The following is a 139,170-nucleotide window of genomic DNA, read 5'->3' on the forward strand; positions in this document are numbered from 1 at the left end:
AGGCCATGGGGAGTCATGAAGGGTTCTGGAGCAGAAGGTGCTGGCGGAGCAGGCTTTGAGAAGACAAATCTTGGTGTGTGCTGGCGGGACCCGCAGCGGGGATGGAGCCAGGACTTTTTCTCTTTATACTGTCTTGGTCACAGATGGAGAAATTGAAGCCCAGGGAAGGAGGAGAAGGTGGGAGCCCTGGCTGCCTCTGAAGGGAGCAGAGGGCAGAGCGGGAGTGTGTTTGTGTCTGCAGGAGCTGACCCCCGGGTGGGAAGGGTGGGTGTGGCTCCTTGGGTGGGGAACGGGGCAGGGGGGAGGGAAGGTTCTCTTGCCCAGCCCTGCGGCTGGCTGCATGGCCAATTCCCGGCCAGGCATGAGTGTGGGCTCACAGGAGACCCATCTCGGCCCAGCAGCCCAGGAAGGCCGTGACAGGGAGGACGGGGCCACCCCAAAGCGGCAGCCCGAGAGTGGCAGCTCCTCTGTCTTTTCCTGCAGCCACGGAGATGGGGAGGTGGGTGCCACGAGGCAAAGGGTGGCTTCAGTAGGGGAAGGTTGGGTGAGGTTTCCCAGGCCCCCCTACCAGCGTCTGTGCCCCAGGGACAGTTAGTTAATCCAGTTCCCTGGGGCTGAACTCTCCCTCCGCCCCGCCCTAGGCGTTCACCTTATCAGCTCTGAATCCTCATAGCCACCCCTAAGTCACACCATTGACAGAGGAGGAGCCCAAGGCCTCCTGAGGTTTGGGAGACCCCCGGCTGGAGACCCCAGGACTGCCTGGCTCCAAGCTCAGCTCCTTCCCTGCTGATCCCATCTGAGTTGAATCTGGAGAGGACAGATGTCACTGGGTGAGGGGGATTGTGGTCCAGAATGGGCGCTGGGGTATCTGAGGCCGTAACAGGGACCCCATAGGAAGCCTTTCTCAAACCTCCCTCCCTCCCAGCCTCATGCCGCACAATCCGGCCCCTCCCACGTTGTAAACAAGACCCACCCGGTTTCTCCTGAAAGCAGGAGAGACTGCAGGTGGACACAGGAAGAGCATGCAGCAAACTTCCAGGGAAAGAGAAATCTATAGGCAGCACAGGAGGGCCTGGAGCCCTGACCCCAGAGACCTGGTGGAGGAAGGAAGAGATTGGGACCCCCTGGGGTGGAGAGGCGGTCACCCCGAAGCTCCCACAGCACCGTGGGCCTCCCCCACCCCCGCTTGTGTGAGTCGTGCTATGTAGGTCTCTCCACTCGACTAGAAGCCCCTCGAGGGCAGGGGCTTTTGATGCCTCTGCACCGCTGTGTCCCCAACACAGAACCAGGACCCTTGAAATCATGAAGTGCTCTGGGAGGTAAAGCAGGGGCTGGGGCCATGGAGGCATAGGGAAACTGAGGCACAGAGAGGTAAGCCTCGCTCCTGCTTCCCAGTGGAAGAGGCCAGGCCGGGACTGGGCTGCCTGTCCCCAGGAAGCTGCACGGTCACACTGTCTTACAGGCAGGGACAGACCTTGAGTCAGCGGTCTCCTGTTTGCCCCCCGGATGCATGCTCCGTCGCAATGGACACATCTACCTCCTCTCAGCCCTGCACAGTTCAGAGAGGGGAAGGAGGTGGAGGATTTGTCCCTCTGGTGCCTTCCCTGCAGGGTCACTGCAAATTGGTGGCCTCCCTGCACTGAAGGCCACAGCCGTGACCTGGCCCTCTCCACAAAGCCCTTCAGGCCGGTCATGGCCCACAGCCGCTGCCAGCCCCGGGCTTCTGCACTGTCCCTTGTGGTTTCCCTCCACCCTGCCCACACCTGTGTCAACAGACCGTTCATCAAACTCTTCTCAAATTATCCCACTGGAGCGTGCCATCTGTTTCCTGCTGGGGCTCTGACTGATACAGATATTTTCAGGTGTCGCCTGCCTATCCATACGCCAAAGAGACGTGGCCAGTAGCCAGACGTCTGTGCCTGGGCCCCACCGTGGTCAGGTACACGAATTCCACTCCTTCCTCCCCCTGGCTGGCCGGGAAGGCCAGGGCTGCAGGAAGGGATGGAGCACGTGTACCCTGGCCACTGGCCACTGGAGGAATTTTAGGCGGCCCCCAGGGATTCCCCCAACCAGGCGGCAGTCCGTCTCCAGCACCGGCCTGGAGCCAGTGGCTGTCGAAAAGAACAGGGCCAGATCCACATGGGCAAGGGAAAAAGTGGGTACAGGGGAAAGAGGGCACTGGTCTGGGAGCCACAGGGTATCCAGGCTCTGCTCTTGTGGCTTCAGGCAAGACTTTAACATATTCTGGGTCTCAGTTTCTTCCTGTGCGCAGTGGGAGGCCAGCCTGCTGGCCTGGGGGAGCTCAAAGCCCAGGAGAACAGTCAGAATCACTGCACCACTCACACACTTGCCCTGTGCCAAGTGCCACCTCACGGCCACTTTAACGGGCTGAGACCGTCATGTCCCCATCTTACAATGGAGGAAACTGAGGCTCAGGTGTGCAGGACAACAGGGCTGAGGAGAAGCAGAGGATAATTCAAATCTGGGCCTGTCTTTCCTCCCTTGGCTTCCAGAACATTCCATCCTGGTCACTTATCCACCTCCCTGGTCACCTTATCCGTCTCTTCACTGGTCCCTCCCCATCCTCCCATGCTTGGACGCTGTGTCTCTTCCCTTCTCTGTTTACCCTCACTCCCAAGTCAGGTTTTCTCAAATCTTTGTGACCATGACGTCATGTCCCAGCACAAACCCTGGGATTCAGGCTCAAATAATTAAAACAAACATTTTGTGAACCTATATATAGGTATATATACCCTTATGAGGTACATCCACCCTGTTCCATTTTCTTTCAAATACTGATCACTAGCCACCCTATTGATTTCATTGCCCACCCATGGGTCTTGGCCATAGAATATAACTCCCTAGGTGCTCGCTACTCAAAGTGTAGTCTTCTTTTTTTCTTTCTTTTTTTGGCCACGCCATGTGGCATGTGGGATCTTAGTTCCCTGACCAGGGATCGAACCTGCGCCCCCTGCAGTGGAAGTGCAGAGTCTTAACCACTGGACAGCCAGGAGTCTTAGTATCTCCTGGGAGCTTCTCTCAGGCCCTGCCCCAGACCTGCTGAATCAGAGCCTGCCTTTCATCAGTATCCTTAGGGCATTCATGTGCACATTAAAGTTTGAGAAGGACGGTTCTGGGTGCCCTTATCCAGACAAATAGCTTTATTTAGTTATTTATTTTAAATGTATTTATTTATTTTTGGCTGAGAGGAGGTAGATGTGTCCATTGGGACGGAGCGAGCATCTGGAGGGCAAACAGGAGACCACTGACTCAAGCTCTGTCCTTACTTATTTATTTTATTTATTTTTATTTTTGGTCTTGCTGCACGCAGGCTTTCTCTAGTTACGGCGAGCGGGGGCTACTCTTCATTGTGGTGCGCGGGCTTCTTATCGCGGTGGCTTCTCTTGTTGCAGAGCACAGGCTCTAGGTGTGCAGGCTTCAGTAGCTGTGGCATGCAGGCTCAGTAGTTGTGGCTCGCGGGCTCTAGAGTGCAGGCTCAGTAGTTGTGGCGCATGGGTTTGTTGCTCCGTGGCATGTGAGATCTTCCCGGACCAGGGCTTGAACCCGTGTCCCCTGCATTGGCAGGTGGATTCTTAACCACTGAGCCACCAGGGAAACCCAGACAAATAGCTTTAAATACCATACATATACTGGTGGCTCCCAGCTTTGTGTCTCTAGCCAGAACTCTTCCCCAGGCTCCAGGCTCTTAATAAGCAACTCACACGTCACACATCCAAAACTGGGCTCTATTCGTCCTCTGCCAACTGTTCCTGCCTCAGTCTCCCCACCTCAGACCATGACAGCTCCCTCCTCTCGTTGCTTAAGACTTAAGGGTGACCTTGACTCTGTTATGCCCTTCATCCAACCTATAAGTAAATCCTGTTGTCTCCTCCCCCCAAATTCCCATTGTTTGTGGGGTTCCCACCACCCTACAACTGCCACTTTGGTCACCACCAGCACCTCTGGGAATATAGCAGTCACCGCCTCAGTGGGCTTTCTTGCTTCCACCTTGGCTCCCAGCCCATTCTGTACACCGTAAAGGGAATCCGTTAAAACCAAGTCAAGTTCCATCCCTCCTCTGCTCAGTGCCCTCTGCAGGCAACCATGTCACTCAGTGTAAAAGGCAGAGCCCCTTAAATGGCCCTCGAGGTTCCCCACCCCTGTCCCCTCTTCGACCTCTTCTCTTCCCCAACTTGCTCAATCCACTGCAGCTGGCATCCTTGCCGTTCCTTGAACGTACCAAGCACGTGCCCACCTCAGGGCCTTTGCACTTGCTGTTCCCTCTCCCTGAAACACTGTTCCCCTAGATAATCACGGGTCTTGCTCCTCATCCTTTAAGTTGCAGATCAAATGTCACACGGGCAGTGCGGGTTTTCCATCGCATTGTAAATAGCCCTCTCCCCACACCAGCAATTGGACCTTGGGCGCATGTCCCCATCTGACATACTATATATTGTTTATTCTGTCTGTCTCCCTCTTTACAACAGAAGTTCCATGAGGGCAAGGGCCTTGCTTTGTTTGCTGCTGAATCCCCATCGCTTAGCATAGTGCCTGGCCCATGACAGGCGTTCAGTAAGTGCTCATGCAATGAATGAATGGACTTAACCACTGGCCTACACAGCCTGGGGTCTCACATGTTGTGATTCTGAGTCTCCAGGGTGTGGGTGTTGGGGGCATTCTGAGCCCAGGGACAGGGTTTCTGAAGAGGGCAAATGACTCCCCAAGGATACAGGGAGGTGACCAGGGTCAGTGGTCCTGCCAGACTCTATTCTAGAAGAGGGAAATCCCTCAAAGTCTCCCTCTCTTTCCCCGAGGAAAGGTCCTGGTACCTGCCGCCCCCTGGGTGATGTTGACGTTCTTGATAAAACCCAACGATGCCCAAGGTCTAGAGAACCCATGAAGACCACCTAGGAGGCAGAAGGATTCCACTGGGCCAGGATTCTAGAACCTCTGAGTTGTAGGGACTCTGAGTTTATAGGAAGAGAAACTGAGGCCCAAGAAGGGGAGAGACTGTCCAGCACCCCAAGAACCACAGTGGGAAGCAGAGGCAGGAGAGCCTGCACCAGAACCCCAGGATGGGGGCAGAAGCTGGAGAGGCAGGCGAGGGTCTAGTCCTGTGCCCCTGCCTCGCTGTGTGACCTGGGGCAAGCCACATAACCTCTCTGGGTCTGCTTGCCAGAAAGGAAGCCCTGTGCTCGCCTGCTGCGCATGTCCAGTAGGGCTCTGCACACCCCCCTCCAAAGCCCCCCCCACTGTGGAGCCGCCAGGCCTTCCTGTTTACTCGAGGCCCCTCTCGCGTCTGGGAGGCGACAGCCTTGGCCTCCTCTGCTCCCTGCTTCCGCTTCCTTCCTCTCCCACTTCAGTGCCTCCGGCCAGGCCCTCAGGAGCCCTGAGGCCAAGACTTAGGGGCTCAGTACACGGGAGGCATCTGCGGACACCACCCTATCTGGGAGCCCACCCTGTCTGAGACCCTGAAGCTACAGACACACCGTACCAGTCCCCTGGATGGTTAGAATGTTCCAACATCTTGGGACAAGCCTGGAGTGTCCCCAGAGACCTCAAGAGTGTGACAGCTTCTGCTATCTCAGATCCAATGCCATGTTGCCCTCTCAGCCCACCACTAGGGGCTGAGCACACGCGGACCCTAGAGATGCCCCCTCCTCCCACGCCCTCCCTGGGCTCCCGCCTCCACAGAGCAGCTTCTCTCTGAGCTCCTCAAAGTATGGGCCTCGGACCAGCAGCTAGGGCCTCCCTCCCGAACCAGACTTGCTGAATCAGAATCAGCTTTTTTTTTTTTTTTTTTTTTTTTTTTTTTGCGGTAGGTACGCGGGCCTCTCACTGTTGTGGCCTCTCCCGTTGCGGAGCACAGGTTCCGTAGGTGCTGGCTCAGCGGCCATGGCTCACAGGCCCAGCCGCTCCGCGGCATGTGGGATCCTCCCGGACCGGGGCACGAACCCGTGTCCCCTGCATCAGCAGGCGGACTCTCAACCACTGTGCCACCAGGGAAGCCCCAGAATCAGCTTTTTAATAAGACCCCAGGGAGATGCGTGTGCAGGTTAAAGCTGAAGCGCTGCGGATCTGACCATCCTGCCCGGTTTAAAAACCCTTCCTGAGCCTCGCCTATTAGGTATTCCTGCCCCAAAGGCTTCACTCGCATCTACGAAGACTACAACTAACTTCCAGTTTACAGTAAATTCAGGGGACGGGGGAGCTAGTTAAACACACCACGAAGAAGCAACAGACAAATCTGGAAGGAAGAATTTTCTGCAGGACAGCTGATCCCGTCACAGGCCAATGTCGAAGAGTAGGAAGGGCGTTCTAGGTGAAAGAGGTTTAATGGACATCACAGCCAAATGCAGCGTGTGGTCCTGGATAGCGTCCCGCATTGACCAAAGGTACATTTTGGGGACAATTGCGTGTGGTCTGATTATTACCTATCACAATGTTACTGTAACTTAGTGTTCCTGGACCTCTGAGTTGTGGTTATATAGGAAAGTGTCCTTATTTATTGGAGAGTCACGCTGAAGTCAGACTTCAGTGGTGAAATGTTCTCATATCTGTGATTTACTTTAAAATAGCTTGGCGAAAGTAAAACAATGAAGTATGGGAAAATGTTACCAATTACTAAATCTCGGTGATGGGTATATGGGTGTTCATTATATTATTTCCTCCAATTTTCACTTTGAAATTTTTCATTAAAAAACAAAGCTCTTAAAAAAAACACAAAAAAACAAAAAAACCCCACAAAGCTCTTTCTGAGCTTCCCATTGCTCTTAGGGGAAAGACTTGATACTTCAGTCAGCATTCAAGGCCCTGAGAGCCTGGCTGCCCACCACCCACCACCTTGTCTCTAGCCTGCACTCCTGTCCCTCTAAGGCCTCAGCCCTCCCCACAGCTGGTCCTCTCCACCTTTGAGGCTCCGCAGAGCTCTTCCCTCCGCCCTTCCATGCCCTCTGTCTCATGGTGAAGCAAACTCCTCTGTACCCTCAAGGCCCCACTCCAGAGTTCCAGTTCAAGGCAACTCCCGCTACCAGGGGCTCCTCTGAGCTCTGTGCACTGAGCTGCCCAGAGCTGGTCTGGGTTGAGTAGGTGGGATGGAATTTTGTGAATACGGCTGCCCTCCTTCTGGGAGCCACAGCACAGCAGGCTGGGGGCTCGCGACCCCATCTTTTGCCAGCATAGCCGTTGCTCCGGAAACGTGAACTAAGGAAACCCTCAAAGGGAGGCTCGCAGTGGCAAGGATGGGGTGGTGGTAGTTACTGGAGCTGTTAAACATTTTGGTTTTTTTTTCAAGTTTTCAAGGGTTTTTTTGTTCTTTAGTGAATAAAGTGATTCCATGGTGAATGGTTTGGGTCAGCTTAGGTTTTCATAAACTGAAGACACACCTGAATTAATGAAGCTGTAATTTAAAAAAATGAAGATATTGAAGACAATTTTGTCAGGTGGATTTCTCTTAGCTTTTTATCATCTCGGGGGCACGTTTTTTCACTCATCCTTGCGCTGATCGTGACAACCTCGACAGAGGAGGTGTGTGTGCACGAGTGTGTGTGTGTGCATGCGTGTGTGCGTGTTTTAGCCCAGTTTGACAGATGCGACTTGGAGACCCCGAGGTGGGCGGTCACAGAGTGAGTTGGGGCTTCCCGATGCGCCCCAGGTGGCACGGGGCACAGAAAGACCAGGTGCAGAGACCTTCGGCCGCACCCCACCCAGGGCCGCATGCCGCCTGCCTTCTAGAACCTATCTCCCCTGTGCTATCATTTATTGATTTTGTGTTCTTTCAATAGACTCGTCTTTTAAAACTTAAATGCGTTTATTTTAAAGGAAAGTTTAAATAACTACTGTAAATGGAAAACCAGCCGCACTTGCTGTAGGTAGAAGGGGATACACAGGGGCACCCTCAGCCCCGCACAGGATTTTATTCCAGCTGGGGATGCCCTGTTGAAGGCTCTCTTGGCTTTAAATGGAGCCAGCTGGGCTTGGGACAGGTGTTAGGGACACGTGAGCACCAATGGAGACTTTCTCCGTGATGAGGTCAAAGAGTGAAAGAGAACAGAAGAGGGAAGATGGTTCTCCCCAGGGGATTCCAGGGCGGCCCCCAAGCACCCCAGCCCTGTACCTCCCTGAGGCTGCTCTGGTCTCCGGTCCACAGGCCACGGTAACTGACCACCCACACCCCTTGCTCAGTGTGTTCTCATCCTAACCTTGGGGGAGGGGCACTAATCCTAATTCAGATTTGGAAATGGGCTCAGGAAGGGCAGGTTGTGACCTGTCCAGGACCACATGGTGGGATATCCTTCAGGTCTCGCCTCATCAGGGAGGCACCCCTGACCATGACCCCCCCCCCATTCAATCCCGATGCCCTTTCCGGACCCTCAAAGCTTCTTGCACCAAGGAGGCCAATTCGCTGCCCACTCGGCCGGCTGATGTGTGCTGCCCCCACTGCCCAGGAAGCCCTCCCACAGCCCATGACCACACTGCCTGCTCCAGCCCAGTCCCCAGCAGGGGTTCGGGACAGAAAACACGCTCGGAGAGCTAAGGGGCTCAGGACCAAGGCCACACGACAAGGATGCAGAGGAACCCAGGCCAGGGCCCAGCTCTGCCTGACCACGAGTCCCCGAGAGCCAGGACCACTCCTCAGTCACCCAGTGTCCCCAGGCCTGGCACAGCCCAGGCCCAGCATGCCATGTGTGAAGAAGGGCCCTGCGTCTTCCAGCAGAGCTAGGAGAGGGGCGCCGGCTGAGGCGGGCTGAGGGGCCCAGAGAGGAACGGGAAGGGGAGGGGCTGAGGACTCAAGGCTGGGGCAGCCACGCCATGTGAATCATCCCTGATGGAATCAAAGAAAAAGGAGTAAAACTGAATGTCCTTGGAAATTCCTTTAGTGCTCGGCTGTCCATGAAAACAGGATAAAGTGGCTTCCTCTGCCTGTGCTCCAGCCGGGCAGGGTGGAAGCGCTGAGCTCAGGCTGGGAAGGCCTTGAGTCAGGACGAGGGTGGGGCCGGGCTCTGAGCTGGAGAAGGGGCTCCAGCTTTGCTACTTGAGGGCGTCCAGGTGGGTGCAGACCTGGGAGAAGACACTGTCCACGGAGCCTTCGGCATTGACCTGTGGGGAGATGGGCCATGAGGGCAGGATGCCGGGGAAGGCTGGGTGGGCCCCACCGAGGCAGGGGGCTGACCTCTCCCGGAAGCCAGGCCAGGCTCCCCGAGCCCAGCCACAGTGGGCAGCAGCCCCTCATCCAACCAGTGGGGAAACCAAGGCCCAGACAGGAGGGCTGGCCCAAGGTCACAGCAATTTGAGGCCAAGCCAGGCAAAGACCCAGGTTGCCTAGGGCCCCCTCGGGCCCGCACCTTGCGGATGATGCCACGTTTCTCGTAGAAGGCGATCACGGGCTCTGTGGCCTTGTAGTAGGTCTCCAGGCGCTTCTTGATGGTCTCTTCATTGTCGTCCACACGTCCGCTGGTCTCTCCACGCTTCAGGAGCCGCTTGGTCATGGTCTCAGGGCCTGCGTCCACATACAGCAGCAGCGTGGGATGTCCGATCTGCAGGCGGGGCACTATTTACAGGGGCCTCATTCCTGCCCCCTGGGGCCATCTCCTCCCCATCTTCCCACTTCTGAGGCCCCACTGAGACCCACTCAGACCTTCAAGCCCTTCCCGCAAGGCAGCCTGAGGGACCTTCCTAAAACCAATCTGCCCTGCCCCTCCCCTGCTCAAACCTCTTCCATGGCTCCCCAGTGCCCTCAGGAGAAAGTCCTAACTCCTTACCTGAACTACCCTTCCTCCCACCTCCTCATCTCGTGCTTCTCAGTCCTTTGCTCTCCTGGCTTCAGCCACACTGACTGTCTGTGGTCTGGGCTCTCATCCACCTCCTCCCTTGCCAGGCCTTTGCTCATGCCGGGAACCTTGGCCAGGAACCCTTTCCCTCAATACCAAGTGCTCGCCTTCGGATTTGAGCTAAAATCTCATTCCTCTAGGACAGTCTTTGCAGATGCCCACCCCACCCCCCCCACCATCCCAGCTCTCTGCGACACGCGCTTCCAGTCCCCCTTTACTTCTGCCTCGAGCTTGTCTCAGGAGGGCCTCTGGTTATTTACTTAAGGTCCCTCTCCCAGCCAGGCCTGGAGCCCCCGAGGGCAGGTAGGTGCGTCTTATACCTGCAAGGCTGGATATGAACTTGACAAAGGAATAAGGAGGGCTGAGTGAAGGGGCGAGGGCCTGCTGAGCTCTGGGGGCTCTGAACAATGTCCCTGTCATTGCAATAAGCATTTCATCCGTGGGGAAGATTTGGAAGGGCCAGGAGGCCGACCGGTCCTCCTTCGGTGAGGCCCAGGCGCCCCCTGCTGTCCAGAGCCGAGAAGACCAGGTGCGCAGCCCTGTAGCCCAGTAGCACCCACAACGGCCCCAGGAGGGATGGGTTAGCTTTCATTAACCACATTTTCTAGATGTGACCCTGAGGGCCTGAGGCGACATCATGCATCTGGTACATCAGGACATGCCTCAGGGCTGCCTGGCATCTGACCTCAGGGTCCATGGCCTCCTAGTCTGAAGGAAACCCAGCCAATCCCCACTGCATAGATAGGGAAACTGAGGCCCAGACCAGGACAGACACTTTCTTGAGGTCTTGCAGCCATTTTGATGTCAAGGAATATAATATCTTCCCTCTGGATGAGGCTTAAAGCTATGGAAGCCCAAAGATGGCCCAGACTCACAGAGACAGGAAATGGGGATGGAGGTCTGTCCTGCCCCAGCCCCCTAAGATGCCCGGCCCTCCCGGCAGCCATTCCCGCTGCCGAGAGAAGCCCTCCCTGAGCCCGCACCCACCCTTAGAGGTCAGCAGACCTCTCCCTCCTCCTGGGCACTTGCGGTTTCATCTGTTTCCCCCATATGGCCTGTGACATCAGAGGTATTGGTGTATGTGTGTGCGTCTGTGTGTGCACATATGTGTGCATCTCCGTGCGTCCCTGTATCTGGATGCACTGCATCCGTGCGCACACGCTGCATGAGTGTGCGTGTGTGTACATTAGATGCTTGTGTACATGTGCCTCTGGCCTTGTGCATGTGTGTCTATACCTGTGTGCACATGTACGTGTGCTTGTATGCCTGTGGGCACATATGCCTGCACATGTGTGTGTTTGAGTGAGGTGCTCCCCCACTGTGGAAAGTCTTCCTGGGGGACACCCGTGCCAGGCAGCCCAGAGCCCTCATCCTCAAGGCTCACTCTTTCCAGCCAGACTCCCCATGGCACCTGGAAGAAGACTAGACGCCCCTCTGTGGCATTCGAGGCCTCAGCCCGGCCTGATCGTCCCCACCCACATCACTGCCGGTTGCCCTGCCCCACAGATTCTGTTCTCCCCACACTAGCGTGACCCTTCCAGCCCTATCCATGCTGTTCCCTGCCCCTCTGATCGTGTGTTTATGGGGTGCCAAGCCCCATTTTTGAAGGATGCATTCTCTCTAATCCCCACGCTGCCCCTCAAGGCAGCTGCGAACTGTCTGTCCCCATTTTGCAGTTGGGGACACCGAGGTTCAGAGAGGTAGCCTGACTGGCCCAAGGCCTCAAGCAGCTGAGCTGGAACCTGCAGCCACGTTTGTGAATTCCCCAGCCTGGTGCCTTCTCTCCTTCCATTCATTTTCTTCTAGACTTCTAGAAAGACTTCCAGAAAGTCTCCCTGGTCTCCCTCCTTGCCCACCCTCCCACCCGCCCACAATCAGTCTCTCTCTCCCTCTGCTCAGAACTGCCCATCACAGCAGCCTTTGCTGGCTCATCCCATGTCACAGCTCCAAGAGGTTGCACTTACCCTCCGCTCAAACTCTTCCCCCTGCTTCACCTCCCGGGGGTAGCCGTCGATCAGGAAGCCTTTGGAAGTATCTACCTTGGCCAGCATGGCATCTCGGAGCATGTCCAACACTGTGTCCTGGAGGCGTGGCAAAAGAAGATGGGGTCATGACCCCCTATTCTCCACCCCCTCCTCGGGCCTCTGCACGCGTTGCCCCACAGCCAGAAATGCCCTCTGCCCTAACACAGATTTCCCAAACAAGCCTCCCTCTCCAGGAAGCCTTCTGTGAACTGTGACGACTTGATTGATTGATTGAATCATTCATTCATTCGTTCATTCATTTCTTCATTCACTCAATAATATGACTGAGCCCCTCCTCCCAGCCTCCTGTCTGGGCCCTGAGGACACAGCTGTGAACAAAGCAGACCTTCCCTGCCCTCCGCAAACTCACAGTCTGCTGAGGGGACAGACTATTACACCGTTGATTTATAGTTTCCAAGCATGACATGGGTTATATGGACAAAGAAGGGAGGCTACTGGAGTATAAAGTTGGCGGGAGGCGGGGTCTTAGCCTGTCTGAGGAGTCAGCAAGGTATGAAAGATGAGGAGGAAAGAACATTCCAGGCAGGAAAGAGTGTGATCAGTGTGAGGGGACAGAAAGGCCAGGGTGGTGGGAATCCAGAGGGGTTGGTGGTGGGAGGGGTTGGTGGTGGGAGGGGTTGGCAGGGCAGGTCCTGGAGGCTCCCGGGAGCTTCGGGAAGGAACTTTCTGCCAAGGGCAGTGGGGACCCTCAGGAGCGTTCAGAAACAGGGAAGGTCATGGTCTGCCTTGCTAGTGTGTCATGGGCTTTGCTGGCTGGTGTCCACTCAGGGCCACCATCACCCCCCAACCCTCACCCTGCCGGGGCCCACTCACCAGTGGCACCAGCTGCCCCTTCTCCATGATTTCCGACAGCATCTTTCCCCTGGCTGAGCCTGAGCTGACCTCAGCCCGCAGGAGGTCCCCGGTGGAGAGGTGGGTGTAGCCGTACTTCTGGACAATCTTCTCACACTGGGTGCCCTTCCCCGAACCAGGCCCGCCTGCAAGCGCCCGCCCATTCAGAAGCCCCGAGAAATGGGACAGGGTCTGCCCGGGTCACCCAGTGAAGCGGGGGCAGAGCCCAGGGTGCAGCCCCAGGCCCAGGCTCCCACCAGGGCCTGCAAAGCCCCTCCCTGCCTGCTGCCTCGGACTCACCCACCACAAAGATGATCCTGGTTTTCTTCAGTTTCTCTGTGGGAGAGAAAAGGGAAGCAGAGCTCAGTGAGTCACTGGACAGAGAACCAGAGGCACCTCTGGGATCCCAGGCCTGTGCTGGGCCCCAGGCAGCTACACACACACAGCTCATGGTCCCGTCAGAGAGGCAGTGAGTCAGCCCAGAGTGAGGGATAATGGGGCGAGGAAAACTCAGAGACTGGGACAGGTCAGGGAGAAGAGGGTGTTCCAGGCCTGAAGGCTACGGGCTCAGCACACGCTGTGACGGTGACCCTCAGAGGCTCGGACGCCAACCCTCGCGTTGGCCGAGACACCTGGTCACCTCGGGCGTTAGCGTCTTCCACGCTGCAGGCGTCTGGTGCCGAGCAGCAGGCCCGCATGGTCCTGCTCTGCTGTGTCCCCTGCCCTTCCCCTCCCGGGCCCTGGGCCAGCCTGCCGCCTGCCTTCCCTGGGCGGTACCAGTGTGGAGTTGGCAACCACAACACACGTTGCCCTGGAGACGGTTGCCCGAGGGTGGGGGGGGGGGAGGGGGCTCTGGTGGGCACGTGGAACCCTTGCCCGGAGAGGGAGGGAGCTTACGTTTCAACCTCTATCTCAGAACTCAGCAAGACCGTAGCCCCACCAGAGAGGGGGGAACCTAGGCCTAGAGGCAGGGGCCTGCTCCAGGGATGCCAGAGCTAGGGCTGCGGCCGGGGCCTCTTCCCAGGCTGCCAGGCCTTCCCCGCTTCTCAGGGAAGTAGGAGCTCGCTGTGTGCACTTAGGAAAGAAGTCCCTGCCCCAGTGGGGAGGTGAGCTCGGCAGTTCCCGGGGGTCCTCCCAGCCACGGGGCTGGAGGTCTAGAGGAGCTGCCGAAGAACGACTTCTGTGGGTTCCCATCGCCTGCTGCCATGTGATGGGCTCAAGCCTGGGCGTGGGGGAAGGCCACAGCCCAGTGGCAGCGGACGTTCAGAGGCCCAGGGGTGGAAGGATGACCGCCGGCCTCAGGCCGCAGCAGCAGCCAGGACAGCTGGGTTCCTTTAAGAGCCGCCCAGGCCGAGGTCCAGCGCCAGGGAGGGACGGGTGGTGCTGCCAGGAGGCGGGCCAGCCGGGCTCTTGGCCCACGTCTCCCTCCAGGTCCTAGCCTATAGGAGCCAGGAGGGCCCAAGACATCCTCAAGACCCACCCCTGCTGGTCCGGGAGAGGGGCAGGAATGTGTCATTTTTTGCCTTGGCATTTGCACTCTTGGGGCCTCTCCACAGGGCAGGCTTTCCCTCACCAGTGCCGCTCCGCTCTCCAGAAAGAGCCAGAGATTGAGCTCTATAAATACCAGTGTAGGAGGTGAGCTGTGGGGCCCTTAGGAGCCTCAAGGAGGCCTCTTCCCTTCTAAAAGTAATCCTGGAGCTGGTATATCCTGTGAGAGGCCTGAGGAAGATGCTGGAGGCCCCCAGATAGGCCCCTTCTAGCAACCCCAGAGCCACATCCAAACCCTCCCCAAATGTCTCCTGAAAGCACACCCCCTAAACAAATGGGCACACTGAAGCCCAGGCTGTGAGCAGGAAAAGAGGGGAGCTTCCGTACCTTCCATCCTGCCGAGGTCTGGGGAGCCGAGTCAGCACTCTGCAAGACAAGGGCACAGGTGGGGAGGGTGAGGGGGATTCTCCTGCCTCTGCTCCCGCCCAGCCACATGGTGTGCTAGGCCCTGACGTCCTCTGAGGGTGGAGGGGCTGGTGGGGGCAGGGAAGGCCCAGGAGGCTGGGAGGACTTCACAAAGTCCCCTTTCCTCTGGATGCCTCCACTGTCCTGTCCCTGCCTCCTCCCTCTGGGGCCAGACAGCAGGGGCAGCACCGAGGGGCATAAACAGCCACACCAACAACTGCTGAGCTGCTCCCCTTGCGATTCCCGGAAAACAGGCCCTGGGTCCTGCATCTGCCCGACAACTTGACGACGCTCCCCAGGGCCGGGAGGAAGGCCCGGAGGCAGGCAGGTGGGAGGGGGGCTGCACGTGTCCTCATCTGGGATGAGGTTTGGACTAGGATGCTCAAAGGACACAGAGGCCCAGGGTGGGAGAGAAATTTGCGGGGCTGCTCACGTGACCACAGCCTGTACGGTCCTCAGCTGAGGGGGTCCCCAGGCTCTCACCCTTGCACAGGCCCAACTTCCACCCTTGATATGGCCCCTGCCCACACCTTCCCTCAGTGTGTAAATCAAGCCCAATGCCTCCTGGGACACCCCCCCACACACACTCTGCATCCACAGCCCCAGGGGTCTCCCTCCACCTTCCCTTCCCATCGGTGCCTTCAGAGTTACTGCAACACATCTTTGGCCCCCACTTCTTTACTCCCCACCCACCAGCCCTCCCCAAGGCCGCCAGCAAACATCAGAGACACTCTTGCCTTGGCCTTTGACCCTCAACCCTTGGCCAGCATTCCTCCTGCCCCCCACCCGGGGCCCCTACTCCACCCTCTCACTTTTGGCGTCAGGTTCCCAGGACCCCCATCCCTGCTCAGCCAGCCCAGGCCTCCTCTCCCAGCCCCAAACATCTACAGCCCCTGGACAGGCCCAGAGACCCCGCAGACCCCGAGCCTCTAAACAGTCCCTCCCATGTCCCCAGCATTGCACCCTATCACCCAGCCAGAGGCTGCAGTCAGAGCAGACGCCCTTCTCCCCACTCACATCCACCCCACACACACGAGCCCCAGCCCTCCCCTCCTGAACGTCCCTCCAGTCCGTGTCCTCACCGCCATTGCCGTGTTCCAAGCAGGGGCCCTGGCCACTGCCCCAGCCTCCCGTGGGCCTCCTTACCTCCGTGCCCCACCAGGCAAACTGCAGGGTTTTCTCTGACAAGCATCAAACCACGTCTTTACCTGCTTAAAAACCCTTCCATGTATGGCCCCCTCAGTCCCCAAAATAAACCCTAACGTAGCTGACCGCCCCAGCGAGCTGGCCCCCAGCACTTCTGCAGCCCTATCAGCCACTGCTTGAACTGCTCCGGGCTCCCTCACCCAGCACGACCGCGTCCCACTCCAGGGCCGGCTAATGTTGCACCCAACACCTGGATGCCCTTCCCCAAGGTGCTACTGTTTAGGACTCAGTTCAGGTGTCACCTCCTTCGGGAAGCCTTCCTGGACTCTGCTCTCCACTCCCACACTGGCAGGTGACCGTCGCCCAGCATCACACACACCACACCGTACTGGGCCTCTCTGTTGTGTACTGCAGGCCTGTGTCCACCACACTGGGCCTGGTCCCGGCTGAGCATAGCCCCGGGAGCCTCACTCCATCCTCACAGTCACCTTGGGAGGGAAGGAGAGACTTGCTCCAGGGCCTGGCTGGGGTCACACTTGAGGCTACGGTTTCTGCTGCCCCGGGCCTGGCACCCACTAGGTCCTTCAGCAGCTTTGCGGACCGTCGCGCTGCTCATGGGCTACGAGTTATAACCTCTCTCCTGCTAAGTGTGCTTAAGGAAGAGAAACAGCTGGCAGCGCCCCTCTGCAGCTGGTGGGGGAGGGAGAGGCCCCCAGGCCAGGGACAGCCTGCCACGAAGACACCCTGAGGGCTGTTCCTGACCCCACCCTGCCCTGCCCCCTCCCGGTAACCTAAGCCCCTCTGTCCTGCTGGCACCTGCCACTTCTTGGTCCAAAATAACTTGGTTGCGAGGAGTCCTCACAGAAGCCAGGGGTCCAGGGCAGAGTTCGGTTACGGGCTCCGCACCCAGGCCTTATAAGGTCCCCAAATCAGGGCCACGGCAACTCCTAATATGACTGGGTGGTCTGCTGAGGGGCCTGGGGAGCTGAGGCCCGATGGGACAGCGACTTCATCTCAATCACAAGGCAAGGCCAGGTCAAGACCCAGGTCTCCCAGCTTCTGACCAAGGGCAGCATTTCCAGTGGTTGGCAACTGGCTAGGGTTCAAATCCCAGCTCTATCACTCAGCTGTGTGACCTTGGGCAGCTGCTGTACCCTCTCTGGGCTTGCACCCCCAGGCCCAGTCCTGCTGCTGCTGGAGAGTCCTAGGTAGGTAACTGAGCAGCACGCAGGAAAGGCTCCATGGGCTGTCCCAGGGCTCCCACAGGGCCCCTGCTTTTCAGGAGGTGGGGGCAGGGGGCCAAACATCCAGGGGGCTTCCCGTCCCCCCAGCACTCAAAATGACATGACAGGAAAGCTCCTCCCATCACCTAGGCTGCCCCTGCCCAGGTGCTCGGGGCAGGCAGTCCAGCCACAGCTCCCCCTCCCCAGTCCCCAGGTGGGACGTGCCAAGGGCAGGGACCTGGAGCCCCAAGAGTGCCGGCAGGACAAAGGGGTGACTGTCGCGGAGGCTGGGAGGGAGAGCAACACACACACACACACACACACACACACACACATCCACAATGGCACACACAGTGTGGCACTAATACCCAGAGCAGAGCCTGGGGAACACAGGCAAGCAGATGCATACAGATCGCAACCATGGATACAAACACACAGCCACACAAACCCCGAGGATACCCTGACACACACAAATACGCACCCCCCACTCCCCGCAGGGGCACCCCCCACACGTGCACAGGCACACACACGGGCACACACTGACCTGAGGGAGGGGTGCGGGTGGGCACCGGGGACAGTGTGTGCCCTGCCCGTCCTCGCCGGCCGCCCGCCCGCAAAGGCGACTATTTATAAGGCTGTCAGCAGCGCACGGCATGCCGGGAGCCAGCGCTCCTTGATGGCAGGGAGGGAGGGACAGAGGGAGGGAGAGCGGACCGGGAAGGGAGCGGGCACTGGACCAGAGCGGAGCCCTGATGGGAAGCCAGGCCGGTGCCCTCGCCGTGCACCTGCGGGTGGCTGTGCCTGCACACGCGTAGGGTACTTTACAGCCTCCCCAGGGTTTTTCATTCCTTCGTCACCCACACTGTGCCCGCATCACTCCAGGGGGACGGGACCAGGCTTCCTGTATGACAGCTGGGGAAACATGCCCAGAGAGGAGAGGCTCTTTGCACAAAATCCCACAGCAAATTGGTGGCAGAGAGAGGCCAGGACCAGGGATGGAGGGCACCGAGGCATGGATTCTGGGGGCTTTGCTGGCGGACAAAGTCCCCCAGCCCCTCCTCGGATCCTGCCCAGAGGCCCCTGGGCCAAGACCCACCTGGAACTCCTTCTCTGTTGGAAGGGACCCAAAAGCTCCTCTGGGACTGTAACTTCCTGGGACTCCAAAGACCACCCACATACCCATCTCCGAGGCGGTGGCCGTGTAGATTATAAAAAAAAAACCCAGCCCTGCTCCCATGCAGCTGCCAGGCAGCTCCCAGTGAGGCTGTGTGAGGATGTGGGTCATTCAGAATGCTGAGGGCACCCAGCTGGGGGACTGGCAATCCTGATAAAAAAGAACAGCTCCCATTAATGAGACTCAGTGGGCACCAGGTGCCGGGCAGAGCACTGGACTCAGACCATGTCTGTCAATCCTTAAACACAGAGAAGGAAAGTGAGGGTCACAGTTGTAAAAGAACTTGCCTGGGGTTCCCAGGTAGAGAGTGATGTATTTACCCAGCATTTTGCATAAGACTGGGACACAGCAATAGGTGCCCAATGATGTAGCAGAACAGAGATGAGAGCCTAGGACCATGCATCTTCAGAACTCAGGCACTTGACCACTAGACCACATCACGACCTTGAAGGCAGCAGCCCCAGATGGAGTGGGTTGAATTTGGAATTTGTCTTGCAGGCACAAAAGAGCCATGGAAGGTGTTTAAGCAAGAGGATGAGACTATCAGAAGGGTGAGACCACCTTAGATGGGTGGTTTCTTAGCAACAACAGCAACCTGGACTCCAGGAGGCCTGGGCCTGATCCCAGCACGGCCACCTGTGACGTCAGACAAGGTTCTTATTCGTTGGGATTTTAGTTTCGCCATTTGTGGGAGGGATGAGTAGTGGTTCAGAGAGTCTGCCTTAGAAATTGTTTGAAAGGCCCTCTCGAAAGCTGTAGGTGGTTGTGTGAACTGGCAAATTGATGATGGGGAAAGCAAATTGATGATGTCAATCAAACTTTCAAATGTGTCTTTCTATTCTTAGGAATCCCACAAGTGGGTGCAAAACGTGTACAGGATGTTCTCTAGTGCCAGTGGAGACTGACTGATGGGAGGGACAGTGGCATAGACAGTCAGGCTGGGGAGATGGCAACTGCCCTAGAGTCAGCTGGAGAAAGGAAGCTGGAGGTCTGTGTAGCTGGTGGGGCAAGAGAAAGAGGCAAAAGATCTTATCCCACCTTCATGAAAACAATTCTAAACGTGCGGATGTGTATGTGCGCATGTGTGTAAAATCTATCCCTAAATTTTTTTTTTTTTTTTTTTTTTTTTTTTTTTTGCATTTTAACATCTCTGAAATCAGGCTTCCCTGGTGGTGCAGTGGTTAAGAATCCACCTGCCAATGCAGGGGACAGGGGTTCGAGCCCTGATCTGGGAAGATCCCACATGCCGCAGAGCAACTAAGCCCATGGCCACAACTACTGAGCCCGTGCTCCACAACAAGAGAAGCCACGACAATGAGAAGCCCGTGCACCACGATGAAGACCCAACACGGCCAAAAATAAAAACAAACAAATAAATAAATTTATAAAACAAAACAAAAATCTCTGAAATCGTTTTGTCTTAAAATCAAATCAACGGTATCTTAAAGTTGATGAACTAGAGCAGAACTGAGAGAGCAGCTGTGTGCACAGGATCGCCTGGGTGGGGGTAGGACTTTCCCTTCTTACTTAAAGGCTTCTCCATGCTTTTTTTTTTTTTTTTTAAATACAACAAGCATCTATAGATGTACCTTGAGGATATGATGCTAAGGGAAATGAGCCAGTCACAAAAAGACAAATATTGTATGATTCTACTTATACAAAGTATCTAAAGCAGTCAAATTCATAGAAACAAAGTAGAATGATAGTTATCACATGCTGAGGGGAAAGGGAGAATTTCAGAGAGGCAAGATGAAAAATTTCTGGGGGTCTGTTTCACAACAGTGTAGAAAAACTTAATACTACTAAACTGTACACTTAAAAATGGGTAAGTGGTAAATCTTATGTGCTTTTTTTCCACAATAAAAAAAAACCTTAAAAATCTTACAAACTGAACAAAATATATTTTAAGTACCTGTTTTAATTATTTCATTTGCGCATGATCTATGGATTTTCCACCAAGGCTGGGATATTAAAGTTTCAGGATTTTTTTTTCCCGGCTACAATCTTAAGAAAGAAAAAAAGGGAGAGGGGAAGGGAGGGAGGGAGGAAGGAAGGAGAGAAGTAGGGAAGGAGAAAAGCAAGGAAGGGAGAGAGGGAAAGAAAAAAAAGTACACGGAAGAAAAATCTGGAAGATTGAACCCTAAACTGTCAACAGGGAATAGGACTGGGTGATACCCTCATTTTCCATCTTACAGTGTTTGTATAGTTCAAGTTATTTTAAAATATAAAAAAATACCTAAAACATAACCATACAAAATGAAACTAAGTCTTAAAAAACATTTTAAAATATTCTAGCTAAGAAAGAATTCCAATGAGCCAGCATCAGGGGATATATCTTGGGCGGCCACTCTCTGAAGTACACAGCTGGATCCATGTGTCCAGCACATGGGGCTCAGGTGTGGGGTTGCCCTGGGCGAGCCTGGCTGGACCGCAGAGCATCCGCAGGAAACAGCTGGAGTGGCTGCTCCGGGCAGCACATGTGGGGTTTGCAGCTGGTGGGAGATGCCCCCTCGCCCAAGGAGGAGTGGGGGGTAGGGGCCTCACAGGGGTAACTGGGTAAAAGAGTTCACGGGAGGGCCCTGAACCCCAAACTAGGAGGTGGATTTGGTCCTGACCACAGTGGGAAGCCAGTGAAGTTTTCAGAGCAAAGCTGGCCGTGATGAGGTGTCTTCAGGAAGTTAACTTTGGCCATGAGTGGAGCGGTCTCGGCTGGATCCCATCTGAGGCAGTGAGAGCATGTGGGGTTGAGGACCAGACCCTGGACCTCCTGCCCTCATCATCCTCCATCAAAGTCCTACCTGCTGACGCTGAACTGAGCTTTCCTAGGGTCCACCCCCAGCAACCAACCCCTCTTGACTCCCTCCTGCTGACCTCCCCTTCATGCCCACCAGTGGGGAGACAGGAGAGCCATAGCATTCTGGGAGAAATTCCCCCTAGAAACCTCTGCCTGGACCCAGATTCCCAGAAGCCTTTGCGTGGGGCTGGAAGTGTATCGTATCCCCATATCCCCTTCCCATGCAGGGCCCTAGGCTCCCCACATAATGACTTTGCCAGGAGTCTCATCCCTCGGATACTGTCTGGTTGCCCCAGGCCTAGACCCTGCCACCTCCCAGCCTCCTGCCTATCGTGCTGCTGTCGGAGCAAGGATGGCCTCTCCTAGCAGGAAAGATCGAGGCTTTGCCCCGCCTCGGACTGGCACTCACGGCCTTCTGCCATCTGGCCCCAGGTGGTCTCATCTTCCACTGTTCCCTCCTTCTGTGGCCCCGCTGCCTACTGAGTGAGGCCGTGGGTCCTCCCACTAGGCTTCCATTCAGGCCCTTCTTCCCACTTGACATCCGCTCCCTCATCAATTGCACCTAACACAGCGCATGGCACGTGGCCACCTATTGAGCCAATGCATACATGAACTGAGACAAATGCAGGGGCCATTCCCGCTGGCCAGCTCCGTGGCCCCCATCCCGCTGGCCCAGTGCCCAGGAGAGCTCTTTTCCATCTCCAGCAGGCCACCTGCCCTTGTCTCACAGTCACCCTTTGTCAGGTCTCCGCTCCCAAGGGCATCTTATCTTCCTAAACAGGTTGTAATCTTCCCGAGTCACAGACCCGCTTGCTCTTGCCAACCTGGAGTGAACAAGCCCTTTAGCTGAGAGGACAGAGGCAGCAGTGAGGGATCCACAGTTCACATGCCGCCTGGCCCAGGGCTGCAGCCCTGCCTGGCTCCCTCCTGCCAGGGCCTGAAGGGTACTTCAGCTCCCTGCCCTCAGCAACACCCCCCTGCAGCCAACCTCTGACCCCATCACCTGCCTCTCCCCTTCAATCCTCTGCTCTGGGCTCCTCCATCCCGTCCCCCGCAGATGCTTCTGTGACAGAAATGTCCTCTCCCGGCCCCCTTCTCTTCCTGCCGGAAGCTCTTCCCCAAAACCTCTGCAGGAATCTTCCTCTGGAAGAACGTCACCTCCTCCAAAGCTATGCTCGCAGCGCCCTGTGTTGCTCTGTGTGGCCCTTACAGCCCTGAACCTGTCGTGGGGCCCCTCCCCTCCCTCTATCCTGAGCTCCTTGAGAGCAGTGTCTGGTCTCAACCAAGAGGGAACTGGGGCTCTGAGAGGGGCAGTGACTTGCTCAAGGTCACACAGGCAAGGGGAGGCCAGACTGGAAGAGCCAGGTGGGCTTGGCTCCGGAAGCCCACGTACCTACAGCCCCCAGGGCTGCCAGGTCTCCACCCAAGCTGTGAAATGCATGACTCACTGGCCAGCTGACAAAGCTGGACATCCTGCTTGTGTGTGGGCATCCAGCCTGGACAGTGTGGGCACTGTCCCAACGGGGCCCGAAGTGCAGGGCCAGAGAAAACGGAGCTCGAACCCAGAACACAGGAAACGCAGCCGGAGCTTAGGTGTGTTTATTCCTGTACAAATCATTACAAAACCAAGTCTAGGGTAGTCGACGGCCCCCACCCCTTGCCCCAGTGTGCAATGGCTCCACCTGACTCGACCCATTGCACAGCCTCCTCCAGTCTTCTCTTCAAGACTCCAGAAGAGCAGGGATTAAACCCACCCCACTGAAGTCCAGCAATGAAGTGCCTGATGGAGAGAGTGGGGACAGAACACAGGCAACAGCTCCCAGCCCCCTAGGGCCTTCCCAGGCCCAGCCGGGGGAGACCCTTGGACTACTCCAGCAGCTGCAGACAAAGGGGCTGCAGGGAACCTCAGTTGGGCTGGGATCCCCCCTCTCTCAGCCCCAAGGGCTCCTCCAACAGGTGGAAAACCTCACTGCTGGATGGCAGAAAAGGGGGCCTGGCTCTTTAAGAGCCACGCTAATGGCAGCTGGGCGGAAAGGCTAGGAAAACAGCTGAAGGCTTGTCCCTTCTTTTCAGAGTTCCCCAAAGCCTGGGAGAGTTTGCGCAAAAACATCCTCAAGTTTCCAGGAGGAGGTGGGGAAGGGAACCCCAGACCCTCAGAGAGCTGAACCCTCTGGCAAGGGGTGGTGGCTGGTGGGGTCCAATCTTGACGGAGGACAGACCCAAGGTGGTCGTTGGAGGAGGTGGGAGGGCTCTCAGACTCTAGAACCTGACACAGGCAGAAGGATGCCCAGAGAGCGGGGAAGGGGTCTGTCCAAGGCCACTCACGGCAGAGCCAAGACCCGGACACCTGCCTCCCACGCCTGGAACCCCCCGAATCCCACAGATGCCCCTGCCTGGACTCCAGACAGCTTCCACCGCCACATAACCTCTTTCTGGCTCTGGGGAGTGAGGGGACGACATGAGCTCCCACCTCCTTGGGACAGGACCCCACTGCCCCAACCAATAGGAAGTGATTTAGAGTCTCTCCTGAGACTCTGAACCAAGGCCTCATGGGAAACGACACGACATTAGCCTCGGATTACTCAGAAATACCCTGATTGACTATGCTCAGACCCTGACTGGACAAGAAATACCCTCGACACCCGATTAACCACATAGAAGCCCAAATCCCTGATTGGCCAAGAGATACCCCCAGACCCTGATCGGCTGGAGATTATATCCTCTTCAAGGCCGGAATGGCCAGAAGACACTCTGACCGGCCTTGATTAGCCAGACGATGGCCCTTGGTCGAGCGGCTGGGCGGAGACCCACTTCTCCTGTGTCCCTTGTGAGAGTCCCACAGGCAGGGTGGCCTAGGTCCAGGAGGGGTGGGAGAAGGTGATTCCGTACAGCTGGGCCCAGGATGAGAAGACCCTCTTTTCCGTGATGAAGCGGTGGTGGTTGCCCTTGCGGCTGTGCTCATTCTGGATGTAGGTGACACACTCGTCTGGCCCCTTGGGCTCATAGTAGTGGTAGGGCATGCGCTGCAGGCGGGGCCGCTGGCTGGGGCAGAGCAGATGGGGCCATAAGGGCAAGGTGGGCACCAGCAGGACCCTGCCCTTTCCAGCCCCTGACCTGCTATAGGGCCTCAGTGGGGGAAATCCCTGCCCCTCCCTGGGCCTCAGTTTCCCCATCTGTGAAATGGGTGTAGGATGGACTAGGTATGTGACTCTCAAACTTTCTTTTTCCTTTTTTTTTTTTTTAAATGCAGTGGAAACTTTTCCTTTTCCCAAGAGGGTGGCAATATGGGGTAGTGGTAAGGACTGTGGGCTCTGGAGCCTGGCCCCCACCCCTTACTGTTCGTGGGAACTGAGGCCACTCACAAAACATCCTGCTCAGTTTTTCTATCTATGAAATGGGAAGAATAATGCACTTATCCCTTAGGGTCACTATAAGGAGTAAATGAGATAATAAAAAGCCATGCTTGGTACACGGTCAGCACTTGGTAAAAAACAGCTGTCACCTGCTGGGCTTTTCATATAGTAATAATGAAAATAGTTATTATTAATATACAAATTCTGGACTCTGGCTAAGCTTGGGATTGAGGCTCCTGGGGTAGCTCTAAAGAGCCTAGATCTCGGCAGAGCAGTTTGAATACTATAAAATAGAGGCCCTTGAAGGCACCCCAGCCAAGTTTCTGGGACCCCAGCTCCACCCTGCAGCCAATGGCTGGGCATCGCCCTGGGGGTGCTCACCTGCAGTAGTCGGGGGGGACCATGCCATAGACGTGCACATGGTCACACAACTCCACCGCAATCACCATGGTGAACCAGCCTGTGCTCAACCACGAGTGGGACTTTTCCCTGGGGGCAGAGAGGGGTCACGATGAGGGGGCATGCAGGCAGGGAGGAAGGGTCAACCCACACAGGGTTTTCCAGAACTCCTCCCACCCACTCATGGGGCCTTCCCCCCACTTCAGTCACCCCCTGTCCAACCCTGCTGTGGCAGCACAGGCAAGCTGGCAGACGGCAAGCTGTCTGGACAGAGATGAGGGGTGTGAGGTCTGCTCCTTTGAGGGGAGGAATAGGAACACAGCATGCTGGGAATTAACTCCTGGGGAGACTGGTCACACCTGGGCAGGCTGGGAGAAACCATGATCACAGAGCATGGTAGGTAGAAGCAGTTATGTACATGTTAGGAGAAAACTCCTAAGGGGAGACTAAACAGAGAAGGTGATGCCGGAAGTGACCACAAGTTCAGAGCAAGGCATGGAAAAAGTAACCAAGAACCTCAGGCTGTGTGCCCACTACAGCAGTCACTAGCCACGTGCGGGCACACGTGAACACTTGACATGTGGTTAAGACGTGCAGTCAGTGTAAAATACACACTTGATTCCTTAGATAGTATGAAAAGAAGAATGTAGAATATGTCACTGATCGTTTTGAACTGAAAATATTTTGGATATATTTGATTGAGCGTGGTTCTTTGAAAAGTTTAAAAGAAAATAAACCTCTCACAAGACTGACAAAGAAGGGAGAAAAGACACAAATTACCAATATCAAGAATAAAAAAAGAGGATATCATCAGAGACCCTGAAGACATTAAAAGAATAATAAGAAAACCGCAAAAAAAGACATACATGAATTTGACAATTTAGATGAAATGGGCCAATTCCTTGAAAACCAGAAACTACCAAAACTCACTCAAGGTGAAATAGATAACCTGAATATCCTATAATTCTTAAAGAAATTGAATTCATAGTTTAAAATCTTCTGAAAAAGAACTCTCCAGGCCAACAGTTTCACTGGTGAATTCTACCAAACATTTAAAGAAGAAATAAAACAAATTCTATACAATCTCTTCCAGAAAATAGAAGAGAAAATATTTCCCAATTCACTTTCTGAGGCCAACACTACCATGATACCAAAACCAGGCAAAGACAGCACAAAATAAACTACAGACCAGTATCTCTCATAAACATAGATACAAAAATCTCAACAAAATACTGCAAATCGTGTCTAGCAATATATAAAAAGAATAAGACACCCACAACCAAGTGGAGTTTATTCCAGAAATGCAAAGCTGATTCAACATACAAAAATCAATCAATATAATCCATCAGATTAATAATCTTAAGAAAAACCATGTGAGACAATTCTCCAGCCTGTGGAAGGAAAACCACATTAACAGAAAGACAGACAAAATGAAAAGGCAGAGGACTTTGTACCAGATGAAGGAACAAGATAAAATCCCAGAAAAACACCTAAATGAAGTGGAGATAGGCAACCTTCCAGCAAAAGAATTCAGAATAATGGTAGTGAAGATGATCCACTACCTCGGAAAAAGAATGGAGGCAAAGATCGAAAAGATGCAAGAAACGTTTAACAAAGACCTAGAAGAATTAAAGAACGAACACCTAGAAGAATTAAAGAACAAACAAACAGAGATGAACAATACAATAACTGAAATGAAAAATACACTAGAAGGAATCAATAGCAGAATAACTGAGGTGGAAGAATAGATAAGTGACCTGGAAGACAGAATGGTGGAATTCACTGCCACGGAACAGAATAAAGAAAAAAGAAGGAAAAGAAATGAAGACAGCCTAAGAGACCCCTGGGACAACATTAAACACAACAACATTTGCATTATAGGGGTCCCAGAAGAAGAGAGAGAGAAAGGACCCAAGAAAATATTTGAAGAGATTATAATCAAAAACTTCCTTAACATGGGAAAGGAAATAGCCACCCAAGTCCAGGAAGCGCAGGGAGTCCCATACAGGATAAACCCAAGGAGCAACACGCTGAGACACATAGTAATCAAACTGACAAAAATTAAAGACAAAGAAAAATTATTGAAAGCAACAAGGGAAAAATGACAACATACAAGGGAACTCCCATAAGGTTAACAGCTGACTTCTCATCAGAAACTATACAAGCCAGAAGGGGTTGGCACGATATATTTAAAGTGATGAAAGGGAAGAACCTACAACCAAGATTACTCTACCCGGCAAGGATCTCATTCAGATTCGATGGAGAAATCAAAAGCTTTACAGACAAGCAAAAGCTAAGAGAATTCAGCACCACCAAACCAGCTGTACAACAAATGCTAAAGGAACTTATCTAAGTGGAAAACACAAGAGAAGAAAAGGACCTACAAAAACAAACCCATAACAATTAAGAAAATGGTAATAGGAACATACATATCGATAATTACCTTAGACGTGAATGGATTAAATGTTCCAACCAAAAGACACAGGCTCGCTGAATGGATACAAAAACAAGACCCATACATATACTGTCTACAAGAGACCCACTTCAGACCTAGGGACACATACAGACTGAAAGTGAGGGGATGGAAAAAGATATTCCATGCAAATGGAAATCAAATGAAAGCTGGAGTAGCAATACTAATATCAGATAAAATAGACATTAAAATAAAGAATGTTACAAGAGACAAGGAAGACACTACATAATGATCAAGGGATCAATCCAAGAAGAAGATATAATAATTATAAATATATATGCACCCAACATAGGAGCACCTCAATACATAAGGCAACTGCTAACAGCTATAAAAGAGGAAATCGACAGTAACACAATAATAGTGGGGGACTTTAACACCTCACTTACACCAATGGACAGATTATCCAAAATGAAAATAAATAAGGAAACAGAAGCATTAAATGACACAATAGACCAGATAGATTTAATTGCTATTTATAGGACATTCCAACCAAAAACAACAGATTACACTTTCTTCTCAAGTGCCCATGGAAGATTCTCCAGGATAAATCACATCTTGGGTCACAAATCAAGCCTCAGTAAATTTAAGAAAATTGAAATCATATCAAGCATCTTTTCTAACCACAACGCTATGAGATTAGAAATCAATTACAGGGAAAATAAACGTAAAAAACACAAACACATGGAGGCTAAACAATATGTTATTAAATAACCAAGAGATCGCTGAAGAAATCAAAGTGGAAATCAAAAAATACCTAGAGACAAATTACAATGAAAACATGACGATCGAAAACCTATGGGATGCAGCAAAAGCAGTTCTAAGAGGGAAGTTTATAATGATACAAGCCTACCTCAAGAAACAAGAAAAACCTCAAATAAACAATCCAAACTTACACCTAAAGGAACTAGAGAAAGAACAAACAAAACCCAAAGTTAGTAGAAGGAAAGAAATAATAAAGAGCAGAGCAGAAATAAATGAAACAGAAACAAGGAAAACAGTAGCAAAGATCAATAAAACTAAAAGCTGGTTCTCTGAGAGGATAAACAAAATTGATAAACCTTCAGCCAGACTCATCAAGAAAAAGAGGCAGAGGACTCAAATCAATAAAATTAGAAATGAAAAAGGAGAAGTTACAACAGACAACGCAGAAATACAAGGCATCCTAAAAGACTACTACAAGCAACTCTGTGCTAATGAAATGGACAACCTGGAAGAAATGGACAAATACTTAGAAATGCACAACCTGCCAAGACTGAATCGGGAAGAAATAGAAAATACGAACAGACCAATCACAAGTAATGAAATTGAAACTGTGATTAAAAATCTTCCAACAAACAAAAGTCCGGGACCAGATGGCTTCACAGGCGAATTCTATCAAACATTTACAGAAGAGCTAACACCCATCCTTCTCAAAGTCTTCCAAAATACTGCAGAGGAAGGAACACTCCCAAACTCATTCTATGAGGCCACCATCACCCTGATACCAAAACCAGACAAAGATGCTACAAAAAAAGGAAATTACAGACCAATATCACTGACGAATATATGTGCAAAAATCCTCAACAAAATACTAGCAAACAGAATCCAACGACACATTAAAAGGATCATACACCATGATCAAGTGGGATCTATCCCAGGGATGCAAGGATTCTTCAATATACGCAAATCAATGTGATACACCATATTAACAAATCGAAGAATAAAAACCATATGATCAGCTAAATAGATGCAGAAAAAGCTTTTGACAAAATTCAACACCCATTTACGATAAAAACTCTCCAGAAGGTGGGCATAGAAGGAATCTACCTCAACATAATAAAGGCCATAGATGACAAACCCACAGCAAACATCATCCTCAATGGTGAAAAACTGAAAGCATTTCTTCTAAGATCAAGAATGAGACAAGGATGTCCACTCTCACCACTATTATTCAACATAGTTTTGGAAGTCCTAGCCACGGCAATCAGAGAAGAAAAAGAAATAAAAGGAATACAAATTGGAAAAGAAGTAAAACTGTCACTGTTTGCAGATGACATGATACTATACATAGAGAATCCTAAAAATGCCACCAGAAATCTACTAGAGCTAATCAATGAATTTGGTAAAGTTGCAGGATACAAAATTAATGCACAGAAATCTCTTGCATTCCTATACATTAACAACAAAAGATCAGAAAGAGAAGTTAAGGAAACAATTCCATTCACCATTGCAACAAAAAGAATAAATACTAGGAATAAACCTGCCTAAGGAGGTAAAAGACCTGTACTCAGAAAACTATAAGACTCTGATGAAAGAAATCAGAGATAATACAAACAGATGGAGAGATATACCATGTTCTTGGATTGGAAGAATCAATATTGTGAAAATGACTATACTACCCAAAGCAATCTACAGATTCAATGCAATCCCTATCAAATTACCAGTGGCATTTTTTACTGAACTAGAACAAAAAAATCTTAAAATTTGTATGGAGACACAAAAGACCCCGAATAGCCAAAGCAGTCTTGAGGGAAAAAAACGGAGCTAGAGGAATCAGACTCCCTGACTTCAGACTATACTACAAAGCTACAGTAATCCAGACAATATGGCACTGGCACAAAACAAGAAATATAGATCAGTGGAACAGGATAGAAAGCTCAGAGATAAACCCACGCACATATGGTCACCTTATCTTTGATAAAGGAGGCAAGGATATACAATGGAGAAAAGACAGCCTCTTCAATAAGTGGTGCTGGGAAAACTGGACAGCTACATGTAAAAGAATTAAATTAGAACACTACCTAACACCACACACAAAAATAAACTCAAAATGGATTAGAGACCTAAATGTAAGACCGGACACTATAAAACTCTTAGAAGAAAACATAGGAAGAACACTTTTTGTCATAAATCACAGCAAGATCTTTTTTGATCCACCTCCTAGAGTAATGGAAATAAAAACAAAAATAAACAAATGGGACCTAATGAAATGTAAAAGCTTTTGCAAAGCAAATGAAACTACAATCAAGATGAAAAGACAACCCTCAGAATGGGAGAAAATATTTGCAAACGAATCAACAGACAAAGGATTAATCTCCAAAGTATATAAACAGTTCATGCAGCTCAATATTAAAAAACAAACAACCCCATCAAAAAATGGGCAGAAGACCTAAATAGACATTTCTCCAAAGAAGACATACAGATGGCCAAGAAGCACATGAAAAGCTGTTCAACATCACTAATTATTAGAGAAATGCAAATCAAAACTACAATGAGGTATCGCCTCACACCAGTTAGAACGGGCATCATCAGAAAATCTACAAACAACAAATGCTGAAGAGGGTGTGGAGAAAAGGGAACCCTCTTGCACTGTTGGTGGGAATGTAAATTGATACAGCCACTATGGGGAACGGTATGGAGGTTCCTTAAAAAACTAAAAATAGAATTACCATATGACCCAGCAACCCCACTACTGGGCATATACCCAGAGAAAACCATAATTCAAAAAGACACATGCACCCCAATGTTCATAGCAACACTATTTACAATAGCCAGGTCATGGAAGCAACCTAAATGCTCATCAACAGACAAATGGATAAAGAAGATGTGGTATGTATATACAATAGAATATTACTCAGCCATATAAAGGAACGAAATTGGGTCATTTGTAGAGATGTGCATGGATCTAGAGACTGTCATACAGAGTGAAGTAAGTCAGACAGAGAAAAACAAATATCGTATATTAATGCATATATGTAGAACCTAGAAAAATGGTACAGATGAACCAGTTTGCAGGGCAGAAATAGAGACACAGATGTAGAGAACAAACATATGGACACCAAAGGGGGAAAGTGGCAGGGGTGGTGGGATGAACTGGGAGATTGGGATTGACATATATACACTAATATGTATAAAATATGTAACTAATAAGAACCTGCTGTATAAAAAATAAAATTCAAAAAGAAAAACCATAAAATACCAATTGATGCAGAAAAACATTTGATAAATTCAATATCCAGGAATGATTAAAAAAAACTCTTAGCAAACCAGTGAGAGAAGGGAACTTCCTCAACCTAATAACTTCCTCAACCCATAGCTTCAAAAACCTACAGCCAACATCACATTCAATGACGAAAGACTGAACACTCTCGCCCTAAGCCTGAAACCAAGGCAAGGATGTCTACTCTCACCACTTCCAATACAATTCAATGTTATATTGAAAGTACTAGCCAGTGCAACAAGGCAAGAAAAAGAAATGAGGCATGTAGATTGGAAAGGAAAAAATAATTGTCCTTATTTGCATGTCCTTACATCATGATCATTTGCACAGAAAATCCCAAAGAATCTACAAAAGTCTCCCAGAACCAATAAGTAAGTTTAGTAGGATTACAGGATATAAGGTCAACACACAAAAATCTATCATATTTCTATATACTAGCAATGAATAATGGGAAACCAAAAAAAAAATTTTTTTTAATGCTATTTACAGTATCTCCAAAAATTTTTAAATATTTAGATATAAATCAAACAAAATACTTACAGCATCTATATGTTGGACATATTGAGTTAAGTAAAAATAGATTGAATTTAATTTCACCTGTTTCTTTTTACTTTTTAAATGTGGCTACTATAAAAATTTTAATTACGTGTGTGGCTTGCATGATGTTTCTATTGTATAGCACTGGCTTAGCTTTTCTAGGGAGATTAGTCAGAGAAGGGCATACTGAGGGTGATGTAGCCTTAGAATAGAGCATGCTGAGAACAACAGTGTGCTTAAAGTAAGATGTGCTGGGTACGGTCAACACTTTCCATGAGGCATGCTATGGGGCAGCTCTCCTAGAAAGATGCTAGGAGTGACTGTGCAACCTTAGAGTAGAGCATGCTGGGAGCCCTAGTCTCTCAGAGCCATTCACGCATCCCGGGGGAGACGAGGCCATGCAGAGCGTGTTGGAAATGACTCATGCTAAGAGCTGGACATGAAGCCAACTCCCCTAGGAAACCTGACCACAAGGTGGCAAGAAGTGACCACACCCTCACAGCAGTGCATGCTGGGAGCAACAGGCCCTCTGGGCGGAGTGTGCTGAGAGGGAGTACAGGACTGGCCAGAGGGAGCGGGCAGGAGGTTGGTACCTGTCCTTGCCTGTCTCACTCCGGAAGAGGTCATCAAACTGGCGCATGCGGCCAAGAGAGACGGCGTAAGCCTCCATATTGGGGAACACCAGGCCTGCCCGCTGGATGACGCGCACGAGGCTGCCCTGGGGCTTCTGCATCTTGTTTGGGGGACCCCAGAAGATGAACACGGTTTCAGGGGTCCGGTTGACGAACTCCTGGGGCCTCCGCAGCACACGGAATACGCTGGAATGGGCCACTACGCGGAAGGTGGTCTTGTTGCCCACATCGGCTGAGTAGCCCGTGGTGGGTGCGTCATTCATGCGGATTGTGCACTCAGCCCGCTCGATCTCAGGGCCCAGCTTGGTGCCCAGCAGGTGGCTGGAGCTGGTGACAATCACACACTGGTGGCACCGGGAGGGCAGAGTCTGGGGGGGTAAGGAAAGCCAACACGGTTATGACCACTCAGTGCCAGGCACTGTGCTCCGTACATCCAGGCCTCCAGGAAGCAGGAATTACGATGTTCATTTTAGAGACAGGGAGACTGAGGCCCACTCATGCAACATTCAACAAATCTTTATAGCAAGCTGGCTAATGGCCAAGTACAAGGGACAGAACAATGAACAAAAGAGACCCCACTCCTGGCTTCAAGAAGCTCACGGTTGGGGAGACACGGTGTACAAGTAAATGATAAAATAATGCCAGGTGGTAAGTTAAACACGCTGGGAAGGAAATAAAATAGGGGCAGGGGATCAAGAGTGGCAGGAGTGAGAGCTGCCCTAGAAAAGTCACCTGGGGAGGCCTTTCTGAGCTGACACCTGAAGGATGAAAAGGAACCAGGCAGGGGAAAGTATTCAAGCAGGAGAAACAGCAAGACCAGAGGCTCTGATGTGGGATGACCATGGTGTGTTGAGAAGCAAAAGAAGGCTGCTCGTGGGGGCAGAGTTAAGGAACAAAAGAACAGAACAGCCATGCAGGGATGTCCCCAAAGTCATACAGCAGAGGAGTGCAGGGCTAGGATTTGAACCCAGGTCTATATGGCCACAGAACCCCAGGACCAACACACTGTATGCCAAAGACCCCGAGAGATTTATGAGGGTTTTAGTGAGGGAGGAGAGAGAGGTAGGCAGGGCCTGGGGAGACCTCCTCCTAGAAGATGGAGTCCATGCTTGAGGCCAATAATTTTCTCCCTGACCCCAGGGAAAACATTAGGGCTCAGAGGACCACAGGGTGAACTCCAGAAACACAACCTGAGTTTCATGGTTACCCAAGGCCAACAGAAGCCCCAGAATGACTGTTGGCCTCTTGACACAGCTGTAGCTCATCAGGCATTGGGGCAATACCCTGGGGCTCCTCCCCTCCCTTGCTGTGTGGCCTTGGGCAAGTGACTTCACCTCTCTGAGCCTCACAAGGGAGATAATGCTAACCTCACCGGGCTGGTATGAGGATTACTGCTGATCACAGTGTTCAGTGCACAGCAGGCAACTGACAATGGGCAGCCATTACTGTTACTGTTGTTGTGTTGTCAAGTACCCTAGTGTCCTACTCCGAAAGCCTATGTAGACTCCCACACAGAGACAGAGATCAGTGAAAACCAGAGACTTTTCCAAAGGGATTCTGACTCAGGAGATGATAGGATATTAGCACTAAGGGTGGGACCTTGGAGAAAACTGAGGCCCAGAGAGAGACATGGTACTTGTCTGAGGTCACACAGCCAACAAGGGGCTGAAGGCACTGGACTCTTGGGATTCACCCTTTCCTTTAGGAGGGATGGTGGAAGCAGAGAGAAGAGGTGGAGGAGAAGAAGGAGGTGGGAGCAGCGATGGTGGGCAATGGGGAGGATTAGTCTCCAGGCAGCTCCCAGGGAGCTTCCCAAAGCAGCTGCCCTACCTTGTTGCCAAGAATGGGGATGTAGCCATCGGTGATGCTCCACTTCTTGAGGTTGACGGGCCGGCGGGTACGGCCCCGCAGGGAGCCATAATGAAAGACTTCATTGGCACTGTTGGAGGTGTAGAGGATGAGGATGGTGATGAGGGCAAAAAGGATCACGAACACCGCTGAGCGCTGCTCCTGGAGAGGGGAGAGGCCAGTGAGGGCCCAGCTGCCCGGCAGGCTCCTTGCCACCTACCATGCCTGCTGATTCCTGCTCTTTATTCCAGACCAGTTCAGGCACTACCTCCCCCAGGAAGGCCTCCCCCAGCCCCCTGAGCACCGCCTATCACAGCACCAATCACGCTGCATTCAAAGAGCCGTCCCCCTCAATTAAACCATGAGTTCTGAGGGCTGGGACTGAGTCAGCTTTGATCCCCACTGTATCTCAGCTCCTAGGGCTGGGCCCAGAGCACAGAAAGTTCTCAGGGTTTGCTGGATGAGATTGGAAGTGTGGGTCAGAAGGATCCTTCCAGTTGCAGCTGGAAGGATGCTTGGAGACAGGTGGGACATTCCAACGAGAGGGTCGAGGTCTTCCCCCAAACAGTAACTCTTTATAAATGTTTACCATTCATTTAAACCTGAAGGGAAAGGATCTGGTCAGGAATCAGGATGCATGGGTAGTCAGTACACCAACATATGGCAAAGGGCAGGAAAGTGATATCCGAAGTGTCCACTGGTATTTATTTGCCTGGGGTCTGCAAGGCTAGGTGGGACCCGGGAGTCCTGGCTTCTTGTGCTGAGCCCCCTGGGCTGGTTATTAATGTACTGCTTCTCAGCTTCAGGTTTACTCTTTTTACCTGCTCTGTGAAAACGGATCTGGGCCCTTTACAGGTTTTTCCTTGCCAGCGAACTGCATAATAAACTTTGTCAGTAGAGGGCGCCGGAGAGACATGTCAGGAGGAAGGGAGTTTGCTTCCTGGTTCTGGGGGCTTTGGGCCTGGCGCTGGTGCACTTGCTTCTACAGTGTGCATGCCTTCTCCCAGTGGCCAGCAGCTTCCTCCAGCATCCAGCCTCAGGCAGTTTTGAAGCAGAGTGCCTCTGATTCCTGCTGCGACCACAGCTTCTCCAGAGTTGCGCTCACGTGGCACACTCGACATCCAAAAAATGTAAGCTTCCCCTCCCCGGAGCAGTTTTATCTGATGCTTGAAGTATCTCTTGGGAGTTATCTCCTGTGAACAGCCTTCCCTGTAGCCTAGCAGGTGGATTTATGATAACTTTCACAGCACAGCCCCACAGTGAGTTCTCTGCCACCCAGTGGGCCAGAGCTGTGCCCTCTCCGGCCCAGCAAGGCCTGGGTCTCAACCCTGGGTGTGGTAGCAGCTCCTTTTTTTTTTTTTTTTTTGGCCGTGCCACACGGCTTTCAGGATCTTAGTTCCCCAACCAGAGATCGAACCTGGGTCCCAGAAGTGGAAGCACCAAGTCCTAACGACTGGAAATTCCCAGTAGCTGCTCCTTATACCTGCTACCCCTGTATTCTGTAGAGTTCTAAAACCCTGTTACTCCAATGCACAATTAAAATTAGTAATTCTTTATATTAAACTTTCTCTATTCAAATTACTGAGTGGTTTCTCTTTCTGGATTGGACCCAGACACACTCAGATCACCCCACCCCCAACCCCCAGGTTCTGCCAAAGCTGTAGTGCAGCTAGGAAAGGGGTGTGCAGGGCCAGGCACATAGTAGGTGCTCAGGAAAGCATAAATGAATGGATCATGGGGAACCCTGAAACCCTCAGAGTGATGCTCATAATATCATGTCACTTTTGACTCTGACCACTGCCCCCTCTCCCAACCTCCCATTCACCTTCACTCCCCACCCCCCACCCCTGCACAGCACTCCACAGTCACCTTCTCAGCCAGCCCTTTACCACAGATGGACCAGTCAAGTCTAGGAGGAGAGAGGTGGACCTGGGCCCAGAGAGAGACAGGAGCTTGCCCAGGCCACACAGATCAGTGGCCACAGCAGGGCTCACACCAGGGTCTCCCAGGCATCAGCAGCTTCTCGGCAGGGAAGAGAGACTTGTAGCGCCTGGGTCTGAGGCAGGTCCAAAGGAGCCCATTTCACGGAGGGAAATAAGAAGCTGAGATGGGGACAAGAAATGAAGGGGGACTTACTTTGTTGCTACTCATCTCTCTCCGGCGTCTGCTGAGGGGCAGGGGCCAGCGCCCTGCAGGTGGCCCAGGGGGCAGGGGTGTGGGATCACACCTGCAAGCCACAGAAAGAGTTATGGCCTGGGTGCCTTCCCCCAAGTCCAGCTGGTCCTAGGCTACACCCTCCCCACCCCTGCCAGCCCTCCTACCCACCCATGACTTCAAGGCTCAGGGCTGTACCCATTTTGCAGGTGGAGACACTGAGGCCCAGAAACGGCAGGAACCGGCCTGATGTCATACAGCCAGGTGGTGGCAGAGCCCTGCCTCTGTCTCTGCCCGTGCACTCTCCCGCTCTGCTCGAAGGCAGCTGGCAGGCCTAAAACTGGCTCCCTTGCTGGGGGGGCCTGCCCCCCACCCAGCAGGAGCCCCATTCACACGCCTACTCTAAACCCTGTCTTATGTTCCTGAGGCCTGGGAATAACATTCCTTGTAGGTCCCCAAACTCCTCTAAACTCATACCCTTCCAGGTCTTGCATAAACTGGCCCCTCTGACTAGGACACCCTCCACAATGTTGTTCATGCCCACTCATCCTCCCAGCCTGAGGTGGGCCAGGAATGTGCCCTGCGTGCCACCTCCCCGCTGAGAGCTCTCTGAGGTCGCAGCTGGCACAGGGCCTCACATTCTCTGCTGTGTCTCCAGAGCCCTGGAGATGGGTGCAGGAGGACTGCTGGATGACTTCGTTCTTATCTTTTTTTTCCCCTTTGACTTTGTTCATTAATAAGATCTTGGGGGTTAAGGGCTCAGACTCATCCGTCCAATGGTTATAATCACAGCCCCACCCTGGGGCGCAGTGGGGTCCGGGACCATACAAGCTCAGCTCTGCTCCACACTCCCCAACGCCCCCCGCCCATCCACGCAGGACGCAGCTTCTCTGCAGATCTCAATTTCCCCACCTGTCAAAAGTGAGTACGTACTTGTGTCCAGCCACCTCCAGCCGATTCGGGGCCAGAAGGCACTAAGGGAAGGAGAGTGAGCAGAGAGAGAAACTGGGGCCCAGGAGCTTCCCAGCTCCGTCCTTCCCTCCAGGGGCCTCCCATCTCCCGCCACTATCTCCGCCCCCTGACCTAGCAGCTGTTTACTCCTACACCGCCACCAGGAATAGCCAGAGAACCCCAAGCTAAAGGAGGTGCCCCCACGCCGCTCCTGATTGGTTGGGTCTTAACTCCGCCCACCACCCAACCCCGCCCCCTCTCCTCGGGAGCCCCCTCCTCCCAAACCCAGCTTCAGATTTCTCCGCAGCCAGCCTTCGCAGCCAGCCTTCAAAGCCATGCAGGGAGGCCCCTAGGACTCTCATCCGGACTCTCACAGGGTCCAGTCCCTGCGGCACAGATCAGGAAACTGCGGCTCATCAGAAGGGAAGAGCGGCTTGTTCTTAGATCCATAGCCCATTAAGGCAAAAGTCATCCAGATCCCTGGGTAGTCCCCATCTACCCTGACGCCTCTAGCATTCCAGCTGCCTCTCTGAGCTGAGCCTCCCCTCTCACTACCCTTTCCTTCGGATGCCCCAAGCTCCAGACACACTAGAGCACTCCAGTTCCCAGGCCCACCCCCCACTTTCCCACCTTTGCCTGAGCAGTGCCCTCAGCCAGGACCACTGTCCCCGTGGTCAGGCCCGTCACAATCCTGCTCTGAGAAGACCATGGTCAGTACAGCATCTCATGTTCAAGTGCGAATCCCGGTTCCACCACTTACTGGCTGAGGGGCCTCGGGCAAGCCATGTGACCTCTCTGAGCCTCAGTTTCCTCATCTGTGAAATGGAATAATAAGAGTAGGTAACTCACAATGCTGTTAGGAGGATTCAAGCAGATGTGGCAACGGGAGCACAGGATTTGAAAGTGCTTGATCAGTGCCAGCAGCTGTTAGTTTTGTGGTTATTCATTGTTCAAGGCCTGCCTCTCCACGAGCTTGCCAGAGAAACACTCCCCTGCCCTCTGATGCATGGCCCAGCAACTTCCCTCTAATATCAATAAATGCAGAGCCCTTGCTAAGCATCACCCACTCACTGAATCTTCCTGGCAATTCTGCACAGCAGGGGCTCTTATCCCCATTTCACAGATGAGGAGACTGAGGTTCAGAGAGGCAAAGTGCCTTGCAGAGCTGTCCAGAGCCTGCTGGGGTGCCTTATTTCCATGCTCGTTTCCAGGGAGCAGCCCAGGGCTGAGCCTGACTGGATCTCTCTCAAGGATCCCCCAGGGCTGGAATTGACCAGAGGCCACTGAGTGCGTTCCCAGCACCTGGCCCAGCACCGGAGAGCAGGACTGTTGGGAGCGACTTGCTCAGGCTAGGGAGGCAGCAGCCCAGAGCTCTGCGCCAGGATCGTGGACTCAGCCCCAAGGTGGGCCGAGCCGGAGGGCTGAAACCGTGAGCTCAGGCTATGGGGCCACACCCTGCCCTCTGTCTGGGGGCTTTGCTTCTCCCAGCTCGGGGAGTCTTCCTGCAGGCTCGGGACGCCCCCACGAGCCGCGTGGGAGGAGAGCTCCCGGGAGAAGGGGGAGGGGGGCTCCTAATTCCAAATAGGGGGCGCCGAAACCGTGGGTGCACCTAGGAGGGGGACGACTCACCCTCTGCGCCCCGCTTGCGCTGAACCCCCCAACTCCAGCACTCCGGGGGGTACGGAGCTCTAGCCTCAGCTGGGAAGAGAAGGGAGGCAGGACGGCGGCAGGGTCCCCGAGCTCTAATGGGGTAGTCAGCGGCAGGAGGCCCCGCTAACACCGCGACAGCCCTTGGGCGCGGGGACCGGGATCTCCAGGCGCGGTTGCCAAGAGTGAGTGGGTCTAGGGGAGCCCCAGGGGCCCCAATATCAATCTCCATCCCCAGCGGCTCCTGACGGCCCCACCACCACCAGGGGCGCAGGCAGCGCCCCCCTCCCGCTGCCCGCCCCCGCGCGGCGCCAGCTCACCTCCCCCGGGGAGCGCCCGGCTCCCCGCGACCCCCGAGCCCCCTCACATGGCGCCGGGAGCCAAGAGCCAGGGTCCGCGCCACTCTGGCCGCCCAGGCCCCGCCGCAGCCCAGGCCCGCCGGGTCCTAGCGCCGCCGCTCGCCGCTCTCCGGTTCAGGCCTGGGAGGCGGGCGGAGCCTTCGGGGGCCGCGGGTGGCCCCGCCCCTGGGCGGTGCAGGCGGGGATGGGTGAGGGGCGGACGAGCCCCGGCCCGGGGCACGTGAGCGCCTCGCTTACTCCTCTGGGCAGCCTGTAGTGACAACGACAATAACAACAGTCTTCCGGAGAACATTTAGTGTGGGTCAGGCCCACTTCTACCTCGCTTTATTGTTACCTCGACGGGGATGGGGAAACTGAGTCCTAGAGCACACTGCGCTTGGAATCAGCTGAGTTTCTCCCTGGGCATCCCTACCTCGGGCCTCCAGAGCCCTGCACCCAGTAGTCACCCTGGGTGAACTCAGGGATCCACTCTTGGATTCAAGTTCGACCCAGCCGTCTGCTAGCTGTGCGGCCTTGGCACTTACACTTCCCCTGCTTCCTGGAAATAGGGAGAACAACCTCACAGGGTGTTGTTAGGATTAAAACTGTTACATTACTTCTTATAATAATTGTGGTATTCATTACATCATTTTATGCGATAGTGAAAAATAACTTAAGTAGCCTGGACACCTGGTTAAATGAACAAAGACACAGCCCCGCTAAAATGAATGATGCAGGTCAATAGGCACCGACAGGAAGAGATGTCCAGGATATTTACAGGATATGTAATAAGTGAAGAAAGCGAGTTTTTAAAATGTACCTTTATAATCACTTTGGAAAACAAAGTTGGAAAATTTTGCATTCTGCTCCTAGGTATATACCCTGGAGAAATTCTTGCAAATGTATGTAACAAAGCCCATAGCAGCAATGCTTGAAATAATACAAAACTGGAAACAACTCATATAGCTATCAAGGAGAATGGAATTTTTAAATTACATTATGATACGTTCACATGGTGAAATATTATATAGCGGGGGTGGGGGGGAATGACATGGATGAATCTTACAGACATGAGGAGTGAAAAAGCCAGGTCCTGGAAGACAAATGAAACTACACAATATACTGTTTAAGCATACAGCAGGCAGTAGGCCGCCTGTCATAGGACAGGAGATAGTTTTGCCTATCAGACTGATTAAAGTTTTAAAAGCAAAAGTCAAGAGTACAGCAGTCTCTGTGGGGAGGGGTGAGGGAGAGGAGAAGAAAGGCAGGGGTATACAAGTTATAATAACGAAGGTCTGGTCTTTAAGTGGGACATGTGTTCAAGAGGTTCATTATATGTGTTTTATTTTTACAAGTATAATGCATGCTGTCATTCGGGTGTAACACAGTATTTTTTTTTTTTTTTTTTGCGGTACGCGGGCCTCTCACTGTTGTGGCCTCTCCCGTTGTGGACGCGCTGGCTCAACAGCCATGACTCACGGGCCCAGCCGCTCCGCAGCATGTGGAATCCTCCCGGACCAGGGCACGAACCCGTGTCCCCTGCTTCGGCAGGCGGACTCCCAACCACTGCGCCACCAGGGAAGCCCTAACACAGTATTTTAAAAGGTGAGAAAAAGAAGAAAAATAAATCAAATGAAAATAGATACTTTTGCCTATCATAGTGATTAAAGTGTCAACAGTGGTTATTTTTCAAATGATAAGATTATGGGCTGCTGTCTTCTTTTGGCTTAACTGTATTTTCCAAAATTTTTGAGATAATGGTCAATGTTTTTATATTTAAAAATTTATTTTTAATATAAAAAATGAACTGCATGTATAACATGATTCCTTTTTTTTATACAACTATCTATGCATATATGTTTGTAAATGCACACAAAAGGCTTCTGGAAGAATCCACTCAGGACTACTGGCAGTAGTTTCCCCTGGAGAGTGGCTGTGGGGAGAGTGGGGTAGGTGCTATTTTCACTTTCTGCTTCATAAAATTCCAGGTGGTTTGCATTGGACTAATTTGGAAAGTTAATACCATTTTGTTTTTAATTTAAACAAAAGTCAGGGGGCCCCCAAGGTCCAGCCTCCAGGCCAAGGAGGCACTGCCCACCAGGCAGTGCGGGGGGAGTGCAAACAGCCAGGGGTGCATGCAAGGCTTCCTGCCCCCCTGGTGTCCACCTCCATCCGCTTCCTGAGCCTCAGCCCCATCCTCACCCCAGCCCTCCTCGGCGCCTGACCCACCCTGCTGGCCATGGGACGGAAAACCATGGAGCAGGAGGCCAGGCAGTCAGGCAGGACACCTGATGAACGGAACTGCTGGGAGCTCAGAGAGCAGGAGCCCCTTCCTTGAGGTCACAGGCAGGGTAGAGGCGAGGGGTGGAGGCACCCAATCCACCCCTCGCCCTTCTCCCAGCTCCAGGCCAATGACCTAGACTCCGGAAATAAAAGGGTGCCACAGCCCAGCTCCTGGACCAAATCCGGACCTGGAGCTCCCCCGTCAGGCCTGCTGTGTCTCTGGGGCCAGGCTTGCTCCAGGAGGCTCTGCTCTAGGGCTAGCTTCCCTTTCCTGGGCCCCAAGAACAAGGGGACTTCCATGGCGGTCCAGTGGTTAAGACTCTGCACTTCCACTGCAGGGGGCACAGGTCTGATCCCTGGTCGGGGAACTAAGATCCTCCATGCCTTGCGGCATGGCCAAAATAATAACAACAGCAACAACAAGGATACGAAAACCCATACAGCTCCATGTGTGTCGGGTGCTTTCTCCTGTGCTAAAAAGCACTTTGCAAACATACCTCGCTGAATCCTTAAAATAACCTATGGGCACTGCTGTTACTCCCACTTTCCAGAGGGAGAAAGTGAGGCACAGAGAGCACAGAGGTGCCCGAGCTGGGATTCCAGCAGACCTGTCTGCTGAATAACCACAAGCCTTTCTGCCCCCTGGAAGCCCCAGGCCGGCCTCACAGGCACGCCAGGGCCTTCATGGACGGCAGGTTGCGGTCAATCCTGGCGCTGCTCCCCGACCCCGCCTGCAGCTGCGCAGCCGGTCCCCCACCCCGGAGTCGCTCCCCCATGGTCTGATGGAGGTGGCCTATGCTTCAGCCCTTCCTGCCCCAGGATGGGGGTCCAGGGTGTGACTCTCCCCTTCTCACCCCTTAGCAATCTTTGCACTGTTAGGATTCTTCCCTTCCATGGGATACTGGAAAAAGCCCTCAGAGGCCTCTGGGCAGTGGGTCTGGAACCAGGAAGTACCTGTTTCTTCTCAGAGGCTGGAGTGATCAGGCTAGCCCAGGTGACGCTGGACATGGGTGCCCACCAGTTCCTAGGAGAACCAAGGTTCCTGTCCTCTCCTGGCTAGATGAGTTCCTGACCTGGCCCGAAGTTCCTTCTGAGGAGAGGCTCCTTAAGATACCTCCAGGCTATGAGACTCACCCAGCTTCCCCTCTGTCCTCAGGAGGAAGTAGGGGGCGTCCCCAGCAGGCCTGCTGAGGAGACAAAGGAGCCTGGGTGTGACAGGAAAACAGAGGCCCAACGAGGGGCTGCACGCCAAGGTGCCCCCCCACCCTGACACACTCCTCAGGGCTGGGAGGAGGCTCCTGTCCCCCAACTCACCTCCCGGAAGCTGCAGGAACTGCAGTGGCAGAGATGGGGGTCCAGAGAGCTGTCAGCAGGCCCAGATCCAGTCACCAGTCATCTTCGTCTGCCTGGAGGAAGTAGCTCGTGGATCGTCCCTGCCGGGTCACCACCCCAGAAGGACAATATCTGGGCCAACACAGCAATAAACATCCCACCCACCCAAGGACAGGGCCAAGACAGAGGTGCCTCTGCGCACTACGCCCCAAGGGCTGGGCTACCATCTCCCAGGCAATGGATCAGGAGGAGGAGGCAACCTGCTGGGAGGGGGTGGAGTTGGAGTCCTAGCAAACCCAGCAGACCCTGGGCCTTGCAGACAGAGGATGACGTGGTGAGCAGACACAGCTGATGGGAGTGGGAAGTCTTCCTGCCCAACCACCACCACCGAGGAGGGCAGGGCTGGCTGAGCAAGGGTGACCCCATTGAAGATGATGGCTCCCACATGTCAAGGGCCAGCCCTGGGGACAGGCATTTTACGGATGCCATCTCTCCCAGTTTGTACCATCCCATGAGGTAGGGACTACTTTAGTACCTTTTACACACGAGGGAGGCACTAACCTGCCAGGGTCCCGCGGCAGGAAGTAGAGCCAGAACGAGGCCAGGTCTGACTCCAGAGCCCTCCCTCTGGGCCCGGAAGTTCCCCCACCAACCCCTCTGCCTGCCAGGTTACATTCCCCCCTTACCTCTGCCCAACGCCTACTCACAAACACTTGCCGGCTGCCGGGCCAGCAGCTGTGGCTCAGCTGCCAGCCTGCTCCCTCCCACAGGCGTGCTCCCTGCCCCCCAGCCCGGGGGGGCATGCCTGCAGAGGCTTCTGGGCACACCTGGCACCCAGTAGGGGGAGGCAGAGCACAAAAGGCAGGTGGGCCAGGTGCCAGGTCTCCAGTCTCTCCTGAGAAGGCTGGGGGTGGGAGAGGGACTGTCCTGGGTCACCCAGACTCCCTGGCACAGATGGCTACATGATTTGTGAGGTCTAGTGCAAAATGAAAAGGTGCAGCCCCTTGTTAAAAAAACAAAACAAAAAACAATTTCAAGTGGCAACAGCAGAACATTGAGCTAAGCGTGGTGCCCCGGGGCAGTTTCTGCACAGGTCACCAGCCAATGAAGGGGCCAAGCCCCGGAGCTGGAAGCTAGAACCCTAGGCTCCATCCCAGCTGACAGCCTGGGGTCCCGGCCCTCCATTAGTCTCCTGGTGTCCAGAAGAGGAGGGAGGGAGGGAGGAAGTTAGGAGGGAAGAAGGAAGGAGGGGGGTGAAGCCTCCGTGGGCTTTTTCCAGCCCCCTGGTGCAGGGCCCAGACGCTCAGGTGCAGCTCTCAGACCTTGGATTGCACCCTGGCTCAGCCAAGCAGCTTCATCTCACCTGTAAAATGGGCTATAACTCTAACCCACCCCAGCGTGGCTGTACACCCTTGCTACCTGTTCACTGGTGGATGTGCTTTTCCACTTTACAGGTGACCAAACTGATACTCAGAGAAGGAAAGCCCCAAGCCTGCCCTCCTTCCTTTCTAGCAGTGTAACCAACCCCAGAGTTAACTGGGAATTTAACTGGCAAGGCCAGTGGAATCTGACCCTGGACCAGGAAGGCAACATGATATGGAAGAATTTCCTCCCACCCTGACTCTCCTCCCACTGGGTACAGGGTGGGGATCCCATGGAAGCCTCTGAGCTGGGGTGTTCCCTGGGTCAAGTGCAGTCATGGGGTCAGACTCCCTGACCTGGTGGGGAAGCGGGTAGGTTCCTGGGGAGGAAACATGCAGGCACATTAAATGGCCAGAAGCCCAGCCGGCTGTAGGTCTGCCCTCAAGACAACAGGTCATGGCATTGTGGTGGCAAGAGGAGCCCCAATCCCCACCCCCAGACACGTGACAACAGCCAGGACAGGCTTCCAGAAAACATGTTTACCCATACACTCCAGAGGTGGCCCTGGCAGTCACAGTTCAAAGGCCCCTTCGCCCAACAAACCTCCAGTTCTGGGTTGCCCTGACTAGGGCGACAAGCCTGGGAAGTGTGGCGCACCAAAGGCAGGTGGAGAGGGAGTGCAGAGAGGAAGGGCCAGGGCTGGTGCTCGGTTGAAATTCATGGTGCTGGTGAATAGGGGGGTCGCCAGCCCTGGGAGCAAAGGCCACCGGACAGACTCAGAGGTGGGACGAATCCAACCCAGATTACTCAGGGAGCAGGGGTAGGGAGGAGGGTGCAAAGGTCACCGCAGCCCTCCTCTTCTCCCCATAAGTCTAGAGGCCACTTGAGATGGCTCCAAGTGTCCCCAGGGTAGGGCAGGAAGAGAATTCGGTCTGCTCGGCACATGACAGGAGGCAGGATCCATAAATTAAATGTTTTTGGTGGAGTGTGGTCGGAACAGAGGCCTGGTGAAGGCGTTGTGGCTGGCTGGGCGATGGGGCTACTGGGTCCTCCAGGATGGGTGGGCGAACACAATGGGCCTCTTCTTGGCCCAGCGGGAGAACACAGCCTTCTCAGTGATGAAGCGGTGAGCGCTGCGGGGTGCCCGCTCGTGTGCCAGGTACATCTGACACTCGTCCAGCCGGCCCTTCTCGAAGTAGTGGTAAGGCACCGAAGGGTGGCTTTTCTCCCTGTGGGTGGGGAACAGGGATGAGCGTGAGGCACCAGAACTCGCCCGCCTCCCACCAGACCCTGCCGCCTACCGGACCCCCTCTCGCCAGGTACTACAGGCCACAGAGCCCCATGCTTGGTCCCAGGGGAGGCCAGAACAAAGGAGGAAAAGGGCAGCCCCTGAGGATCCCAAAGGCCAGGGTTCAAGCCCTGGCTCTGCCTCTTGCAAGCTGGCTGACTCTAGGCCAGAGACGTACGCCGTGAGCTTCAATAACCCATCTGTAAAATGGGGATGGTGATGATCTACCTTCTCGGCTGAAACCACAGGTCAAAATATGCAAAGGGCTCTTGGTGAGGGAGCCCTCGTTCACCGCAGCATGGAGCTGCCAGCCCTGCACACCCAGCTACTCACGGGCTGTCTGGCCAGGTGCCATGGCAGAGGGCACACGGGCTACCCACGTGTATCTATCTCACCCACGTGCTCAGAAAGAAGTTCCAAGAAGAACAGAGGGTGAAGACGTGGAACCCTTTCAGTTCAATTAGTTACGATAACGTTGAGCTATATAATATCACAAGTCAGAACTTAGGTGTAATAGATCACTGACACCATCAGCCCTGATGTCGTGGTAGGCACTTTGGTAGATTATTCTCTCTCTAAACCTTTCCATAACCTTCTGAGGAAAGTGTGATTATTTTCTCTCTTGGACATGAGAAAATAGAGGCTCTGGGAGGTGGCGGCCAGGCCCAAAGGCCACACGGGCAGAGCAGAGGCTGGTATCCAACCTGTTCCAGAGGCCGAGCTCCTTCCCACCCTGTGCCTCGGCCACCCATTGGGAAGACAACGCACCCTCCAGCATGGACAGGGCCCACGCATGGTGCCCTCCCGCCCGGCGCCTGGCTGCCCTGACCTGCAGTAGCTGTCGCTGACCATTCCATAGACCACGATCTCCTCACACAGCTCCAGGGCGAGAATCATGGTGAACCAGCCGGTGCTGAGAAAGGAGCCCGACTGCCTCCTGGCAGAGGGAGGGAAGCAGTCAGCCAGCCGCGACCCCCAACTCAACTGGGAGCAAGGTGGCCCCAGCCTCAGCTCTCTCAAGGCACAGCACTGGTTCCCCTCCCAGCCGAGGGCCACTCACCTCCACCTCTACCGAGGGGCTGTGGGGTGATTCAGTCATTCAAACTGAACACCTCCCAAGCCCTGTGCTGGCCTGAACCGGCCCCGCCCATTGCTAACATTCTCAAGGGAGTGGGCAGCTGGGAGAGAACTGCTGGGAAGAAACAAAAGAATGGGAGGAAGGAGGTCAGGTGGCAGATGCTCCTTCATTTGGGGTCAACATGACACTCCATCCACATCTGGAAGCAAACAGTCATTTGTGGGAGGACCTGGGGGAAGGAACGGCACGTGCACGGGACTGCAGGTGAGAGCAGTGTGGATGTCTGAGGAGGCCCAGACGGCCAGGGTGGCTGGAACAGGGTAAGCGAAGGAGGATGAGGTCACAGAAGCAGGCAGGGGCCAGATCATGTGGGGCTTGTAGGCCAGGGGAGGGAGGAGGTGGGAGTCTGGACTCTACTCTCCCCATTATGCGAAGCTGCTGTAGGGTGAGGGCAGGTGACTGATGGGGCGAATTCCCTGGGGCAGTTGGAGCTCAGACTGCAGGGGGTGCTGCGAGAGCAGGAGGGGATGGTGGCTTAGGTCAAGGTGGCACCCGTGGGCACGGGAGGAGATTCGAGAGCCCATCGTACGTGGCGGGTGATGAAACAAGGGGAGTCAAGGGCAAAGCCCAAGTGTTTGTCTGAAAAACTGGAGGCTGGCAGCCGTATTTTCTGAGGTGGGGAGGTGGCAGGGAGGAGCCCGTGCGTGGAGGAGGGGGCCACAGGAGTCGGGGCGCTCTTTTAGGCGTGTGGTAGAATGAGATCTTGAGGGCAGCGCCTGGTGCGTGAAAAGGGCTGTTAGAACTGTCACTGTTGCTTTCCTTATCGGGAAGGGACGTCAAAGACCAGTTCAGGTCTCAGAGCATCCCCTCCAGAGAGAAGAGCTCCCTGACGCGGGCCCACACCAGTCACCCCACAACGCGTGCTGGCGAGGCCGAACGCCCCTCACCACCATTTGGAATTCTTCATCTCTAAGAGAACTCGATGAACGACAGCCCTCTGATTCCCAGCCCCCATCAGAGGGCAGGACCACGTCCGCCTGTACCACTGCTGAGCCCCAGCACCTGACAGAGCAGACCCTCGATGGACCAGAGGCTGCTGGAGAAGGCAGGCCCCCAGCCGCCAGGGAGACCCCAGCAGGCAGGCCCCTGGCTCACCGGTCCTTGCCCGTCTCGTCCTGGAAGACCTGGTCGCAGTAGGCCATCATGCGCTCGGTGAAGGTGTACACCTGCAGGCCCGGGTACATCCTGGTGAGTTGCAGCAGCATGCGGTAGGTGCGGCCGCCCAGCGCCCGGTCCATGTGTCTCCCCGGGCCCCACACCACGTAGACGGTGTCGCGGGCCTGCTGGAAGTAGTGTGAGTAGTTCCGCAGCAGCAGCGGCACGCTCGTGTGGGAGATGACCCGCAGGGTGCTGCGCCGGCCCACGTCCGCCTCGAAGCCCACGGTGGGCGCCTGGTTCATGCGCAGCACACACTCAGCACCGTCGATCTTGGCACCCAGGCCCGAGCCCAGCATCTGGCCCGAGCTGGATACCACGGCACAGCTGCGGCACGGCTCTCGGACCAGCGGCTGCAGGGGGAGGTAGAGAGAAAGAAAGTCCTGGGGTGCTTCCTTGGTGGCCCCTGCCAATGCAGGGGACATGGGTTTGAGCCCCGGTCCGGGAAGATCCCACATGCCGCGGAGCAACTAAGCCCATGAGCCACAACTGCCGAAGCCCATGCGCCAAGAGCCCGTGAGCCACAACAGGAGAAGCCACTGCAATGGGAAGCCCGTGCACCGCAACAAAGAGCAGCCCCTGCTCACTGCAACTAGAGAAAGCCCGCGTGCAGCAACGAAGACCCAACACGGCCAAAAATAAACGAAATGAAATAAATTTATATAAAAAAAGAATGAAAACTAAAACAATTCTTTAAAAAAAAAAAGAAAGAAAGTCCTGGGCACACAGCTTCCACCTGACTGCTCCTCCACCCAGGAACACCCCCTGACCATACTTGACATCTATATCAGTAAGATGTACCAGTAAAGGGATAAAGTCCCTTTATCAACCCATTGTGCAGATGAGGAAACCAAGGCTGGGCAGCTGGAGTGACCTTCTCAAGGTCAGACCGATGACAAGTGGCAGAGCTAAGATTCTGTGTTCAGGGAATCTTCATGCTTCTTCATGCTTCCTCATCAGCCACATTCCTGACCCTGGTCTTTATTGCTGAGGCCCTAAGAGGCCCTACATTGCATTTCCTCATTAAGGTTACATAAGCAAATATTTATAAAGCATTCAGAGCAGTGCCTGGCACAGACTGGGTGTCATGTATGTGTTTGTTAGGTAAATATGAACCTCAGCTCTTCGGAATCACTCTTAGGTCACTCCCTCCTCTGCCCCAGTCCCATTCTCATTGTTCCAGTGTATAAGTAAAAGCAGTCTTTAGTGCCCACGACAACATTGGGAACCTCTGGTTCTGAGCCTCAATCCTGGCTCTGCCCCTTCCTAGCTGTGTGGGCTTAGGCAAGTCACTTTGCCTCTCTGAGCCTCAATTCCCTCATCTGTAAAATGGGGATGAAAATAGCATCTACTTGACCAGGTTGTAAGGAAGAATTCAATTAAAAATGCCTGGAGAGTGATCAGCACAGACCAAGGGCACAGTAAGGGTCCAACCCTCACCTCATTATCCCCCAAGAGGCGGAAGCTGAGCCAACAAGCCTGCAAACATTCACTGGGTGTCAGGGGTCAGGGCTCCCAGCAAAGGACTTGCTGCCTACCCCAGGCCTCCATTCCCTCCTGGGGGAACACAGGTTTATGGAGGCGTGTAAAGGATATGGGAACATTGATTCTAGTTAATAAAAGACACAGTGTTGTAGCCCACTCAGGGACATTTCATGTCTGACATAATGTTGACTTAAGAACTCGTAGCCCCAGTTTCCATGCCCCAGCAATAAACAAGACTTCCTTATTCTGCCCTCAGTTTGAGCCTGACCTGACAACTGGGGTCTGGTCAGATCCAAGGTCACCATCAGCCCCAGGAGGTGTTCTGCTTGTCCTACACAGGGTCTTTAAGACAATTAATACTTAATAATTTATAAAAATCAGCCCTTTTGACATTCCAAACTTAGATTTCGTGCTCTGTTAACAAACTTGGGGGACTTGCCTGGTGGTGCAGTGGTTATGAATCCACCTGCCAATGCAGGAGACACAGGTTCAATCCCTGGTCCGGGAAGATCCCATGTGCCACAGAGCAACTAAGCCCGTGTGCCACATCTACTGAGCCTGCACTCTAGGGCCTGCAAGCCACAACTACAGAGCCCACGTGCTGCAACTACTGAAGCCCGCCCGCCTAGAGCCCGTGCTCTGCAACAAGAGAAGCCACTGCAGTGAGAAGCCCACACACCGCAACAAAGAGTAGACCCCACTCGTCACAACCAGAGAAAGCCCGCGCGCAGCAACAAAGACCCAACGCAGCCAAAAATAAATAAAAAACAAACAAACAACAACAACAATAAAATTTAGAGGATCTGGCCACCCTGGGCCCACGTCACCATGAGCTCTGAGCATCTGAAATGAACATTGGCCATGACCATGGAGCTGGGACACCGTCCACCCAGCCCACCTCGGCATTTGTCCCACCTGGCCAAACCTGTATGGCACTTTAATTTTTTTTTGCGGTACGCGGGCCTCTCACTGTTGTGGCCTCTCCCGTTGCGGAGCACAGGCTCCGGACGCGCAGGCTCAGCAGCCATGGCTCACGGGCCCAGCCACTCCGCAGCATGTGGGATCTTTCTGGACCGGGGTACGAACCCACATCCCCTGCATCGGCAGGCGGACTCTCAACCACTCTCAACCACTTCCCACCAGGGAAGCCCTGTTTTTGCATCTTCATCAAAGATTTACACAGCACCCGTTCTAAACACTGTCCATGAATCATCCAGTTGGACCTGCACAGAAACCCTACCGAGGTAGGAACTGTAATGACAGCCTTTTACAGATAAGGCAACTGTGACTCAGAGGGATGAAGGTCTGAAATAGGTCTCCTCCAAGCCAGGGTCCCTGAGCACGCCTCCCTCTGACCAACATTCAGAGAGCTGTCAAACTCTGAACTGGGAGCTTCCTGCACCAGGTGTCATTGGGGGATGCCTTTGAGAAACTTACCAGATGGGGCCGCTGAAATCAGGGTGAAGGGGGTAAAGTGCTCCAAACCTCGCCCAGCAGAGCAAGCATGGGGAGGTGTGTGCCGTGGGGCAAGGGGCCTCAGCTGCCTTGTCACCCCCGGGCCCCACTGTCCCTGTCTCCCCCAGAGGGAGAGCTCTGGGGCTGATATGACTTTTATCTGTGTCATCTGTATCCCCAGCGGCAATCAGCACAAGGCAGGACACATCCAAGGCACCAAAGACACACTTGCTGAACAAACGGATTGTGCGTAGACAGGTAAATCTAAAGATGCACGCATCACCGGGATGTGATGACGTCTGGCTCCCCTCGCTGGGCTGGGAGTTCCAGGTGGCCACCCTGTCTGATTCACCTTTTTTTATCCCCAGCACCCAGCTGAGAGCAGCCAGGCAATTATTTGTTGAATTAAAAAAAAAAAAAAAAAAAAAAAAAGACATGTGGGAATTCCCTGATGGTCCAATGGTTAGAGCTCGGCACGTTCACTGCCATGGCCCACGTTCAATCCCTGGTCGGGGAACTGAGATCCTGCAAGATGTGCGGTGCGGCCAAAAAATAAAAAAAAAAAAAAGACATTTCCTCTTAGAACTTGAGGCTCAGAGAGGTAAAGTGACAGGTCAGCTTGTGGACAGGCTCCAAGCCCAGGTCAGCTTGTGGACAGGCTCCAAGCCCAGGGTCCAGGCTGGCCTGACATGAGCCCATTTCTCACAACCCCAGAGAGTTGAGGGCACCCTGGTAGCCTTGGCCGGGCCTGCCCCCAACATGTTGCCCAGCCAACTCACCTTGCCATCTGGCACGCTGCTGTAGCCACTGAAGTGCTGGGGCCCTGGCACAGTGGGCCTGGAGTTGATAGAGAGATGTGAGTCCAGGCAGGAGGCCAGGCAGGAGGGCAGGCAGGCCCAGCAGTACAGCAGGATGTAGGCAGCGGAAAAGCCCAAGGAGCACAGGAGGAGGAGGAGGAGCCGACCCTGGGGAGACAGTTGTCATGGGGTGGGAGTGGGGGTCGCTGGGGCTCCTAGAAGCTTCTGCAGGGGTGCTGTACCCCAGCCTCATGGGTCCAAACCCCAGCTCCATAGTTCCCAGAACATCAGCAGAGGCCACCATCTCTGTTAACCAGGCCTTCCTCTGGGCTGCCAGGCTCAGAGCACATGACCCTGAGGTGAGCCCTATTATTATTCCTATATTCTAGAATAAGGGAACCAACTTGGGGTGAAATGGGTAGCTCAAGGCCACACAGTACGAAAGTAGCAGGGTGGGGCCTCAAAACCAGAAACCGTGCTCTTAAGCAGAAGCTGAGCTGTACTGTGCAGCCTTGGGTATAACTCTCCACCTCTCTGGGCCTGCTTCCTCTTTGAAACAGATAATGCCCACAGCGTGAATTTACTGTGAGGACAGTGGCCAGAGCACTACCGTGAGGCGCTGTGCACGTGAGGACAGGAGAGGGGCCCATGAGAAGGGCAACCAGCCCCCTTCAGACTCTGGGATGAGGCTGCCTGCATGCCCACAGCCCATCCCCTCCCCCAGCTGACTCAGTGGCCATCCCCCTAGCTGATGATCGCGATTTGGGTCAGCAGACCGGGTGAGTAAAGGGATGGTAGAAAGGGATGTGAGGGCAGCATCGTTCAACGAACGGTTTCAACAACTGAAAGCTGCAGCCCAGAGGCTCCTGCCTCCAGAAACGACGTGCCAAAGGCCATCTGAACCAGGAAGCCCTCCTGGCCCACTGCCCGGCGGGCAGACTTGATGAGTAATCCCCACCAAGCCTTCCAGGCGGGGTCGCCTAGTGGGGGACACAACCCGGACACGCCATTGTGTGCTGGGCCACCTTGGTCACCACCTGTGTCTCTCTGGGTGCTAACTTTCTCCCAGCCTACCCAAGGCCCAGGTCCCTCTGCCACCCCTCAGAAACCACTGGGTGGCTGGCTGGGGCTCTGTGAAAACCAGAGGTGAAAACGTAGCCCCCCAGCTCCCCCAGGCATATCCTGCCAGAGGCCCTCGCTATTCTGCCCACAAGCCACTTCAGCTTCTAAAAATAAATCTCTGTGTGGCCAGCTGTGCGGAGGAGGGGGTTCAGCCCCTGAGGCCTCAGGCTGTGCCTGGCACCTGGTCCCCTGCCCACAAGGGACCCAGAGACCTTGATTCAGGCAGCTGTGGCTGACGTCCCACAACATCCAAGGCTCTCACCAGGGGCTGCTGAATAAAATCAAGAGCAGCTAAACTGAACTTTCACAACATATCCCACTCCCAGGTAGACAGATGCCTCACCTGGGTGACCTCGGATGCTCACAGGAGGTAGTGCTATTATCTCCACTCTACAAGGAAGAGGGGCAAGGCCCGGAAACCAGAGATGGAATGCCACTTGCCTGGGGCCACACAGCCTGCCAGATCAGGGCTGGCCTTTGAGGCCAGTCTGGCCTTCTCCTCAGCTCAGGAGCAGTGAAGTCGGAAATGACAGTCAGCCCTGGGGTGGGAGAGGCTACTGAGGCTGCTGTGCCAGAAGCCACCTCCAAGTCCCCTGTGAGCCTTCCTCCTTCCACCACTTACCGGAGCCTTCATGCTGTCACTGCCGCTCAGCAGCCGGGTGGCTGCTGCCTCCAGGGATCAGGCTGGGAAGGGATGGGAGCCGGGGACCTGCCAAAACCCAGACACTCAGGGCTGGTTCCCAGGCCTCTGAGGAAACTGCCCAGGGAAACTGAGGCAGGGGCCGGTACAGGCCGGGGTCAGGGCAGACGGCTTCTGGGAATCAAACGCCTTAAAGTCTCCAAACACGGGGAAGCTCTGTCCCCATCCTAAAGGAGCTGGAATCAGTGACCCTTGGGAAACCTCCAGCCAACCCAGTCCCCATTGCACAGATGGGGAAGGAGAGGCAGACGAGAGGAGCCCTCGGCTCAAGGTCATCCCTCGACTCTGGGTTGGACAGAATCAGGAGCCTGGAGCCTCGACTCCCATCCCAGCTCTCCTACCTCACTAATGGAGAGGCCTGGGGCGGGACAGCACGAGGGATTTCCACCCCACTCCCAGATTCCACCACCCCCTCACCCGGCCGGGCGCTAACCTGGAGGGCAGGTTGGGACGCACCGGCTGCTCCCGATCCGCAGCTCCGAGCTCCATGACCCGTGGGTCGGGCGAGCCGGGCAGGAAGCCGGAGGACCTGGGCGGAGGCGGTGCCGTCGCCGCAGCTTCTGGAGACTAGAAACTGAAAGGGTGGTCGCTGCCGGCGGCAGGGGCGGGGTTTGCCGGGACGGGGAGGAGACAGGGGCGCTGGGGGCGGGGCTGAACGGCGGTGGCGGGGCTTACGAGCGCGGCTTGCGCGGCGTGGGTGGGAAGTACACGGCTGGCAGTGGCGGAGAGGCCTCCGGGACTGGCGGCCGGGCCTCGGCAGCTGGGGGCGGAGTCTGAGCTCCAGCGTCTCCCCTCTTCTGCCCTCCCGCACGTCTCCCAAGCTCCTGCGGGAGGTGGGTTGGGCGGTCCGCCTAGGAAAGGGCTAGAGGGTGTCGGAGCCAATGTGCCGTGGCTCTCTTGTCGTCCGGACTGGAGTTTCTCCATTTATGAAGTCGGGCGGCGGGGGGCGGTGCGGGAGGCGGTGCGGGACGGTAATTAAACGGGGTTTTAGGTTCAGGCAGCCCCGGGTTTCAAGCTTGGTAGGGTTGCTAGGTTTAGCAAGTAAAATACAGGATGCCCACTTATATTGGAATTTCAGCAACAACCAATAAATATATTAGAAATATGAAATTCCAGTGTCATTGGGCATCCTGTATTTTCTCTGGCAACCTTACCTGGACTACCTCGGGTGAGTTCACCTGAGCCTCAGTTTTTCTCCTCTGTGGAGTGGGGATGATGATAGCACCTACCTGATGATAGCATCTCCCAGTGAGATGGTGCAGAGGCATCTTGTGGCAGAGCCAAGATTCAAACCCTGGGCAGTCACTGCAGAGCCAGGGCTCTGACCACCTACTTTCATCTCCCAAACACCCGCGTTTTGATGCAAGATCCAGCGGTAAGACCAGGTTAGAATCACAGGACTGGGGATATACAAAACGTAACCATGGGACTTCCCTGGTGGTCCAGTGGTTAAGAATTGGTCTTGCAATGCAGGGGATGCCGGTTCGATCCCTGGTCAGGGAACTGAGATCCCACATGCTGCAGGACAACTAAGCCTGTGCCGCAACTAATGAGCCTGGGTACTCCAGAAACCGCGCACTGCAACTAAGACCTGATACAGCAAATAAATAAATAAACATTAAAAAAACCAAAAACCATAATCAGTATTCAATTCATGAGTCACACAGCACAGGTTAGTGGGAAAAATAGAAAAGGGGGTAACAAACAACTCCAAGGAGAAGACTGGGAAGGTCACGTCTCAGCACGAGAGAGCAGCAGGCTTTGGTCCAGCTGAACCAGAATCTCATGACAAATGGGAGTGGGAAGTCGCCTTCTGCTCCAACAGAGCATCCGTCTGGAACAGCTCTCAGCAGCGTGGAGTCCTCCAGCAAAGAGCCTTCAAGTTGCTCAGTCTTGTGGTCTCATTTTAAAGGATCTGCCTGTAGGGTGTAACACTTATGCCCCAAAGAATCTTGTCTCTATCAGTCTCTGTGCCAGTAGAGTCTTCCTGAGGAACCAAACAAATTCCTTGTCTAAAGCAAAACTACTGGGACTTCCCTGGTGGTCCAGTGGTTAATACTCCACGCTCCCAATGCAGGGACCCCGGGTTTCATCCCTGGTCAAGGAACTAGATCCTGCATGCCACTGCACGTGGCAACGAAGATCCCACGTGCCAAAACTAAGACCCAGTGCAGCCAAATAAATAAACACTGTTACTTTTTTTTTTTTTTTGGCTACGCCAGGCGGCATGTGGGATCTTAGTTCCCAACCAGGGATGGAAGCCATGCCCCCTGCAGTGGAAGTGCAGAATCTTAACCACCGGACCGCCAGGGAAGTCCCTAAAGCAACACTATTAATTTATGACACTCAGACACTTGCACTCCTGTACTGGACAGTTCACAACAGCTAATATGGAAGTTCACATTGGCCACTGTGACTCCATCTCGAATTACTGAGGTTAAATCCTATGAGTTTCACACAAGATGAGGAAGAATCATGGTACAAAAGAAGTCACACTATAACACCCCCCTTCTCAAAGTGTCCTCCAATTCGAAGCCAACTCAGTGTAGGGCCCCTGCAGGTGCTGAAAGGTGTCGCATTCGAAGGCTCACCTGGGGTCCCTCGGGGATTCAAAGTCAAGTGCTTTCCGGGGCCAGATAGGATTGAAGGGGCAAATAGGAGGCAATTGGGAGAGGCGGGCCTGGGGTAAAGTGGAGAGCATACTTCCCATCTAAACTGTCTTTCTTTTTTACAAAATGCTTTATGAGCATTGAAAGAAAGCTCATCTTACCACATGCACCCCCTTCTGCAGGGCCCTGGCCTGGAAACCAGCCTGGGCTCCAGCTCTGGTCCCATTTCAAACTCCATTTTCCTTTTCTAAGAGGTTCCGGTGTGGGCACAACAGCAGGGTATCTGTGTTGGGTATCTGCACCCAGATCAGCAGCTTTCCAGGGCTAGCACTCCATATGCAAAGCCAAATTCCCCCAAGCCGGTGATCTAGGCCCCCATGCCTCTCCCCATCCTGTTGGGGGCTCTGTTGAAGCAGCCCTGCCCCCGGGGCCTCCGTTGAGCACAAGCCTTCCTTGTATCCCCCACTCCAGCCTGGGCACACCTCAGTTCAGTCTCTCTCCGTGACCCCATCCCCCAGCGGAAAATGATGAGATGTTCCCTATGGATTCATTGATCATCCACAATGGCTGGTGATGATTCCTTCCCCAGAGAGGCAAATCCTTCCTTGCTAAGGCCGCATGGAGACATGGTCAAGTTCCTGTCTTGACAAGCCCAGACATGCCCAAATGTCCTGGGCTCCCAGAGTAGATGAGGGTCATACATCCACAGTGGAACTGACACTGGGGAGTCCCACAGCCTCAGATGAAGCTCTTCAATTTGGTTTTGGCAAAAGTCCTCTCCTAACTCTTCATAGAATAAGGAGGCCCTCCTGCTTCCTTCTTAATCACTGTCCACCCACCCTGGCCACCGTTCCAATCTCCAGTTGCATTGAGCTCGTTCCTACCTCAGGACTTTTGCACTTGCTATATCCTCTACCTGGACTTCTCTATTCAGATGGCCAGCTCTTTCTTGTCATTCAGCTCAAATATCACCTCAGAAAGGCCCTTGCCAACTTTTCTATCCAACACGGCACCACCATCCCTGTTGTCCCAACCTGATTTATGTTTTTCATAGTACTTGTCACACTCTGAAATCATGCAGTGTATTAACTGGTTTTCTTGTTTATGGTCCATCTGCCCACCAGCTTCTAAGCTCCACGCGGGCGGTCAGGCCAGTCATGTTCTTAGGGCATTTCCAACACCGGCACAGTGCCTGGCACACACTCAGTGCTAGATAATGTCTGTTGAATGAGCCAGTTAGAAGAGCCAGGAGTCCTGGGCCTCGTGAGACCTTGGACAAGCCACTTCCTTTCCAGCCGCAGGCCCTGCCTCAGCCCATTGCCAGAGACCCAAAGTGGGTAGAGGCTGAGCTATCCCCATCTATGAGCGTAGGGCTCAGGCCCTGACTCAGCCCTGTTGGATCCAGATCCCAGGGAAATGTAGGGCCAAACCCCAGTTTCCTGCTGTGCTGCCCTCCCACCAGAGTCTCCACGACCCACCCACCTCCTTAGTGATGACCTTAATGCACTCTATGTCTCAGCTTCCTGCTGAGCCAGAACAAGAAATGCTCTGTGGCTTGTGCCAGCTCAGAAAGGTAGAGTAATCACCCAGACTCACCCAGGCAGCTAGGGGTGAGGTCAATTATATATGTGTATATATATCCCAGGAACCCGCACTCCAGCCCTGCAGCATAAGATTTCCCTTTCCTCTCCCTTCCCCCACCAGCCATTTTTCCTCCTTTTCTCTCAAGGCCAATGGAATGGCAGTGGTGGGTGAGTGAATTTCCCAAGGTCTGGAGTCATCCAGTCCAGGGATCAGTCATGGGCCCACAAAGCCCCCTACACCACCACACTGTCCCCCCAGCCCCAAACTCCAACCACAGTGTCATGTTTTTCTCTCTAGTGCCAGGCTGTCTCTTACTCCAGGTCTTTGCTGTGTCCTTGGCTTGGGACCCTCCCAGAGCTGCAGCTGATTCTTCTGGTCTCAGTGAAGGGGTTAGAGCACACCCACCCATCAAATAATTAGGTAGAGGCTCCTTCCCTGAGCTCCACAGCCCCACGTTCCTTCGCAAGGTTTTGTCACACAGGTTGCTTTTGTCACTGTCCCCCCCCTCAACCGACTGTGAGTTCTGTGGCGGTGGAATCTATGCATCTTGCTCCACCCCACGTCCCCATTTCCCAGCAGAGGGCCTATCACATAGCAGGTGCTCGATAAATATTTAATGAGTTAAATGTTTCCATTTTAACGATTAGACCACTGAGGCACAGAGAGGTTTAGCACCTTGTCCTGATCACACAGCCAGGCCCCAGAGAAGCTCTAGAGGAAAGGGCCACTTGGGCATGGTCGGATTGGACTGGGGCCAAAGGCAGAGTTGGAGTTTCCTGGAGGAGGGAGAAGGAAAGATCACAGGCTATGCAGGCAATTTTCTTCTCTGTTCCCAGTCATGTCTGTGTGTCCAGGTCCCTCCATCTGACCACCAACCCCTGCTCGCATTTCACAGATGATAAAAGTGACTCCCAGAGGAGGGCAGAGCTTACTCAAGATCCATAGTGGACCGCAGTCTAATGTTTCCCAGAGCTGAAGCCCCCCCACTCCCCCACCTCCTCCCACCTGCATCCTAGAAGAGCAGGAGTGAGGGGGGCCACCCCAGAGGGAGGCCAGTGGGCCCTGCTTGAGCCAGGGCAGGGGGTTGGGAGGCCCGGGTTCTTGGGCTGGCCTTGCCACTTACCCGTACTAAGCCCCTTAAAGTCTTTGGGCCTCAGTTTCCCCATCTGGACGACAAGGGGGCTGGGCTTGGTGGCTTCAGCCTCCCCGCTTCCCCAATGAGGACAGGGCTGTGGGAGCTGGTGAGTAAGAATACAGGCTCCTGAGTCCAAAAGTCATAGTTGTGTCCTGGTTCCAGCATTTATTGCTGAATGATCTAGCTCCGTCCCTTCACCCCCTGAGCCTTCATTTCATGGTCTGTAAAAAAAAAGAATAATAGCATTTTTTTTTTTTTGAGGATTAAATGAGCTAATGTAAGGGAGTCCCTGATACAATGCCAGGCACAGCATCCCCAGCAAAATGAGTTCATAATATTAATTAGGGGATGCTGCCCTCTGGAGGCCAATAGGAGGAACAACAGGCGAGGAGAGCCCGACCCTCTGCCCGGGCCAAGCTGGAACCCGCGTCCCCAGTGGGCGACCATTGTCCAGGTGGGGAGAGCGCGGCTGGGCTCCGGTCACTCGGTGTGCGCCTCCACCCACTGGCAGAGGCGACGGGCGTAGCGAGTTGGGCTGACGGTGGAGAAGGTCCGGCCTGGGTAGCGCAGCGTCTTCCACAGGTGCTCCAGCCGCTTGCGGAGCCCGTAGACTGTGGCGAGGTCCACGAGGCCCAGGAAATAGCGTTGCTCTGGCCCGTCCAGGATGTGTAGGGCGTTGGGGGTGTCGGGCAGCAGCCGGCGGTTCTGGGCTTCCGGCTCCTCCAGGCTCTGTACCCCTCTCATAGACCTGGGGGCAGACAGGAGGGTGAGGTTACCACCTCCTCCAGGGAGCCCCAGCCAATGGACCCTGTCAGCATGGCCATGCTGCCCCTGGGTCATTCCCACACCTCCCGTGTGCCCGGACCTGTGATGTCAGATAAACTGGGCGGCTGAGTAAAGGGCAGTTGACGGTCTGAAGCTGAGCTGTCCATTATGCAGCCAGCAGCCAGCCATATGTGGCCCTGAGCACTTAAATGCGGCCAGTCCCAAATGAGATGAGCAGTAGGTATAAAACACATACTGGATTTCCAAAGCAGTGTGAGAAAAAGAATGTAAAGTATCTCATAAATGTTTATATTGATTAGATGATGAAATGATAAAAGTTTGGATGTACGAAGTAAGTGAAATACGTTATTAAAATTATTTTTACCTATTTCTTTTTTACTTTTAAAAATGAGGCTACTAGAAAATTTAAAACTACATGTGTGGCCCGCATTAAATTTCTACTGGGTAGCGCTGGTCTAGAGCATTTGGGTCACACAGACTCTGGCTCTGCACTTACGTGCCACATCGTTTTGGGTAAGTCCCATATTTGGGTACTTCCTCAACTGCTGTTTGGGGTTATCCAACCCTGGAGTTTCAGGGTGGCAGAGTTGAAACCTTGCAGACAAAGTCCAACCCAAGTTTGCAGATGGTGTGTCTTTTTGCCTCAAATTGTATTCCAAATCAGAAGGTGCCTCTGGCTGGGCCCCCAATCCCAACCAGAAGCAGGCTCAGTCCCCTAACGTCGTCCTCTTGTGATGGTGGGAGTTTGGGAGTGGGGGTCGCAGGGCGGGGTCGCTGAGGGCTTTATCCCTTCCCTGCCCAGGTCTTGGGGGAAAGAAACCAATCAAAGAAAGTCCCACCCAAGCACCAACCAATCAGAACCGAGTGGTCTGGGAGCCCAACAGAGCGCTGGTACTCTCTGCAGTGCCAGGGTTAACCTGGGTGTGGTGGGTTCTGAATGAGGGGCTGGGAACTGGGTGGTGGTGGGGCTGTAGCTGTGACCTTTTACCAGGCAGCATGGAAAAACAACCGTCGTATGCACACTTGGGTTTACCTGCTGAATGACGGCTGTAATATGAGCACTATCTGGGGGTAGAGGGCAAGGGAGAAGCTGACCTAGGTTGGATGGGCAGACTTGGTGAATTCTGTGCCCCATGGCAGGCATTCCACCATCTGGTCAGGATGTGCCCACCAAGCCATTACCTTGGGTTGTGCCCAAGACTCACCCATCCCAAGGTCTTCCTCCAAGGGGTGGGGATGGGGGCTAGTGAGTGGACATCATTTTTCACTTGTCCACCCACTGGATCAATGAACTTATTTCCTTGAAGTGCCTGTCTTAAACCCTGAGTAATTCGGTTCAACCACAGATGTGGGCCTTGGAGGACTGAAATGCAAGTCACTAACCAAGTACTAACATGAATCCTCAAAAGTCATTCTACAACTTCACTTCCTCTCTCTGAGGCTCAGTTTCCACATCTCTAAAATGGGAATGAGCCCATCCTCTCAATGAGGCTCATAGTCAGCATGCAAAGATTGGCTGCATGCAAGAGGAGGCAACAAGGTGATGGTGCCAGTGGTGATGACTTCGGGGTCCTCAAAGTGAAATGACCGAGTTAAGGGGCAAGGGCTCTTTCTAAGGCAAAAATTAAATAGGTCTGAAACCTTCAATGGCTCCACATCTCCTTCTGGAAAATGGGCAGATTCTTCAAAAGCTCAACTGGATTTCACCTGGTGTTTCTTCTGCTGAGATCCATCTGTGCCTGCCACCCCTGCCGGCCAGGCTTCTCCAGCCCTCTACGTTACACACACACACACACACACACACACACACACACACACACACGTACACACATACACACAAACACTGCACTTTTCAGTCTTCGAGCCTTTGCCTGTGCTGTTCCCCCACTACACTGTCTTTTCCATGTTCTCATCACCTCATTCTTGCTGTTGCCTCTGGGGGGCCCACCTGGCTGTGCGGAACATGAGGCCACTGCTTGGGCCCTGCTCATCCTCATGGAGACGCTGAAAGGCCATCAGGAGGCTGTAATCCAGCACGTTGAGCTCCCGGAGGAAGGCGGTGTCCAGTTCCATCTGGCGGAGTAGCCAGCTCCGCTGGGGCCCTGCCGGAGCATCAGTGCCCCCACCTGAGTGCTCGTTGTGTGCCAGGCAAGTTTCTGAGGGCTCCACACACATCTGCCCTAGAAGGGCAGATGTCATTACTGTCCCATTTCACAGATGAGGGAACTCATCTGTAATTTGCCTTGGTCACCTAGCTAGAAAGCTGTGGAGTTAGGATTCTCTGCCTGACTCCAGAATCTAGGCTCTTAAAGACTCAGGCAGGGGGGCTTCCCTGGTGGCGCAGTGGTTGAGAGTCTGCCTGCCGATGCAGGGGACACGGGTTAGAGCCCCGGTCCGGGAAGATCCCACATGCCGCGGAGCGGCTGGGCCCGTGAGCCGTGGCCGCTGAGCCTGCGCATCCGGAGCCTGTGCTCCGCAGCGGGAGAGGCCACAAAAGTGAGAGGCCCGCGTACCGCAAAAAAAAAAAAAAAAAGACTCAGGCAGAGAGCAGTGCCAGGGACACCCTTCTAACTTCACCCTAAATGGAGGAAGAGCAGGTAGTGACCGCCCCCGTGGCTCACCCAGGTTGATGGTCTTGCCCTGAAAGTTGAGGTCTTTCAGCACCAGGACAAGGGGGCTGCCCTCAGGGGCGGGCTCCACCCAGCGGCTCACCTCGCAGCCCTTGATGTCATACCTGGGAAGTGAGGGGTGCGGGAGACAGAATTCAACCTTATACAGACTTGAGACATACAGGGAACTCACGCGGTAATAAGAAACAAGAGCTTCCACTGGGTGACCGTCCAGATTCTCAGCACAACCCCAGTCCGTTACTGTCTCCGTGTTAGAGATGAAGAAAAAGCCTCAGAGAGGTTTTTTGTTTTGTTTTGTTTTGTTTTTAATTTGCCCAAGACCACACAGTGAGTAAAGGGCAGAGCAGGGATTCCAACTCAGGCCCTTGAACGTCCAGTCCAGACTTTACTCCTGCCTGTAACTGCCTCTTGGCACCTTGTCATCCCTGGGGTATCCCAGACAGAGGGGCCCAACCCTAGACGCAGCAACAGAGGGCATGAGTGAAGTCCGCGCCCTGGGAGAGCATCAGCGTGGAGCTCGCAGGCAGAGGCAGGGCTAGGAGGCTCAGAGGGCCACCTGCAATCAGAGGCCAGTTTGAATCCCTGCTCCTCATCTAGTAGCTGTGTGGCTTTCCCCTCCTCAGTTTCTCATCGACAAAATGGGGATGATAAGGACAGCTACCCCTCAAGAGTTGTTCTGGGAATAAGGAAAATGATGAATGTATATGTCTCAACACAGCGCCCATGGCATACTGAGTGCTCAGGAGATGCTGGTCCTGGGAATCACTGTCTCCGACCCGTCAGGAGATCTTGGTAACGTCCCTTCTCCTCCCTGCGCCTCAGTTTCGCTGTCTGTCTAGTGAGTGTGGGTGCTTCAGGTGGCACATTCTGGGTGGGGCGGGGAGGCCGACTCACCTCTCGGAGATGCGGCTGGTGGGATAGAAGACGCTCTGCATGATGATGAAGTATTTCTGGAGACGGGGGTAGGGAGTGAGGGAGGACAGGATCTCACCCTCCAGCCGCCCCATCCGGCCCGGCCCCCTCACCTCAGCCTCACCCACCTTCTTTCCCCGGGCCACCCGCAGACTGTGCACTCCTGGAAAGGGAGAGAGCGTCAGGTAGAGAGGCCCCAAACTCGGCAACGCCGGGTGCATCCTGCCCCAGTTCCAGGCCATGCCTCCTTCTCGCGATCCGCCGCATCCCGAGCCTCCAGGCCACGCCCCCAGACCCCTTCCCCAGCTTGGGGTGGTGTCCCAAGTCGACCCGCTTCTAAATTTAGCCCCAAAGATGCCGTGTCCCCCAGGCCTAGCCCTGCCCATATACCCTCCTCTCGGGACTATTCAATCCCAACCCCGCCCCCTTTGGGCCCCGCCCGAGGTCTTGGCCCCGCCCACAGACCCCCGCCCTCCTACGTTGCTGTCTAGGACCCGCCCCCCCACTGAACTCTGACCCCAGCCGGCCCCGCCTCCTGTCCAGTCCCCTCCACCCTGCTCGGGCTCAGGTACCCTACGCCCCCCGTCCTGGAACCGCCCACTCCCTGACCTCCTCCCCTTCTCGCTCTCTCTCTTCACCCCTCCCCTCGTCCCGCAGTCCCGGGTCCCTGGCCGGTCATACCCAGCAGCCGCGCAAGCAGCGAGTGTGGGTGCCGCTGCAGGTGCTGCACGTAGCGGGGCAGGTGGGCGAGCAGCGCCCGCACCTCCCGGCGCCGCAGGGTCTTCAGGAAGAAGCGCTGGTCGTGGCTGGGGGGCGGGACGGAGAGGTCACTGACCAGGTGGGGCAGGAGCCGCGTCCGCACCGCCCCTCTCGCCTCCTGCCCTCGCCCCCAGTCTCTCCTCCTCCATCTGACCGCTATCCGGCCCTGACCCACCCTGACCTGGCCATGCTGTCTCTCTCCTCAAGAGCCCCCCTCCGCCCCGGACACCTCTCGCACCCTTTCCCCACCCCAGCCACCAGCTCACGACAGGAAAAAGCTGGCCTTGCTCTTGGAGGTGCTGAGGAACTGCAGGTAGGGGCCGCCGGGACCCAGCGCAGCCTGATAGTCCTCCTCTGCCAGCCCTAGGGAGCGCCGCAGTCGGGCGAAGGCGGGGCCAGCCAGGGTGCCCAGCTCGAAGCCCTGCGGAAAGGAAGAGCAGCCCCGAGAGTGTCCCTGGGGCTCAGGTGTGTGCAGTTGGCTCTGGCGCGGGAGGGTCAGGGTAAGCACACCCCTCCTGCAAAGCCCCGGGGCAAGCCGTCATTCCCACTGCACAGATGGGGAAACTGAGGAGAGGAGCAGGACACACCCCCTCCCATGCAGCACTCGGGCTTTCTACCTCGTGAACCTGGGTCAGGACCTCGGAGAAATCCTCCTCCGTGGGCAGCCCCTGTAGCAAGGAGCAGAGGGGCTCAGGGCAAGTCTCAACCCCCCAGTGCCAGCCCAGGGTCTCCAAGCATCCTGTACCTAGCCTCACCCCCGTTCCTCTCCTCCAGCCAGTGGGGACCACTCTGGGTGTGCCTGAGTTGGGCAGATAGACTGCCAGCCCTCCCAGAGCTGGAGGGAGGAGGAGAGTAACCCAAGGCAGGTCCTAGGTGTGTCTCATTCACTGCTGGGTCCCCAGCACCAGTCTCTGAGCTAGAGCCTGACGCATGTGCCCAGACACACGTTGGCCAAAGTGTCGCCAGATGCCCTCCCAGTCAAAGGGGATGGCCTAGAAGCCTAGGACTGTCTGACTCAGCCTGGGAGAAGCAGGATCAGAGAAAGCTTCCTGGAGGAGGTGCCCCCTAAGCTGAAATCTTAAGGGCAGTGGAGAGGAGGAGCAGGGTGCTCACAGGAGCGGGAACAGCAGTGGTGGCCACCAGGAAGGGAAGGAGAGCCTGAGTGACTGAAGCGAGTCAGGATGGACTGGGGAGGAGGCTGGACAGTTGGCCCTTGGGGTTGAGCCAGCAGGACCGTGAGGCCAGGCTGAGTATTGGGGAGCCATGGAAGATTTTCAGCAGGTGATGAGATTTAGAGGACTCCTACTCTCTCCCTGGACCTCCAGGTCCTGTGCTAGGACCTGGCTCACAGGATGTGGTCACACTGTGCACATGTATGCACACACACAAACAACATACATGCTCACCCGGGCCGTCCAGCTGCTGAGCTTGCAGTGGACGACCCTTTCTGCTGAGCCAGCCTGGCCCCAGCCTAAGCTCCGGGGAGGATGGGCTGGGCTGGTGGGGTGGGGGCAGGGTCCCTTAACCACACACCCTGGCAGAACCGGGAGGGCCTCAGAGACCAAGGAGTACAATCCCTCCCATCCATTATACAGAGGTGACACTGAAGCCCAAAGAGAGGCAGAGACCCACCTAGATCACACATCAACCACCCGGGTCAGGGGCTTTCTCGCACTCCCCACACACCCTGGGCTTTCTGGCTTCCTGGCCTCAGCCCCCACCTCAGAATGTCCCTCCCTCCCTGCACCAAGCCCCTGCCTTCCTCTCCTTCTATCTAGCCCGCTCTGTTCCCCAGCCCTGCAGTATTAGCAGGACAGGGCATCAGCCTGGTCTTGCTGTCGGTGCTGTGGAGGTGTATGGGACAGACTGGCCACTCACCGTGGGCGGGTGGTCCATGGACACTTGAGTGGCAGCCCACAGCCCTGCCTGCATCATACACGTCAGCTGGTGCAGCTCATGCCCTGGGCCAATCTCAAACAGGCCTAAGCGAGACTGCTTGTGTCGTAGACGCCAGAGGAGGCCACGGCGGCCAGAGCTCGAGGTGGCAGCTCTGTGTCCAGCCTCTGGGGAGGGGGTCAGGACCTGGGGTGGGAGGCACCAGAAGCAATGAGCCTGAGGCAGCAAGCATCCCACAGGTGAGAGACCCTGGTCTGAGTCCCACATCCACTGCTTGTCAGCTCACCCCTCATCCCTCTCTGCCTCAGTTTCCTCAGTTGTAAAATGCAGATAAGGCTGGTACCCACCTCACTGGGTGTTGTGAGGGGACAGTACCTGGCATGCAGTCAGCACCCACAATAGTGATGTTTATTATCAGTAGGCAGAGCATTTGTTCTGCAACCTCTCACTAGCTTAGGTAGATCACCTAACCTTTCTGCACCTCATTTTCTCCTCTGTAAAATGAGAACTATAATAACTCCTTCGTGGCAGGTATTAACTGTTGTTACTGTTGAGTTTGAGCATCCTGCACAGGAACTCCTTATAGTAGGAGCTGTGATGTCAGTGATTCAGTCATCTATTCCACTCGTCTATGCCGAGTTCCTCCAGGCCAGCGCGGAGGGTCAGCACGAAGCTGAGATCATAGCTGCTGACCCCTTCGCATTGGGCGCCCACCATGTGCCCAGCACTGTCTGAGAGCTTGACCTCCTAACAGCCCTATGAAGGAGAAGCTTTTATCATTGTCTCCATTTTCCCGATGAGGAAACTGAGGAAGTTCTCGGGGGATACCCGCCGGACTCCCCGCTTCAGACCTGCGGCCCCATGTGGGGCGTGTCCCAGTCCCGCCCAGTGCAGGACCCCTTCAGGGCTTAGATGGGGGTGTGTTCGCCCTGCACGGGGAGGGGAGGTCCTGCCCCTGCCCTCCAACCCTTTCCTTTCCTGTCCTCTCTCGGGTCTGCACCTACCTCGTGGGGCCCCGGGCTCGGCGCGGCCATCGCCCCCGCAGCAGCTTCCCCGGGCTCTGGCCGCGTCCCCAGCTGCCGGGCCGCCCCGCTGCAGGAGCTAGGCCCCGCCCCTGCTTCTGGATCGACCAATCGAGTGGTGCAGGTCACGGCTGCACCCAATCCGAGCCGGGGCGCTGGGGGTCGCCTGCGGGTCCCGCCCCTGGGGCTGCAGCACCCTTCGGACCGCGGTCCAGGGCTGGGCAGGGCCGCCGCGCGTTGGTTAAGGTCCCCACCGGGGGAAGACCCACATTCCCTTCCTGGGGTGGGAGACTCAGGTCTCGGGGCGCTCGGGGAGGCGGGTAACCTAAATCCAGTCCCGCCCACACACCCTGGCGTGAAATTCCCACCGACCGTATTTCGGGTGAGGAAACTAAGGTCCAGAGAGAGAAGTGACTACCTCCAGGTCACACAGGAAGTCAGGGGCGTGCATTCATTCAACACTTATTTTGAACATTCACTATGGGCCGGGAGCAGTGTAGGCCGGGGTGGCGTGGGGGGGGAAGCGGATTTTAGTGGTGAGTGAGAGAGAGGAACACAGCTGCCAGCGTGAGCCTTTAAAAGCATAAATCGCATGATGTCACTCGCGCGCTCTAAGCCTCCAGTGGCTTCCCACGGCACTGGAACAAAGTCCAAACATCTCGGCGTGGCCCCAGGCCCATCCGCCCACTCTCCGGCCCCATCTCAAATCACTGTCCCTGCACCCAGCACACGGTCACAGGGGCTCCCGGCTGGCCCTTGGCCACCGAACTCACACCTCCGGGCTTTTGCAGGTGCTGTTCCCTCTGCCTGAAATCCTCCCCCACCTCCACCCTCCACTTGATTTGCTTTATTCATCACCTTGCCCGACTCTAAGTGTCCCCTCCCTTCGGTCATGATCACATCGCTTTATTTTTCATCACACTTAACACTGTCAGAGACTGTCTTGTTCATTTATTTTATTATATCTCCCCTCCCCCACCCAGAGTGGGAGTGCCAGGAGGGCAGGAACCAGGCCAGGCTCCTTCCCTGGCTCAGTACCTTGCACAAACCAGTGTTTGAGAAGTACATGCTGAACCAATGTGAGTAGGATGTGCAGAGAACCTCAGTGAGTCCCAGGAAATGAAAGGCCAGTGTGACTGGAGTGAGGAGAGCTCAAGCAAGCATGCAGGCTCTTGTCGGCCGGCCATGGGAGGGAGGGGGACAGGAACCCAGAGAAGCATTGTAAGTGTGTGAGAAAGATTCTCAGAAAAAGAAAAAAAAAAAAGCTCAGGGACTTCCCTGGCAGTCCAGTGGTTAAGAGTCTGCACTTCCACTGCAGGGGGTGCGTGTTCGATCCCTGGTTGGGGAAATAAGATCCCGCCTGCAGCGTGGTGCGGCTAAAAATTAAAAAAAGAAAAGATGCTCAGATGTTTTCAAAAGGCCACTGGTTGTAGTGCAGTCAGATTGGAGCGGGCCATTGTGGGCAGGGGAGCGCAGTGAGGAAGCCTTTGGTGATTTAGGGCAGGGGACAGTGGCTTTGTATCTGGAAGGTGACGGGGTAAGGGGAGAATTGACAGGATTTGGGGTCATGTGGATCGGGGGGTGGAAGAGGAAAGCCAAGGTCAGTGATGTCTGCCAGGCTTCTGGCTGTGGGTCAGGGATACAGGATGATGATGCTAAGGCAGGGCACGACGGGAGAGCCAGATTTGTGCGGGGGGAGACTGGGTAAGTCTGAGAATTCAGATCATGACAGGATGGATTTGAGGTGTCACTACAACAGCCGATGGGGATCTCAGGTGGGCAGCTGGTGCACGTGCAGTACTTTGGGGCTCAGAAGAAAGCTGGGCTAGAGGTGAGCCTGGGTAAGGATGAGGTCACCCAGAAGAGTGTGGGGTGAAACAGCCTGTGATAAGTCCCGAGGAACCCACCCTCTCAGGGCAGAGGAGCATGAGTGCCAGAGAGAGCATAAAGTAGGAGAACGGGTCATCCAGCGTCTGAGGGTGTCCCGGGGGGAGGTCACCGGCCAAATGTAGCAGAGGGGTCAAGGAAATGTGCTTTGGATTTAAAGACTGCACATCACGGGTGGTGAGTGCAGCCCACCTGGAATGCTGCCACGCACAGCAGGGGTGAGGAAATGCAGGAAGCAGGTGTGGATACCCTTTTGGGAAGTTTGGCTGTGGAGGGGAAAGTGCGGGAGAGACCCGGAGGGAATTACTGGGTTGATGGAGGGTCCCTTAAACGGAGCCCGTAACATGTTCATTTAACACTGGGGGACCTTGTTGAAAGGCAGAGGCTGTTCCCTTGAGAGGGATCATCAGACAGGAGGCTCCTGCTATAGCAGTGGGAGAGGACAGGACCCAGAGTCCAGGTGGGCAGCTCTGCCTGGACTGGAAGATGGAGAGAGAGACAGGTAAGGACAGGGCAGGTGCGCCTGCAGTTGGTCTCTCTTCTCTGATGAGGGGGACACCTTTGCTAACGGAGGAAAAATGAATGTCCAAGGTGTGAGGGGTGGAGGCTCACACTGTGAATGGGAGAGCTGGCTGCCCAGTGGGGCATGGTGGGATGCCAGGGACTAAGGCTGGGGCCTGTGCCGGTTAACCTGAACACAGTGGAACCAGCCCTGCTCTGGCTCATAACAGCCCTCTGCTCAGAGCCACGCTAAGTTGGGCTGCGGGGTACAAGAGACAGATGACAGGCTTGGCTTTTCGGGGACTAGCCTGAGGGTCCGTAAAATACCAGTGCCAGCTGTCTAGGCTGGCACGGGGGAGACCTGGTAGAGGCTGATGTGGTGTCTGGCAGATTGCCGTGCCCCCACAGACCCCCCAGCCATCAGCTGCACCAGGCCAGACCCGCATCAGTCCCGGTCCCGGTCCCTGCTTTATCCTGTGTCCAGCACACAGATGATCCAGGAGGCATCTGAGGCACCAACTGCACACACCAGGGTCTCCCGACCCGAGACCAACGCAGAGGCCGCGCCCAGCCCCTCTCCAGCCCCTGAGCGGCCCAGCCCCCTGGTCAGGGACGGCACTGAGACAAACACACCACCACCGTTTATTGTTCAGCTCTCCCCAACAGGCCAGCACTGAGGCTGGGGGGCTGGGCCTCCGTGAGAAGCGGTCAATCCAGGGGCCCCCCGTGTGGCCACCCTAATGGGCTCTGGGGCCTGTCAGGCCTCCCCCTAGGCTTTCCAGGTCCAGAAATCCCTGTGGGGTCTGGGGTATGTCAGACCCGGGAAAGCTTCCTTTGTGGAGGAGCAGGACATGGGGGGAGAGGTCTCGTGACGCCCCAGAACCTGCCAAGTCCAGCAACAGCATGTGACATGAAGGAAACTGAGGCAAGAGTGTAGAAGCCAGAGGAAAAAGCGACAGGGAGTCTGAAAAGTGAGGTGGGGAGGACCGGCGTTTTCCAGGCCCTGAACCTGAAGAGGGTGAGAGCGAGACTTCCAGGGACTCCTCCCTCCTGGCTTCTGGAAGGGTGAGCAGGGGCTCTGGTCAGTCAGGGGTGAGTCCTGAGCAGCTCCATCCCACAAGGGTGTCTGCAGGGTAGCCAGGCTTGAGGGGCCCTCAGTGCCTGGATGGGTCCTCTGGGCCCCCACCCTTGGTCTGCCCTGGAGAAGAAGCAGAGAAGGCGCCGGCAGCCTCATCCGTGCTGGGCCTTCACTGAGCCTTTTTGGTCACCTTCTGATTCTTCAGCATCACGTAGGTGATGAACACGCCTGGAATACACAGACCAGAAAGGTCAAGAAAGAAAGCGCAGGGTTGCTGGGAGGCCAGAGCAGGACACAGCATGGGAGAGTGACCCACACAGGGGGCCAAGCACCTACCCAACCACACTCCAGGCCACCTGGTCATCTCCCCAGTTGTTCATCAAGCCACACATCCACCCATTCATTCAAAAAACATCAGCCGGGTGCCTACTACAGGCAATTTGCTGAGTTTAGTGCCTCCAATTCTACAGGGAATAAGATCCACTCAACTATCCGTCTACTCACCGAGTCAACCACCTACCCACCTACCTACACACTGACCCACTCAGCATCCATCATCCACCCATCCCATCATCCAGACATCTGATTGTTGATGCATCCAAACCACTTTCTTGAGCACCAACTCAGTGCCACAGCTTGTGCCGGGGGCTGAGTAAACAGCAATGATAAAGCAACAGTCCTTGCCCCTTAAGGACTAGACCCTGGGAGACAGACAGGTGCAGGGATCTTGAACCGGGGTGACCAGGGGGTGAGAGGTGATGGAGGTGTGAGCAGAGTGATGGCGGTGGTGGAGGGAGCAGGAAAAAGGGAGACATCCCACTAGAGTCCAGTGAGCCTGGGGCATCGGGAAGACTGACTTAAAGCCCTGAAGGATGAACAGGGAAACCCCAGGGGATGAGTTGGGGGCAAGGAGCCTCACGGAGACATACAGCCAGTGACAAAGTGTAGCAGCATGTTCAGGGCTGGGAGAGGGTCATGGGGTCCCTCAGACACGCTGCCCAGGGTTGGGGGAACTTACCCACAAACAGGAGCAGCAGGAGGCCGGCAGCCAGTGGGATGGCAACGGCATAGGCTTGGGGCAGGAAATACTTGTGGATGACATGCTGACTGTCGATGAATGGCTGGCATTGAGGGCAGAGCTCTGGTGAGCATTCCCCGCCCTGCTCAGCTCCCCAAGCCCAAACATCCCACCTCCTCCATCTCTGGGGCTGACCCCACCAAAGCACTGAGACTGCATTTGCTTTTCTTTAAGATGATGGCATTTGGGGTGACTTGGTTTGTTCCTTTCCTTCATTTATCTAATAGTTGTGTACTGGGCACTTGCCTGGTGCCTGCCCTAAGCTGGGGCTGGGGACCTGGCAGGGAACAGAAGACAAAGGACTTGCCCTAAGGCCCCCGCAGCTTAGCAGGGGCAAAGGGTACCTGAGGAATCCTCGAATGATTCCCAATCTGGGCTCCAAAGTCTTCTTTACCAACATTTTTCTCCAAAGGATCCCAAGTTCTGCAAGATTTTGCCTTCCAAACACTACACTTTTAAAGCAGTAACCAAGACATTTTCCCACAGGGAAAAGAAAAATCCTAAAAACTCTCACAAAATCCACTGGCACCTGTCATGCCCAGGGGCCCGCAGGATAACGAGAAGAACTAGAACTCCCATCAAAGGCAGAACAAATCAAGGACAGGACTTTACAGTGTAGTGGTTAAGTTTTCCACCTTGAGCCTGAGGCTTCCCCCTGCGCTTTCGCTTCCTCGTGTATAAAATGGGGGACACCGCTAGCATCTTCCTCATAGTGCTGTTCTGGAGCTTTCGTGAGGTGTGCAGGTAAAGCACCCAGCACGGCACCTGTCACATTGCAGCTGCTTAAATGATGTTAGGAGTTGGCCTCAAGATCCAGGGATGGGAGGTGAGAGAGGACGGGGCAGCACACATACCAAGAGAATCACCCAGACGGTGTAATAGGTGAAGATGATCAGGCTAACGGCGACGAGGCCGAGTCCCACCACCTGGTCTGTTCCCGTGGCCTGCAGAAAAGGGAGAACTCAACTGAGGCAGTGATGCTCCATTTAGGTGCACTAAAGAAGGGGGGCGTTGCAGCCTGGTTACGCCCATTCACTCAGCTGACGAATCTGACGTGGAGGACTAGGTCAATTTTAGGCCGGGAGAGAGCGCCGGGCCAAGGCCTATCACCCGTACGACGGACCGGCGGGAGAGCGATGCCGGATCCGAGTACTCAAGTCCCAGCTCCTGAGCAGACCCAGGACCTCACCCCCAGACGCCCCCGTTCCCCGTACTCGGGCCCAAGCTCACCATTTCCCCCGCGCTGCGGGCACTGGAGCAGCAAGCCTCATCCGGTTCCGGATCCGGGCCCTTCTGGCCTTGGGCCGCGGGGCACGCCGGGAGTCGTAGTCCTTAGGCCGGTCCAGGACCACGTCGCCCGAGACAGGCAGGCACCGCCTTCCCTTTGCATATCGGGAAATGTAGTTTCTCAAGGGCATTGTGGGCCGCGTTCCCGAATCTCTAGGGAATGGGACAGAGGGGGGGCGGGGGAGAACCCAGTCTAGATGGCATTTGTGGTCTCAGTCCTGTCGAACTCGCCCGAGAACAAAAGCCCGTCTCTCGATGTCCCAGAGTCCCATAGCCAGAGCGGGATGGGGGTGGGTGGCCGGAAGTCCCATATTTCCGATGGGGAAAATGAGGCTCAGAGAGGGGCGCGCTCTTGCAGGAGACCACAGTCTGAGTCAGTGGTGTAGCCGACTTCAGAACCCGAGGGCACTACTTCCTGGTCCCGAGGCCCTAACTTGTCTGTTGAGGGTAGGGTGCAGAAAAAGTTCACCGACCGGCCTGGGGTGGGAGGAGGGGCTGGCTGGGGCCCCCAGGGATGGGGAGGATTTCGACTGGCTGTGAGAGGGCACCCCGTTACCATGCCAGGCTTCCCTGGCGACCCTTCGGGTGTCCTCTCTTCACTGCATGAATGAGGCTAGGGTGACCCTCCCTTCCTTCACCGTCTGCCTCTCGGGCCCTGGGTGTCCCGCAGCCCAGACAGGTCTTTGGACTGGGCCGGTGTGTAGGCCCCTCTCTAGGCTTGGAGGCCAGGTCATCTTCAATGTCTCCTCCAGCTCCGAGGTCCGGAACACTGTCTCCTCACAGCTCATGGGGCTGGCTGCTTCTCCCGCATCAGGTCTCACTGGGATGCCACACATGCCAGGGAAGTGACCTTCACAGCTGGGCAGGGTTCCCTCCTCCGCTCCATAGCCCCAAGTGTGGCTCCAGGATGACACTTATCACTGCGTTTTAATTAGCTGATTTACTTGTTGATCTGGCCCACGTGACTGTGAGCTCCCTGAGATTAGCATCTGTGGTCACTGCTGTATCCCCAGTGCCCAGAGTGAGGCTTGGCACAAGTAAGAGCTTTGAATCAGTCAACCAGCTTTGAAATTTTGGTGACTTCTGGAATGCTACAGAGGACAGCATGTGGAGACTCCAGGCCTCCTGAGGGGTTGTGTGGAGGCTCTCCGTGTGTTATCTTCACTTGGGGGGCAGGGGCACACAGAGATCGGGTCTGAACCGGGCATGACGTGCTCCTGCTGGCAGCATCTGTCTCCTTGGGTCGTCCAAGCCCATCACAAAGCTGAGAGGGACTTTTTTCCCCCTACCACTTTGTATACTGATTTTTCACTAAGCATTATTGTGTTCCAAAGGAGCAACCTTTTTTTAGCCTACAGCCCAATTCCTTCCCTCTCTATCTCAGGAGAATTTGAGCTCAGCCAGGAGCCACCTTTTCCCTCCCCAGGTGTGCACAGAACAGAGGAAGGGACTGAGAATCAGCCTCCAGGGTTTACAAAGGCCATGAGTGGGCATCAGCACTAAGAAAGGGTGGGGACAATGCGGTGCTGTGGCAGGGACAAGGCCTCGTAGTCTGGTCCCTTCTGGCTTGTCCAAAGCCCTGAGGATTCCTGCCACCTCTGAGCTCATTAAAGGCCCAGGGTGACTTGCCTTTCCCGGAGCCTGGCTAAGTCAGCTCTTCTGAGACAGGGGCAGAGAGTGAGGGGTGGTCCCGGCCTGGAGACGGTGCTGGCCTGTGGCTTTAGAGAGGCTGGGGAAACGCTCGGCACCTCCCAGTGTCTAGCTCCCTAGGAAGGCCTGTATACCCACTTTCTCATTTGATTCACAACCCCATTTGCAGCTGAGAAAACTGAGGCACAGTTGTTTGTCCTCAGGCATGCCTGTTAGAGGCTACCTGACTCTAGGGAGGTTAGAACTTGGGCTCTGAGGTCAGAGCTGCCACCTCATAGATGTGAGACTGGCAAGAAACTGCCCTTCTGGGCATCCGTTTCCTCCCCAGGAATCTGGAGTAATAACTGGTGGTAATTCTCATAACTAAGTCAGGACTTTGAGAACCTGGCCACCGACATCTCCCCCACCCCCAGCATGTCACCTTATACATCCTGCTTCCTTCTGATGCCGTCTGTGACCCCGACTTCAACTCAGTAAAACAAACAAAAGCCAACATGCCATAACAAACAAAAACTGCAACATTTAATTTTTTTCCCCCCAAACCAAGACACTGACACTAGGCTGATTTCCCTTTACAATGTTATTTTCTACAATAGAAGCTGGGACAGAGATACAAACACAGCCCACTGAATCAGGGGGTGGTGGTACAACATTCTGTTAGAAAGGAGGGGTGTTAAAAAAAAAAAAAGACCTCCCCTCCCCCCATCTCCCTGCTCACCTCCCTAAAGAGAGGAAGCCGTGGACATTCTCCGTCCTGGCAGGTCATGCCATGTGGTCACTTTGTGGGGTGACCAGAAAAAAAAAAAACAAAAAAAAAACCTAAAAATATTGTAGACCTTTATTTCTTTTCTTTAAATCTCCTAGTAAAAACGTTAAACTGTCTTTCAAGAAGATTCCAAACTGGCATTGCATAGACCAATTCCTTTCCAAAAATATCTCTAATATACTCTTTCTATCTCTCTATATATAGGATTTTAAGTCCAGAGCTGTGGGCACCTAATGGGAATTCACTGAGCTTGAGGGGACCATAGGGCCGAAGAATGAGCTCCCACGTGGGGATGAGGCCAGGGGCTCCAGGCCTCCGGCTCCAGCCAGCATTAATTTGGTTGTGGCCGAATTCTGTTAGTCCAATTACCCTGGCCCAGGGCCTAGCGTGGGAGGGTGTGGCAGGCTCTGTCTCCTTCTGGGGTGACTGTCAAGTTCAGACCTCGCCTAGGGTGGGGCTGGGGTTCCTGGTTTGGGGAATTCTCCCCAACAGCACCAAAGCCAGCTATTTTATGTCTAAAGCCCCAGAACTTTGAATCAGACCCCAAATACACCCTGAATGCATCTCCTCACTGGGCTGAGGTCATGAAGATACAGAAGGGAAGGACAGCATTCCCCCATCTTCTGGGGGTCACTTCAACTGGAGACAGTGCGGCCAGCTCCCTTTTAAAGTGCCAGGTGTCTGTGGGGCAGGAAGGGACCCGCAGAGCTGACCAGAGCCTTCTCCAGCCAGAGCAAATGCTCCGTCCTGCCTCAGCAGGCACCTTCGAACATTCATTTTCTAAAAGTTAGGTAATTAAAAACAACAACAACAAAAATCCTAGAAACGCTCTGGTCCCAACGCCAGGAGGTTCCAACACCAAGACTCCAATTCTTGCCAGTGGGGCAGAATGGCAAGGACCCCTCCCAGCCTGGGGAGGAGACACCCCCATCTGCCCCCATCCAGATCCCCAGCCCAGCTGGGACCCAGCCAGCGGGTAGGGAGAGAACAGAACCACCTCCCCTCACCTGGGGGAGGAGAAGATACCAAACTGTGAACTCTAAAAACGAAAAGAAAAAGAAAGGAAGGAAGGAAAGAAGGAAAAAAGAGGAAAAAAAGAGGCAAGAAAAGGAAAAAGGTATAGGGCTAAGTAAACACCAGCCTGCTGGGTTTATACAAAATGAGTGAAATTTAAGAGTGGCGGGGGTCTGTCCAGGGACTGGCTGGCAGTCAGAACCCACCTTCAAGCAAGTAACGAGGACTAGGACGGGAAAGTGCTGAGAGCAGAGGATTTAGGGAGGGGGGGCGGGGCCAGACTGCCCCCCCGCTGGGAAAACCCCATTAATGGACCCCACCTCACCCTTACCCAGAGAGGGGATGCTTTCAGAGGATGGCTGAGGCTTTTCTGGCCAGGAAGCCAGCTCCAGGCCAGTGCAGTCACAGCCCACCTGCCTCTCCAGCACTGGCCCCAGCCTGGGCCAGCTGACCCTGAGGGCGAGAAAGGGCGCTTTGCCTGCCAAGCCCAGCCCAGCCAGGCCACTGACCTCCAAGGGCTTGGGAGGCACCTGCCCTGGCTTCCTACTGGAAGCCAGCTGCTCAGGACCCAGTCCCGGGCAGAGGGGAACCACCGTCCACGCTCAGACCTTTCTCAGCATGGGGCTCGGGCCTGAGCTGGAGTTAACTGGAGTGGGGAGGGGCAGTGCCACGTTCCAGCCGGGCTGCTAGGGCTGGGCTGCTGACTGCACAGCAGGCAGCGCCCAGGAATCCTTGGGAAGGGCTCAGAGCACAGGCAGGTGAGGGCCAGGGCGCTGTGCTGGAGACAAGCGTGTGCAAAGTGCAGGCTGCCAGGGCAGCAGGAGAACATTCGTTGCAGGGGGAGGTGGGGTCTCAATCTGGAGTGTGGGTGGGGTTTGAGGTCTTGGTTCCCAGGAGGAGGCCGCCAGCAGGTCCCCCGGGACACAGGGAAGGGACAGCTGAAGCACTGAGCAGTCAGAGGGCCATGGTGGCAGGATTCCAGGGGTGGACTGGCCCCCCAAGGGCAAGGGAACAATGGAGCAAGGCCCTGCCAAGGCCACTGGCTGGGCCCGTGCTCCTGGAGTGAGCAGGGACACAGAACAAGAGGCCCCTCAGCCACAAGCATCCTTGCATGTGCAGGAGCTGCTGCATGTCCTCGCCGAGGGGCCAGGTGGGTGTCCAGAGGGGCAGTCCCCGCCGCGTTTGTCTGGCCCACCTGCTTCACGGGCCCATGTGTCCAGCCCTCTAGTGGTTCAGAGGAGAATATTCACAGTGGTGCCCGGGGCCCTGGCGGACCATGAGCGTCCCAGCAATGATGGGAGGTCAATGGAATGATGCTTTGGGGCTGGAGTGCATGGAGCAGGCACAGATGAAATGCGGCACAGATGGTGATCCGAAGGGGAAGGTCCCTTGTGGAATGACTTGGGTCTGGACGCCTGTGAAGGCAGGGTCCTTCTCCAGCCTGGACGCCTGCTCCTCAATGGCTTTCAATCACGACTGGCTCATAGACCCCAGAGGAGACCCTGCGGGGAGAGACAGGTCAGCTTGTCATCCTTGATGGTCCTTTGCGCCAGGTCCTTTGGGCCAGGCCCTTGGGAGTGCTTCACAAGCAGGCCCCATTTTGCAGAGAAAGAAACTGAGGCTCAGAGAAGTTGAATCACTTGCCCAGGGCAACACAGATGTTAAGTATTGGAGTCTGTAGGAGTGCAGAGCTGGCACAGACCATGCCCCAAGCCCTCCTGAGCACCGGCAGCTCTCACGCTGGGGTGTGCTACGCCCATCCTCACGACAACTCTGGCAGGGAGGGCCTGAAGCTAGCCCCACTTGACAGGTGAAGAAACTGAAGCTCAGAGGGATTACGAGGCTTGCTAAAAGCGCAGCAGAAGGTTGGGGAGCTTGATCGGCTCTTCTCCCCACTGAGGGAGGCCAGGGCCACCCCTGGGATTGTGGACATTCAGGGCTCAGCATACAGCTCTGCAATGACCTTGCTGCCAAATAGATCGGTTCTTCCCGTCCTGCATCTCAGCTTCCTCATCCTCAGAGGGGGCTAGAGAGGGATGTCACAAATCCCCAAGGAGGTGCCCTCTGTTTCCTTCTTGCCCACCCCACCCGGGGCAGCTGAGGCGACCATGGAAAGATGGCAGTTGCAATATCAAGCCTCAGCCAGTAGGGGTCAGCAGAGCAGCACCAGAGGGCAGGTCTGGAGACCCTGCATGGCCCAGCAAAGACCCCTTGGAGGTGGGGCCCACAGGAACCAGGGGAAAAGGCTTCAGCACAGCCCCGCAGGTGGGAATCTCTACCACTCATTCATTCATTCAGTGAGCCAGGCACACAGCAAGCATGCTGTAAGTGAATGATCATGAGAGGGCACTCTAAAACTGTAGGGTTCAAGTCCAAGTTTGATCCTACCACTTCCTTGTCTCTGAACGCCATGCAGCAGAAATCTGTGTTGCTCACTGCCGTATCCCCAGCACCGAGGGATAGCTCAGTACCTGGTGTGTAGCCGGTGTGCAATAAATATTTGTTCAATAAATAAACGAGTCATCATCATCATTTTTTTAGGAGTTCCCAGATCCAGGAGGAAGGGAAAGAAAAGTAGAATCCAAAATAAAGATGTATTAATCCCCTGCTATGTGCCAGGCACTTACCAAGCTTCCTCAGAACCCCCAAAACCAAACCCAGGGCCTTTGTCCCAGGTTTCCAGGTAAGGTGGTGTGGTCCACATCATTTGACAGATGGGGAAACTGAGGCTCAGAGAGAAGTGACTGGTTCAAGGTCACACTGACAAGAGCTGGCATTCAAAGCTAGGTCAGTGGGCTGCAGAGGCCATATCCTCTCACCACTATGCCCCAGAGCCACACTCGTGACCCACCCAGAACCTTCAGCCCTACCTGTTGGCCAGCTGGATGCCACTCAGGGTGGTGGAGCCATCGCGGCTCACGAACAGCCGGAGGTTGCTGTCTGTGGGGACACAGGGAAGGATGGGGGCTGAGCGGAGCGGCGCCGCCAGGGAGCCCCTGGGCATCGTCCCTGGCCTGCCGGCGCGGGCAGCTCACCCTCAGTATTGCTGCCGTCCGTGAAGTCCTGGCTCTGCATGATCTTCTCCACGATGTCATCAGCGTCAATCCGCGTGTCATCCACCCAGGTCGGGTGGCTCTCCACGGAGTCCTTCTTCCTCCTGGGGCGGGGCGGGGCACAGTCACAACAGTCAGGGCAGCAACAGGCACGACGACACAGGGCCGAGCCCCCGCAGCACTCAGGATGCTCCAAGTTCCCGTGAGAGCTGCTCCAGACTGTGTTCATTTCACCCTCACATCAAACCCTACGTGCGGACGCTGCTACGACCTGGTTTTACACAGGAGGCCACGGAGGCCTTGAGAGGTTAAGTACCAGCCTCTGAGAGGCTGCAGAGCAAGGGAGCAGGCGGGGACAGAGGGGACACTGAACCGCACGCAGCAACCGCTCACTGAGCATGCGTGCCAGGCCGGGGCGCCGCGCCTGTGAGCATCAGCTGGTTGAATAACCACGCCCACACCCCTGCGGCAGGGGCCCCCTTGTCCCCCTGTTACAGGTAGAGGAGCAGAGGCTCAGGGAGCCACCGGCGGGGTCTGCTCTCCAGGAGCACGTATGGTGAGACTTACCGAAACGAGCGGTCCGACAGATGTGAGGGCCGGGGTGGCCGCGGCGGCTTCTCGGGGGGCCGGTGCTCACGCTCGCTGCCCTCGGGACCCTCCACAGCTATGCTGAGGCCGCCCGAGGCGCTGCTGCTGGTGGACGTGTTCCGGCGGTGCGTCAGGTCCGAGAGGCTGGAGGAGCGCGAGTGCTCGGTGCTGTAGCCTGGGGGGCGGTCGGGGACGCTGATTACTGGGAGCCGGGGCCGGGGAAGGTGGAAGGCCAAGGGCAAGGGGCCGGGCGGGCACTCACCAGAGATCTTGGACTGCTGGCTGGCGTAGCTGGAGTTGCGGGAGTGGCCGGAGTGGAACACCTCCTCGGGGCTGGAGAGGTTCTGGTCCGGCTCCTCTGGCACCCCTGGAAGCCGGGTAGGGGCAGGGGTTACCAGTGTGCCCGCCCTCGCCCTTGCTCCTCCTCTCACTGAGTGTGGGGGGGTGGGTGGGGGGTGGGGGGGTGGAGAGCACATTATATATTTCCATTTAAGAGACTGAAAAGCTGAGGTCCAGGGAAGCAGCAACCTGCCCCGAGCTGCAGGTCACCACTCGAACCCCGGGTCATTCGTTCATTCCACAAATATCTGTTGGGGACATCCTCCACGCTGGGCGCTCTACCGGGTGCTGGGAACAGGAGACGTGGTGTCACAGGCACCAGTGGTGGGAAAGAAGTATGTTGAACAAAAATGACCCACGATTAACCACAACTGGCTAATGACACAGAGTAGGGAGCGTATGGCGGGGGGGGGGGGGGGGGGGTGTCTGACCCAGTCTGGAATCAGGGAAGGCTTCTCTGAGGAGGTGGCCTTAATGCGAAACCTTCAGGATGCGTGGAACGGAGCAAGCCAGAAGGAAGCAGCATCAGGGGAAGGGCCTTCTAGACGGAGGGAACGGCATAAGCAAAGGCCCTGAGGCTTGAATGGGCTTGGGTCTGTGTAGCTGGAGTGGAGTGAATAAGGGGGTGCGGAAGGCGGGGAACACACTTTCAGGCCGTGACAGCAGGAGATTCCAGGGAACCAGGCGGGGTCTGCCCAGCGCTCCATGAGTAGCCCCACCCCACCCACACAGGAAGCAAGGACTCATCCATCCTCTCTTCGGAGATGAGCACACGCAGGCCATAGGATGGACCCCAGGCCTGCCTGTGTCCCCACCCAAAGCCACATGGCTTTTCAAGTCAGCAGGTTCTCCACATCTGAGGGGTTGCAGAAGAGGGAGAGCGAGAGGCAGAAAACCAGCTATAGAGGCTTGTGGGGGCTCAAATCCCACCCCCCGTGGGAGAGGCACCTCTGTTACTTTGCACAAAAGGCCCCATATTTGCTGGAGTGGCCTGGTCCCCAGATCTCTCCTCTGGGGACCCCCACCCTGAAGCTGGAGAGAGCAATGAAGCTGGGGAGTCCCCATTCCTGCATGCAGCCCCCAGCTCTGGGCCACACTAGGCTGGGTGTGCAGGAAAAAGGGGAGTGGAGGGAAGCTGGCCCTTGGGGTCAGAGGGTCCCTCACTGCTCCCATCCCCTGGGGGCAGAATCACCCAGCAAACAGGGCCTGAGGCCCTGTGCCCTAATTGCTCTTGTGGCACAAATCAGGGCCGCCGCGTGCCGCCTTGCTTACTGATCAGCTAAGGGGTAGTCCTCCCAGCCCTGAGCTCACCCCCAGGGAAGGGGTGCAGAGGTCAAGGCCCATGCTCAGAGGGGCCTGCTTCACCCTGCACAGCACCCAGGGTTGGGGGGTGGTGCAGGCTGGAGCCTTCTCTCCTGGTACCACCTCCCCCTCTTAATTGCCACACTGATTCCTCTGGGGATTCAAGCTCATTCGCATTTTTCATAATATTAGTAATAATGATAATTTAACAAAACACGTGCTGGGAAATAGAGGATGCACTATGGGCCAGGCGAGGCGCGCACGTACGTTTGCTCAGTTCATCCCCAGAGCAACCCAAGATGTGACTGCTACTGCTGATCCCATTTTGCAGAGGAGGACGCTGAGACCTGGAGAGGCAAAACGGCCAGTCAAGGTCATGCAGCCAGTCCCAGAGCAGGAGCTCATAGGACATCCCTCTGCCAGGAACACTGCACACCACACCCCAGATTCAGCTCAAATGACACCCCTTCAGGGAGCTTTCCCCGGTCATCCCCAGGCGGACACTTTCTGTGTCTCTCTGACACCTCTCGTCACAGCTGTAGGTGGACATGCATTTGACATATTTATTGTCTCATTGACACCCGTCTCTCCTGCTAGGCCAGGGACCCGGTTAGTCTCGGTCCAGGGCGCTGCTGTGGTCCTGGGGCCACGCACAGAGCCCAGATCACAGGAGGGGCTCAGACGCCTGCCTAATGGAAGCGTGGGTGGGTACACGCCATCCCACTAGCCTTCCCTTCTCAGCAAGCATCCCCCTTGGGACCTAGGGATATGGGGAGGTAAAAGACTTCGGCCATGGGAGGGGTAGGGAGGGCATGTGAGGAACAGTACCTGAGCTGAGGATGGTGGGCCGGGCCTTGGGTGGCCGGGACCCTGTCAGGGAGTTGGTGCCACTGCCACCGCTGCTGGTCCCGCCACCCTTACACGTCAGCTGCAGGGAGGAATCCTGGCCTGGGATGGAGATGGACTTGGCAGTGGACGGCGGCCTTGGGAAGACAGATGGGTGTGACCGGAGTGCCCCACTTTGGGGTCGGAGAAGACAGGGGAACCCAAGAGCCTGGAGGAGGGGACAGTCCCTTGTCCCCCCTCCCCGTGTCCAGGACAGAGCCCCCACCCCTCCGGCACCCTGTACCAGCACTCACGTCTTGAAGCAGGGGTCTCCAGAGAGTAGGAACATTCCAATGGTGACCTGTGCAAAAGCCGGAGGAATCAGCCACGCCCCATCCACCCCCCCACCCAGGCGCCCGGCCTCCCTGTGGCCTCCCTCCCTGCTCTGGCTTCAGATGCACTTGGACTCTGATCCTATCTCTGTCCCTTGCTGGCCCTGGCAAAGCCACCAAACTTCAGTGAAGCGCAGTTTCCTCGTGCAGAGGACAAAACTGATCCTAACGCCTACCTCGTGGAATAGTGGAGAGGATGCTGGGCACCTGGCACGGGGTGAGTGGGGAGGGAATGTCAGCTACTGTCATTGCAAAACCACAGACAGACTGTGAGGCCCTCAAGGGAGGAGCCGCAGACACTCTCTATCCTCTGTGCCCCTCGCAGCCCTCAGAGCAGGTGAGCAGGTGGGAGGGAAGCTCTCGATGCCTACGCGGTGGGGAGGGGTTCACAGATTCCAACACAGAGGGCAGGGGCTTGTGAAAGTTTGTTGAATAAAGTAAAGCAAGAAGCCATTAGAAATGTAACATCCACTCGGGCAAAGATTTTGGCAATGGTCTAAACAGGGCAAGGTTTGGGTCCCCAAATCTGGGCTGGGGCGGAGCGACAGGCAGAGGGGTGATGGGGTGGGAAAGAGGTGCTCAGATCACAGGGACACCTCTGACAAAAATGTTGACCGCTGGGGTGAGGCTTTGTTTTTAATGGATTGTTTCATTTGGCCATGATAGCAACCTACAAAGTACGTGATGGCCCCAAGCTATAGACGAGGGAACTGAGACTCAGACTCAGGGGAAGGGACTGCTCAAGGCCCTGCAGACAGGATGTGGGGGAGATGGCCCTGAACTGGAGGCCACCTGCCCCTGGGGCCTTGATCTGGCCTGAGGATGCACTGGGCCACTGGGGCAAGGCTGAAAGGGCTTGGCTCTCGCAACAACTAGCCTGGACCTTTTCAGGTGCCTCTGGTTTCTTCGGCAAAAGGCCCAGAACGCCCCAGAGCCCTTGCCTGCCACCTCTTGCCCGGCTCTGCCAGGCATAACACGCTCCCGCTGGGCCAGCTCGCAGAGGTGTGGTTACAACAAGACTGTTTTCTCAGCCAGGTGGAAGGGTGTGGGGACGAGGAAGAGAGGCATGCTGGCAGTGGATGCCCAGATACCTCTGTCCCAAGAGGCCAAAGAGGCAGCTGCCTGGGGGGAGGGTGATGCCCCGGCTGGAAGCTTTCCCATGGCTGGGCCCTCTGAGCAGCTGCCCGGCTCTGCCAGGTCCGGGGATGGCAGTCCATCTGCTCACTGATGCTCTGGGAGCTCAGGCTGCCTCATAGCGTGTGGGCAGTGGTTAGGAGCTGGACTGCAGGCTCAAGTACCAGCTCTGCTTGTGACCCAGGCGGATGATCGAACCTCTGCGCCTCAGCCCCCTGCGGTGCAAAACTGGGGCCAATGATAGATACCACACCCCACGGGGCTGTTGTCAGAAACCACGAGATAACGGGTGGTAAGCACTCAGCCATGCTGAGCTCACCGAAAGTGCTCACCAAAGCGTTAAAGAGACTATTGGGTCCACCCCTGACCCTGATTATGGATGGGGAAACTGAGGCCAGTGCCTGAGTCAGGCCTTCGATGGTGCTTTCCCGACCCCAGGGCCCACGTCTTTCCCAATGTCTCTCACTGCCTGTCTGGGGTGAGAACCTGTATTCTTAACAACCGTTCAGGGGACTCTGACAAGGAGCACGTTTGCCCCCGCCCCTTGGTGGGATGGGGTGGATGGGGCAGCAGAGCCCTGGTACCTTGAGGATGGAGTTGTCCTGTCGGGTGTTCTTCGTGTCGTATCCCTCCAGCAGGCAGCAGCGCACTGTGGAGCCCGAGCCTGCAAACTCCGCCAGGTTCAAGTCGGCAAAGCCCAGCTGTGGGGACAGAGGAGAGGGTGGGAGGCTGAGGGGAGTGCGGGCGCATGGCTGGCAGCCCAAGGGTTAGCTTGGCAAGGTGGGATGGGGAGGGGAGGCAGAGCCCTCGGGCCCGCCCCACGGCCCAGAATGACTGTTGCATAACCTGCACCCAAGGACAGAGGCCCGGGCTGGCGGCTCCAACGTGGCAAAGCCAGGAGCTCACGTCCCTGAGCTGTACAAAGCACCCTTTGTGCCGTGTCCCAGCGTGCACCAGGGCAGCGCCCGAGATGAAAGGACATTGTTGTCTGTGACACAGACGCATTGTTCCCTGGGAAACAAGGCCGTGCTGTGGGAGCCACCAGGCCAGCGGACAGGAGGGGAGGGAAGGCCCGTGGGAACTTGGCGTTGGGCTGCAAGCGTGGAGGGCACTGCAGGGTGAGCAGGAGACCCTGGCGGGAGCTGGAGAGAGGGGCTGGTGGGAACTCCCAGCTGCTCCTGCGATGCAGAAGGGAGCAAGGGATGCGGAGGGAAGCGAGAAAGTGTGAGAACATGGTGTATGAGCTGAGAAGGCCTCCTGGGTGGAAGCCAAGTCTGCCAGACCTGGAGGTTGAGGTTGGGGGGATGCTGGGCTTGGCGACCTGGAAGACGAACCAAGCCAATCAGGGACATTTATTGAGCACCTGCTGCAAGTCTCTACTGCAGAGCTTAGGGCACATGCTTCAGACAAGGAAACTAAGGTTCAGAGCGGGGAAGTGACTTGCTCAGGGGCTCACACACCTTAACCGGCAGAGCCAGAACTGACATTAGGCCTGATCAGCGTCAAGTCTCACCACCTCTCTGGGCCTCAGCTTCCTCCTCTGATTAAGGGGAGCTGAGCCTGTGGTGGAGGTTTGATTAAAGAACGGAAGGGAAGGGCCTGGCAGGTCTGACATGTGACATAGCAGGTTTGTGGGGGGAGGGGGAAGGAGGTGGGAGTTCCGGCTGTTTGCCAGCAGTTTCTTTCCTGGCTGTCCTTCACCCACATGCAGCAACAGGAGGAGAAATCTCCACTCCGAGAGCATCTTCCACAGCCCGGTTCTAGCCACCCTGCCCTCTGCTTCTGGAGAGGGCATCAGCGCCCCGGCCAAGGCGGAGTACAAGGCCTGGTCCACTGAGCTTCCTGGGCTCTGGTCGGTGGGAAGGAACACGCCCTGCACAGCACCTCCCTCGGGCTCTCCACGCAGAGTGAGGTGAGGCAGAGACGCATGTCCCCTCTGGACTGACTGAGCCCATCCCCTGCTGCTGGGCGCCTCCCCAGGCCGCAGAGGGTGGGCGAGAGTCCCCACGAGAAGGGGGCTTAGGGCAGAGCAGGCTGATTCAAAGCCAGAGGTAACCCTTCCAGAGCCATCTTCCCCCACCTTCCCCAGTGGAAAAGGTTTTAATGCGTAGGCCTGAACTGTCTGTGGGCACAGGGAAAGTCCGGCAACCACACAGATGTGCAACAGCGGGGCCTGGCCGAGCCCTCTTCACCCAGCCAAACGATGGGCCCCGCCGCTGTTAGACAGCAAAAGGAAATTTGTGATGCCACAAAAACATGCCCATGATGTATTGGTAAGTAAAAAACCAAGTTGCAGAATCTGTTTAGAACAAGTCCCTCTTGTGAATTTAAATATCATATCACCTGCGTGTGCACAAGTACACACAGGGTGTGCCTTGTATGATCCTCTAAACCATATGCACACGTTTTATTCACTGCTCTGGACGTATATTTCATGCTTTTTTTTTTTTTTTTTTTTTTTCTTAAAAGCTCTGGAGGGCTTCCCTGGTGGCGCAGTGGTTGAGAGTCCGCCTGCCGATGCAGGGGACACGGGTTTGTGCTCCGGTCCGGGAAGATCCCACATGCCGCGGAGCGGCTGGGCCTGTGAGCCATGGCTGCTGAGCCTGGGCATCTGGAGCCTATGCTCCGCCATGGGAGAGGCCACAACAGTGACAGGCCCGTGTACCACAAAAAAAAAAAAAAAAAAAAAAAAGGTCTGGAAAGACCCTAACAAATCAAAATGGTGGAGTCTGAGGAGGAGGCCTAGAGAGAAACAGGGTGGAAACCACCCTTTCACTCTGAAAACCTCTGTCCCATTTGTGCTGCAACAAGCATCCACTGCCTTTATGTTAAGTGCAAAGACTATCAATAAAGATATTTCAAAAAAATTGGGACTTCCCTGGTGGTGTAGAGGTTAAGAATCCGCCTGCCAGTGCAGGGGACACGGGTTCGAGCCCCGGTCCGGGAAGATCCCACATGCCGAGAAGCAACTAAGCCCGTGCGCCACAACTACTGAGCCTGCGCTCTAGAGCCTGTGAGCCACAACTCTTCGCAGCAACGAAGACCCAACACAGCCAAAAATAAATTAAAAATAAAAAGATATTTCAAAAAAATAACACATCTCATGGAGGGCAGGGCGCCTTCTGTTTGGGGCAAGAGAGGCGGGTGGAGGTTCGTCTAGGAGCTTCTCTCATGCCTGTCCCATCCACCCATCCCGTCCCAGCCCGCCGCCCCTTCACATGGCCCCGCTTACCTTGGAGTAAGCCTTCCCACCTTTCAGCTCCTGCATGGGAAACAGACAAAGGCAGCAGGATGACTAGGGGATCCCAGGGACCTCATGGGTCTCCCCAGTCCACCCCACCCCCCAATCTGACTCCCAGGGAAGAGGGACAAGAAAAGGGGTTGACTGACTCACTCAGGGCATGGGCCTAAAGCCAGCAGCCCAGTGGCCCTACCAGCGCCCCCTGGCCTCTCACCTTGCGCACCGATACACGGAAGATGCAGGGGTCCAGCAGGCCGGTGGCCGGGTTGGCACTCATCTTACACACGAAGGTGAACCTCTTCCGCCACCGCACACAGTTCTCTTGCACCTCCTCCCTGCGGATCAGAGGGACAGTGAGTGCAAGGGTGCAGGGTCCACTTTTAGGGACGTGAGGGCCCTGCTCCCTTTGGGACAGGGAGGGAAACTCTCACTTTTCACTTTGTATCACAAAGTGACTGTATTTTCATAACAAGAATCTGCTTGTGTACGTGTTATAAAAAAAACGACAAAAACATAAAAATAAAAAATGAAAAAACACAAGGCGAGGGTGAGATCAGGCTGGGGGCAGCTGTCTGTTTCCAGCACTGCCTGTCCCACCCCCAACCTTGCTCTGGGGTCTCGGGTAGCTCCTTTGGCTGCCATTACCTCCCTCCAGCTGGACTGCCATTGGCCATCTCAAGTGAGCCTCACAACGGTGCTCCCAGGATGGACTCCCAGCCCTTTTTACAGACGAAGAAACTGAGGCTAGATAAACTGCCCAGTCCTGCCCAGCCAGGAAACAGCTGGCCCTCAGCCCAGTGCCGCCTGGCTCCAGAGCCCCCTTCTTCACCAGCAATAATAACAATGATAATAATAACAACAGCTAACGCTCATACGGTACATCTGTGCGCCAGGCACCCCCCAAAGCACTTCACAAAACCAGCTGCCACAGGAGCCTTCTCCAAGTGCTGGCGATCCAAGGTCACGCTAACCCTCCCAGCAACCGTCTGGGGCAGCTACTACCTGTAGTCCAAGCCCACGTTCAAAGAAACCGGGAGCTCTAGGGCTAAGACCCCGGCCCGAGGCCCACCACTGGCAGAGCAGAACAGGGACTTGAACCCAGGCAGCCTGGCTCTGGTGTCACGTGCTCAACCCTCCCCGCTGGGTCAGGGCAGGGTCGGGGAGGGGGTGCTGGACCTCCAGCCCCTGGAGCGCCTCCTGGACCTGAGGAGCACGACCAAGCCCACCAATTCAGCACCCCCCCCCCACTGGGGAGGCGCCCTGTGCCCTGGGGGTGAGTGGGAGCCAGTGGGAGCAGTCCACTGAGCCTCTCCAGCTGCCTCAGGGGCCAGTGGGCCCTGGGGGTGGCAGCGGCACATGGTGGAAATGAGCCCCCCTGCCACGGCAGGACGCGCTCAGGAAGGGAGGGGCAGGCGTATGAGACATGATCTCCAGCCTCATCCCACCTAACAGGAACGGCGAGTGGACAGCTGAGGAAGTGACCGCTCCACACCCTGGAGACCGCAGGGGCTCGGGTTAATGGCCAGACGGGGGCCGGTGGGCGGAGGGTCAGCACAGGTTGAGCATCTCCTGAACACGGGCTGGCCTGCTTCTCACGGCAACCCTGGAAGGAGACTCTGTGCCACCCCTTCTACAGCTGAGGGCACTGAGGCTCCCGGAGACCACCCAAGGTCACACCCCCAGTGATGGACAAAGCAGGATCTGAACTCAGGACGGTCCAACTGCAGAGTCAGAGCGCTCAGCCATCACCGTGGTTCACGGGTCAGGGGCTCGGGAAAGCCTGGCAGACAGAACCCCCTGGGGTTGTGGAGCCAGCAGCGCCCTAATCTGCACCCGAGGCGTCTACCCATGTCTCTGAGTCCCAAGTATGTGCCAGGTGCTGGATGCTGTGGTGGACTTGATTCACAGACTGACATCTGACAGTCACCCCACTGATGACTCAGTGTCACCGGGACAGGGTGGGGGAAGGGGTGAGTCAGGGAAGGTGACTGGCTGCAGGGAGGTGGCATTCAGGCTCAGACCCAAATGAAGAGGGGGGAGTAGCAAGCGGGGAGATGGTTCCTGGCAGAGGGAATCGCATGAGTGAGGAACAAACATACTCTTGGTTTCTCGGCCGATGAAAGCGCCCGAGCCAAGCCTCTATGAGGAGCTCCCTCCTAGCCCCACAAGTCTTTGAGGATGGGACCAAGGCTTCCCCACATCCTGCCAGGGCTGTGACAAGAAGCAACAGGACTCTGTCGGGCAGACCTGGGCTCGCAGCCTCACACTCACTGTGCAACTTGGGCTGGGGCCAATCACCAAAATGCTCTGACCCTGTTAGGAAGGTGAGCTCCAGCAACCCCCACAGACTGGGGACAAACAGAAAAGGTCAGGGCTAGAGATGAGGGGGAGGAAGGGAGAGCTCCCAACCTGCCAGTGGACATGGGCAGGGACCCTCAGGAAGCAGGTGCCAAAGGAGGAGTGGGAACCCTGGGCTGGAGCGTCATCTGACCCAGCCTCATTCATTCATTCAAATAATTGAGCACCAGTCGTGTGCCAGTCCCTGTTCTATGCACTGGGGCCACAGCAATGACTAGCTTACATTTTGCTGGGAGTGGGAAGGAAGAACGAAAACTACCTCTTTTGGCAGATGACTTAATCTTGTATGTAGAAAATCCTAAGGAAACCAGTAAAAAAACTATTAGAATACATGAGTTCAGCCAGGTTGCAATATACAAAAATCAGTTATTTCTATATACAGTACTAGTGAACATCCACAATGAAATGAAGAAAACAATTTCATTTACAATAGTATCAAAAAGAATAAATTTAACAAAAGAAGTACAAAACGTATACTCTGGAAAACTACAAACTACATTGCTGAAAGAAATTCAAGAAGATCTAAATAAATGGAAAGACATCCCACAGTCGTGGACTGAAATATTTAATATTGTTAAGATGATAATACTCCCGTGCTTCCCTGGTGGTGCAGTGGTTAAGAATCCGCCTGCCAATGCAGGGGACACGAGTTCGAGCCCCGGTCCGGGAAGATCCCACATGCCACGGAGCAACTAAGCCCGTGCGTCCCAACTACCGAGCCTGCGCTCTAGAGCCCGCCAGCCACAACTACTGAGCCCGCGTGCTACAACTACTGAAGCCTGCGCGCCTAGAGCCCGTGCTCCGCAACAAGAGAAGCCACCGCAATGAGAAGCCCATGCACAGCAACGAAGAACAGCCCCTGCTTGCTGCAACTAGAGAAAGCCTGCATGCAGCAACGAAGATCCAACACAGCCACACACACACAAAAAAAGATAATACACCCAAATTGATCTAAAAATTCAATATGATCCCTATCAAAATCTCGGCTGGCTTCTCTGCAGAAAATTGACAAGTTGATCCTAAATCTTAGAAGTTCAAAGGACCAGAATAATCAAAACAATCTAGAGAAAGTAGAACATAAGAAGGGATTCACATGTCTTGAATGCAGAACTTCTACAAAGCTACAATAATCAAGAAAGAGTGGTTCTGGCATAAGGATAGACTCATAGATCAATAGGATAGAATTGAGAGTCCAGAAGTAAACCTTCACATTTATGGTCAGTTAATTTTCAACAAGGATGCCAATGGGGGAAAGAACAGCCTTTTTAACAAACGTTGCTGGGACACCTAGATATTCACGTGCAAAAGAATAAAGCAGGACTCAATTTCTCATACCGTATACAATAAGTAATTCATAAGTTTAAGAGCTGAAACTATTAAATTCTTAGAAGAAAACATAGGGGTAACTCTTCATGATCTGGTATTAGGCAACAGTTTCTTAGATATGACACCAAAAGTACAAGCAACAAAAGAAAAATATAGATATTTTGAACTTCATAAAAATTTTTAAATCTTTGTGATTCAAAGAACACCGTCAAAATAGTGAAGACGGGCTTCCCTGGTGGCGCAGTGGTTGAGAGTCCACCTGCCGATGCAGGCGACACGAGTTTGCGCCCCGGTCTGGGAAGATCCCACATGCCGCAGAGCGGCTGGGCCCGTGAGCCATGGCCGCTGAGCCTGCGCATCTGGAGCCTGTGCTCCGCAATGGGAGAGGCCACAACAGTGAGAGGCCCGCGTACCGCAAAATAAATAAATAAATAAATAGTGAAGACAACCCACAGAATGAAAGAAAATATTTGCAAATCATATATGAGACTTGTAGCTAGAATATATAGAGCACTTACAACTCAATAATAAAGACAAACAACCCAATTTAAAAATTGGTAAATGATCTGAACAGACATTTCTCCAAAAAAGATATATAAATGGCCAATAAGCACATGAGAAGATGCTCAACATCATTAACTAACAGGGAAACACAAATCAAAACTATATAACAAGTTACCACTTCACACCCACTAAAATGGCTATAATCAAGACAGATAATAAGTGTTGATGAGGATGGGGAGAAATTGGAACCCTCGCGCACTGCCGGTAGGAACGTAAACTGGTGCAGCTGCTTTGGAAAACAGTCTGGCAGTTCCTCAAAAGGTTAACCATAGAGTTACCATATGACTCAGCAATTCTACTCCTAGGTATATACCCAAAAGAAATGAAGCATATGCCCACACAAAAACTTGTACACAAATGTACGCAGCAGCATTATTCATAATAGCCAAAAAGTGAAAGCAACCCAGATGTCCATCAACTGGTGAATGGATACATAAAATGTGGTATATCCATACAATGGAATATTATTCAGCAATCAAAAGAAACTGAGCACCTAAACATGCTACAATGTGAATTAACCTTGAAAACATTATGCTAAGTGAAAGAAGCCAGTCACAAAGAACTATACATTGTATGATTCCATTTCTATGAAATGCCCAGAATAGGCAAATCCATAAAAGACAGAAAGACCGATGATTGCCAGGGGATGGGGGAGCTGGGAAAAAATGGGAACGACTGCTAATGGGTATGGAGTTTCTTTCTGGGGTGATGAAAATGTTCTAAAATTGACTGTGGTGATGGTCACACAACTCTGTGAATATACTAAAAACTACCAAACTGTACACTTTTTTTTTTTTAATTTATTTTTGTTGGGTCTTCGTTGCTGCACGCAGGCTTTCTCTAGTTGCAGCGAGCGGGGACTACTCTTCGTCGCGGTGCACGGGCTTCTCATTGCAGTGGCTTCTCTTGTTGCGGAGCACGGGCTCTAGGCGCGCGGGCTTCAGTAGTTGTGGCGTGCAGGCTCAGTAGTTGTGGCTCGTGGGCTCTAGAGCGCAGGTTCAGTAGTTGTGGCGTACGGGCTTAGTTGCTCTGCAGCATGTGGGATCTTTCCAGACCAGGGCTTGAACTCACGTCCCCTGTGTTGGCAGGCGGATTCTTAACTACTGTGCCACCACGGAAGCCCCCAAATTGTACACTTTAAATGGGTGAATTGTGTGGTCTGTGAATTACGTCTTAATAAAGCTGTTACCAAAACGAAAACATGGTAGTTCAAATAAAGAGAGAAAAATGGAGAAAACAGAACAAGGAAGGTGGGTAGGGAGTACTGGATAGAGATGAGAAGGTGGGGGCTGCTACTTTGGGCAGGTGGTTAGGGAAAGCCCTTTGGCAGTGACGTCTGAGCAAGGTCTGGAGTGAAGTGAGGATGTGGGCTGAGCATTCCTGGGGGAAGAGCTGTCCTGATGCATGAACAGCAAGTGCAAAGGCCCTGAGGTAGAAACAAGCTTAGCAAGTGGAGAAGCAGCATGGGGGCCAGCGGCTGAAGGGGACTGGGGAGGGGAGCAGAGGGGACGAGGTTGTCGAGGGAACAGGGGTAGGTCATGCTGGACCATGGTGAGAACTTTGAATCTTCCTCTGACAGTGCCTCTGTCTCACCATTATGGATTCCGGTTTTAGGCAGAGGCTGAAAGCAGCCCTGAGGAGGTGAATGGAAGGGTGAAAAGAGCAGAATACTTCCCAAGCAGCCAAAGGCCCAAGCCTGAAAGCAGGGAAAGCTAGGGGCCGGCCAGGGCTCCCATGTGGACCCTCAGATCTCCGCCCACCCCCTCCACTTGCTCGAGCCAGCCAGGAGTTGGAAGCAGCTGCTGGAGCCTGAGGAGGAAGCTCACAGTGCTGGGCGTGTTGAAACACCCAGAAGAATTAGGATTAGTGTCTGGGAACAAAAGCCGATATCGAATTGTGGGCTCTCTCCCTTCCCCTTTGTGAGTCTGCCCTGGGAACACCCGGCCAGGAAGCCTGCTTGACCGTGGTTCCTGCAGGCCTGGCCAGAGAAAGCCATGCGGAGCCCTCCCAGGCTCAGGTAACAGGCTGTTTCCTCTCCCGCTGTGGGAAGGTGGGCAGGGGCAGGGCTCACGGGATCAGCCCTGGGCCTCCCTCATGTTTCCACAGGGCTCTAAACACACGCTCTTAAATGCCACCACTCCCATGGGAAGAAGCTCAGAGCCTCGCCCTGGCCCACCCAGGAGGTCACAGCAAGGATAAAAACAAACACCCCAGCAGTGGCCATTCCCTGTGGGCCTACTGTGTGCTGCCTGGAACTCCTGAACGCTGCAAGTTGGGTGTTATCATGGCCCACTTTACAGATGAGGAAAATGAGGCCCAGAAAGGCTGAGAAACTCACTCACAGCTACAGGGTGGTGAGGAGCAGAGCCCGGTCTTGACTCCAGGCCCATCTGTGTCCAGAGCCAGAGATGGCACAGCCAGGACTCAGCCCTGCAGCCGCCTCCAGAGCCCTCTGAAGAGAGGAAGCTGGGCACCCTCAGTCAGGTGGTATGGGGTCTCAGGCACAGGGCAGGGATAATGGGGGGAGATGAAAGATGAGCACAGGCTCAGGGGTCGGGGTGAGGGGGCATTCATTTAAAAAAAAAGACAGGAATTAAGACGCCAAGCAGGGGACCATGAGCCCCAGGTGGGAGCTTGCCAGGCCAGGTTTGAGGGAATCTCAGGGACTTGATTCATTCAAAAACCTTTTACTATGCCCTAATTAGGTGCCAGGTACTACTGAAGGCCCTAGGGACATAAATAGTGAACAAAACAGAAATTCCTGCCTTCAAGGGGCTTATAGTCTGGCAGCAGGAAGGAGACAGACAAAATAAAGCAAACACACAAGATGGTGCTAAGTGCTATGGAGGAAAAAGGAACAGGGAAGGAGGCAGGCAGTGCCTGGGTTGGGGGCGCCTGAGGGAAAGACGGCCAGGGAAGGTGTTAATGGGAAGGTGACATCTGAGCAAAGAGCCGAAGGGGGTGAGAGAGTGACCCACACAGACACCTGGGGGAAGAGCAGTCCAGGCATGAGGAACAGTCAGTGCAAAGGCCCTGAGGAGGGAATATGCCTGACATGTTTAAGAAGGCACGAGGAGAGGCTTAGGAGGGGCTTCCCTGGTGGCGCAGTCATTAAGAATCCGCCTGCCAATGCAGGGGACATGGGTTCGAGCCCTGGTCCGGGAAGATCCCACATGCCGTGGGGCAACTAAGCCCGTGCACCACGACTACTGAGCCTACGGTCTAGAGCTCACGAGCCACAACTACTGAGCCCGCGCGCCACAACTACCGAAGTCTGTGCGCCTAGAGCCCGTGCTCCGCAACAAGAGAAGCCACCGCAATGAAAAGCCCGCACACCACAACAAAGAATAGCCCCCGCTCACCGCAACTAGAGAAAGCCCGCGTGCAGCAACGAAGACCCAAAGCGGCCAAAAATATATATAAATAAATAAATTTATTAAAAAAAGAAGGCACAAGGAGGCTAGAGGCCAAAAAGCCACCCCAGGAACAGCAAAGGCCCAGTGCAGCACTGCCAAGAGCCCTGAAGGGCGACCGGGATCCTGAAAGCTGAGCACCGCTTGGCACCAGCCATGACCTCGACGGACTGTGGCCCCGGGGGCAGGGACAGGGCCTCTGTGGGAAACATGGATCTCTGCATACATTCCCCAACTCCCCAGGTGCAGTGAGCCAGAAAGAGGAAGAGCGTGAAAAAATTACAACGAATGAGCATCTCTGACGAAAAATCATCAAGAAGATGCTCATTAAGAACACACAGGACTGTGCATCCGCCCCCCACCCCAACCCCCGCTTGCCCTGCTAATGTGGCTCAGGATGTGCCGCCGAGAACTGAAATGTAAAGATGACGGCACCAAGCCCAGAGAGGACACCATCCAGAGCCCTGGACTCCGGGCTCCCAAGCCGGCTTGCTCCACCTGCAAAGGGGCAGGAGGAGACAATGGCTGAAGGAGGGAGGGAGCTCAGAGCCGGTCTGGCTAAGGTGGGGTGAGGAACCATTCGCAGGGCCACTGTCTTTGTGTCTGTCCAAGAACTGTTTCTGTAATTGAACTTGAAATTGAAAAATGAGAAAAGGGTGTGAGGTTAGAAGAGCTGGTCAAAAGCAAAGGGATTTGAATGCCCATCTGCCTGATTCAAGGCCTGGGCCCACACTCACCCTCCCGGCAGGACCGGGCGCCCCTTGGTAAGAGATGAAGATGGCCTCCCTAGCCTGGGGTTTCAGGGCTTGAGTCCCCAGCTCCATGCTGCCAGGGATAGGTAATTACAGAGACTGGGTTTTCAGGGGAGTTTCGTTTTTAGCTTTAAGATACACAATTAGATGTCCAAATCCCAGAGAGGCAGGGCGAGCCCTCTCCACCCACCACAGCCCGCTGGCAGAATTCGGCTCTTTCTGGGTTGTCCTGAAATAGAGCAGAGCATCTTACCAGGCTGGTGTCTCCCTCGGAGCTCCCCTGGCCCCAGATCCCAACCAGGGCCTCTGTGATGCATCCACAAAGCCTCACTGTGGACGCCGGCTCGGTGCCAGGCCCACGTGGGTGTGGGGACACAACGGGAGCAGACCTCCTCAGGAGCCCCCGGCCGAGCGGGGAGACAGACTCACACAAAAAGGAACTGACAACTGCCGCCAGCCTCCAAGGAAATGGAAGGGGCTGCGAGGAAGCGGAACAGACTGGGGGCCTGACTTGGTCGGGGCAGTGACGCCATAGCTGGGACCTCTAGGCTGCGGTTGGCTGGGTGAAGACGCGGGGAGATGGCCCGGGTGGTGGGAAGACCCAGAAGGAAGGAGGTGGCTCTCAGGAAGAGGCAAGAGAAGGCCGGGGGGAGGGGGGTAATCAGGCAGGTGAGGGTAGGGCTGCATGAGTGACCCGGAGGCCCACCACCGGGAGCCTGGACTTCATCTGTGAAAGGGTGACACTACCCAACGCGTGGGGCTGTCGCGTGACCCTGCGGTGCCGTGTCCAGCTCCTTTCTCCACTGCTCACCCAGAGAGGCAATGTAAAGAACTCTACCGGCACGATGGGTGTGTAGTAGCCACATCTTTCTAGCACCTGCCCTACCATGTGTCAGTGACTCAGAAAGGCAGCTGGCCACCGTCGGGGCCCCACACAGATGGCACCTATCTGCCACCACTGCCTCCCCACAGCTCAAGACAGAGCTGCACAGAGCGGGACCCTCGCTCTAGAACACTCGCTCCTGCCTCCCAGGTTCATCTTTAATTAATCAACAGTAAAACCCAGTCCTGTTCATTGAGCTTGTTCTACAGGGCATGTGTTTTATAGACATGAGCAACTACCACAATCCTAGGAGGTATGTGCCATTATCATTCCCATTTTACAGATGAAGAAACTGAGGTCCAGAGAAGGGCAGAACAAGCCCAAGCAAGGCTGGACAGAACAATAGGGTTGGATGCTGACCCAAGGCCACACCTTCACCTCTTCCCCATGTTGGTTCCCTTCAGAAGCAGGAAGGTAAGTGGACACCTGGGAGGAGGGAATGCTTCTTCTCAGGGCCCCAACAACTCAAGATGCCTCAAAGGCTGTGAAGAGCAGCAGACCAGGTTGAAGTGAGCCACCATCCTCGGCCTCTCAGATGGGGAAGTTTGGGACTCCCAGCAAAAGGCCACCCCAGAGTCCGGGTTCCATGGTTCCCCGAGGGTGGCTCACTGCCACATCCCTATCACCTGGCCCAGACCAGCCTCACTGCCCAGGAACTGCAGCAAGATCTCAGAGCTTTAGCACCCCCCGGTCTCCATCACGCAGCTGATGAGGGGTCAATTCCATGGGATCCACCTCCTGGCCACAGGCTGCCCACGGCCCGCAGGGTCCTCACAGACAGGGACCATCTGGGGCCCCTCCCCGGAGTCGGAGTGAAGGCACAGCCAGCAGTGGTCTCAGAGCAGGAAGTTGAGAGAAGGGAAACCGGGCTATCAGTGGGGAGCCATGGAAGGGCTCCAGCCTGACCCACCCTCAGCCCCTCACCTCCCCAGCAGCCTGGCTGCAAGTACTCGTCTGAACACCTGTCTTGTCACCACCGTACACCCAGCACAGAGCTTGCCTGGCAGGGGGCAGCTCAACTGTGGCCACTATCTACGGGTGGGGGTGGTGAGGCCTGGGAGGACAGAGCTTCTCAGACTCAAGTCAACACTGAAAATTCCATGGCTTGTCACAAATGAAGATTCCCAGGCCCTGCCAGAACTAGACTCTGTTATGGCAGGGTTTCTCAACCTCGGCACCACTGACATTTTAAGCCATTCTGGACTTTATGGGGGGTGTCCTGTGCATTACGGCATGTTTGGCAGCATCCTGCCAATAGCACAACTCCAGCTGTGACAACCAAAAATGTCTCCAGATATTGCCAACTGTCCAGGGGCAAAGTCACCCCTGGTTGAGAACCACTGCTGCAGGCCTTGGACTGGACTTTTTAAACAAGCTCCCAGGTGATTCTGAGGCAGGAGCTGGGCACCTGGCTAAGCGAGGGCATATCCATGAGAACTGAGTGGGACCCCAGGGACTCCCAGCCCCACTGCCCTCCTGTGTTCCTGAAAGGGCTGGTCCCCGGATTCCTCCCCTTCTGCCCCCATGAGGAGAGATAACCAGAGCAAGGCTCCATCGCACGAATCCCTCCCCGCTGGGCCGGCAGTCACAACATCCAGCCTGCACCTCCTCAGCCACACCCACTCCGTGATCTCCCCGACCTTGGTCCTTGGCCGGGTCCCTGGAGGAACGAGCCGTCACAGTGATGCAGTCACAGTGATGCAATCAAGGTTCCCGGCTGATGAAACCCAGCCCAGCCTGGGAAAGGCGAGAGTCTAATAAGGAAACAATTTAAATTGACAACATCTGCCTGTGCTTCCCTGAAGAGAAGAGAGTACAGCCGCCTGGGGAGGGGCCCACCCCGGGGACCAGGCAAGGCATCTGTCCAGGGGCTGCAGGGCGGTAGAGCCTCCATTGCAGTGACGTGGCCAACGTGGCCGCCCAGCAGCATCTGGCCCCTGCCAGGAATTCAGGGCTGCACGCAGGGGAAGCAGCTTGTTGCAGTTCTGACACAGCCAGCCCCTCCTCCTGTGACACGACGAGGCAGTAAGAAGTTCCTAGAAGTCAAGGCACTCGGGCTTGGTGGAGAGGCATCAGTGTTAGGAGTGAGGACTCTGGAGCCAGAGGCACCTGCGCTCCACTCCTGCTACTCACCAGCCCGGTAACCTGGAACTGCATCAAAGAACCCAAAGTGGGCAGATGCTGGCTTCCCCATTTTACAGACACAGGCACGCTGCCTCCCTGGCTCTGCCTTCGCAGAGGTGCCTGCGCCCAGAGGCAGGCTCTGCAGGCAGCTCGAGCTTCCCTATCACCCAGGCGAATGTGTGGGCATGCTATTCTCGACTGATGCACACAGCTCAAGAGGAGAGCAGGCCATCGAAAGGAATCCGGAGTGAACTGCTGGCTTTGACCAAGTGCTGGTCCAAACTCAGGCACCTGGGCGAAGGTGCCCCCATCACCAAATGTGGCCCCGCCTGGCTCCTGTTTCCCGGGTACCCTTCTGTGTGCCAGGTGCTGCCCAAGCACGTCCCTCCGCAAACACGATCAGCACCCACTTCACAGATGAGCAGATGGACACCCAGGGGGTCCGCAGGTCACTCAAGAGGTGAGGGGTGAGCTGCACCTCCAGGCCCTACCTCAGGAGCCCACCGCCCACCCCCGCCCTGCAGGACCGCTGGGAAGATGCTCTAAGGTAGAACAGCTGTTCTCAGGGGACAGCAGCAGCCGTCAGTGTCCCTGCGCTTTGTGGGCTGAACCTTCACGAGTCTCAACACCAGGGAAGAGGCGGCCTTGAGACCAGTCTTGTCCTAAAGGAGGGGTGGTCGTGAGGTCAAAGTGTATGGTCAGTGGGGCACGGCACTGGGCCAAACTCGTCAAGACCTGCTGGTGTTGGGGACCAAGCCTGGTCAATCCAGGGTCGAAGGGAGAGTGGGGAAATGTTCCTATAAAAGTCCATAAGGTCAGCTTCCTGCCTCCTGAGCATTTCCTACTTATCGGGCACTAAACTGAGAGCTCTCCCTGCCTGACCTCCTGGAGTCCACACCCCAAGCCTGGGAGGTAGCTACCATCATCCCCACGTCGCAGGCAGGGAAACTGAGGTTCAGAGCACAGAAGCCACCGACCCCAGGTCTGGCTGGGAGAGGGCCGTGATCTGATCTGAACCCATAGCTGTCTGACCTCAGAATCTTAAACTGGGCCCAGGCCCTAGAAATTCAAAGCAAGGAGCCGCAGCTGGGCTATAGTAGCTACGTTCCCTCCTCCGTTCCAGAACTCACAACTGTAAAACACGGAACTGTGGGGTTGGCTGTGCACAGGGAGTTTCCCTTCCTGAGCCCCTGAGATCCCCAGCGGGACCACTCACTCACAAGGCAAGGGTACAGGAGGCAGATAGGCTGGGGACCAAGGCCAGGATCTGCCACTCACTGGCCAGGACCTCTCTGGGCCTCAGTCACTGCCCTGCCCTGTCTCACGGGTTTGCTAAAAGGCCTAATGAGAGAACAGGGCCTGGTACATACCCAGAGGACACTCACACTGAAACGGGGACATGGCCGCTACCATCGAAAGTAACTCTGAGATAGACGGTCCAGCAGGAAGCCAGGGCCCTGATGGAGGCCCCACTTCCCCACCCCAGGACCATGGATCAGGACATATTCCCCAGACCTTGAACCTGGCTGGGACGTCCTGGGAGGTGGACGGGCAGGTAGCCCAGGCATACTCAGGCCGCTCCTGGCTGACTCACGCCTGGGTGGTGTTTGAATCACCCAAGGAAGGGAAGAAACAGGAGGGAGGTATGCCCATCCCCGGAGCCCAGTTCCTTGAATAGCTGGACTCAAGTGAGTCACAGGGATGTCCCTGTCCTCTGAACCCCTACCCAAACCCATAGCCTTTCCTGAAAGCACCCTCCCCACAACGACTGCAGACAAATTACTTCCTCTTCTGGACATGGGTCTTATTAATGGTGAAAATGGAAGGAGGCTTCCATGTCCCAGAGCGCAGGGGTCCTGGAGGCAGGGCCTTTGTTTCACTCACTGCTGCTTCCCATGTGCTAAGGATGGCACCTGGTACATGGGAGGTGCTCAGTAAGCCTCTGATGACTAAATTAGTGATATTCACAGCATTGCTCCCAATAAGGGCCACCCTAGACCTTCTTGCACTGATATTTCCACCTCCAGGAAAGGGGCCTCCAGCTGTGGTCAGGTCACGTTCTCCAGCTCTCTGTAGTCACTGAGGGGTCAGAGATCATCACCATCTCTGGGTCTGCCCCCAGGTGTTCCCACTGCTCCACACCACATTCCCCACGGCTCCCTGGACTTCTGAGGTGACCGAGGAATAATCAGGGACCACTCAGCCAGAGTCACATCTCCTCACAAAACCAGCACAGACTAAGACCTGCTTTGCTGGCCATCTTCAGCAGCTCTCTGAGATTCCAACCACAAGACAAAGGGCTCGGGGTCAGGTGGAACCAGGAGGCCCTGACTCACCAATCTCCACCTCCTGCCCAGACAGTTGATTCTCCTGCAGACTCATGGACTGACCCTGGGCTAATCGCTGTCCCTGCCATTCATTTAGTCCACACACATTAACTGAGCACTTACTATGACCCAGGCCTGAGTGGGACACTGGGAAACAAACCTGGGCCTTGGTCTTGTCTGCATCCAAAAGGGGCATGGCCATTCTCACCCAGGTCCATGTGATTCCTCTTTAGCCGACAGAAAACCCTTAGGAGGTGCTGGAGCCCTGGGTCAGGCCTTCTCTCGCATTCAGGGAGAGTACCCAGTCAAAGGCCCATCCCCAAAGACAGTGGTCAGGGCCAGAGCAGGCAGGAGTGGCTGATGCCTCCCCTCCCGCACCGTGCTCAGCACTTCCTGGAGAGCTGACGTGTCTAATGGTCTCCCCTGGCTCATGGGCCCAAGGTCAGGGGCCATGGCTGTCTCGGCCAATGCTGGACCCAGTGCCCAGTGCAGGACCAGGGCAGCAGCCTGGCTCGAATCACAAATGTTTGCTGAATGGGAGAAACACAGGAAGAGAGAAGAGAAACAGTTAAGGGGAGAGCAGGAGGAAGGTGAACCTTTCCTTCCTGCTCCCACCCCTGGATCCTCTCCAGTGATTGCCCTGCATTAATGCCAACCACTGCCAGCCTTTCCTGAGCACTTACTCTGTGCCGGGGCTATGCTGGGTGCCTAACGGGGGCGTGGGGGCAGGGGGGTGGTAACCCACTTAATCCAAGCACCAAGAAGGAGCTTATCACCCCATTTCACAGAAGAGGAAAGCGAGGCTCAGAGAGATCCGGTGGTCTGGCAGCCTTGGGAGCCCGCCCTCCTTCTGAACCGCCAAGCCCCACACCCAGCAGCCCCTGCCGGGGTTTGCAAGAGGCAGAAGGAAAATCCCCAGCCAGAGAAGACTGCAGGCAACTGCTGAGTTAAGGCTCATAAGTGATGCTTATTGGGTAGCGACGGTTCAGGCTGCCCTGGCAGAAAGACCCTGGAGAGACCTGAGGACCTCCTCCAGTCTCAGGTGCCCAGCACGACCAAAGGTGTGGGTGTCTCAAGGCCTTTCTCACACAGACACGTGCACACGTCAGTGCTCGGCTGGCTGGCTCTCAGAGCAGTCCTGTGTAACCAGCCTCCTAGAAGCAGGACTTTACAGGTCCCAGAAGTCCCCTCCAGACATGACTGCCACCCCAATAAAGACAACATCATCCTGACTCGTATCAGAATGGGTTTTTTTTTAATCAGAATGCTTTTGAACTTGATATAAACGGCACCGCACAGCATGCTCTTGTGTCTGGCTTCCTTCCCTTGAGGTTGTTTGCGACACTGTCCTTGTCGTGAGTAGCAGCGGCTGCTGTGTAGCAGGCTCAAGTTTTGTTTTTAATCATTCCATGATGACAGAGGTGGGAAACCGCTCTTCTCAGCTGACAGCCACCTCCCCTCCTACAACGTGGAGTCCCAAGTGGTCAACCCCATGGCTGCCCTTGGGGGTTCTAAAATACAACTCTGACTCTGATTCACACCCTTCTGTGGATCCCTGGTCAGAGAAGTCCAAGCCCCTCCCCGTGGCCTCCCCTGACCCCAAGCCCCCAGGCCACGAGCTCTTCCCTGCTCAGCACTCTTGCCCTTGCCTCCCTCTGCCCTGTGCTGCTCTTCTCTCCCCTCTCCCCCAACCTAATCACCTACTGTCCCTGGGACGGAGCCCAGCATCCATTCCTGGGCGCGGCACTGCAGGGCAGGGCACTGTGGGGCGGGGCTGGAACCCCGCGAAGCTGCACGGGGGCGGGGGGGGGTGCCCACACACAGAAGGTGCGCAGGAACTTGTCCCTGAGGGACTGGGGGTTGGGGAGCCGCAGGTGTGCTGCCTCTGTGGGTCTGCAGAGAGTCCAGCACTCGCTCAGAGGAAGTGGTGGGAAGTAAGGGTGCCTTGCGTGCAAAAAGGGCGCAGACTTCTGCCTTCCCCAGTGCCCTCCCCAGCAGGTTTAGTCTGGTTTCAGCTGCCAGGTGCAGGGCCCTGTGCGAGCAGGTCGCCCTGATCTCGGGAGCCCTCCCGCCTCCACGTAGGCACCCGCACCCCATTTGATGGAGGAGCAAGCCCAGGCTGAAAGGACAAGGCTGTTGGCCATGCTCACAGAGCCAGTGAGTAGCTGCCGAGGTGCCTCCCGGGGCAGGCACCAGTCCCCGCCCCCTCCCCATCCCCCTAGGAGCATCCCCACTCCACACTCAGGGTCCACCCGACACAACCCATCGGTGCGGCCAGCTGCCTCTCAATCGCAGCCTCTGAGCCCAAGGCAGTGCCCAGCTGCATGGTATGCAGGCGAGGGCTGCTCCTGACACGCGCTGATACCTCCCGCACCAGGGTGGGGAGGGGCTGGGCCCAAGCAGCTGGCGGTGACTGGCACTTGGGCCGGCACCATCAGTGCCCACGCTGGTTCAGGGCCAAGGGAGAGAAGTTCCAGCCCTGCGCCAGCGCCAAGCCTCAGCAGGAAGCCCCAGGAGCGTGATGCAACAGAGGCCACTCCGGCCCACGGTCTGGGGCAGGAGCTAAGACGCTTGGCCCACAGGGGTGTACAAGGCCAAAAGAGGTCAGGGAAGGCCTCCCAGAGGAGGTGGCTCTCGGGCTGAGCAGGAGGTCAGCCAGGTGAAGAAGCGGGGGAAGGGAGCTTAAGGACAAGGCAACTGCAGAAGCAAACAACTAGAAAAGTAAAGTGTGGTAAAAGTCAGGGAGCACCAGGGGCCTGCCACCCACCGAGGGCCCCTGGCTTTCTCCCCTGCTCCCCCGTCCCCCAGCAGTCTGCCCTCTGCCTCATGTTGGGGGGGGGGCGGTCTTCCGCCTGCCAGAGTGGGTCCCAGAACTGGCTGTGCAGAGGGCCCCTTCCCGCAGGCAGAAGCCCTCTACACCCTAGTCCCGCCCCACCCCGGGAGCACTCCAGCTCTCACTGGCTCGGAGCCAAGCACCCCAAGACAGGGCAGGTTCAAGCCAACAGAGGCAAGAAAGTGCACAGGCCCCACTGGGGACCCTGAGCTCCAGCGTGAGGCCCAGCTCCTTAGACACTAGGTGTGCTCCTCACCTGCTTCCCACCCCTCCGGAAGTAGCCTCTCCCCACAGCACCCCTAGAATCATGAGACAGAGACAGCACCCCAGTCAGTCCTGGCCCACAGGGAAGTTCCAGCTGCCACAGAAGGGCAACTGAGGTGCGCCATCCAGCCCACCACCTTGACTCAGCCAGGGATGGAAGGATGGGCGGCAGCGCGTCCAGTGCCTCGACCACGTGCCAGGAGCCGAGCTGGACGTTTGACAGGCATTATCTCACTTGGTCCTCCCCAGAACACTGTGAGGCAGACACCAGCAGCCCCTGAGGCTTAGAGACTGAGTCCCTTGCCCAAGGTCAAACAGGCGACAAGAGGCAGAGGACGGGAATGTCCTCCCCAGGCCTGTGCAGGGCAAGCCACCAGCCTGACCAAAGAGGCGGCACGTCCTCCATCGGGGCTCTTTCCTCCCAACTGCGGGCTGGCCACTCCCAGTTGACATCTGGGCAGACGGGGGGATGGGTGGTTCCAGGCCTGCATTTGAGAGCCATTCCAAGGCCAGGCCACCAAAAGAAGCTCACAGCAGAGACAGAGGGTTTGCAACGGCAGTCCTAAGCAGACACCAAGGCCAGGCACAGGCTGGGCAGCTTCAGGCCTCACCAAGGCCACCAACAGCACAGTGTGACCTCGTGGAGAGCCAGAAGGCCCAAGGGAGATAGGCCTCAGGTCACAGAGCACATCTGAGGCCCTGGGGGCAGGTCTGGTAGCCCCAGAACCCAAAGCACTTGCCAGGCCAAGTGGATAATGAAGAGAGACAGCCCTCGCCCTCGCCCCAAATTAGTTCCAGGTCTCGTTCTAAGCAAATCTGATGTCTCTCCCCTGCTCAAACCTTTCCGTGTCTGTCTGATGAGATGAGGATAAATCTATACTGGTTGCCATGGGTGCTATACTGCTCCTCCCAGCAGTGGGCAAGTGACCGCAGGGTCACCACCCAGCAGTCACCAGACTCCACATACTGAGTTCCCAGGCTCGCGAGGCCCGTGAGCAGACTTGTTAGCAGCTATCACGAGGTCCAGGCAGGGCTTCGCGAATGCAAGTCAGGACTCCCAGGTACTGAAGAAGCAGAGCTCAAAAGCATTCGGGGCCCTCCGACACACGGTGTGGTTGCTACTGAGAACCCCTGGCCAGAGCAGCTCCCAGGACAGAGATCAAAGTGAGGAACACGCCTCAGGGAACAGGCCTCGGGGAACAGCCCTGGCTCCACAGGGCCAGATCACCTCGGGTCAGGGCTCTGCCAATGCCAGGCTGGCAGGCAGGTGGCAGGGGCTGCCAGGATGGCACCTGCCAATGGTGTGGCCAGCTGGCGGCAAAGGCTGGGCTCAAGGAGCAGACACCAAGGCCGTGCACAGGCTGACCCCAAGGGAGCCCGCAGCTGGCCTGGTGCCACAGCCTGGCTGCCATGGGTGGTCTCTGCAGCCTGCCAGCAAGATCTCTCTCCACAAGCACCCGCCTCCTCAGGCGCCAGCCTGTGAACGGAAGGCCTTCCACAGGGGCCCCGGGGAGCAGGCTGGCCCGAGCAAATGAGGGAGGCAGACCACCGTCAGGGATCCAAGGGCATGCAGGGGCTCAGGAGGAGCCCAGAGCAGGCAGCCCACGGAGGAGGCAGCGCAAAGCCCCTTGGGCCACATGCTGCCACGTGACACCGTTGCTCCATCTTCTGATTTAAAAGACTTTTGTTTATGCTGTCAAAAACTCTTAGAGCACTGTATAGGGCAACAAAACCCCAGCCGCATTTGGCCACTGCGCGCTCTCTGAACTTCCACCTTCCAGCACCGACTAAGTGCTGGGTGTGGTGCCAGGAACTTGAGGACAAGGAAACCCACCTGCCGGCTCTACCCGCCCAGCTTCTCGCCAGTGTGCCCACTCTTCTCCCTCTGCCTGCCACGGCCCAGCCAGGCCACAACTCCACCTTCCCTTACTGAGTACCGGTCAGGCACCCTGGCACCTTCTCCACCTGGCAGCCAAGAGCCAGCATCCTAATTGGCAAACCGGGCACACTGCCCCCCTGCCCCTCGGCTGGACCCCCAAAGCCAGGCACTGTCCAGCCCAGCTACCCCCATCTTCAACTACTGCAGCCAGCCCCGTGCTGCCCCTCTCCATACCCCAACCGCGCCAGCCCCTTGCCTAGATCACTGACCAAGTGCCTTCCAGCTGGGGGCCTCTGCCTGACCTCTTCCCAAACTCATGGAGCTTATGTTTTCAGGATGGGGCACGTCACTGTGATAGGGAGGGCTTTCCCTTTGGCCCACAAGGCTCCCATGAAGAGTCCCTTCCTCAGGGAAGCCCTTCCTCTGTGATGCCCACAGGCACACTGCCCCCACCCCACGGGGAGCTCCATGGGAGCAAGGCTGTCTGGTCCCGGTCACCTCTGAAAGCCCAGGGCCAAGAGGGTGCTCGGTAAATGTGGAAAAGGGACCTGCGCCTGCCAGCCTCCTCCCCCTCCTCCTCCTGCCCCCTCCCCACTCGGCCTCCAGAGCTCCCGATCTGTGAAGGGAAGTGGATGCCCTGCCTGCCTTAGGGTCCCACTGCACCTCCACCTCCCTGCACCCTCGGGCCCAAGAGACAGAACTGTGTGTCCATCTCCACACGACCCTCCCTCCACATTAAGATGTGCATGACAGCAGGCCTCGCAGGGCAGCAGATTCCAGTGGCAGCTGCACCCTTTTCCAAGGAGGGAGGGAGAGGGCCTCGGGGAAGCAGAGGTCCAGCCAAGCCTGTGGTGTGTGTGTGTGCAAAGACCTGGCCTCCCCAGACCCGGGCACAGGGCCTCCAGCTGCAGAGCTGACCTGTCCAAGGTCTTCTTCATGCCCCCCACAAATCCCAAACATCCCTCGGAGGTCTCCCGTCCCAGCCTGCTCAAGTCCAGGCCCACAGAGAGAAGTCAGTACCTGTATTCTGAGCAGGCATGCCCTCTTTCAAAAGGCTGCCCAAATAAAAACCCCACTGAAGAGACAGTTGAGAATTCAAAGCTGCCAAAAAGAAAGGACGGGTGGGAGCCTGCCCAAGTCACACAGTCTGCTTCTTAGACAGCCTGGCACCCAAGTGCAGAGCAGCAAGAGCCATCGGAGGGGCCCCTCTTCTCTTTCTGGCCCAGCCCGCCCCTTCATGCAAAGAGGGGTACTGCACAGCGGACAGAAGTCGGGGCCAACCAGAGCCCATCCAGCTGTGCCATTAGCTCCTCCTACTAAGTGACCCTGAACATGTGACTTCTCTGCCCCCAGCCTCAGTTTCCCCATCCATTGGCCAAGGAGGCTCGCTCTGCCTGTCTCCTCCAGAGAGGACTTGCTGTAAGGTAAATCAACGCCTCCCTCTCGCTCCCTCCCGCCACCAGCCACGTGCATGGGGCAGGCCACAGGACCAGTGCCAGCTGGGCACAGAGACCTCTCAGGATGTTTGGGATTCCTCCTGCCTGAAAGACAGATTGGCTCAAGGCTGGAAGCCTGTGCCCAGCCTGCCCTAGGGAGACCACAGCCTGGTCCACTGCTTCCCGACTCACTAGACTTGGCTGGGACGCATCCCTCCTGGGACCCCTAGGAAAGCCTCCCAGATGCCATTTGGATGCGTCTGCTGGAAGGCCTCTAGGCAGAGACGTTGGCAAATGCCCATTGTGCCCCAGTGCCAGCCCGTGCCTGGCACCAAGTCCACAGCAGTGGACTTCAGCCCCACCCCCACCTGTGGCCCCGAGGCCCCTTTTCCTCAGATCTCACAGGATCTAGCCCAGTGCCTTGAAATGATCCAAATCTGGATTTCCCTGTACCACGCAACCCACTAAAAAGAACCTCCTTCAAAGGTCTGAGGACATGACATGAGGCTGTCGCTGCTTCAAGCCCTCTGCCACCAAGGCAAGGCAGGGCCTTGGAGCCGGACCTGCCCACGTTTAAATCACAGCTCTGCCACTCTCTTGCTGAGTGGCACGGGTCCATCACTTTAGGTCTCTTGACCCCAATTTCCTCATCAGCTCACAGGGTGGTTCAAGGACTCAGCTGAGGTGCATTCGAGGTGCTCAGCAGGTCCCTGGCATCGAATAATGCACAATCAAAGGCAGCTTAAACCCTGATGATAAAATGATTATTTTCCCAATTGCATTTCTAGCCAGATGACCTCGCCGGATGGCCGAGAGGATGAACAGACACAGCACGTGCAGAAACACTCAGCACGGCACCTGGCACGTAGCACTGAACATGGTGGCTGTGAGGATTATGGTTCATAAGGAGGCCTCAGAAAGATGAGGCTGGGGAACAGTGCAATGTACCACCTGTTCTACCTGCTCAAATTGGGTCAGGCTGGAGCTGTGTACCCAGCTGTTGCCATGGCACCCAACACACAGGGAAACACTCTAGCTAGGAGGGTGGCTGCTGCAGGAGTGGAGGCTTGGGCCTGCTTTGCTCAGACACCACCCATGCTGCCACCACCCCCACTCCCTGGGACACGTCAGGGGTCTCCGGGGTTATGGACAGTGTGCTAATAAACTAAGCAGGTCTCGTCACCCCTGACCCTACCCCACCTCCAAAACAAGAGGGCCTTGGCCCTCTGGAGAGGTGGGCTGTGAGGAGGGGCTCCCAGGCTGCAGACCAGGGTGTGTGGGATGGGAGTGGAAGGGTAGGAACCCAGCAACCCCCCTCTGCTTACAGCCAAAGCAGCTGTAAAGCAGCCTCAGGTCCCAACGTGTGTGTTCCCTCCAGACACACATGCCCAGCAGCAAACAGGTACCCAGAGCCCATAAGTGCCAAGTTGTGTGGGGTTCAATGTCAGCTCTTCCCTCCTCATGCCACTCAGGTTTCATCCAGGATGAGGGCTGGGAAAGCCTGTTTAGGCAGGCTCAGCCGGGTTCAGGGAATCCATGGCCCCTTGCCAAGAGGGAAGAAGGGGAGAGAGGTGAAATCCAGACACTGTGGGCTGAGACCTGGAAATTTCCAGACTTCCCCGGATGAGGGGGCAGGTTTAGGGCAATTGAAAGGCTGACAGGTAGGGTGACAGTGGCCCCAGGGCCTGGGAAGCCAGCTGAGACCTCAGCCTGGGGCTGAATACTAATTCTTCAGTAGGATCCAAGACCCTGCCCCCAGCCCTCAGTTCAGATGTAGGCCCTCTGCTGATTCCACCTGGTCCGCCCAAGACCTAGGAGGGGCTGGGGCCTGGGCTCCTCTACCGTAGTAACAACAGCTGCTGCAACAGTCTGCCTGGTCAGACATGGTATACACAGTACCCATTCCCCATCACAACTCTAGGGGTGGGTATGACTTCTCCCATTTCACAGAAGAAGAAACTAAGGCTCAAAGGCAGAACAGGCTAAAAGCACATCCTGAGTTTGAATCTGGGCTCTGCTGTATTAACGCAGAGAAATCACTCCCTCCTTGAGCCTCTGAGCCACCTCTATAAAATGGGAATAACAACACTACAGGCCTCCCCCAACCTCCACTCTGCTCCATGGCAGAGTCAACAGGTTAAGTGAGAGGTGCCAGTAAAACAGAGAGCAAAGCACCAATAATTGCTGGTTCTTGGAATCAGAGAGGTTAGGTAACTTGCCCTAGGTCACCCGGCCACTCACTGGCTGACCCCAGGCCCTAGCTCTGAGCACCACAGCCCTTTCCCAGAAAGGCTGGGCTACTCTGTGGGTGGCCACAGGATCACAGGCTTCCCAGGCAAGGAGGACAGCCTCCCACCCCCAGAGCAAAGGGCAGCCCTCGTCTGAATTCCTCAGATAAGCAGCTCCCAGCCTGAGCGGACCCAAGTGCACAGAAAAGGCACCCCACCCTGTCCCACACTGGAGATTCCTAAATCTGGGTTAGGCTGTATGCCTCCTCTCCCTCCTCCCAGCAGAACATTCGACCACCAGATTCATCCAACAGGTCTCCAAACAGGCCAAGTTCAGTTGACAACTGCCTCCTTCGAGGTCCCTGGCAAGCCACTTACTACTCCCTCTTTCTGGGCCTCAGTTTCTCCATCTGTAACAGGCACCCCATCTCAGAACTGTGAGGCAGCTCCAGCTAACTGGGCCCACAAGGAGGCCTGAGGAGCAAAGGGACAGACCAAGGAAGGGAGCCAGTGGGTCACAGGCACTGGGCCAGGCCCTGCCACCGCATCCTCTCTGCTGAAACTTCTTCACAACTTTGACACAGAGACCTGTATTGGGCCCACAAAGTGGCTGAGCTAGGACTCAAACTCCCATCTGTCACACTCCAGGACTATGTGACCCCAGATGGGCCCAGGCAGTGGGCGCAGCTTGGGAACTCAGCCGCCCTCAGCAATGAGCCAGGCAGCTGGACCTGCAGGATGGGGAAGAACACAAAAACTAAACTTGACCGAGCCTCTTTCTTTCAGAGAGGGCAGCAGCCTCCTTGACAAGGGCATTTGCAATGCAAAGCAGTCCAGCTCCAGCCAGAAGAGGGCAGTGACTCAGAGGGGGCTGGGCAGGCCAAAATCCAGCCACCACCCTCCAGCCAGACCAGGAGTGCCTGGGGCTGGACCTTCCCAGGAGCCAGGGAGTGCCAGGGAACCTGTGGCTGGCCCGGGCTCTAAAACATATGACAGCCCGAGTGGCCAGCTGGGTGCAAGATGCCCTGGAACACTCCTCCCCTTCTCAGCCCTTCGAAGCCAAACCCCGCTGGGCTCTTCATACAAGTCTGCAGAATGGGCCTACTGTGGGTGGTGTGCAAGGCCCCATGAGGGGGCTGAAACAACAGACCCCCAGGTATCCGGCTGGTCACCTGCAGATGGGTGCCCAGCACCCTGCCAGCTTCCTCAGGCCCAGACCTCTCAGATCACTCAGTCCTGCCTCGTGCAAACCTGCCCCAGACACACATAATCTCCAGGACTCTCTGGACCCCAAGAGGCACTTCCACACTCGCCAAGTGACTAGGTGTGGCTCATTATCCCCCTTCCCTGCAGGCAGGCCTGCCCCAGCTCCTACCTTGACGACAAGCTGACAAAATCCCCGCCATCCAGCAGCCGGACCTTGCAGAAGAGGACCCCGTTCACGAAGGGGACCGCAGTCAGCTCCTCCAGGGTGAAAGTGGTTTGGAATTTGAATTTCTTCTTCTTCATCAAAAAAGCCATGAGCGAGTTCCCTGAGTCTGAAGCCCCGAAGGCCAAAAAAAGTGGGGAAGCCAGAAATCCCCAGGATTCCTTTCCCTACACCACACCCCCTCCTCAAAACACCAGAGCCGGATCCCGCCCAGATGGTAGCTGAGGCGGCAGAGCGGATGGTGATCTGAGTCCGGAGGGCCCTGGTCTGAACTACCAGTCCAGTTCGCAGGCCGGCTGGCTTCACCCTCGGGGAGCTGGGGCTTGGAGGGGTTCGGAGTGGCCGGGGGCTTCACCGGCATGTAAACACTGGGGCATGGCCCAGGAGTCAAGGGAAGGGGTGGCGGGCGGCGCGCGAGCGGCCGCGCTGGCGGACAGCATCCCGAGCCGCGGTCCCTGGGGAGCTCACGCCGCGCGACTGGACGCGGCGGGCGGACCGGTGAGACTCAGAGCGATGGGCGGCCCGGTGAGGCCGAGGGCGGCCCCGCCCCCGCCCCGCTGGCGGCCGGGGGTATGCGCCCACGCCGCGCCCACGCTCCCGTTCCTGGGTGCCAGGCAGCCGCGCAGGTAAGTCCGGGGAGGCTGAGAGCACCCCCAGGGGGCGGCCGGCAGCTCTGGGGGCCTCCCCGGGAGGCGCGTCGGGGACGCTCCGGGCCAGGAACGTCAGGCCACTGCCCCCTCCCGGCGGGCACCGGGCCGGGCTCCAGGCAGCAGGGGCGCCGCCTCCTCCTCGGTCTTGGGTCCCGCTCCGCGGGTCCCGCTCCGCGGGCCCCGGCGGAGCTGAGGCGCCCCTCCGGCCGGCCGGTGGCGCCCACCTCACCCGCCTCACCCGCCGCCTCTGGCCAGCACCCCCGCGAGCAGCAGCGCCGCCGCCTGCGATCCCGACGCCACCGCCCGCCAGACGCTGCGCGGCCCAGCTCGGAGAATGCCGAGGCCCAGCGCGGCCGCCCGCGGAGCCGCCGCTGAGCGCGGGAGGGGCGGGGCGCCGGGGGCTCAGCCCGCCCACGATTGGGCGGCCCGGCGGGGCGGGAGCGGAGTGCGATTGGCGGACGGCGGCGTGGGGCGGGACTCGCGGGGAGGCCGCGGCAGCTCGAGGCGTTCGGATTGGTGCGTCGCCCATCTGGGCCCGCCTCCTCGGTCCGGGCGGAGCGGAGAGAAAAGGCTAGGGCCCCTGGGGAGGCAGTGGGAGGTCGCGGGGCGGAAAGCCGGGGCCGGCAGGCCGGCAAAGAGGAGGGCGCGAGCAAAAGAAAAGGAGAAACAATGACGAGAAGAAACAATATGAGCACTATGGCTGAAGTGGCCCTCCAGTGTCCTTCCAGATTTGAGTTCGTTGACGACTAGATCAGGCCCGGAAGGTAGCGAGTCCCATTTTTCAGAAAACACCCCCAAGAGAGGTGGCCGGAACTAGACCATGCAGGTGTTTGGCTTCGAATCTCTATTTCTCAGCACTGAGGAGGAAAGTGCCTGCAAAGGCTTCGCCAGGGCTTGAGTTAAAGCAATTCATCACGCAACCTGTGATAGAACCATCTTCTCCCTTTCCAAGCTTCTATCAAAGCCTTTTGTTGTTGATTAGCTTCTTACCTAGTTATGGCTGGTCTCCCTGACTGCATTAACTGCCCTGCACACAGAGACCAATTCAGGAGCTTTTTATTTCCCAGGCCTTCAACATATTGCATGCAGTTCATTGATTCAGTCCCCAAATGTTTAGGTGCCCCTGAGCCAGGCTCGGATTTAGGAGTGAGACTGGTGGGCCTGCCATCTCCAACCTCGCCAAGCTCAAGATCAGGTGGAGAAGCAGACAGGGACACAGGCAGAGACAAATCTGGTGGATGAGGACTGTAATGGGGGACTTAACAGGGAGCTCAGTGGAGGCAGGGGTGGAGGGGAGGGGGACTCAGAGAGGGGGGCAGGATGCATACCCTGAGTCAGGCAGGGTCTAGGCAGAGGGAGCCTCAAGAGGCCTGGCGGCCAGAGAGTGCAATGCCCACAGAAAGCTGTGAGTACCTCCATGCTCCTGCATTGTGGCTCTTTGAGAGATGCAGGAGGCGAGAGGTATGGCTGCAAGGCCTGTAATGGCTGGATCTTGCAGAGTCTTGTAGATCAGAGGAAGGAGGGGAGCTACGCACACGTTTTGAGCGGGAGAGTGACCCAGACAGATTTGCTTTTTGTTAGAAGAAGCTTGCTCTGACTACAGGTAGTGTGGAAGAGAGAAGATGGGAAACAGGGGTGAGGGGCCTGTTGTGGTGATCCAGGCCAGAGATGATGACAGCGGAACCACAGCACTGCAGGAAAAGTGGAGTCCGAGAAGCATTTGAAAGACAGAATCAAGTGCACCTGGGGATGAGTTAGGTTGGGACATGTATCTGAGGACTCAGATTTCTGATTCCTTCCTGATTCCCAGCCATAAAATGGGTGGCAACCTGTACTTCTCTTCAGTTTGTCCCATAATTTGAAAAACACAGTTAGCCAGATAGGAGAAGAATGATAATAGCAGCTCCCAGTACTTTTATGTATCCCCATGTACAGCCAGGGAAGTTGAGGCCTGGAGAGTTTAAATTACCTGACTAGGGTCCTGACCCTGGAGCACAGGCACTAGAGTGCTAAGCTGTGCTCCTCACACTGGGGTAGGAGTGGGGGTGCTCACTAATCCTGGCTGGACCTGCTCCACAGGGGAAAGGCCTGTGGCTATCTGACCCCAGAAGGGGATTTCAGAGGAGGGAGCCAGCCAAGGATGTCCCAAGGCCCGGCTGACTTCTCAGCTGTGACCGTGAGTAACCCCAGGCCTCTCCAACAGGAAGCAGGGTGGGCCTGGCTGCCAGACTTAGCTCTGGTGGGGTATTTATCTCTCTGAGCCTCTGGGCTGGGAACCCAGGAAGTTCCCCTTCCCTCATTTCCTAGGTGGGTCCTGGTTAAGGGGGAGAGAGCTAGGTGCCAGGACAGGATGCCGCATTTGGGGCGAGACAAGTCTGAGTTAGGATCCTGGTCCTACTGCATATTGGTAATATGGCCTTGGTTTGAAACACCAAGGCTCAGGGACTCCAAACCGAGAGGGGGTTCAGTATGGTCTGGCTAGGATCGCTTGCCCTGGAGCCAACAGAACTGGGTCCGAAATCTGGCTGACACAACACCGACACCTGTGTCACACACACTTTGGGTATAGTTTTGCATGCATAGGAAGGAATCTTGAAGGAGACACTCTAAACTTTCCCATCTCTGAGCCACAGTTTCTTCGTCTGTAAATTAGGAATAAGAATATCAACCTTTGGGACTTCCCTGGTGGTCCAGGGGTAAAGAATCCACCTTCCAATGCAGGGGACAGGGGTTCGATCCCTGGTCAGGAAACTAAGATCCCACATGCCACGGGACAACTAAGCCCTGGTGCCACAACTACTGAGCTCGCGCTCCACAACTAGAACCCGCGTGCCGCAAACAACGGGGCCCGTGCACTCTGGACCCCGCCTGCCACAACTAGAGAGAGAATAAAACCCTGCACACCACAACTAGAGAGAAGTCCACGCCACAACTAGAGAGAAGCCCGCGCCGCAACGAAGACCCTGCGTGCCACAACGAAGACCCGATGCAGCCAAAAATATAAAGAAAATAAAGAAAGAGAATAAATAAATATTAAAAAACAAACAAAAAAAGAATATCAACCTTTCCAGAAGAGGCTGTGCCTGCAAAAGGCTCAGGCCTGGAGGGACATGGGGATCTGAGTGAGAAGTCAGCAGGGAGCTCCAGGCTGGCACTTCCTTACTTCTCCAGCCCCCTAAATTCCCAAGCATAGCCTGTCCTTCCTCCCTGAGGCCCTGACCGGACATATGAGGAAACCAGTACCTAATAAGATAATTCAGACAAGTAAGTGGTCTGGAAAAGGAATCCCAGGAGAATTTGAGAGAGGATGATCGGATTGGGAGTCCTGATTTAGATGATCAAGGAAGGCCTCTGCAAGGCATTATCTCAGCCCAGACCTACATAAGAAAGGGGCCCCAAGCACAGGAAGCTCTGGGAGCAGAGGCAGGAGCTGGCATGTTTCCAGGACTCTGTGTGCCTGGAGGGGAGTGTGTGGAGGGAGGAGAGAGAGGCGTGGAGTCAGGCAGGAGCCGGCTCACGTGGACCCTCTGGGCCTGGGAGGAGTTTAGGTTTTAGTCTAAGCCCAAAAGGACACCATGGGAGGATGTAACCAGGTTGGTGACAAGATCCAAAATACCTTTATGAAAGTTCTTTCCAGTTGTTTGGAAAGTTGTTTCCGGTTCTTTCTGTTCTTTGGAGAACGGATTGATCATCAGCAGGCGAGAACAGAGGCAGGCAGACAGGTGAGGAGGCTATTACAGCCATTCCAACGGGGAACTGGTGGCTCTGACCACAGTGGAGCCAGAACAATGGGAAGAGAGAGGGAACACTTGTGGAGAAGTGATAATAGTTACCCACTAGAACTTTTTGAATATTCCCAGGATTTTAAATTTGACTGAATGGCACCAGGTTCTCCAAGTCAGGAGGTAAGTGAGCACGAAGCACTGGAATAGGAGTGAGGGAGGAGTAGAGGGGAATGGCGGAACTGCGTGGGACATCAGCCTGTAGAACAGAATCACAGCTGGAGAAAGTGGGGGTACCCTTAGAGAATCCTTACCTTTATCTGGCCCTAGACAAGCTCTTGTGATGCTATCTTCTTCTCTCTCGTTACAGCATGAGCTTCACAGGATCAGACACCTCACCCATGGTGTCCCCATATCCAGTTCATGGCCTGTCACATGATAGACAGTCAATAAATGGCTGTCCAAGGGATGGATGCATAGATGGATGCATATATATCATGCATATGCATATATCCATACATACGTATGGATGTATATATGAATGGATAGATGTGTGGATGGATGGATGGGTGGGTGGATGGATGACTGTAGATTTAACCTTGTCACCTCCTATTTTAAAACTCCTTGGTGTTGCCAATAACTATCAAAATTCAATATGCACAAGTCCATTTAAAGTTAGTTACCCAGGGCTTCCCTGGTGGCACAGTGGTTGAGAGTCTGCCTGCCAATGCAGGGGACACGGGTTCGTGCCCCGGTCCGGGAGGATCCCACATGCCGCGGAGCGGCTGGGCCCATGAGCCATGGCCGCTGAGCCTGCACGTCCGGAGCCTGTGCTCCGCAATGGGAGAGGCCACAACAGTGAGAGGCCCGCGTACCGCAAAAAAAAAAAAAAGTAAGTTACCCAATAGCAATACTCACACATGTGTACAAAGTTACATGTGCAAGATGGCCCTGCACCATTATATATTATACGAAAATATTGGCAGCAGCCTGATGTCTGACAGTAGGAAGAGGGAGTCTTTGAGGGGAAGGACTGTGTTTTGTGCCTTGCTCCATCCTCAGCACCTGGGATAATACCCAGTACCCAATAGGGTTAAATAAATACATATTTGTGGAATGAAGGGAAGCATCATCAGTGAGATGCTATCCAGCTATTGAGAAGGATGCTGGAGATGTGTGTGCCAAGATGTGAAGATGTCCACCCTATCATGGCAAAGCAAGCACAGACAATATATAAAGGATGAGCTTTTTTTTTTAAGATGAGCTTATTTTTGTCAAGAAAAATAGATCTATGTGTGCACAGAAGAGAATCTTGAAGAATACACTAAATTGTTACCAGAGGCTTTTAACTAAGGAGAGGGTTTGGGGGGAAAGTGTTTATTATTTTAATGAATATTCTGGGATATTGTTTGGTTTTTGTAATATGATAGATTTATTTTATAATTTAATAATATATAATTATAAGGATATTATTAACAAAAGGCCTTCCATGCTTGTCCAGCACCCTCTGGATAAAGTAAAAGTTTATTTTCTTTTTTCTTTCTTTTTTTTTTTCCTTTTTTTAGGTAAGAAGTGGATTTCTTTAGAGAGATACACATTCCATAGACAGAATGCGGTACATCTCAAAAGGTGAGAACAGCCTTGGGAGAAACACACTTCACAGAGTGTGGGCCATCTCAGAAGGTGAGAGAAAGTCAAAGGTTCTTAGAGGAAAAAAGAAAAAAGTTCTTAGCCAGGCATTCAGTCCCCTCTGGAATCAACTGCTCAGCCTCTCCCTGCCTGCCCTGCTCGGACCCCTGCAGCCCTGCTCAAAGGTCCTGGCCTTGTCCTCTTGCCCACCTGGTGACACCTACTCAGTGTCAGGCTTCAGCTCAAGCATCCTCTCCCACCCCATTCCCCCACATCAGGCACAATGCTCACTCCCTGCTCTGTGTCCCCAAGTTACCAACCATCTGTGTGCGGAGAAATGAGGGCTCGGCCTTCTGTTTTCTGTCACAATAACTGGTGTGTACTTGGCATTCATTGGAAGGGAGGTGGGAGGGCGGGAGGAATAAACGGAAGAAAGGAAGAGAAAATGAAAGGAAGGAAGAAAGGGGAAATTGAGGTTGGGATGGAAAATGCCACTTGCCCGAATCACCCTGAGGGCAGGCAGCTACCCAGCTGGCCTGCTCTCTCAGTCACCTGACAGCCAGCACAGAGCGCCACGCCAAGCCATTTTCCCAGCGCTGCTTGCCACAGGCGGTCAGCGCTGATTCAGTGGTGACTCGGCTCCAATTATTTGCAGAACTGGAATGACAGCTGAGCCACCGCAGCAGCTGACCAAGGGCGTATCGATTTGTGCTAGGCTCCTTGCGAATATCTGAGCCAGTCACACATGAAGATAAAGGCTCCAAAGAACCCACCCACGGTGATCTGTCCTGCTTAAACCTCCCACGGCCAAGTCCACAAGTCTCCCCATTGATCAGCCAACTCTGCCCTTTCCAACCCAAGCCTGACCATCACTCGCGGAGAGTAGTCATGGTTCAGAACACGGGATCTGGAGTCAGGCAGCCTGGGTTCCAGCCCAAGGATTACTGAGTCAAAGGGTATTTACATATTTACTGTTGAGAGATGCTGCCAAACTGCCTTCCAAAAAGTTGGACCCGTTTATACTCCCACCAGCAGTATAAGACAGGGCCCGTTCCCATACTTTCTCCATCTTTACCAATCTGTTTCAAAACAAAACACCCTCTACTACTATGCTTGCATCTCTTGCACTAGCATCTTTTCATCTTGTTTTGGCAATTTGAATTTCTGTAAATTGCCTGGCTGTATCCTTTGTCCATTTTTTAAAATTTGAGTTGTCATCTTTTTGTTATTTATTTGTAGTAGCTTATTACATATTTGGATATCAACCTCTGTTATAAATGTTAAAGTATTACTTCCACTTAATCAGTGGTCACTGGACTTTGTTTATGGTGTCTATTTGCCTCACAGCAGCTCTTACCAAACCCCAGCTAAGAGATAGGAATCCACCTACTTCAGTGGAGAGAACACTGGATTGAGAGTCAGGAACCTGGGTTTTGAGTTCTACCTCTGTCATTGATTCACTGTGTGACTTTGAACCAGTCCCTGACCTCTCTTTCACTATCTGCTAAGTAAGAGCATTGAATTGAGTGGTCTCTGTAGACCTGTCCACCTCCGTGGTCTAGACAAGCACTATTAATAGAACTTTCTGCAATGATGGAAATGTTCCATCTCTGCACTGTTCAGTATGGTAACCACTAGCCACATGTGGCTATTGAGCACTTAAAAATGTGACTAGGGCTTCCCTGGTGGCGCAGTGGTTGAGAGTCCGCCTGCCGATGCAGGGAACACGGGTTCGTGCCCCGGTCCGGGAAGATCCCACATGCCGCGGAGCGGCTGGGCCCGTGAGCCATGGCCGCTGAGCCTGTGCGTCCAGAGCCTGTGCTCCGCAACGGGAGAGGCCACAACAGTGAGAGGCCCACGTACCGCCAAAAAAAAAAAAAAAAAGTGACTAGTGTGACTGAGAAACTGAATTTTAACTCCATTGAATTTAAATTAAAAACTTAGATAACCATAGGTGGCTAATGACTACCGTATTACACAGTGCAAGTCCGGACGGTCTAGATGCCCCACCTCTGAGTATGCTGTAATACAGTTTAATTAAGGCAGCAATGGAGAGTCCCTGTGTGACTTGGGGAAGGTCATTCAGGCTCTCTGAGCCTCAGTTTTCCCATCTGTCCAGTGGGGCCAGAGCAGTCCCTATCTCCTGGGGTTGTTGGCCAGATTTGATTAGTGAGTGTGTGAAGGCCAAGGCCCAATGCCTGACCCGACACTGTGTAAAATCAGGCCAGATTCCCAGGTTGAAACATGAGAGTGTGTTTACACCATTTTCATCGTGTCCAGAGACCCATGGGTGGCTTTCCCCAGAGCTGCCCGTCTTCCCCTACAGCTTCAAGGCCAGACTTATTTTCTTAAACCAGGGCTTCGGCTCCAGCATGCCTTCAGCCCAGGATTCCAGATTGCTTATGGGACAAAGTCCGAACTTCAGCCTGTGTTCCCACCTCTGAGCGCTGGCCCTACCCTTGCAGTATTGTCATTAATACAACCTGCAGGTCAGCCCAGCCACCTCACCACCTTCCCCCTCTGTCTGTTGCCTACCCCGGCCTTCCAAGGTCTGCCAAGCACTTCATTCATTCATTTTTCATTCACAGATGTTTATCACGCCATCTGCTCTGGGACTGGGGCTATAGTGGCAGGCATGTAGATGTGGCCCAAGTGATGAGAGCTGTGATACACCTGGAGGTCAGGAGGAGCTCAGGGGGAAGTGAGAACACAGAAGAGGCCTGGCCTGGTGTGTGTGGTCAGGGAAGACTTTTCTGAGGAAGTAGCATGTAAGCCTGAGCCTGAGCAATGGGTAGTAGTCAGCCAGGAGAGAGGGGAGTTGGTGGAGAGGAAAGACTAAGCTGAGAGAATGTAGGAGCCCAGGATCTGTGAGAGGCGAGGGCAGGCCTAGAAAGGTAGGCAGGCCCCATCCTACAGGAGGGCCTTGCAGGCCGTGTTAATGAGGTTGTGCTTTATGCTAAAGGTAAAGGGGAGCCATGGAAGGTTTTAGAGAGAGAATGATGTGATTATTCCAGGCCAGCTCCCTACATGGTCTGGAAGATTCAGGAATTTCGGGAATCCCCTGGCAGCCTTGTGGTTAGGACTTGGTGCTCTCACTGCCAGGGGCCCGGGTTCAATCCCTGGTCGGGGAATTAAGATCCCACAAGCAGCATGTGGCCAAAAAAAAAGGGAGTTTAGCCTCTTTAACTTTCCCTTCTCTGCCTGCCACCTGTATCTCAAGATACATCATGAATGCACAGTTCCCAGGGCCTTCCTTTTGTTTAAAGCAACCTGGGTTCAAATCCCAGCCCTAAAAAAAAGAAAAAGAAAAAGAAAAAAAAAAATCCCAGATCTATTGCTTCAAGCAAGTTATTAACCTCTTTCAGTGTCCTCACCCATAAAATGGAGATAATGACACCTTTGCACAGTTATACAAGTTATGAGGGGAAAGTGTATGGCACAGAGCCACTCTGGAAATAGAGTCCAGTTGAATTCCTTTTGTGCAAAGTCAAATGAAAGCCATGGAGGGGGCCTCTGAGCGTTTCCTGAAAGGGCAGGCAGAAGTCCCATTTCTGGGAAGTGTCACTGTGGCCCTGTTGGCCTCGACCAGGGTAGAGGGAGGGATTTGGCTGAGGCCTTTCTCAGGCAGACTGACCGTGTGCTAGGCGACCTCGAAGGGGACCTCCAGATCTAGGCTTGGTCTTCTGAAACTTTTCAGACCCCCACCCAGCAGACCAGGAGTCGGCAGGTGGACCCTGAACTTACATAACTGGTCAGGAGTCCGACACCTTTCACCCTGTGATCAGGGCTGTGTTTACTGAGAAGAGGTGTTCCCAGGTCACCTCCCTGTCCTCTTAGGTAACTCCCTACCTCTTAGGCATACACACAGCCCTTTCGCCCTTGCTGAGCTCTGCTTATTTTATGATTTCTTAGTCACAGTGCCTGGTGTTACTGTCAGCAGCAGCTATTTTTTTTAAATTGAAGTATAGTTGATTTACAATGTTGTGTTAATTTCTGTGGTACAGCAAAGGGATTCAGTCATATATATATATATATGGATATTGAATATAGTTCCCTGTGCTATACAGTGGAGCCTTGTTGTTTATCCATTCTCTATATAATAACAGCTATTATTTTTAAATGTGAAAATCATCAGTGGTGCCATTTAGTGGTGAGGCACTGGGGGATCAGTGGGGGACAGGGGCTGCAGCAGGGACGAGGGTATGAGTCCCAGACTCCTTCACTCATTAGCTCCATGACCTGGAGCCAGTCGCTTGGAGACACTGAGCGTCAATTTTCACAGCTGTAAAATGGGTTTAGTGACCATACTTACCTCATGAAATTCTTTTGAGGATTCTACAAGGTAGTAATGTACATAAAGGGCGTTGTAAATTACCCGGCTCAGGGGAAGCACTCATCAAATGTTAGCTATTAACATCACACTGTGTTTTGTAACCTGTCCCTTCCACTCAACTCACTATGAAACTCTTTCCAGTGACAGTGAGGAATTCAACACTTGGGATTTTCTAACACATCCCAAACTCCTGACTGGGAAGTGGGAATCCCGAATTTTACTCTCCTGCTTGGCTTTAGGGCCCCACCCTCCCAGACCTTAGTCCCCACTGCCCACTTGTAGAACAGCAGGGGAGCGGGGTGGAGACTGATGTTTGCTAAGGGCCCTGTATTCTGATTCTGCGTTTCAGAACTACAGACCCCAGACCCTGCCCCTCACCCTTTCCTTCCTTCCTTCCTTCCTTCAACAAATACCTCCCAGGGTTCAAATTCCAACTCTGCCACTACTTGGCTATGTAACCTTGGACAAGTTATGTAACCTCTTTATGCCTCTGTTTCCTGATCTCTAAAATGGAAATATAGTACCTATTTCCCAGGGATGTTATGAGTAGTGATTTCTGTAAAGTGCTTTTGAATAGTGCCTGTTCGACTAGATCAAAAACTGAGTGCCCATTCTGTGCCATGCAGTGATGTAAGCACTGGGGGGACAAGTGTGAACAATTGGGTAAGAGTGGTGACCTCCCTGAGGTTTTGTTGGCGGGGAGGGTTGAAATCAGCACAGTGATACAGTGATGTGGGCCCAAGGCAGGGCAGCGTTGACCATTCTCCTGCAAGGGGGTTGGCTTTCAAGGAGGCCCTGATGCTCTGATGCTGTCACTTCTCTTTGTCTAAGCAACAGCTTCTGTGTATTGGCCTCACCCTGGGGGCCCATGCCCCAGGCTAAGCCCTGTGCTCCTAAGTTCTCCTCAAAAGCCAACAGCCTGCAGGGGGTTCCATCACTGCTATAGACCAAATGTTTGTTTCCACCCCCTCAAAGTCATATGTTGAAACTCTAACCCCCAGCGTGATTGTATTTGACAGTGGGGCCTTTTGGAGGTGCTTGGGTCATGAGGTGGAGTCCCCATGAATAGGATTAGTGCCCTTATAAAAGAGATCCCAGAGAGCTCCTCTGCCCCTTCTGCTATGTGAGGACACAGCAAGAAGACAGGCTCTCACCAGTCACCGAATCTGCCAGTACCTTGATCCTGGACTTCCCTGACTTCAGAACTGTGAGAAATAAATTTCTGTTGTTTGTAAACCACCCAGTCTGTGGTGTTTTTGTTATAGCAGCCAGAACAGACTAAGACAATCGTTATCCCCATTTCACAGAAGAGTTCATGTCCATTCCCCCTCCCAGGCCAAGCACATAACAGGGGGCCGGTGAGTGAGTGGAAGAAAGAAGGAAGGAACAGATGAACACAGAACACTACTGACACTAATCCTTCCACGGGGTAAGCGTCATGCTGGGGCTCAGGGGCCCTCTTGCTCTTGGAGGGCAGGGAGCTCCATTGTACATGCTTGTGGCCACCATACAAGGCTCAGCGGAAACAGCCTCTCGACTGTGCCGTTGTCACCGTCCCGTCCTCCCCCAGTCAGCACAGCTGACACTTCCCTGAGCCTTAGTATGTGCTCCAGGCACTGATCCAAGGTTTTTAGCAGATGAACTCTTTCGATCCTCACAACAGTCCCATGAGGTATGTCCCATTTCACAGATGAAGAAACTGAGGCGCAGACAGGTGATGTCATGCCCAAGGTCATACGGGTAATCGATGAAGGAGCTGACTTCAAATCCAGGCAGTCTGAATCCTGGGCCTGAGCTCTTCACCACCGTGTTATCCAGACTTTCTCTTTCTCTTTTTAGTCACTGCTCTGCTGATCTCAAATGTAGCACATGCTCTGAAGCAGACTGAAACGAGAAACCAGTGGCAGGAGGAAAACTGGAAAATTCACAAATATGTGGAAATTAAACAGCGCACTCTTAAGCACTCAATGGGTCAAAGAAGAAATCTCAAGGGAAATGAGAAACTATCTTGAGAACAAATGAAAACAAAAACACAACAGACCAAAACTTATGGGCTCCAATGAAAGCAGTAATAAGAGGCAAGTTTACAGTGGTCAATGCTTACATTAAAAAGGAAAGATCTCAGGGAGTTCCCTGGCGGCCCAGTGGTTAAGATTCGGTGCTTTCACTGTAGGGGCCCAGGTTCGATCCCTGGTCGGGAACTAGGATCCTATAAGCCACACAGCATGGCCAAAAAAAAAAAAAACGATCTCAAAGCAAAAGTAACACATGCTCATCTTTGAAAAATTCAAGCAGCACAAAATAGATAACCAGTGGGAAGCAGCCGCATAGCACAGGGAGATCAGCTCGATGCTTTGTGAACACCTAGAGGGGTGGGATAGGGAGTGTGGGAGGGAGACGCAAGAGGGAGGAGATATGGGGATATGTGTATATGTATAGCTGATTCACTTTGTTATAAAGCAGAAACTAACACACTATTGTAAAGCAATTATACTCCAATAAGGATGTTTAAAAAAATTTCAAACAGCACAATTTCATGCTCTAGAAAGTGAAAGTTTAAAAAGTGACAGTCCCCTGTGATGCCCCCTCCCAGAGATGACCTCCATTAAGATGCTTCAGGTAGCTGTTTTAAAGCTTAATACTGGCATCTTAAAAAAAAAGAAAGAAAGAAAAATGGAATAATACAATACACATTGTTTTGTCACTTTTAGGTTGTTTTGTTTTGTTTTACTTAAAAGTGACTCTTAGAGGTTTCCCCTTGCTGGAACATTCTCTTTGGGGACTGCAGTTGTCCATGGTGAGGACATCCACACTAGATTTAGCCAGTTCCATCAGGATATGTTTGCAGTGCTTGCAGTTTTTAACTACTTCAAGTCACTGCAGTGAGCACCCTTGTAAATGCCCCCTGTGTGCTGATGGAGGATCCCAGGAGGGGAAATTTCCAGATGTGAAATCTCTGGGCCAACAGTCAAGAGCATTTTAAACATTCCCTCCAAGAAGGCAAAACCAGCTTTGCCTGAAGAGCGGGAGACGGTGAGTTCCCTGCCCTCACATAATTGTTGCCACCTCTGCCCAGCTGGTTAGTATGAGCCCAAGCCACCGTCTTGCCCTGTTGAGTGGTGCCTGACCCTCAAGAGTGACCCAGCCTCCCGTGTTGACAGCCCCTCTGTTGCCGTTGGGGTCCAGAAATTGACCATTCTTGTCGAGAATGTCGTCAGATGCTGAGGCTGAAGCACTTCTCGAAAACCCCAGCGTTTGCTCTTGAACTCATTTAGGAAAGCCCCAGTGACCACAATAAGCCCTTGGAAAGACGCCAGGGCTGCTCCACAGACCACTGGGGCCCCACTCTCGAGGTGACCAGTGGCCAGACTGGCGTCTGATTAGCATCTCTACGCTTGGGTAGGCGGATCGGCTGAATACCCTTCCAGAATCCAGCAAGTAGCTTTTTCCCTGAATCATCATGACTCCCGCAAACTGGGCACTAAAGTGATTAGTGTCCTTCCGGGCCGCTTGGTAGCAAACAGCGATTGAATACATCCACGGGTTTGTCCTGCTGCCACCTCAGACAGCTGCGGGCATTTGACGGTGACTGGGGAGGTAAGGCAGAGTCACAGAGAGGCAGGGCCAGTCACCTGGAGGCCAGGGCAGGGTCATTATCATGCCTTCTCACCTTTGCCTGGGGTGACCCTCAGCAAAGCTCTTACCTAATCTCGGGCATGCTGTACATGTGGTTCCCTCTCACCTGGACCTCTTCCTACCATAGACTCTGCCTTGCGTACTCTGCTTTGCCTCCCTCACTCCTTGTCACTCTGTAGACCTCAGCTTCAGCATCACTTCTGCAGGGAAGCCCTCCCGGATCCCTCCAAGCAAGGATGGTCCCTTTCTAGATTCTGTTAGAGTACCAAGCTTGCAGCTCTTAAAACAACAGCGACAGCTCCTGATGTGGGTCATTGCTATTTGCATCATTTTCCCCAGGCCCACAAGGAGGACGTCTGTATCCCAGTGCCTGGAACAGTGTCAGACACATGCCAGCACCTGAAGGGGCAGTGGTTACGAGCATGACATCAAAGCCAGGCTGCCCAGGTTTGAATCCCACCCCTGTGAACCAGGGCAATTTACTGAATCTCTTTGTACCTACTTTTCCCATCTGTAAAATGGGGGTAATAGGGGACTTCCCTGGAGGTCCAGTGGTTAAGACTCTGTGCTTCCACTGCAGGGGGCACGGGTTCAATCCCTGGTTGGGGAACTAAGATCCCACATGCCGCGTGGCGCAGCCAAATAAATAAATTAAATGGGGGTAATAGTACCTACCTCTTGGAGTTGTTAGGAGGGCTGCATGAGAGGATGTAATATATGAGGTGCTTAGAATGAGTGCCTGGCCTGTTGAAGGTGCTGGATCAGTGTGAATGTTAGCATTAAACGCTAGTAGTTAGACAAGGGGCTCTGATCGTCTGTGTGTAGCAGGCACTGGTGGCTTCCTACTTGGGGTCCTCCTGTGTGCTTAGCCTGTCGAAGGTATGACTTGCTGTGCTTTGCTGTGGTGGTTGCTGCGTCAGCGTTGCCGCGATGACACTGCAGCTCTGGTGATGGTCAAGAGCCATCACCATTATCTTTTTTTTTTTTTTTGCGATATGCGGGCCTCTCACTGTTGTGGCCTCTCCCGTTGTGGATCACAGGCTCCAGACGCGGAGGCTCAGCGGCCATGGCTCACGGGCCCAGCCGCTCTGCGGCATGTGGGATCTTCCCAGACCGGGGCACGAACCCATGTCCCCTGCATCGGCAGGCGGACTCTCAACCACTGCGCCACCAGGGAAGCCCCATCACCATTATCTTGACTCGTCCACCCCGTGTGTATCTTTTCATACCTGCTCCTACTGACATAGCTGACCTTTCTCCGCATAGCCTTGTTCAGAGTCCTCAGAGGACTTCTGCCATTGCTGCCCTGGGGGAGGTGACTTAGCAGCTGTCACCAGGGATGTGCACAGACCTGGGTGGGGTTCTGCTCCATGGGAGGGGGCTTGGACCAGGCTGTCCTTCTAATACTTGGGCCCCTCAGGACAGCTGCCACATAGGGAGGCACCATGCTGTCTGGAGGCTAAACCACCCAGTCAGATTTTTTTGTGTTCGTGGAGTGTAGTGGACAGCCTTTGAGGAGCGATCCAGCCGGCCCCTGCCCCTTGCTTGAGAACCCTTTGGAAGGCATCTTAGTATACTTGACCCTTCCCCATTGGCTGGATCAAGACTGTGTGCCACGTGACCCAAGATGGGCCAATGAGGTTCTGTCTTGGGAAATTGGCTCAGAACTACTCTTCGGTGGCCGGTGAATTACCCACCAGCCACAGGCCCAGAGAAGCAGACAGTGAAGCGGGGAGCCTCTGGCACCAAGAACTCAGGAAGGTCCTGCTGGTTTTCCAGGTGCCTGTTTTGGTTCCTTGGGAGCTGGGCTGCACTGCCTCTTCTTTCTAAATCCCCACCCGCTTAATCCCTCACCCAAGCATGTGTGGGGGGCCCCTTACTCATCCAAACCCTGTACGCATTTCCCCGCCTTGCTGCCCTCCCTCTGCAGAGGAAATGCTCGGGCCCCTTCCTGGGGTGATTTACTGGTCTAGCCCAGGCTGACCCTTGGGCTTTCCGGGAAGCAGCTGCAGGGCTGCTCTCGTCACTGCCCTGGGGACCGCTGCGCGCGGGGACCAGCTCGCAGGCAGCTCTTGAGTCTCGGTCAACTCCCAGCCTCCAGCTGTACCGGACGGGACAGAGGGAGGAGCCTCCGGGGGTGGGCGGGGCTAGACCCTGCTTAGTCGATTTTCCTCCTGCAAAATGGAAGTTGTTTTATTTATTATAAAATATAAATGCAAACGTGTGGTTGTTAAAAACCGTTACGCAAATGCAGAAAAGTTTAAAGAAAAAAGTCTACTTCACTTCTGATCCCATCACCCAGGAAATGTACACAGCAAGCAAACGCCTTTTTTTCTCCCAGAAAGAAAATCAGACTGTATACCGTTGGAACCTGCCCGCCCCCTTTTTAAAAATTTATCAATGTATCAAGAGCGCACTTTTTTTTCTGCCAGTTTTATTATATAATTGACATACAGCATTGTATAAGCTTAAGGTGTAAAGCATAATGATTTGAATTACATACATCGTGGAATGATTGGGGAATTCCCTGGTGGTCTAGTGGTTAGGACTCCAAACCGATCCCTGGTCCGGGAACTAGGATCCTCCCCAGCCAAGCCACGGGGCGCGGCCAAAAAAATAAAATAAAATATACATTTTTTAAAAAAGAAATGATTATCACAATAAGCTTAGTGAACATCCAGCATCCCTATAGTTACAAAATTAAAGAAATAGAAAATGTTTTCTCCTTGTGGTGAGAACTCAGGATTTGCTCTCTTAACTTTCATATATACCATACAGCAGTATTAATTACATTTACCATGTTGTACATTACGTCCCTAGTGATTATTTAAAACCGGGAGGAGGGCATCTTTTCTAAAAAAATAGCTTTACTGAGTAATTGACATGCAATAAACTACACATATTTAAAGTGTATGATATAGATTTCAACATATGTATACGAGTCCATCACCACATTCAAGATGATGAACGTATACTCCCCCCAATAAAACTTCCCTTGTGCCACTTTGTAATTCCTCCGGCCACTTCCCAGACTCCCCCCTCAACACACACTCCAGCAACCACTGATCCTGCTTTTTGTCATTGCAGATGAATTTGCATTTTGTAGTATTTTATATAAATGGAAGCATACAGTATGTACTCTTTTTTATCTGGCTTCTAAATAATTAGCGTAATTATCTTCAGATGCATCCATGTTGTATGGATTGATGGTTCATTTCTTTTTATTGCTAAGTAATATTCCATTGTGTGGCTATACCACAGTTTGATTATCCATTCATCTGTTGATGGACATTTGAGTTGTTTCCAGTTTGGACCTATTACAAATAAAGCTGTTGTAAACATTTATATATGAGTTTTTGTATGGACCTACACTATTATTTATCTTGGGTAAATACCTTAGAATGGAATGGCTGAATCATGTGATAAGTGTATGTTTAACTTTTTAAGAAACTAGCAGGGTGGGACTTCCCTGGTGGCACAGTGTTTAAGAACCCACCTGCGAATGAAGGGGATATGGGTTTGAACCCTGGTCCAGGAGGATCCCACATGCCATGGAGCAACTAAGCCCATGTGCCACAGCTACTGAGCCCATGTGCCACAACTACTGAAGCCTGGGCGCCCTAGAGCCTTACAGCCTGTGCTCTGCAGCAAGAGAAGCCACCGCAATGAGAAGCCCGTGCGCCACAACTAGAAAAAAGCCCGCATGCAGCAACGAACACCAACGCAGCCAAAAATAAATAAATTTATTTTAAAAAGAAGAAACTACCAGGGTGTTTTCTAAAATGGTTATACCATTTTACACCCCCACCAGCAGTGTATGTGATTTCCCGTGACTCTACATCTTTGCCAATATTTGATATGGTGAATCTTTTTAATTTTAGCTATTCTAATAGATGTGTAGTAATATCTTGTCATGGCTTTAATTTGTGTTTCCCTGGTGACTATGGACCAGAGCATATTTTCATGTGCTTATTCAAGGCCATCTTTGTACACCTTTATTGTCATTTTTTTTCCTCTCATTTTATTACAATGAAGTTTAACAGTACAGAAAAGTCACATGACCTTGGTGGGTCCTACATTGTCATTTTTATTTATTTATTTTATTTATTTATTTTTGGCTGCATTGCGTCCTTGTTGTGGCACACGAGCTTGCAGGCTCTAGAGCGCAGGCTCAGTAGTTGTGGTGCACGGGCTTAGTTGCTCCACGGCATGTGGGATCTTCCCGGACCAGGGCTCGAGCCCGTGTCCCCTGCATTGGCAGGCAGATTCTTAACTACTGCACCACCAGGGAAGTCCCAGTACATTGTCATTTTAAATCACCATGTGGGACCACAATATTGGATCCATCCTTTTATTTCATCGAGACACTATTGATGGACATCTAGGCTGGCTTTGATTTTTCGCTATTCTCCCTATTGCTGTGATGCACCTAGATGTTCATTTCCTTCTGCACTTGTTCATTTCCTTCATGTGACATCATGGGTAAAAGGGGTGTACATTTTTTTTTTTTTTTTTTGGTGGTACGCGGGCCTCTCACTGTTGTGGCCTCTCCCGTTGCGGAGGCACAGGCTCAGCGGCCATGGCTCACGGGCCCAGCCGCTCCATGGCACGTGGGACCCTCCCGGACTGGGGCACGAACCCGTGTCCCCTGCATCAGCAGGCGGACTCTCAAGCACTGCGCCACCAGGGAAGCCCGGGACGTACATTTTTAAAGCTTTTGAAACACATTGACAAAAAGCTCCCCTGGAAACCTGCACCCATTACAGCCCTGTTGGCAGTGTGTAGGAAACAGTCCTGCTTCTAGTTCAGGCGGAAACCTCCAGAGCCATGACTTGCAGGGTTTGAGGAAGTCTTTCAAGTATGACCCCTTGACTTTTGGCCAACAGCCAGAAATAAGGGTGAATTGGCCACAGGACTCCCTTGGAGCAGCCTTGGAAAATCACTAAGATGGTCTGGGGAGGGTGAGACCATTCAGGGAGGGTTGGGGAAGAAGGGAAGAGCTGGGGGTCAGGTCTGGGGGTGAGCCCTGCAATATTCATTTCTTACCTGTGACCTTGGGTCAGCCACTTGACCTTTCTAACCACAGTTTTCTCAGATGTGGAGCAAAACAAATACGACTTACCCCCAAGTATGTGAAAGCTCGGTTACCAACTCAAACACATTCCACAACGTTGTGCTGTTAAGAGCCTTTGTTTCCTCTCTAGAAATGTAGGGAGCACCCACTCCCTCCTGGGTTCCTACCTGGGGGCAACTGCTTTGGGGGCTTGTGGGATCTTAGTTCCCCAACCAGGAATCGAACCCGGGCCCCAGCAGTGAAAACGCCGAGTCCTAACCACTGGACTGCCAGGGAATTTCCACAATGTCCACATTGCAATCCTGTGATTAGTGTGAATACGTTAGATTACCTGGCAAAGTGGAATTAAGGTTGCAAATGGAATTGAAGTTGCTAATCAGCTGACTTTAAAATAGGGAGATTATCCGGGATTATCTGAGTGTGATTACATCCAATGTACTTACAAGGATCCTTCAGTGAGAAAGAGAGAGACTGAAGGAAAAACCAGAGAGATGGCAGCATGAGAAGGACTCAGACCTGTACAGCTGACTTTGAAGATGGAGGAAGGGGCCATGAACCAAGGAATGCAGGAAACTTCTAGAAGCTGGAACTGTCTCCTAGAGCCTCCAGAAGGAATTCAGCCTTGCTGACACCTTGATTGTAGCCCAGTGAGACCCATTTTGGACTTCTAACCTCTATAACTGTAAGGTAATAAATTTGTGTTATTTTAAGCTACTAAGTGGTAATTTGTTACAGCAGCCGTAGGAAACTAATGTAGGACAGGGGGCCCCCATGGGCTGCAGGAATGACTGGGGAAGAGATCGGAGCATCTGCACTCCCCGAATTCCTGGCGGAGGGACAGCACCAGTGAATGTGGGGCAGCAGGCTCTCGGGCGTCCTCTGGGCAACACTGAACAGTGCCCTTCACTTTGGTGCGGGTTCATGCCAGGGAGAGATAACCCCAAGCAGGGGGCCTTGAGTGCCAGGCTGTGGGCTTTCTGGAGGCAGTGGGGAGCCCTTGAGGGTTTCAAGCAGGGCAGGGAGGTGATGAGAACTTGCTTTTGGCAAAAGCACTGGGCGTGGAGTCGAGAACTGGGTTCCCGATGTTGCCTCCCTGGGTGACCTTGGGGACAAGTTACTGATGCTTTCTGGATTTGGTCTCCAATTTCTGAAAACATTAGGGCTATTTCTGGGGTCCTTCCCAGTCAAGGGACACAGCTGACCCAGACTAGTCAGGGCCTTTTGGGATCAAAGAGAATTTTCTGACCTGATACCCAGGAGGGTGGAGAAAGTTAAAACTAATAATAATAATAACAACATTTATTTGTGGGTTAAGAAATTTACAAGATGTTATCTCGTTTAATCTTCTCACCATCAGTCAATGGCTCCCTAGTGTTCTTAGTTTAAAGGTCAACACTGGTCCATAAGGAGAGTGTGATCCTGTTAAGCCCTTGGGTCTTATCTGAGTCCTCTCTCCCCTTCACTCTCTGTACTCACGTTCTTTCAGTCCCAGAAATGAATGTGACATGCCCCTCCCACCTCGGGGCCTTTGCACAAGGCGTTCCACCCACCAGGAATGCAGTTACCCTGCTCTCCACTCTTTTAGCAGCTTCATCCTATGGTCTCAACTCAATGGCTGTCTCATTGCCCACCCTCTAGCTAAATCAGGTTCCTGCGTACTTGCACTTGATTTCAGATAACATATTCCCCACATACAAGTACACAAAAATAGACACCTATGCAGGTACCTGGTCTGGCTCTGCCTCCCATTAGACCATGGGGACCAAGAGACCAGGATGCTTCTTTAGGATGTTTTCAGAAGGAAGAGAGAGAGAGAGAGAGAGAGAAATGTTTAGTGAAGGAATAAAGAACAGTATCCAAAGACTGGTATTGTTATCAGCCACATTTTTTCTTTCTTTTTTTTTAATATTTATTTATTTATATATTTGGCTTCGCCGGGTCTTAGTTGCAGCACGAGGGATCTTCAGTTGCAGCATGCAGGATCTTTAGTTGTGGCATGAGGACTCTTAGTTGTGGCATGTGGGATCTAGTTCCCTGACCAGGACTGAATCCGGGCCCCCTGCACTGGGAGTGCAGAGTCTTAACCACTGGACCACCAGGGAAGTCCCCACATTTTTTCAAAAGCAGTTATGGGCTCCGAAAAGATCAGAGGTTTGTCCAAAGTCACAGGCAAACCTGGAAAGCTCCTCTCTTTGCAGGAGGTGGGGACTGGGGCTGGGGCCCTTCTGAGCCAGAGGGTCACAGTGAGCAGGGGGTCAAGGCTGGAGGAACTTGAGCCTACCCGTGAAGCCCGTCTGCTGGGGAAGCGCCTTCAAGGGCTGCACTGAAAGAGGATGTGCTGAGCACAGCTGCCCCAGCAGAAGAGGAAGGAACTGAGGTGCGGTTGGGCTGGGGCCCCAGACCCTGCTCCCTGCAGCTGCAACAGAATCTTCCCCACGGTCCAGCACCTCACCGCCCTCCCCCCGCCACTTCTGTAACACTTTCGCACACTCATGCTGCCTAATGATGCTGTTTAAGTGGCTTTTCAAGCTTGGATAAGGGTTGGGGACCTGGCCCGCTTACCCACTGCGAGTAGGAACACAAACTGGTACAACCATTCTGGAGGGCAGTTTAACCATATCTGTGAAAACTTTTCAAGTGCATACCAGTTGACCTAGCCACTCTGCTTCTGGGAATTTATCCTAAAGACACCCCCGGTGGCGCAGTGGTTAAGAATCCGCCTGTCAAAGCAGGGGACACGGGCTCGAGCCCTGGTGCGGGAAGATCCCACATGCCGTGGAACAACCAAGCCCATGCACCACAACTGCCGAGCCTGCGCTCTAGAGCTTGCGAGCCACAACTACTGAGCCCGTGTGCCACAACTACTGAAGCCCACGCACCTAGAGCCCGTGCTCTGCAGCAAGAGAAGCCACCGCAATGAGAAGCCTGCGCACCGCAAGGAAGAGTAGCCCCCGCTCGCCACAACTAGAGAAAAGCCCGTGCACAGCAATGAAGACCCAACGCAGCCAAAAATAAAAATTAATTAATTAAGAAGAAAAAAAAGAAATGTCACAAAAAAGAATGAGCTGATCTATATGAACCGACCTAGGAGGATGTTCATGATATATATATGTATTGTTAAGATTTTTAAAAGTTGCAGAACAATCCATGTTTCTATCATCTATTGCTTAGCTACCACTCCAAAACAGGGCAGTTCTTCAGCCCCACGAGGCATCAGCGGGGCTCACTCATGTGGATGCCTTCAACCGGGAGCTTAGCTGGGCTGGAACTTCCAAGGTGGCCTCTCATCCTCCAGGGCCTCTCTCCACGTATCTGCCAATCATTCTGCAGTCTAGACTGAGCTTTCTTGCAGCATGGCGGCTGGATCCCAAGAATGAGTATTTCAAAAGGACAAGCCTCAAAGTGCAAGCCCTCATCAAGCCCTTGCTTGCATCATGCTTGCTAATGTCCCTTGGACCTGATCATGATGTCACATGATCAGATCCAAATTCGACATGAGAGGGGCCTACACTAGGGCATGGATGCTGGAAGGCAAGATGCTTTGGGGGCCATTACAATAACAATGTAGCACCATATACGTAATTAGATAATATTTTAAGAAACTCTGCATGTTCTTTTTTTTTTGTGATTCGCTGGCCTCTCACTGTTGTGGCCTCTCCCGTAGCGGAGCACAGCCTCCGGGCGCACAGGCTCAGCGGCCACAGCTCACGGGCCCAGCTGCTCCGTGGCACATGGGATCTTCCTGGACCGGGGCACGAGCCCGTGTCCCCTGCATCGGCAGGCGGACTCTCAACCACTGCGCCACCAGGGAAGCCCTGCATGTTCTTAGTAAGATACCATCTTACATATATGTTGTTTAACACGTTCAGGTATGTATATATGTTTATATGTTTGTGTACACATTGATCTAAGTCTGAAAGACAATTTAATAAACTGCTAATAGTGGTTAACTTTCAAGAGTAGAAATTGGTGAGTAGAGGGGGACCTTTCAGTTTTTACTTTATAATTTTCTTCAGGATTTGAATTGTTTGTTTGTTTGTTTGTTTGTTTGTTTTGCGGTAAGCGGGCCTCTCACTGTTATGGCCTCTCCCGTTGCGGAGCACAGGCTCCGGACGTGCAGGCTCAGCGGCCATGGCTCACGGGCCCAGCCACTCCGCGGCATGTGGGATCTTTCTGGATCGGGACACAAACCCGTGTCCCCTGCATCGGCAGGCGGACTCTCAACCACTGCGCCACCAGGGAAGCCCAGGATTTGAATATTTTAAAAGTGAGATGTGTTATTTTTGCAGTAAAAATTTTTCATGATGTACAATGAAAACCTTTGCATGTCATTAGATGAAAATTTTCAGCACCAGTTTTGATAGCATCGTGTTCATTTCCCTAATGCAGGACATTTAGGCTGTTTCCAATTTTTCTGCCATCGCAGGCACATTCTGATGAACATCCCATGAGCCAAATCTTTTCACAAGTCCTAAATTATTATCTCAGAATAAGTTCTAAGAAAAGGAACTGCTGAGTTGAAGGTTAGGAACATTGTAAGGATGTAATTATACATTAAGCCAGATTGTCCTGCCAACCAGCAGACAGACTCTCCCAGCCCATCAGCAGGCTAGGGGAGTGTACATTGTGGTCCAGCATGGTGTCCACCCTCATAAGAACCCAGTGCCCATTTCACAGATGGAAGAACTGTGACCCAGAAAGAGGAAGCAACCTGCCCAAAGCCAACACAGCAATATGCAGCCTTGGGGTTGGGGCACCAGCCCAGCTGGGATTTCTTTGCTCCCCACCTAGCCTCTGATGTCCCATCCCAGGCCCTGTCTCCCCTCCTGCTCAGGGCAAAGTCTACCCACTCCTGACGGTGAGTGGTCTGGGCCCTGCTCACCTGCCTGCCCCCTCCTCCCTCATGACCTCCCGCCCTCACCCTCTCCCTCCACCCAGATTAATCTGCTTTCACTTCCCAGAAGGAATAAAATGCTGCCTGGTCTCCAAACCTTCGTACAGGCTGACTCCTCTGCTTTGAATACCCCCCTCACCACACTCCCACCCCGCGCCACTTCCTCCTGGAAGCCTTCCCTGATCACCTGAGAGGAAGTTCAGTAATGAAGTCACATGCACACTGCTGGGATTTTCCATTCATTCATGCCTGCTTGCATTCATTTATTCACCCAGTGCTTACTGGAGGCTAGTTTGTGCCAGGCACCAGGCTGGACAGAGGGGATGTGGGGTGAACAGACCCTCCCTGCCCTGCAGAGCTCAATCTCAGTCTGGGTTGGCAGGGGGGAGAGAATCGGGAATGGGGCACACAGTGCCAGACCACACGTGAACAGTGCTGGGCTGGACGTGGGCCATACACTCATGGCAGCCCAAACTTCCTCCAGCTCGAATATTAAAAACATCTATTTAAAGGGGGAAAACCTCAAGAGCCCCAGAGGTGACAGATGATTTCAGTTATTCTCTTCCCTGAATATCTATGAACTTGATAACTGTACTAGCTCACGTTTATTGGGCCCTTGCTCTGTGCCCCTGACGTGTATTAACTCACCGAGTTCTTACCACCACCTGCGAGATAGGGATTGTTATCGTCCCCATTATACAGAAGAGAAAACTGAGGCTCAGAGACCTCAGTCATTTGCCCATAATCACCCAGCTGGGAGAACCAGGCTTTGGATATACACAGTCAGGGTCCTGAGTCCTGTATTCTTGGCCACTACACCATACAACTACAAAACAAGCACAAAACAAACGACAAGAACAACAGCATTCAAGCTACTGGACAAACTGAGTGTGACAGATGATGATGTTTTGTGGAAATGAGGTTGCCCCTCCACCGTGTTGAGTTCAGCCCTTGTGTTCCCCGGGGGCCCTGGCCTGCCCGCTAGATTTTCCTTTCCAAACCACAGGGAAATTGTCAGCTTTTTGTCCTTCACTCGGCATAACAGGAACTTTTTTCTTTTTTTTTCTTGGCTGCGTTGGGTCTTCGTTGCTGCGCGCAGGCTTTTTATACTTGTGACGAGTGGGGGCTACTCTTTGTTGCGGTGCGTGGGCTTGACATTGCGGTGGCTTCTCTTGCTGCAGAGCATGGGCTCTAGGCACCCAGGTTTCAGTAATTGTGGCACGTGGACTTCAGTAGTTGTGGCTTGTGGGCTTCAATAGTTGTGGCTTGTGGGCTTCAGTAGTTGTGGTACGCGGGCTTCAGTAGTTGTCACTCGTGGGCTCTAGAGCGCAGGCTCAGTAGTTGTGGCACACAGGCTTAGTTGCTCTGCGGCATGTAGGATCTTCCCGGCCCAGGGCTCGAACCCGTGTCCCCTGCATTGGCAGGCAGATTCTTAACCACTGTGCCACCAGGGAAGCCCAAAGCTGGAACTATTTGAGCAACAAAATAAATAACAGTATTGGATTACAACTCAAAGTATAAGTATACAAGTCCATACTGATATAAGAAATTGATTGAATAAAGAATAAATGCGAGAGAAGGGACAAATCATCTTTACAGAAGAATTCCAACTAATTTACCATACTCCTCCAGCAGGTGGAGTTTAATTCCCCACTCCTTGAGTATGGGCTGGATTTCGTGACTCACTTCCAAAGAATAGAGTATGAGGAAAGAACGGTAACCTTACAGCGGGGAAATATATCAGAAACCAGTTTAACCAAGAGATGAAGGTTAATCTCCTAGATGACGTCACATGGGGATCATGCACCCCCCTAATATAATGTAATGAGGAAGGCACTGTATCTACTTCTGTGGTTTCCTACTCCCAAATCCATAACCCCAACATAATCAAAGGAAAAACAAAGACAAACTCGAATTGAGAGACATTCTACGAAATACTTGGCCAGATCTCCTCAAAACTCAAGGTCATGAAAAGCAAGGAAAGACAGAGGAAACAGACCAGGAGAAATCAAGCAGACTTGACAAAATGCAATGGGGTATCCTGGATTGGACCCTAGAACAGATCCTGTTCATCAGTGTGAACAGGAGTGAAATCTGAATAAAGGCTGGAATTTCGTTAATAACAATGTACCAAAGCAGATTTCTCTTGACAAGCATTCCAGGGTAAATTAAGATGATAGCGTTAGGGGAAACTGGGTGAGGGATGATAACAGAAACCCTCTGTGTTATCTTGGCAGGTTTTTTTGTAAATTTCACATTATTCCAAAAATTTTTAAGTTTAATAAGAAAATGGGAGTTCCCTGGTGGTCCAGTGGTTAGGACTCTGCACTTTCACTGCCAAGGGCCTGGGTTTGATCCCTGGTCAGGGAACTAGATCCTACATGCCACAACTAAATTTCCCACACGTGGCAACGAGGATCCTGAGTACCGCAACTAAGACCTGGCACAGCCAAATAAATAAATGTTAAAAAAAGAAAAGAAAAAATGTGATGGGGTGTCACCTCTGAGACTAGGTTATAGAAAGACACAGGCTTGCGGACTTCCCTGGTGGTCCAGTACTTAAGAATCCACCTTCCAGTCCAGGGAACGTGGGTTCAATACCTGGTCAGGGAACTAAGATCCCACATGCCGTGGGGCAACTAAGCCCGTGCTCCGCAACTACTGAGCCCACACACTCTGGAGCCCATGCAACAAAACAAGGAGCCTGCATGCCACAGCAGAGCATTCCACGTGCCGCAACTAAGACCCAATGCAGCCAAAAATAAAATAAATAAATACATATTTAAAAAAAGAAAAAGAAAGACACAGGCTTCCATCTTGTTTGCCCTCTCTTGCTTTCTTACTTGCTGGCCCTGATGAAACCACCTGCCATGTTGTGCCGCCCTATGGAGAAGCACACGTGGCAAAGGGACTGAGGGAGGCCCTGACCAACAGAACACAAGGAACTGAATGTTGCCGATAAGCAGGAGAGTGAGGTCGGAAGCAAATCCTCCTCCAACTGAGCCTTGAGGTGGGCCCCCAGCCCCTGCTGTTTGCAGTTTTGTAAGGGACCTTGAGTCAAAGATTCCTGACCCGCAGAAACTCTGGGATAGTAAATGTTTCTTGTTTTAAGATGCTGCATTTTGGGGGGGGGGTGATAAGTTACATAGCAGTAGGTAACTAATACAGCTCCCCTCTCTTCTCCGTTATTTTCGCCTTGTCCTTGACATAGCTCTACTTGGCTCAGACACAAGCAGAAATGCTACCACGGGCCAGGCTCCAGCCTCCCTCCTAGTCCAGTATGGAGGCTGGCGATTTTACTGGATTAGTGAAATAAAAATTAATAACTTGAAAATGTGCAGGGACCGCAGTTTGAAAAATACCACTCCTCTGCTTCAGTCCTCCGATATTATCTCACTGTTCTTCAAGCAGAATCCAAAATCCTTACTGTAGCCTGCAAGGCCCTTGGGGTGTCCCCTACCCACTCTCTGAGCTCTCTTTCTATGTTTCCCCCTTGTTTCCTAGGCCCCTGATCACCGGCTTCCCTGTCCCTGTCCATGCCTGCCTCAGGACATTTGCACATCCGTGTTCTCTGCCTGGTATGTCTTTCCCCACAACTTCCCATGGCCTCCATTCAAATGTCACCAACTGGGAGAGACTGACCATGATCGTCTATCTCTCTGTCCCCTGCGTCTCCTGGCGCTCTGAACCACATCTCCCTACGTTCCTTGCTTCATAGCATTGATCACTATCTGAAATTATCTTGTTTATTTATGTGCATGTTTTCTGTGGGTTTTTTTGTTTTGTTTTCATGAGTGTGCTGGTTAAGAGCCTTGGACTCTGGTTGGAACCCTGCCTCCACCACAACCAAGCTCTGCCTTGGAACAAGTTATCTAGCCTCTCTGGGTCTCAGCTGCCTCATTGGAGTAATGATAAAAGGACTGTTGGACGAATTTAAAGAATATGTAAAATGCCTGGCCTGTGCCTGGCACATCGCAAGTGCCCTGCATATAGGTATCCCTCACTTTTTGAAAGTTCGCTCTACGCCACTTTGCTTTGACAAAAGACCTGCATTAGTACTTGCTTTCCCTAACTGAAAGAAATCCGAAGAGGATTTTCGTTTTCACAAAAAAGACGAAAGAGAAAATTTAAAATAGCATTCAGTGTTTGTTTTGCAGCAAGCCGCTATAGAGGCAGCGTGCACCCCATGCAGCAAGAGTGGCACCGCCAAGCTCCTTACCGGGGAAGTACACTCAGCACCTCAGCGTCAAGCCACCAGAGATTTGAACTGTGTCTGTGAGCATCTGTGCTTTGTCTCGGTTTATTTTGTGCATCCATTAGCAAGACGTGTCCTAAAGTAATTGTTTCTCTGCTTTATGCCATGTCAGCTTATGAAAGGTTTCATAGGAACACTCTACTTTCTGATAACCTCTTGTTTGCCATTGTTTTTATTGTTATTACTATTCTCTGTCTCCTACCACCCCTGAGCATAAGCTCTATGAAGGAAAGGACTTAGCCAGTTTGGAGTTTTGCTCACTATTCTAT

The 139,170-nt window shown here is 54.1% G+C and overlaps 6 protein-coding genes across 8 annotated transcripts; all 6 read right to left on the minus strand.

Moving 5' to 3' along the window:
* Positions 1 to 8,858: 8,858 nt before the first annotated feature.
* Positions 8,859 to 17,659, minus strand: AK1 (adenylate kinase 1). Of its 2 annotated transcripts, XM_065879046.1 has the most exons (7): positions 17,573 to 17,659; positions 14,582 to 14,620; positions 13,007 to 13,042; positions 12,689 to 12,852; positions 11,795 to 11,911; positions 9,345 to 9,536; positions 8,859 to 9,099 (listed from the first exon to the last, which is right to left on the minus strand). In XM_065879046.1, exons 2-7 carry the CDS (start codon positions 14,586 to 14,588, stop codon positions 9,031 to 9,033), a joined length of 585 nt encoding a protein of 194 aa, XP_065735118.1. In that variant the 5' UTR covers positions 14,589 to 14,620; positions 17,573 to 17,659; the 3' UTR covers positions 8,859 to 9,030. The 2 variants fall into 2 exon arrangements, with proteins under 2 accessions (XP_065735118.1, XP_065735117.1); XM_065879045.1 differs by lacking the exons at positions 14,582 to 14,620; positions 17,573 to 17,659 and adding an exon at positions 13,347 to 13,404 and having other exon boundaries at positions 9,031 to 9,099.
* A 4,921-nt stretch (positions 17,660 to 22,580) lies between these two features.
* Positions 22,581 to 39,427, minus strand: ST6GALNAC6 (ST6 N-acetylgalactosaminide alpha-2,6-sialyltransferase 6). Of its 2 annotated transcripts, XM_065879086.1 has the most exons (7): positions 39,290 to 39,427; positions 38,083 to 38,137; positions 36,354 to 36,444; positions 34,200 to 34,379; positions 32,331 to 32,737; positions 24,731 to 24,838; positions 22,581 to 24,038 (listed from the first exon to the last, which is right to left on the minus strand). In XM_065879086.1, exons 2-7 carry the CDS (start codon positions 38,106 to 38,108, stop codon positions 23,849 to 23,851), a joined length of 1,002 nt encoding a protein of 333 aa, XP_065735158.1. In that variant the 5' UTR covers positions 38,109 to 38,137; positions 39,290 to 39,427; the 3' UTR covers positions 22,581 to 23,848. The 2 variants fall into 2 exon arrangements, with proteins under 2 accessions (XP_065735158.1, XP_065735159.1); XM_065879087.1 differs by lacking the exons at positions 22,581 to 24,038; positions 32,331 to 32,737; positions 38,083 to 38,137; positions 39,290 to 39,427 and having other exon boundaries at positions 24,773 to 24,838; positions 36,354 to 36,368.
* Positions 39,428 to 45,323: 5,896 nt separating this feature from the next.
* Positions 45,324 to 53,358, minus strand: ST6GALNAC4 (ST6 N-acetylgalactosaminide alpha-2,6-sialyltransferase 4). Its single transcript, XM_065879227.1, has 5 exons — positions 53,347 to 53,358; positions 51,585 to 51,770; positions 47,806 to 48,218; positions 46,402 to 46,509; positions 45,324 to 45,513 (listed from the first exon to the last, which is right to left on the minus strand). The coding sequence occupies exons 1-5, from the start codon at positions 53,356 to 53,358 to the stop codon at positions 45,324 to 45,326; spliced, it is 909 nt and encodes a 302-aa protein (XP_065735299.1).
* A 5,544-nt stretch (positions 53,359 to 58,902) lies between these two features.
* On the minus strand, positions 58,903 to 66,822 carry PIP5KL1 (phosphatidylinositol-4-phosphate 5-kinase like 1). Its single transcript, XM_065879407.1, has 10 exons — positions 66,740 to 66,822; positions 65,718 to 65,921; positions 64,457 to 64,507; positions 64,106 to 64,260; positions 63,762 to 63,886; positions 63,209 to 63,243; positions 63,063 to 63,118; positions 62,160 to 62,272; positions 61,487 to 61,640; positions 58,903 to 59,500 (listed from the first exon to the last, which is right to left on the minus strand). The coding sequence occupies exons 1-10, from the start codon at positions 66,767 to 66,769 to the stop codon at positions 59,233 to 59,235; spliced, it is 1,191 nt and encodes a 396-aa protein (XP_065735479.1). The 5' UTR covers positions 66,770 to 66,822; the 3' UTR covers positions 58,903 to 59,232.
* A 3,570-nt stretch (positions 66,823 to 70,392) lies between these two features.
* DPM2 (dolichyl-phosphate mannosyltransferase subunit 2, regulatory) lies at positions 70,393 to 72,719 on the minus strand. The gene is made up of 4 exons (XM_065879956.1): positions 72,555 to 72,719; positions 72,156 to 72,245; positions 71,242 to 71,344; positions 70,393 to 70,451 (listed from the first exon to the last, which is right to left on the minus strand). The coding sequence occupies exons 1-4, from the start codon at positions 72,717 to 72,719 to the stop codon at positions 70,393 to 70,395; spliced, it is 417 nt and encodes a 138-aa protein (XP_065736028.1).
* Positions 72,720 to 76,903: 4,184 nt separating this feature from the next.
* Positions 76,904 to 110,800, minus strand: EEIG1 (estrogen-induced osteoclastogenesis regulator 1). The gene is made up of 11 exons (XM_065879437.1): positions 110,655 to 110,800; positions 87,107 to 87,227; positions 86,884 to 86,913; positions 84,236 to 84,352; positions 82,440 to 82,486; positions 82,129 to 82,283; positions 79,922 to 80,026; positions 79,639 to 79,834; positions 79,054 to 79,175; positions 78,889 to 78,958; positions 76,904 to 77,520 (listed from the first exon to the last, which is right to left on the minus strand). The coding sequence occupies exons 1-11, from the start codon at positions 110,798 to 110,800 to the stop codon at positions 77,475 to 77,477; spliced, it is 1,155 nt and encodes a 384-aa protein (XP_065735509.1). The 3' UTR covers positions 76,904 to 77,474.
* Positions 110,801 to 139,170: the final 28,370 nt, after the last annotated feature.

This window comes from Phocoena phocoena, chromosome 6 (assembly GCF_963924675.1).
Source record: "Phocoena phocoena chromosome 6, mPhoPho1.1, whole genome shotgun sequence".
Classification (NCBI taxonomy): Eukaryota; Metazoa; Chordata; class Mammalia; order Artiodactyla; family Phocoenidae; genus Phocoena; species Phocoena phocoena.

Coding starts and splice junctions, on each gene's coding strand:
- ST6GALNAC4 (XM_065879227.1), bottom strand. Junction 48,219..51,584: donor GCAGCGTGCCAGATGGCAAG/GTGAGTTGGCTG, acceptor CTCCCCCTGCAG/CCGCTGGTCCGAGAGCCGTG. Junction 45,514..46,401: donor GTCAGCGACAGCTACTGCAG/GTCAGGGCAGCC, acceptor CCCCACCCACAG/GGAGAAAAGCCACCCTTCGG.
- AK1 (XM_065879045.1), bottom strand. CDS start 13,404: ATGCGGGCCTGCTGCTCGGCACCAGACGCCTGCAGCGTGGAAGACGCT. Junction 12,853..13,006: donor CAGGATCATCTTTGTGGTGG/GTGAGTCCGAGG, acceptor GGGCGCTTGCAG/GCGGGCCTGGTTCGGGGAAG. Junction 9,100..9,344: donor AACGTGGCATCATCCGCAAG/GTGCGGGCCCGA, acceptor ATCTCCCCACAG/GTCAATGCCGAAGGCTCCGT.
- ST6GALNAC6 (XM_065879086.1), bottom strand. CDS start 38,108: ATGGCTTGCCCGAGGCCCCTCAGCCA. Junction 36,445..38,082: donor TGCCCGAGGCCCCTCAGCCA/GTAAGTGGTGGA, acceptor TGTGGCTTGCAG/GTGTGATCCCACACCCCTGC. Junction 24,039..24,730: donor GTCCCCCCCGACTACTGCAG/GTGAGCACCCCC, acceptor GCTCTGCCCCAG/CCAGCGGCCCCGCCTGCAGC.
- DPM2 (XM_065879956.1), bottom strand. CDS start 72,719: ATGCCCTTGAGAAACTACATTTCCCGATATGCAAAGGGAAGGCGGTGC. Junction 72,246..72,554: donor GGATGAGGCTTGCTGCTCCA/GTGCCCGCAGCG, acceptor CCTTTTCTGCAG/GCCACGGGAACAGACCAGGT. Junction 71,345..72,155: donor CCGTCTGGGTGATTCTCTTG/GTATGTGTGCTG, acceptor CCTCAATGCCAG/CCATTCATCGACAGTCAGCA.
- PIP5KL1 (XM_065879407.1), bottom strand. CDS start 66,769: ATGGCCGCGCCGAGCCCGGGGCCCCACGAG. Junction 65,922..66,739: donor CGAGCCCGGGGCCCCACGAG/GTAGGTGCAGAC, acceptor CTCCCACCCCAG/GTCCTGACCCCCTCCCCAGA. Junction 63,244..63,761: donor GCTGCTTGCGCGGCTGCTGG/GTATGACCGGCC, acceptor CTCCCTTTCCAG/GAGTGCACAGTCTGCGGGTG.
- EEIG1 (XM_065879437.1), bottom strand. CDS start 110,800: ATGGCTTTTTTGATGAAGAAGAAGAAATTCAAATTCCAAACCACTTTC. Junction 87,228..110,654: donor TTTGTCAGCTTGTCGTCAAG/GTAGGAGCTGGG, acceptor TCTGATCCGCAG/GGAGGAGGTGCAAGAGAACT. Junction 80,027..82,128: donor GCCCACCATCCTCAGCTCAG/GTACTGTTCCTC, acceptor CCCGGCTTCCAG/GGGTGCCAGAGGAGCCGGAC.